Source organism: Trachemys scripta, chromosome 20 (genome assembly GCF_013100865.1).
Source record: "Trachemys scripta elegans isolate TJP31775 chromosome 20, CAS_Tse_1.0, whole genome shotgun sequence".
NCBI classification, from domain to species: domain Eukaryota; kingdom Metazoa; phylum Chordata; order Testudines; family Emydidae; genus Trachemys; species Trachemys scripta.
Window position 1 is genome coordinate 9,556,489 of NC_048317.1, and position 141,381 is coordinate 9,697,869.

General features: G+C 50.9%; 4 protein-coding genes across 5 annotated transcripts in view; 2 read left to right on the plus strand and 2 right to left on the minus strand.

Annotated features, from left to right (window-relative positions):
- Positions 1-19,657: 19,657 nt before the first annotated feature.
- Positions 19,658-66,642, plus strand: EXTL1 (exostosin like glycosyltransferase 1). The gene is made up of 11 exons (XM_034754047.1): positions 19,658-22,258; positions 54,798-54,891; positions 55,472-55,579; positions 57,896-58,015; positions 60,519-60,651; positions 60,738-60,856; positions 61,852-61,947; positions 62,270-62,356; positions 63,630-63,790; positions 64,730-64,901; positions 66,123-66,642. The coding sequence occupies exons 1-11, from the start codon at positions 21,324-21,326 to the stop codon at positions 66,309-66,311; spliced, it is 2,214 nt and encodes a 737-aa protein (XP_034609938.1). The 5' UTR covers positions 19,658-21,323; the 3' UTR covers positions 66,312-66,642.
- A 6,778-nt stretch (positions 66,643-73,420) lies between these two features.
- On the minus strand, positions 73,421-82,015 carry SLC30A2 (solute carrier family 30 member 2). Its single transcript, XM_034754195.1, has 8 exons — positions 81,690-82,015; positions 80,334-80,548; positions 79,468-79,614; positions 77,161-77,314; positions 76,364-76,535; positions 75,076-75,181; positions 74,793-74,927; positions 73,421-73,871 (listed from the first exon to the last, which is right to left on the minus strand). Exons 1-8 carry the CDS (start codon positions 81,737-81,739, stop codon positions 73,726-73,728), a joined length of 1,125 nt encoding a protein of 374 aa, XP_034610086.1. The 5' UTR covers positions 81,740-82,015; the 3' UTR covers positions 73,421-73,725.
- Positions 82,016-85,272: 3,257 nt separating this feature from the next.
- On the minus strand, positions 85,273-102,443 carry TRIM63 (tripartite motif containing 63). Its single transcript, XM_034754196.1, has 9 exons — positions 101,944-102,443; positions 100,135-100,301; positions 94,444-94,612; positions 92,849-92,944; positions 91,058-91,291; positions 90,560-90,582; positions 88,588-88,712; positions 87,818-87,895; positions 85,273-85,874 (listed from the first exon to the last, which is right to left on the minus strand). The coding sequence occupies exons 1-9, from the start codon at positions 102,100-102,102 to the stop codon at positions 85,864-85,866; spliced, it is 1,062 nt and encodes a 353-aa protein (XP_034610087.1). The 5' UTR covers positions 102,103-102,443; the 3' UTR covers positions 85,273-85,863.
- Positions 102,444-135,222: 32,779 nt separating this feature from the next.
- The window catches only part of PDIK1L (PDLIM1 interacting kinase 1 like), a 9,677-nt gene continuing 3,518 nt past the window's right edge, over positions 135,223-141,381 (plus strand). The window contains exons 1-3 of one of the 2 annotated variants that reach the window (XM_034754199.1): positions 135,223-135,283; positions 137,869-138,170; positions 140,986-141,381. The exon at positions 140,986-141,381 is cut by the window's right edge and continues 3,518 nt beyond it. In XM_034754199.1, the coding sequence (XP_034610090.1) occupies positions 137,886-138,170; positions 140,986-141,381 (681 nt within the window). In that variant the 5' untranslated portion in view covers positions 135,223-135,283; positions 137,869-137,885. Of the gene's footprint in view, positions 135,284-135,690; positions 138,171-140,985 lie in introns of those variants that run through there. The other variant, XM_034754197.1, reaches the window with a different exon arrangement.

Genomic DNA, 141,381 nt, shown 5'->3' on the forward strand with positions numbered 1-141,381 from the left:
AGTCATCATGTGAAAGATGGCAAAACTAGTCAAGATAATTACATTTTGGACTTAATTAAAATCATGGCCACTGATGGCAGCTTAGCCTGAACTGGAGAGCTGCTCTTTCCAGCTAATTAATACATTTCATTTTGCAGCTTGAATTGTGCCACAATAAACAGCATGAACACAGACCGAGGCAGAGTTGTATAGTGCAGAGCGTAGGTTAGTTCTTGGTAGCAACCTTCAGTGATCATCATTATTCTGATTATTTAGTATGTATTTTACCTATGGGCTCAGTCAGTGATTGTGCCCCATGATGTTAGAGATCGCCCCAAAGAGTTTAGTACAGTCACTTTGAAAGGACATTTCAAACTTGTCAAGTTTTAAGCCTAACTGTTTGTGAATATGGCCTTTTAAAAAGAAAAGGTACAGAAAACGCAACCACACACAACCGTTATTACAATAATAGCACAGCATTATTATTCATAGCTTTTTAAGGCCAGAAAGGACCATTATGATCATCCTGTCTGATCTCTTGCATAACAGGGGTCATCAAACTTCACCACATAAGTCCTGCACCATGCCCGTATCTTGTAGCTGAGTTGAATCATGTTTTTTAGAAAGACATCCAATCTTGATTTAAAGAATTATACACATGTAAAGCTGCCACCTTATCCTCTCTTAAATCCCTTCTTAAAACCTACGTGTGCTGTGCTATCTACAAATCACTCCCGTCTGGACTGGTTAGGCAAGCAGCGAGCTGTGTCTTCTGCATTTCTGCAAAACTGTTTGTTTTATTGTTATCTTGGCCTCTCATCTCCCCCACCCCCACCCCGTTTGTCTGGTTCATCCATCTGTTGCATTCTAACTGACATGTAGATTTGTGAGCTCTCTGCGGTCCCTGATCCTTGGCTGGGGTTCCTAATGCAAATCATTAACAACCATAGCAATGACCATAGTAACTGGTGCACAGAAATGCCCATCAGGGAGTGGGGGAGTCTGAAAGAATGGGAAGGGTGTAGACGCCAAGGTAGGAGGGGGATTGTTCGGGGTGGTACATGGGGGTGTGACTAGGAGTAATGGGATGAAACTGAGCAATCAGAAACTGAAGGGGAAATGTTCTGCTGTGAGTAAGAGGCTGAAATTAAGAGGAAGAAATTTAGGCTGATTACCTGGAAATACCTCCTGGCAATGGGAGGCCCTAGACTGCAGATTCATCTCCCATTGCGTGGTACATTTAAAACAGCTCCGGAGAGAACACACTTTGTGGGATCCCCTCCTGGGACCCCACACCCATCTACTGGGATCTTGCTGAGACCACCTCCCCATTTAGTAACGTGGGACGGGCAGGGAGTTGATGGTGCGTGTTCACAGCCCTGCCTGGGTGTCACACCCCCACAAGGAACCCATACCGTAGCACAACCCTGCTGAGGTACCAGGGGGGCTGAACCTACTCGGTCTTTTCCTTCCTTGGCTTTTATGGTGTCATTTCTACTTCACCATTTGTGTAAACTCTGCCAGAGACAGCAGAGTGAGGATCAGATCAGTGCGCTGGGTATTTGCCATGTGACTCAGGTATTGCCTAAGCCCCTCTGGCCCTGCGGTGAATGGTGGTCTGAGTGGGAGGTTGTATTGCAGGGGCTGATTCGATGAACCTGTACGGGGTCTGGTAGCCAAAGCAAATGAAGAGAGAGATGTGCTAGACATAGAAAGAGGTGGAACTAGGACTATTATGGTAGTGGCAGATGAATGTAGCTACCATCTGATGGCTATGTTGGAATTAACTGATTGGTCTCAGTCTACTTCCTGGTGGGCAGGTGCCCTCATTAAAAAAAACAAACAATCACTATTAACTCTCTTGTTAGTAGACCCAGCAAAGAAGCCAAAACGTGAATGGGTCATGGAAACTGAACTGTGTCCCTGGCACAGGGAGTCCCTGCAGGCCGGGCTCATGAGAGCAGGGCAAGGTTTGGAAAGGGTTAGTAACACTAGAGTGACCAGATGTCCTGATTCTATAGGGAGTGGGTCAGTCCCAATATTTAGGGCTTTGTCTTATATAGGTGCCTATTATCCCCACCCCCGTCCCGATTTTTCACACTTGCTGTCTGGTCCCCCTAAGTAACACGGATTCTAATAATAAAATAATAACTAATATTGAATCATTCACTGTGCTCTGCAGTGCATTTCATGCCAGGATCTCAAATCATTTTGCACACAGTGAGCTGGATTCTTCCCCCCTCCTCCCCATGGGTCCCCAGAACTAGTCTTGTAAACATGCCCACTAGAAAGCAGCACCTGCCCCGGCTGTGGGTTCAACGGAGTTCAGGGTTTTCAGTACGTCGCAGGAGCAGGGTCACAGAGATTAGAGATGGAGAAGACCTGTTAGGTCCTTCTGGCCAATTCAGGATTGTTCGCCACAGTCTGCTCTCCAGGGCTCTGTCCAGTCTGGTTTTAAATGACCCGAGTGATGGGGCTCCCACCCTTTCCCTTGGGAGTTGGTCACAAGCTGCCTAATATTCATCTTAAATGTTCCCTTTCTTCACTTGAATCACTTACCCCTACGAATACCTCTCTGTGCCACGCTCCATAACGCCTCTCCCTGCCCCGGTGATGAATCCCTTCAGATGCATGTAGACGAGGGATGCCACATCCCTGGATCCAGCCTGCTTGCTGTATTGATTTGGCCCACGTGACATATTCAGATTCTGCACAAGATTATAGTCCAATTGATTGATTTTATAATTATATGGTAAAAAATAACAGGAGTACTTGTGGCACCTTAGAGACTAACAGATTTATTAGAGCATAAGCTTTCGTGGACTACAGCCCACTTCATGGTAAAAAATGAGAAAGTTAGGAACAGTGTGTCTGTGACACTCTTATATTTTTACATCTGATTTTGTAAGCAAGTAGTTTTTAAGTAAGGTGAAACTTGGGGGTACAAAAGACAAATCGGACTCCTGAAAGAGGTGCAGTAGCCTGGAAAACTTGAGAGCCACTGACAACCTAACCAGACATATGTAGCTTGCTGGCTTTAATCTTTCCTTGTTAACCCACTCTGATGTACACAAGTATTATTATAAACATAGGGGGAACCGAGGTGCAGAGGGAGGTTGAGTCCAGATTGTACAGCCAGTCAGTGGCAGGACTGGGTGTTCCTTCTCCAAATCCTCCCCTGCTCTAACTACTAGATCACACTCCTGCCCAGAAGAGAGTCTAGAACCCAGGAGTGTTGGCTGTCAGTCCCTGTACTAAACTCTGAACCTCTCTCCCCGTGGTGGGAAGAGAATGCAGGATTCCTGTCTCCCACCCAGCCCCCTACTCTAGACCTCCCGCTCAGGAGGGGTTCCAGCTCCATACAGACGTGTCTGCTGTTTTTCCTGGAGCAGACAGGGTTCCAGGATGAATCGTTGTACGGGAACATGTACATAAAGGGCAGACTGAAATGGATGTTTACTAATGAGAGCTGCTTGGCTCTCGGGAGACCAGTTTATGAAAAATAAATCACAGTGCCCTTGCTTTGGAAAACAGGCTGTTAATTACAGGCAGCCTCCCTTTGGGATGTTCACACTAGGAGGCTGAGAATAAATTGCCACAGTGGTGAAACCAGTTACGGAGTCCCTTAGCATGATTAACTGTTCAACCTCCACTTTGTCTAGGTTTTGTCTCTTCCGGGAAAAACCACGGGGGTCTTTGATCCCGGAGGTTGGCAATGGGGTCATGGGCAGCAGCCTACAACATCAATAGTAATGTGTTGTGCTTAGATACTAGTCTCTGGGGTAACCTATAACCACTGGACATGGGCTGTGGAGCCGTGTAGGTCCGGAATCCTAGCCCCTCAGTGCCTGATAAGTTGTGTAGCGGCCTAGGTCAACTGACTGGCTAGGTCTCAGTCCAGACCCCGCCCCCCGACCAGTATTGTCTCATTGTTTCCTGGTGCTCCCCCGTCTCTCTGTCTGTAGCCACCCGGTGTCTCTCATCTTGTCCTTAGATCGTCGGCTCTTTGGGGCAGGGGCCATCTCTTTGTTCTGTGCCTCTACAACCCCCAGCGCCACAGATTCCCGGTCCAGGACAGGGGTTCGGAGGTGCTAGCAGAATACAAATGAGAATAAATCGTTTCTTGAGGTTTTATACTGGTGCCCATCCCCATGTGGTCTGAACGCTCACCATGGGGTCTCCCCTGACAGTGCTCAGGCAATGTGCCTCAGGCCTGACCCCGGGCTAGCAGATCTAGGGGTGAAAGGGAGTTGAGGTATCAAGGTTTACGCAGCTTCTCTGCTGAGGTTGCCAGTAGAGAGCGAGTAAAGACTAAGGGGGCGATGGGGTCACCTGACCCTGGCTCCAGGCCCAAGGTCCACCAGCTCACTTCAGGCCATCAGAGATGACAACAATCAGTTGTCGCCAGCCCAGGCCGGATTGAAATTGACTTACAGGTGACAGATCTCCATAGCCCATTATTACCAATGTCCTGAACCATCCAGGGCCTGCTCACAGGTCTTGTGAATACAAAGCAGGCTCAGTCCCTGCAGGCTTAGAGGGCTCGGGAGCCAGTGCCTGCTAGTCTAGGGAGCCAGACCCTAAGGGCCTTATTCTGACTGAACCTGCTCCCGCTCAGGTGGAGTTTCAGGCTAAGGCGTGGGCAGGGTGGAGGGTGACTCTCCCCTCTGATTCCTGTACCGCTGGTATGCTGCCAGCTGAAAGTCTGGGGAGGCGCCAGGGCAGGACAGGGCATGGGACTCACGAGGGGAGAAGCCAGCCCAAACCTGCAAAGCACACACAGCTCCTAGCATGATGTTTAGAGAAACCTGCCCAGAACACGTGACTGGCTTGTACGCGGGCAGCGAGTCCAGGCCTCCCTTACCCTGGCAGCTCTAGAGTGGCTCATGGTGCCAGCTGCGTCCACCTCCAGGCCTTTGGCCGGGGCCGAGCATGGGTGTCTGATGGGATGACAGCGTCTGGCACGCCAACCTTTCCCTCTCGGTTTCCTTTCAATCTCCCCCCCACACACACACACACCCCAGCTCAGCAACCTCCGACTGTGTCATTCTGCCTCCCAAAAGCCATCTCTGTTTCTGCGCCACGTGCAGCAGCTGCCTAGAGTCTCCCAGAATTCTTTGCAGCTGGGAAGCGCAAAGGATTGTGGGGCTCAGGCAGAAATTGCAGGGTGGGAGCCAGAAACATACAGCTAGAGAAGGGCAGGTTGGGAGTGGTCTGGGAGGGTCTGTCACCACACCATTGTCACTTACAGGGGACCCTGAGTCACTGGGCCCCTAAGCCTGCCCTTGTCCCTCCTTTTTCCTGCTGGGGATGGGAGAGGATGGGACACCCCCAAAGCCCCATTTCTCACCGTATCAGAATGACTGCATCCTCGTGGTTCACGCTCAGCTCAGTGACCTGGGAAGCATTGGCGCAGATGCGTTTGCTCTCTGTCCCCAGGGCTTTCTTGGTGGACACCCCTCAGCTCTGCCGTTCTCTCCCTCTTTAGCTCACGTGCAGGGGGAGGTGCAAGCGGCATTTGTGCGTGGGTTTGGGTTGGCATGATCGTGTGTGTGTGTTCAGGGCAGGGTGGGGTGCCTGGAGGATGACACACATTGTGATCTTTACCAGCTGCTGGGAATGGGCTCTGAGCAGCACCGTAACTTGTCAGTTTCACCCAGCTCTTCCTCTGGGGCCGGTAATGTTGGGGAGTGGTCGGTGTTGTGGGGGCCAGTTGATGCAGTAGCAATGGATAGGGCCTGATTGTGCCCCATCTCCTCTGGATTTCTGCCTATGTAATTGTACTGACTTCAAGGGGGTTGCACGCAAGTGTACGTGACAAGAGGCTCAAAGCCTTTGGTTTTCAATTTGTCAGGATGGTGCGTGAATGTGTCTGTACATGTGCGCACGCCGGTGTGTGTGCACCCACTTCTGCATTGTGTGTATACAACAAATGTTTAAATGATCTAAGTAAAACCAACTTTCTAGCCATCCCAGAAGAATGTGTCTGTGCTTAGGGAGAAGCTTTAATTAGGACACCTGTCAGCACACCCAGCTTCAAAGGGCTTCTCTCATCATTAATTCCTGAAGCCTCACAAGACCCCCCCAAGGAAAGAGAGAAGTTTTGTCTTCCCTTGTTTGGCAGATGGAGAAACCGAGGCATGGCGAGAGGAAGTGATTTCGGGGCTGGGATTAGAACACACTCTGGGCACCCCAGGCAGGGCCGGCTCTAACGTTTTTGCCGCCCCAAGCTGCAAAAAAAGTGCCGCCCCACCATAACACCCCCCTCAAGCGCCGCCCCGCCCTGCCGAACCCCCCTCACTGAGTGCTGCGCTGCCGAACCCCGCCCGCCGAGCGCCGCCAAACAGCCCCCGCCGCACTGCCGAACACCCCCCGCCGAGCTGATGACCCCCCCCTGGCCCCCATCGACCCCCCCCCCGAGCTGCTGATCTGCCGTCGAGCGCCACGCCGCCGAACACCCCCCCTCTTGCGGAGCGCCGCACTGCTGAAGCCCTCCGCGCGGAACGCTGCTGAAACCCCGCGGAGCGCCACACTGCTGAACACCCCCCGCGCGGAACGCTGCTGAACCCCTCCCTGTGGAGCGCTGCGCTGCCGAACACCCCCGCTGAGCTGCTGAACCCCCGCCGAGCACCGCGCTGCCCCCCCACCACCCCAAGATTGGCCGCCCCTTACCAGGTGCCGCCCCAAGCACGAGCTTGGTTGGCTGGTGCCTGGAGCTGGCCCTGACCCCAGGGCAGCCCCCCATCCTTGGCTAGGATGGAAAAGCCCGTGTTTATGAATGCAAAAGCAGAGTCTTTCATACGACCTTCCTGCTCTGATAACAAGCCCAGAACGCAGACACAAGCTCAGCGTTGTGCACACAGGCGTGTGTGTTCGGGAGTCACTTTGTAAACAGGCGGCCGCATTCATGCATTCAAGAATCTGCCCCCCCTCCAAATTCACCACTCCCCAGGGCGCCTCTCCAGGTCGCACCTTTGTTTATACATCTCCCGCATGGGGCTAAGAACAGGGCTCTGTCTGCTGGGCTCTGCTGGGCCGGGCCAAATTATTTTGAAGACGGCTGCTTCTCGCCACAGTCTCTGATAGTTTCTGAAACAGGCTAAGCCTTCCAACGGAGCACAAGGCATCAGCTCTGTACCCTTGTAAGTTGTCCCTGAGGAGGATCTGGGTGGCCCCAGCTATGGGGCAGGGGAGAGTGAAGAACAGATCTGTCCCAAAGCAGCAAGTACACGAGCCAGTTATTAATGAAGCCACACATGGCCTCAGTAAGGCAGGACAGTGCTATCATCCCTAGTTCACAGGTGGAGAAACCGAGGCACAGATTGGGGAAGCAACTTGCCTAAGGTCAACCAGGGAACCAGAAGCAGAGCTAAGAACAGAACCCAGGTGTCTGGATTCCCAGCTGTGAGCTCTAAGCTCTAGACGGCGCTCCCTCTCCTCTGCCCGGGTGTTGCAAGGCAGGGGTGAGTGGGCCTGGCAGGCCGTAGGAACTAGGGAGAAGGTTGCAGTTACAATGTGGGGATAGAAGGAGGATAAGTGGAGGAGACAGGCAGCAAGTACAGAGCTGGGGCGGGGGAATAGAGAGCAGGAAGGGTGGGGATAGAGGGTGCGTGAAAGCTCTGGGGAGGGTCAGAGGGGAAGCAGAAAACTGGGGGAGAGAGCAGGGGGATGGAAATCTCAGGGTGTGGAGACGACGGGGAAGGGAGAGTTGAGGGGTGGGAGCAAAGAACGAGTGCATGGAGCAGAGTGCTGAGGGGTGCAGAGAGCTGGGGGTGCGTGGCACGGTGCTTTGGTGCAGAGCGTTAGGGCTGGGGAAGGGAACAGCAGGTTGCTGGGGTGCTGGCCTCTGCAGCTTTGTAACATTCCCAGTTTTCTTCTCTTTCCCCAGCTGCTGATTCCCCCCCCCCCCCTCCCCTCCTTCGCAGCAAGTATTTATGTGGCTGGTACACACCAAAGTAATGTGGTGTCGCTATAGATCATTCTCAGCACCATAAAGCTGGCAGGATAAAATGAGTTTAGTGCACAGGAGAGGAGAAATGATTGAAAATGTTGCGGATTTGTTCAAGGCCTCATCTCACTTTTGCCCAGAATGACTCCCCTCTCTAATCAGCCGGTCCCAGGGCGGCTTCTCTTCTGGCTGCTGTTGATTAAATCGGCCTCTGCAGTTTTTTACATATTTATTCCATGGCCTGGGGAGGGGATTTTGTGTTGTCCCCGGTTGGTTTCCAAGCACAAGGGCAATGAAATTGATCCTGTGTATGGGTAGGAGATAAAAGGGCACTTGCTGGGGTCGACCCTTCTGCACTTTGGCTGGGCAGCAGGTATTGAATCTATCGGAGTTCAATCTGCAGCAAAATCTCCCATGGAGGAATCAATTTGTGTGTGTGTGTGTGTGTAAAGACTTTATTGTTATTATTTGTATTACCGTAGTGACTGGGAGCCCCAGCCACGCACCAGCGCCCCATTGTGCTAGGCGCTGTACAAACACAGAACACAAAGATGCATCCCCTTGTGTTCACAGCCCTTCCCCTTGTGCTGGGATTGATCCTCCCAGACTTTACAAACATAGCCCTCGAACTGGCTGGGAAATTCTTATATTTTTCCCCTGCAAAAAAAAAAAAACAAAAAAAACTAAAAATAAATAAAATCAATGAAAATTTCCCCTTTTTGTGGACTTTTGCCCCCTAGGTTTTCTGAAAAACAAAACAAGCCCCCAAACTGAAACATTTGGGAATTTCACTTTTGGATGAAAACCTCGATGAGGTCCCTGTTTTGCTGAAACTCCATTTTTCATTGGAAAAAAAAAGGGTTGACCAAAAAATGTCAAGCGGCCCTAACTAATCTCCCTGAGTCCTGCTCTGGGATGGGGGAGCTGCCAGGACTGGCGCTGAAGGGAGTGGGGTGGATGATTCAGTAGGTGGCTGTCTTCCCTCGAAGTCGATGTTGAACTAATGTTCCCTTCCCAGCTCCTGGCCTCCGTGCCCGGCGCGGAGTGCACTGGGGGCACTTTCCTTGTGCTTATGTTGCTGCTCACATTTCACCCCCATAAGGGATCATTTGGCATTTACAAGAGCTTTCCGTAAAAGGATTAACTTCAACACATGCATTCTGGTCCCCTTACGGCACGTGATCTTCTGGCGCAATAACGAGATTGAAGAGCCAAGGCTCGATGCCAGTTTGGATTGGGCTCCTAACTGGGATTCATTGATCACAGAAGCCAGGCCAGCTTCTCATCTGATCTGCAGAGACACACAAGGGATAGTAAAATCTATCCTCTTTCCCATGAGGCTTTTGGACATTATCTGAAGGCCTGACCCATTGTGACACTCAGTGCTAATTGGGCTTCTGTTTGTGCCATGGAACAGCAGCTACATAGTTGGCCATGCTGAGTATGCAGCTGGAGGACATTCTGCCTGGCAGCTCCGATGAGGAGACTCCTGGAAGTTGTGAGGTCCTGTTGCAGCGGGGCTGGAAACCTGCCAGCAAGGAGCTAAAGAAGGGAGAAGCTGCCCCGTCCTAAAGTGCAGGAGCTCAGTTGCGGGTCTCCAGCTATGAGCAACGGGATGAAAACAAGCAAATGGGAAATGAAAGCTGATTGTCAGGAAACCTTTCCTGAGAAGTCACAAGATCTGCTAGACGGTGGAACTGTCCCCCAAGTGGGAAACCTGCACTTTCCCCCATTAAAAACTAGACAGGACAAAGTTGGTCATCTTAAACCGGTTTCCAAAACACCACATTGATCTCACTTCTACTACAGCTCAGTGGACCTAACGGGGTGTCAGAGGGAGGAGAATCAGGCCTCGGATATTGGTTTCATTTCCTACACACATTGGGGCTTTGAAAGCCAGTTTAGCCTTTTTTGTTTTTAAGATGGCACTTAAAATATTGATAACAGTTTGATGACGGCCTGGTGCCAACTGGCAAGGATGCCAATGTAACTTCCCTACAAATCAGGTCAATTGCGTTGCCATGGTGAAGGCAGTGATCTCAGAGAATGGAATTATCAGATCATGAGCAGAACTAAGTGGGGCAGAGATTCCAGTCGGAGAAAGCGAGAGGAAGGGAGGGAGAGAGACCAGGTGATGGGCGACGCCTCAGATTCCCAATATCTCTGTCTGCTCGTGTTCTAATGAAACCAAACCACCCCTCCCTTGTGTCTTCCATTTGAAACCCCATCTCTTTCCAGCAGATGCTAGAAACAAACCTCCTTACAAATAAGACTGCTGCTGGGGACAGATAGATATTTGATCAGCATGGGTTTTGAAATCAATACATTAACACTAACCACACGTCACTTAAGTTTGTTGGGGTGAAACAATGCTGATGAGGACTCTCTCTTTGCTGGTTATCCAATATATATATTCCTTTCTGGAGCCCCCAGGCAAGAGGAACTAAAAGGAGGTTAACCAGAGATCTGGTAATGCCCCCGCATCTTGACACAATTAGCTATATCTATCTATGTATCTCTCTATAGGCTTGGGAGACAGAGGTGGGAGAATGCTTTTGGGAAAGCTGGGCCAAGATTTGAGCGGAGCCCCCAGATATCCTCAGCAGGTGTAACTCAGCACAACTCCATTGAAGTCAACACGTCGATTTACACCCCTGAGGATCTGGCCTTCTTTTTAATGACTCCTTGTCTGCAAATGCAAAATGACTTTATATTCTTGCTATAATTAAACATTTTTCCTGCAGGGAAAGACCATGCTGACTGACTCCATCTCCTTCTGATGACATTCCTCCCCCCCCCCCCATCTTCTCTAATTAAATTCATTACAGTAATTAGTTGGGCTCCCGGGCTCCTTTTGCTTGAACAGGTTATACAGAGTGCCCACGGAGAGTTTTGTGGCTAAGGCACTAAACTAGGACTCCAAAGAGCCGAGTTCAGTTCTTCAGGCTGCTCTGCCCGTGTGATCTTTGGCAAGTCCGTGTTCAAGCCTAATAAGAGGCACTACGGTGCAGCATTCGGGCTTTATTCCTTCCTCCACATATACAGGCTTCTACTTTCAGGAAGTGCTTGGTAAGAGAGGATTCTAAGTTTCTAGACATTACCCTAGACATGAGCATACTATCATACTATAGAATAGCCCGGCTTACAATTTAGGCCTTCTGTGAGGCATGGCTAGAAAGGGTTAAACGTCCTGCAAAATAAATAACCCTCAAAAGACATGTAGGGAAGAGAATGTTTGTGTTTTTGTGTATTTACATATGTATGAGTAGGGTCCACAATCTAATCAACAGTCCCTGCCTATGCTGTATTCTGATAATTCAGAGGTCAAAAGAACATCCTATCATTAAATGAATTGTAAACACGGGATATCTCGGTATTCATCTCTCTTTGAAATGTACTGTGAACGGTGGAGAAACAAGCAAATGGCCTCATGTTAAATCGTATAGCTAAGTACCGGTGATGGACCTCCTTCACAGTCATCCTAATTACCTTTTGTTCCCGGAGGAAATCCCAACTTGTCAAAGAGGACATGAAATTGTATAAAAGATCCTTGGGTCTTGATTCTGGCATCTCAGATCTGCTTCGACTTCATCAGGGGAAGTTTGAGTCGCAAGACTGAGGTCCCGGTTATGCTGGTACGCCCTGAATATGAGATTTGGACATTGGACTGTGACCTAGGAACTGAATTCTAAAGGAACTCTTCATAACTACAAAGCTCACCATCTCTGCTGTGAATCTGCACCTCAATTAATTGAACTCATGTCTGTATGTATAATGATCTTTTAACTATACTCTCTTTTGTTTTTAATAAATTTTAGTTTAGTTAATAAGAATTGGCTGTAGCATGTGTTTGGGTACAATCTAAAACATTCATTAACCTGGGAGGTAATCCGTCCGATCCTTTGGGATTGGTAGAACCTGTTCTTTTATGTGACAAAATAAGATTTACAGAAATTTTCATCATATTTGATGTGGGAACCTGGATGGAGGCCTGAGGCAGGATCACTTGAAGGGAACTGTGTTGTTTGGACTTCTGAGTAACCAATAAGGTAATAAAGAAGCTGTTTTATGCTGGTTTGGTGAATCTAAGTATTGGAATATCCACCAGTTTTATGGGGATTGGCTGCCCCGTTCTTTGCAGTTCACCCTAATTGAGTGACCACAGGTGGCTCCCCATTGGAAGCCCGGTCACACCTTCATACACAAGTTGGACCGCTTTAACAGTACTGGTCTATATAGTTACATAACCCTTCTGCAGATATTGTTGGCAGTAAAAGGATCCAGGTTCAATTATCACCTAGGGGTTCTGAGACCTGGAATAACACTGACTCAAGCCCCCACTTAGAAACCTGGGAAAACTAAATTACCTTCCCTGGCAATACTTCCCTGCTCGCAAGCACTGAGTCCAGGGGGTTCAAACAAAGAGAACTTGGGCGGGGGGGGGGGGGAAGAAGGGGACACAGAGTAACCTTGGGAAAGCCAGCAATTAACAAATCAACACTTGCTATTGGGCACGACGGACTCCCTCCCAACACCTCCACCCAGGTGCCTTGGCAATAGTCTTAACCTCAAGCCTCCTCTCACAGTTGCAAGGAAGTAAAGAGGCAACACGTTCCTTCCAGCACTAGCCCCTGCCCTCCTCCAGACTGCTCCACTTACAGTTTGTCCTCCAGGCTTGGCGGAGTCCAAAATCCAGGCAGGTCCATCTCCAGCCCCGAAGGGAAGCGTTGCTTGGGCTTCGCCACGGGCTGCTGTGCCCAACCATCTACCCCAGCTGAAGTGATGAGAGCTTTCATGCTAGGTAGGAAGGCCAACACCAGAGTCCTCAGCTGGGATATAGCTCTCTGAGGTTTCCACCCAGGCCACCTTATACTTATCCTCTACACGATTTATTACACACACTGAAATGCAGACTTTGTTCTACGCTGTGTATCTAGAGATAGAGATCTTACCACAAAGAAAACACTCCCCACAAAAAATGACAACCCTTTCCCTTCCCCTTTTGTTAGCTTTAGCTGGGCTCTGATACCCAACCATGCCTGACTGTGGTTTAGGTTAGGGTGATCTCTTCCTCATGCACTGTGGGTGCCACCCTCTTGCCCTTTTCCTCCTTGACAGGGGTAACAACATTTAATTGCCCCCCAAATTAAAACTTAATTGAAATTTGATCAAAACACCCCCAAACTGTCATATAATAGAAATGCAAATGAGGCCTGGCCCATTCACTTGTTTCCCCTTTCTCGTCAACAGGTGATGACAGCTCCTTCCATGATGGAACTTCTGTCCCTCTGGAGTTCTCAAGAAGCTGTGGTCTGCTCATCCCCCTGTTCACTAAAGTAACCTGCTGCTCCAAAGATGCAGGCTCCTGACATTTGAGCCAGAAAGAAATCCCTTTCAGACGTAACAGAAATATTGTTACTTAAAACACAGATTTAGCTTTTTATTTATTTATTTATTTTGTGCAATGCACTCGCAGGAGAATAAAATTACCCAAGTACAAACTTGGCTTTGGATTCCTTTTAATATTTTATAGACATCAAACACAGCACTTCCAAAACACTGTTAATTAAAACCCTGATGTTGTCATTTATAGCTCGTGCTTCAAAGGAAGCAATGATGTCAGTTTCCTTGTATCTTTAAAACAGCTCAAATGTAGCAGGGATGTTAGGAGCAGCCCTGGTCTCTGGAGAGCAGAGGGGTTCCAGGATGTGGCTGTGATTAGCCAGGAGCTCAAGGGATGCACTTAATTACTTAGGGATTGATTTTCCAGGGATTTAGGAGCACAAGTCTCCCTGACTTTCAGTGGGATTTGTGCTTCTAAACCCCTTAAATGCTTCTGAAAATCCCACCCTTAATCTGCACAAAAGGCAGCAGATTGGACCTGCATTTATTTTTAATCCAGATGTTGGGCTCCAAAGACTACTGATCCCAGCATGCAAAGCTTCAGATTAATCCAAGCGGCTAAGCCAAGACGGAGCATTGCATGATGGGACCTGTAGTCTCTGGATGCTGCATCTCTGTATTAAAGATACAGTCAAAGGCTGCACTGTGGAAGTCTGTGGCCTGCATTGTGGCCCCCTAGAGGTGTAGATGTGGGCCAAATCCTATTCCCTTTGAAGGGCAAAGACTCCATTCACTTCAAGAATCTAAGATTTGGCCCCTTGGGACACAGTTTCCAGATCTGGGCCGCTAAGGTGGGTTACCCGGTTCCCTATGTGGACAAACACATGGGGACAGAGCTTGCCAGAGAGGTGCCGAACACCCAGCATCTCTCATGATCCCTTGGAAGGTACCTATTTGAGCACCCAAATGTGAAATGGGCCCCTGACTTACAGTCCTAAGGATGGAAGCTGGACTCATTGAGATCACAGCTGCCCTCCTGTTCTGTATCACTCTGCCACCTGGACTATTGCCTTGCTCTCCAATCCATTGTTTCCACCCTAGTCTTTCCTGTCCCACTTCTTTATTGCAGTGAGCCATGATGCCCATCATCCCAGCTGTGCCCAGATTTACTCCCATGCAAGTTGGTGTGTTGCAAGTCTGGGTCTGGTACTGCATTGGAGGTGCCGTGGGGTCAGAGATCTGTGAATTCAGTGGGGCAGGCAGGACTGACACTCTCTCCCTATGTGTTTCTACAGATCCTAGCAAAACAGGCCTCATTCTCAGCTGGGGCCCGGTCTATTGTAATACAGACAACAATCATAAAAATAATGAACGTATTAGGCTAAACCAAGTGTTTGCTCAATAATCCCTTCCTATTGTGTGGTTTATCTGTTTTCTCGTACTTACCTAAAATGTGGGTTTATACGTGGTTGGACTAATAATAATCAGCATTCCTTTCTTACCTTCCCTTGGAGGATCTCAAAGCTCGTTGCAAACATTAATTAAGGCTCACAACTCCACTGTGAGGGACATATTATTCCCATTTGATAGATGGGGAAACTGAGTCACAGTGAGGTGAAGTAATTTGTTGACGGTCACTTGTATAGTCAGTGGCAGAGACAGGAAGGACTCCCAGGTACTTTCCAGACCCTGGCTTAGACTGCTAGGCAACATGAAACATGCATTTCCAAACTGCTAGATTATTTCCCTTTGGTGCTTTTGTTAGGAGTTGAGGAAATCAGTGGGGGATCAAAGCAGGCTCTTCTTCGTACCATTACAAAGAAGGGCTGCTTCCCATGAACATCATTGTTCAGGGAATGCCAGGGTTTGACGTGTGTCATAGGCTCATTCTGGCACACATTGAAATCAGCAGCAATTGTCCCACTGACTTCAGACGGAGCAGGAGCAGTCCTTAGATGTACAACACTCCGGCTCGTTTTCTCCCCGACTCCAGAGCGCTGCAGTTTCCCATGTGCTGAGCTCAGATCCAAAATGCAGGGAGAGTTTGGTTTGGTTGTTTAAAGGTGAACTTCAAAGGAGCAGTAAAGGGCACGAAGAAAAAAAAATCATCTTTGCTCTGTGGTTTCTCTTTCAAGAGAATTTCATGCTCGTGAACGATGCCGGCTTTCCAGCCCTGGAGACCACGGCTTTAAGTTTATACCCCGAGTAGGCAAGCTGCCCCCATGCCAGGCTGCCAAGGTGCCTTCACCTGGTCCTGGAGTGACCCCACATCTCAGGGCAAGAGGGGAGTTCGTTCTCCCTTGGCCACTGCTGACACCGGGAACCAGGGCAAGATGGGAAGGAGGGCAATTAATGAATGAATACCTCTCTCTTAGGAACCCGACTGAGACCTTCCACTTCATCTCACTCATGGCATGGAACAGCCTCAGCTGGTAGAGTGTGTGGTTCCTGCTGGCACAGGCTGCGAAAGCGAAAGGTTCGGTAGCCCACGACTGATACCCGGAGCCATCCAGCTCCCACAAGCTAGCCTGTGTGCCACTGAATCAATGATGAAAGATCTCCCCATCCCCCGATTAGAACACAAGCCTTTTAACCCAGTCAGGTGGAGGCAGAAGCCGCAGAGGGGGCGGCGTGATCCTTGAATCATCTTGGTATCAGCCTGTCTCCCTTACAAGGGAAAATCCCCACCTTGACCGGCCTGACCCTAGCAGCCATTCATAAGGGAACTTGCAAGGCAGGGAGGCTTGAGAAGAAAATGAGAATAAGGAGGATTAAGAAGGCAAATAGGAACAAAAAGTGGGGATTAATGACATGGAAACAGACTGATGAGAGAGCCAGGAGCAGGGGATGGGAGCGGGAGCCCACTCAGAGTGGGGGCAGCTAGGGAGTTGGATGGCAAAGATTTGATGGAATTAGCACCGGGGAAGGGGCAAGGGGCATGGGACTGTCACTGGTTGAAAGGATAAGGAGGGACAGAGGACAGGCGGGGGAGGGAGTAGAGCCAGGGACCCAGCATGGATGGCAGGGACCTGGGGCTAGAAACCAGGAGATGTCGTGACACTGGGATTGCAGAGACACTCCACAGTCTTTTGGAAGTACTGGGCTTTTGAAGCCTCACTGAAGTCAACGGGAGCTGCAGGTGCTCAGCATCTTTGAAAACCAGGCCATCATCATTCAGTATATTGGTGTTTGGGATACCTGCACAGTCCCTGCCCTCACACTTTCCCTATAGGCCAGGGGCCAAATTCTGCCCTCCCCCCCATAGCGAGGTAATCCCATTGACTTCACAGACATAGCAGACAGCAGAATTTAGACCTGGAAAATTAACATCCAGGAAACTAGCCCACAGCCTGCAGATTGAATTCCAAATCCTGTGACGCTTTGCAAGGAGCTGGAAGGCTGGGAAGAGGGGGAGAAGGGAAGCAGTAAAAAGGACAGAAGGGCATGGAAGACTGTGATCATCAGGGCCCAGGAAAGAGATGGGAGGAGATTCTCTTTCATCTCAGGACCTTGTTCCCTGACCTATTGACGGTGTATTGCCTAAGAATTCCCAGTTAAGACATAGAGGTTTGGTAGATCTTTGTCCCAAGATCAGGCCCAGCATTATTAGAATTACAGGTTAGTTGGGAACCTTGCCGTCCCGCACGGTTGCCCCACTTACACTTAGGAAAAACCTTCTGAATCTGCAGTTGTCTTATTCACACAATTGATAAAGTCCCAAACCCAGCAAGGCAGATAAAAATCACACAGCACGTGCGTCTGAGCATCCACATCCTCCCACCATCCCTTGCAAAAGGACCCGAAGTATCAGTCATCATCATCCTGAACATCATCATCACCGCACCGGTGGTCGTCGTCCTGGCATCTCCCAAGAGTTACACCTCCCAAGGCACACAGGCCGGGACACAACTTTTACAACGTGTTACGCTGATGCCATTCTGCCTAAGGCACATTCAGTGGGGGGTTCAGCCCTTTCCCCTGATTTGTTGTTCCTTTTCACTCAAGCTTTTCAGCACATACCTCAGTTAGTTACCACGGCACGCTTGTGGTCAGGCATCTGCTCATGTTCCTAATGGAAAATATCCCAGGCTGGTATAAACTAGCATCTTGTGATATCTTATGAGCTAGGGTTACTCCTGGTGAGCTGCTTATGCTAAGGGTTTTGAGCCTTATGCTTTGTTTAGCTAAGGTCTTGTAGGCTTATTCCATTACTGCCTTAATTTACACCCTTGTAAATACCTCTACCTGTAGGCTACGCTCTTAAGGCACTTTACAATCTATGTTTTTTTGCCACCCCAAGCACGGAAGTCAGGCAGCCTTCGGCGGCGGTTCTGCGGGAGGTCCGCCCTGGTCACGTGGATTCGGCGGCGGTTCTGCGGGAGGTCCGCCCTGGTCCCGTGGATTTGGCGGCGGTTCTGCGGGAGGTCTGCCGGTCCCGCGCCTTCAGCGTACTCGCTGCTGAATTGCTGCCGAAACCGCGGGACCAGCGGACCTCCTGCAGAAACGCCGCCAAAGGCTGCCTGACCGCCGCCCGCACAGCAACCGGCAGGCAGCCCCACGCGGCTTGCTGCCCCAGGCACGCGCTTGCTGCGCTGGTGCCTGGAGCCGCCCCTGTTTACAAATATTAATTTTCACAACAGCCCTGTGAGGCAGGCGGCTACCATGGGTATTAAATATATATGTAATGGAAACTGAGGTTAAGGTGGGCTAAAGGTTAAAGTTCAGTGGCACAGTTGGGAAATGACAGGTTTCAGAGTAGCAGCCGTGTTAGTCTGTATCCGCAAAAAGAACAGGAGTACTTGTGGCACCTTAGAGACTAACAGATTTATTAGAGCATAAGCTTTCGAAGAAGTGGGCTGTAGTCCATGAAAGCTTATGCTCTAATAAATCTGTTAGTCTCTAAGGTGCCACAAGTACTCCTGTTCTTTTTACAGTTGGGAAAATAGCCTAGGGGTCCTGACGCTCACTTGCTGACTCTAACTACTAGAGTCCGCTCGTTCCCAGTTCAAGTCAGCGAGGAGCACTGGTGCTCCCACATAGCAAACAAGATACCCACTCATCAAATTCATTTCCAGTCAGGAAGGCAGCTCCCCAGCCAGTGTAAACCAGAATAGTTCCCTCTGGCCCAGCGGGATTTAGTGGGAATCCAAATGACAACATTGAACCAAAGAAACATTATTATGAGTTGATCGACTGAGAATTTAGTGTGTTAAACACGGCCCCGGGCCTGCGTCTCCTCTCACTTATACCAGGGCAAGTCTGGATCAACTCCATTGAGGTCAATGACATCACCTTGGTCAGCTAGGAGAATCAGGTGCACTGAATTCAATGGAGTTCCTTAGGCCCAGTGCTTTCAGGGCTCTTATAGCTCTAAATAGTCATGTTCCAGAAAGTTTGAGAGCTGATTCTTCCTCCCTCCTGCAGTGCCCAGAGCTTTGTAATCAGCATCAGGCTCCCAAAGGGAAACTGAATTGCTGGCACAGTGGCTGGCTGAGGGGAATATAAAGAAATTGCTGATAAGGCTACAGGAGTGTCTGTGTGGTGGGGGCAGAGGGGGGGGAGTGGGTTGGATTTCCTGGCATTCTCCCTCCCTGATAAAAGACATCTTATGGGGACACTTCCCTGCTTCTCCTAAAACCAGATCTCTGCTCTGAATACTCAGAGGCCACGTGGGATATTTTCCATCTTCCTGCCCACAACGACCGGCTAAGATGCAGCAGGGTGTGTGAATTTTTCCTGCTCATCCTATTCTAGGAATAAATCACTGCCGGGACTCTTCGGTGGCAGGGCGTGGGGAAAATCCCCCTTACAAGCAAATCACTATGAAGTCCCGTAGGAGGTGGTGGGGGTTATTTAGCTTTCTCTCTAGATAAAGCCAGGTCTGATTCCATGCTGGCTAGGGTGGGATGGAGAGAAGATCCCCCTGGCACGTCCCTACGCCAATCACATCACTGTAAGGGGTGCAGGTGGGGAATGAATCCCCTGGACTCCCCCCTATATGAATCACTGTTACGACTATCCAGTGTGTGTGTGTGTGTGTGTGGTGGGGGGCGATTTATAGGCTCTCTCCCGAGTCCCCACCAATTTCTCAGGCTTAGGGCCCCCTCCCAGGCTCCTGTTGGAGGGGGCAGCGGCACCCCCATGCGGACGGGATGAGACAGGAGCAGGGAAGACACCGCTGCCCACGCAGGCTCGCCGAGCCCCTTCTTGCGGGCAGCCGCCCAACAGCCAATCGGAGCGCAAGCCCAGGCCCTTTCCCTGCCCCTCCCCTCTTTTGAGGCACGGTTAGGAAGGAGTTAAGTAGAAGCCCCGCCCCCTGAGGGGCTGGGGGGCGAATGAGAGCCGAGTGGGCGGGGCCGGGATGGAATGTTGTGAAAGTGGCATTAGAACGCTGTGTAACAGCTGCTGCTTGGCAGCCAGCGGGTGAGAGAGAACAAGTAGGGAAATAGATGACTAGACCCAGATAGGTGGCTAGAAATAAGCACAAGAGGGATCAGAAAGAAACGGGAATCAAAATAAATAGAGAAAGAGAGAGAGCAAGATAGACACCCAGAGGGAAAGAGACCAAAATAGGCAGAAGTACTGAGAGACGAAAGGCGATCAAGCCAGATCCAGACCCAGAAAGAGATCAGCATAAGTAGTCAGCAAGAGAAAAATAGAGGGCTGGGGAGAAAAGAGATAAATGTGGTTTAATAGAGAGTGACAGAAGAGGAGGTGAGTGGAGAGCAAGAAGAAATGAATCATGGATTAGAGAGGAGGGACACGGAAACAGAGAGAAAGGTGACCGTGTACAGTAACTAGGACATATTCTATATAAATATGTACATGCCATACATGCACACAGAGATAGAGGGGGCTAATTACATAAGGTAAGACGAGAGAGCATAGTTCTTCATACACCCAGAGAAGTGGGAGATAAAAAACCCCATACACACACAGAAATAAACTCTCCACTCAGAGAGAAAGGGGATAAAGAGAAAGAGAGAGCTTAATAACAGGCAGAAAGAGCAGAGAGCTTACTCTTAAAAGACCTCCAAAGACTCTCTAATGAGGCTGAGGCTGTCAGTATAACTCTGATCAATTAGGGACCAAGAGCTGGTTTGATCATCTGTGGAAAGGGCAGGGGGACATGTTCTCAGCACTGCGATCTCTTTAACTGGAAATGCTCCCCAAACACAGCAAGAAGCTAGAAGTCAAAGCTTCACAGACAGAACAGTCGAAGGATAGGAGATTGGAGCCCCGGCTGCTCTCTTGAAGCTCTTCAATGGCAGAGGAAGCGGTGATCTCTATCTATGGACCATTGAAGGTAAAAGGGAGGCTGAGATTAAAAGCTGGCAGAAGTGGAAAGGAAAAGATTTCTAAATGAGAGCATTAGCGTGAGCCACTCGGAGAGACGTTTATCTGCTGCATGCAGGAAAGTGTAAACTTTTGATACATATTGAAGTCTGAAGGGGCTGGGGGAAAAAAATCCTACATCTGAACTAAAACAGCGAAGCGTGTGGGAGCTGATTAAAATGACACCGAATATTAACCCAAGAGAAAGGTATGGTGTAACTTTTCTCTCCAGGGGTTTAAGATCCAGGCCAAGCAGTGGTAGAAAAATGATTGTTGCTTAACACAATTTCATGCTGAAATAAATATTGCATTGTAGAAGACAGAATCAGACCGTTTGGACATTTTGTACGGCATCAAGAAATTGAAGGGTACAGAAACGATTGTTTTTCTATGTAATGTTTTGCTATTAAAACTCCATGGGAGAACAGATTTTAAATAAGAAAAGCAAGAAGAGTCCAATTTGACGTGTGCGGTGCTGGAAATGCTGGAAGAGCCTACAGGGTTAATACAGTGCTCCGAAGTCCTGAAACAGACAGGATACAAAACACAGGCTCCTAATTGCTCCTACTCCAGTTCGGAAGCTGGCATTGGCTAGTGGACTTTGGATTGCGATCCTCCATTCTGAGCCCACCGGCATGATCTTCCTTTCTGAATCTACCTGCTGACTAAGTTCACCTCCTCCTGGTTCAAATGAGGAGTCAGAGTTCCAGATGAACATATGCAGACCAGGAAGAAATACATTTTCATAACTTTCTTTGCCTCTTGGCTTCTGCTTTTCTACTTTGGAGGAGACCAAATAAAACGGCTGGCCTTCCTCTCCAGAAAGAAAGCCGCAGTGCTGAAGAACTGGCCCCGCTGGACGGACAGGTCCCTCCTCGAGAGCTTTGCAGATCCCGAAGAACTTCAGAGCGATGGAGGCCACCACAAACAATCCGCCAAAGCCAGAAGGGAGTCGAGAATTAACATCTATAAGCACAGCAGGTGCCGCATGGAAACTTGCTTTGATTTTTCCAGGTGTGAGAAACATGGTTTCAAGGTCTTTGTCTACCCCGTGGAGAGAGAGGACCCGGTGTCAGAAAGTTACCTCAAAATAATCACATCCATTGAGGAGTCCCGATACTACACCTCCAACCCAGAAGAAGCCTGCCTCTTTATCCTAAATATTGATACTTTGGATAGGGATCATCTCTCCATCCAGTATGTCCACAACATCAACGATAAAATCCATGGTTTCCCTCTATGGAATGACGGCCGGAACCATCTGATATTTAATCTTTACTCAGGCACCTGGCCGAATTACACCGAGGATCTGGGCTTTGACATTGGACAGGCCATCCTGGCCAAGGCAAGTTTTTATGTTGAGAACTTCAGGCCCGGCTTTGATATCTCCATTCCTTTGTTTTCGAAGGAGCATCCTCAGAAGGGTGGGGAGAGGGGCTGGCTGTACCAGAACTCTGTGCCTCCTAAGAAAAAGTACATGCTGGCTTTTAAAGGGAAAAGGTACCTGACTGGCATTGGCTCTGACACCAGGAATGCATTACATCATATCCATAATGGCAAGGATATCATCTCCCTGACCACCTGCAAACATGGCAAAGACTGGGAGAAACACAAGGACATGCGCTGTGACAAAGATAACTCGGACTATGAAAAGTAAGTCATTACTGATGTTGAGATATACTCCAATCCAGTGATTTATGGGTGAAATCCCTAGGGGATGGAGGAAACTCCACACGTGTCGAGGCTCTGGACCAAGTTAAATAGTGCACTGGAATGTAGTTAATCAATGAAAATGCAAAAACATAGAGGAAAAGATGTCTTTCCTGGCTGAGAATCAGATCCTCCGCTGATGTGAATGGCCATTGCTTCATTGGCTGTGATGATTTACACCAGCTGAAGATCTGGCCCCGAACATTTAGAGTCACATAACAGACGGGTAATTTCTCTAGTCATCTTCCCTCTTCCCATCCCCCTGTATAAATCACTGCTTAATTTCCGTGATGGGAAGTGAAAGGCGGGGCTGGCCTGTTCTGTATTAAAGTTCAAATAATCTAGCGAGAGCTGCTCTTATCTGCGATCAGCCCGGCTGCCCCTCTAATACGAGATTTGCTTTTTTCCAGAATTCCGGCAGAGAGGAATGATACTTTTTCCCCTCGCCCCCGCCCCGAGCATAAATATTTTTATTGGCGTTGAACCCAAACAAAACCGCCAGAGCTGAACACCCCCTAACGTGGTGGTGCTTGAAATCTGGATCCAGGCTTTCGGCCCTTGGCCCATAGCAGTGCCTTGGCTGGTGGAGAGGTTGTTTTATCGGAATATTGAGTCTAGGCAGAACTTAGTTTGGTCATGACGGGGATTACTGCTGAGCTGTTGCAATGCAGTGGTTGTTAGAGTCTTTACTCACTAAGATCACATCTACACTCGAGATGGAGGTGTTATTACCAGCTCAGGTAGACATATGTGCACTAACTTTAACTGACCTAGCGGCTAAATACAGAAGCATAGCCATGGGGGTGAAGGCTGCAGGATGGCTAGCTGCTATCCCAAGGACAGTCGTGCCTGGGATGCTAGGGACTTACTCGGGCGGCTGGTCTGTCCTGCCACCTACCCCTCCGCGGTGACTCCTCTTCTATTGTGAGCCCACTAGCTAGTGTGCATCTGGCTACCCTAGCTGGAAATTCACCTTCAGCTTGAGTGTAGCTGGAGTACCCATGGTTGCGTCTACACTGCCAAAAAAAATCCCCTGGATTCCCCCATATATGAATCACTGTTACGACTACCCACCCCCCTAGCAGCAGTGACTCTAGGGTGACCAGATGTCCTGATTTTATAGGGTCAGTCCCGATCTTTGGGGCTTTTTCTTACAATAGGCACCTATTACCCCTGACCCCCTGTCCTGATTTTTCACACTTGCCATCTGGTCACCCTAAGTGAGTCTCCAAGCCCGGGTCTACAGACTTGGGCTCATGCGGCGACGGTACTAAAAAGAGCAGCGTAGCTGTTCCCTCTCAGGCTGGAGCCCGGGCTCTGAAACCCAGCCAGGGATGTGGGTCTCAGAGCCTGGGTCTACCCCAGACGGAAACATCTACACCACAGATGCCATGGCACGAGCTCGAGTCTGTAGCCCTGGGCTCTGAGACTCGTTGCCATGTTTCTGGGGGGGGTTTATAATTTTTTTGCAGTGTAGACATAGCCCTAGAGTCTGATCCTGAGAGGTGCTGAACAGCTCCGGGTCCCATTGACTTTACTCTATGATGAGAGCGCTTAGCATCTCTCCGGAGTTGGGGACGCACTAGTTCAAGTGGGATTTTCCAGCAGGGCTGCGTTGTGATGTCAGGCTCCGCTCAGTGCTAGTGGGCATTCTTGTGACTGCAAATGATCACTGACCGAAGGATTCCAGCAGCAGGAACAATCAGGTGAGGCGAGATTGGCTCCAGGGCATAAACCGATGGTGGTTAGGCCGACCCCCCCCCTGCGGGCAGGTAATTCTGTAATTGTTCACTTCGGAGTTTCTTGGCCCCGGTTGGAGACAGGATTTTAAATGAGATGGACCCCCGGTCTGCTCCTGTCTGGCAATTCCTGTGTTTTCCTCGGAGCCGTTATTGATGATGGTTGTCAACAATGAGTCACTTCCCTGACGGCCAATGTCTTATCGCCCAGTGTGCGCATTCCGATCCAAGGTTTCGGTTCAAGCCCATTGCTATCCGTTAGCAAGATGAGAGGGAATCATTAGACACAGTGGAATAATGAGAGGAAGATAATGACTGTTTTGTCCCCTTTCTTTTATACTCTGTCACCAGGAATCCCAGTGGGAGTTGGTCAGTTAGAAGTCCTGATGCCTCTAGGCTTAAATATAAAGGGATGAAATTCTGCCCAGTAGATTCAAGTGGGCATTTTATACTCCCCAGGCAGCCAGGGACGTAGGAAACAGACGTCTGGCACAGGCTGCTCACTACAGCAGTGCAGATCAAAGTGTGCGATGGATCACAGGATGCACCTGCCCCAGCTGTGGGTAGCTCCAGATCAGCTCCAGGGGTTTGAGAGGACCTGCCTGTCCCAGGGGTGGGATCCAGCTTTGCAATCTGAATGGACAGGGCTCACCTCATCCACCGAGCTGGCTCTCTGGGTCCCCAACAAACATCTGCGCTGACCGCGTTCCCTGCACTGGTCTTCCCGGTCTGGGTTCTCACCATGCACCGTCCGTCAGGGTGTCCCCACATCATGCTACTCCCAGTGGCTCTTGGTAGCATCACTGCAGTGGTCCCCTTGCCATGCTCTTGCTCGCCTCCCCACACTCTTTTGCTTTGCCTCAATCTCTGCTTCTCTAAACCCTCACCCTGCTCTCCATGATGCCTCCTCTCCATGCCCTTGCTGGGGCACCTGAGATGGCTTCCTCTGGAGTATCTCAATGCCACTCTGAGCAGCACCTAGTGGAGATCCCAGGGCTCTGCCCAGAGTCCTAATGGTTGGGGCCCCTCTGTACTTTCATTTCCTTCCCTCTCCCCTTCCTTGCCCTGAAATCCTGCCCCGCACCTTCCACACAATCGAACCGAATGCCAAACTCAGACCCTTGAAGCCACCTAGGTTGAAGTTGCGTTGGTCGGCCCCTGCTCTCATTGAAGCCAGTGGGGAGCAGGATGAGGCGGGGGGCAGCACCCAGTGTGCCATGCAGTGCTGGGGGAGGGAGGGAAAACACTGGTTAAAGACCAGCCAGGAGGAGCTCAGGTCTCAAGGTTCCTCTGAAAGACCCTCACACAGTCAGGTGCATGGGACTCGGTATAGCTACCTCCCAAGGCGGAAGGGCTGAGACGACCTTGGTAGGGTTTGAAGCTGTGCATCCCGGGAGTATTTCCATTCCAAACTGCCCGCGTCGCCTATTGGGCTCGCCCCTCCAGCCGGGGCTGGGCTGTCATTATGGACCATAACCACGTCACTAGACTGGTGTTCGGTTTGCACGTCCCAGGGATGGCTCCGCCCGTCAGCAGCAATTATATCCTGTGGTGCAGCACTGGGAAGAGTTTGGGGGGGGTCCCATTCAATCTCCTCTCTCTTCCCCAAGGGGAGGGGACAGTTGGTGCTTGTCAGGTCATAGGAGTCTTGGTAGCGGCAGCTCCCAGGGGGCCACACTTTGGCCGCGAAGCCCTGGGGAAGAAATATATGTTGGTATTTTTTTAAAGGTCTCTTCATTAACCAAAGATCATTCGTTCCTCGAGTCAACTCTAGCTAAGGTTTAATAAGGCTACTGGCCCTTTCAGACCCTGAGGTAGTGACTGGGTTCAGAACAACGATTCTGGGGGTCGGCTGCCCTGGGCACTGGATACAGCGCTTTCCTTTGCCTCTAGATCACTGGTTGGTAGTGACAAAGCCCATAACCGTCCGACGGCTGGTGCGCTTCCTGGCGGTGCTACTCACATGGCTCCCAACACTGCCATGTCCGAGCAGCTCCTGATCTGTCACGTGTTTATCTTCATACAACCCTGTAAGGCAGGGCAGGGCCGTTATCCCCATTGTACAGATGGGAAACTGAGGCAGAGAGGGAGGAAGCGACTTGCCCAAGGTCACCCAGGGAGTCTGTGGCAGAGCTGGGAATTACACTCAGGCCTTGTGAGTCCCAGGCTGGCACCTTAATCGCTGCCAGGCTCTCCCTAATGGCCAAGTCTCCATATCAGAGCCCCCTTTGTTGGCAGTCTCAGAAGATGCCAAGGCTGGAACAGATCTTAAGGCACTGAGCTACCTCCCAGGCTGAAAGGTGGGTCTTGTCCAGATCAGGGTGAAGGCAGCGAGCCTGGGAGGTGGGCACCTGCTAGTGCTCTAGCTGTTTTGTGGCTGGGTAGATGGCAGCGCTCACTGGGATAATGAAGCCTGGCACCAAAGTGGGCAGAGAGGGTGGCTCTCTGCGGAGCCCGCCAAGGCTTTCTGTCCTTGCCCTTCTCTGCTCAGCGACAGATGCCCTGCGGCAGCCCCATAATAGATTCGGAATATCTCCATCTCGCAGGGAGATCAGATCAACAGGAAAGGCCTCTCAGGACAGCAGCATTAAAGCCATCGTCGGCGCTAGCATTAGGAGGTAGCGGGAGGTTAATATGTGGGCTGTGTGTGTCATCAGGTGGAGTGGATTATCAGGGGCTGCAGGGAGACGCCGAGGAGTCGGGGAAATGAGAAAAGATCAGAATTCCAAAGGCCTCTGGCAGTCTCGCCTGCCTCGCAGGATGCGGCGGCTGAAGCATTAACTCTGTGAAAGCCTCACCGTAGCCCGCCCCAGCGGCTTTGCTGCTGGTGGCGTTTCCCTGTGCGGCTCGAAGGGCCGATCTGTTAACTGGAAAGCAAGCAGAAGCCCAGCCTCCCGGGTCTCGTGTGGATTGTGAACCCAGCGAGAGGAGATCCTGGATGGGTCAGAACGGCAGAGACGTGCACCTGTCCGGGGCTCCATCAGATCCTGCCCGCCCAGCGGGTGGCTGGAGCTGCTATGCAAGGTACCCAGAGCAGTGCACCCTGGGGAGGCTACCGGGTCCTGCAGCTTGGCGTGGCTGCACAGGGCCGATGGTAGAGGGAAAGAGGAAAGCAGCCCTCGCTGAGAAACAGGACCATGGAGCACAGGGCAGCCCTGATCAGGGTTCTTGCATGGAAGAGACTAGAACGGAAAGGGGCCCAGAAAAGGAGAACCCACTACAATGGAGTAAAGCCTGACCAAGGCCCTGAGAGCTTGCAAGCGGGTATGGAGAGTTGCCATGAAGGGGTGCCCATGGGAAAGGGGGTGCTGCGACTGGACACAGGGCTGGGTCTCCCCGTTCCTGCCTCTGCCACAGTCTCACTGCGAGAGCTTGGGCAAGTCACTTACCAGCTCTCTGCCTCATTTTTCCCCTCTGTAAAACGGGAGCAATAACACTCCCTGAGGGCGTGCACTGGGGCCTCCCAGCAGCTCAGCCCGGGCCAGGATTCGGCCCAGGGTCCAGAAATGACTGGCTAAGCCTCCCACTCAGAAGGGAATGGGAGCAGCCTGGACCCACTGCCGAGCCCTGTTGAGAATCAGAAGGAAGGAATGGTTCTTCCCCCTCTGAACACAGACGGCGCTCCCGAGAACCTCATTGCGCCAGCGCACATGAGATCAGAATCGGGCCCTGGGTGTTTGTGTCAGGGGAGCTTAGGGAGAACCAGGACAGGTCACCCCCTGATGTGTGTTTCCTGAGCTGTCTTCCAGGGGCCTGGGGTCGGGATGTCTGTGAGGATCCCCGTGGTCTCAGACAGGCACAGCCTAGGGTGGCTAGCCCCTCCTGCTGCTTGGCTGGGTCGCCTCGAGCTAGGACTCAGACCCGCAGCTCCAAGTGCGGACGTTCCCTAAGCTCACAGCAGGTTTGGGTCCTCACCCTCTCGGAGCGTGTGTCTGTGACCTCCACCTCCGGGGAGCGTCTCGCTCTGCAACTATTTCAGGCTCCCTCGTACTCCCAGGAATTCATTAAAGAGACAAAGTGAGGCTTTATTTCATGTGCACATGACAGAGGCATTGTCAGCCTGGAGAGCTCTGCCTTGTGCATAATTAAAACGCCCCTTGCCCTGGAGCGCTAAATGTGCCTCTAGCTCAGTAATTGCTATCCCGAGAATTAAAATAAATGGTGTATTAGTTTAACTACCCGGCCACCTGCTGGATTTCACCTCCTGTCAGATGCCAGGCGCGCTTCGTGTCTCATCCATCACAAAGGGAACAGTTCCCCAGGAATTAAAATGCCAGCCCGGCAGGAAGCGTCCTCGTACAACAAGGAGAGCGTGCGTGTGGGTAGCAGCGAATGTGCGTTGGTTGGGGGAGATGCTTGAGACCGAGCGTTTGTGCAGAGACCACAGGAAGCTGGGACGCGGGCCAAAAGAGTAATACGGCATTGACGTGAATGGCCCAGTGAAGGAAGGGAGTTGTTTCTGGTTCCTTCCTGAGAACAGTAAGCTAGGACTCCTGGGTTCTGTTCCTAACACACTGGGCAAGTCACGCAGGCCCCCATTTACAGACTGGGGGTCCAGATTCCCAAAGATGTTTAGATGCCAACTGCCATTGATTTCAGTGGGCTTTAGGCACCTAAATACCTGTGAGGATCTGGGCCTGGGTGCCTAAGGTTAGTCCATATTTAGGCACCTGGATGAGGCATCTAATTTCCCCAAGCACTGAGCCAACAGCCCCAGCTGTTTTCAGTCCTTTTGGGGAAAAAAAACAAACAGGCCACTTATTTATGCATCTAAATGTGGACTTAGGAAGTTGGCTGTCGGCATCTGCTTTTTAAAAAGCGTGATCCAGGACTCCTGGGTTCTGTTTACGACGACCACCGATCTGAGGCAGTTCTTTTAGGCCAAGCGTGTCAAACTAGGCTACCTAAACGCATAGCGTGGCTGAAAGTCAGGCCTCCATAAGCACCTGCCTATAAAATGTGGGTCGTATTTCCCTGTTTCCTAGGGGCTTAATTCATTAGTTTGAGCAGCGCACGTTGAGCTCCTCAGATGAAAGGCATCACAGAAGTGCCAGGGTTAGTACAGAAAGAGAAAAATCGCTGTTTGGACAGGACCAAGGTCAAATCTTCACCAGAAGGAGCTTTGGAAAGTGAAATGCCTTCCCCTCCCCAGACTCAAGTAACCCAGTACAATGGTTTGCAAGCACAAGAAGATTTACATTGAACTGAGGATGGAATTAGACTCATGATACATGGGGAGCACCCGCCCGACTGGCAGACTGACCTATGGGATGGAGTGGAAGGGTTCACTCTGTAGCTAGGATCAAAGTGACAAAGGGCTCTGAGAATGGCTAGAAGGTAGAAAATTTTGATACATTTCCTATTTCCCTAACCAACAGTCACCCTTGCTGTGCTGCACACTTTTAAAAACTGGCAAGGTTAAGAATTGACATTCGTACTGCAACCGTCCTCCCTGAGTTCTCCCCAACAGTGGGCCAGATTCCGATCTCCGCTACGCTGGTGTCAATCCAGAAGAAATCATAGGGTCATAGTAGTTAGAGGGGACCGCAAGTGTCACCTAGTGATACAATGTGAGGAAAAGGGGCGATTTTGACTAAGGAAGCTGAGGCAACCCCCCTGCTCTTACGAAAAGTGCCCTGGGATCTTTAAAGCCCACGTAGAGCAAATGGGAGCTTGGTTTGTAAAGGTTTCATCCGAAAGATCTGCACCCAGTAAGCTGCCTGGAACCGAATGCTGGAAGGATGAAGGGCTGAGCGTGAGGAATGTCTAAGAGTTACATTCTTTAACAGGGTTATCCACCAGCCATCCTAGGACTGTGCTGAGTTCTGGGCTCGACCCTGCACTCCTACAGGGCTGGACTTCTATTCATTTCAACTGCCGCAGCAGGCCCTATGTGAATTGCAAGTGCCCATGTGATCATGCCCGGGCACTTGCAATGCAAAGCAAGTGAAATCTTCACATTGATACGGAGGTCCAGATTTTTCAAAGGCGGCACAAGGGGAACAGCTGGAAACGCTATCGGTGCCAGTGCCACACGGGGGATTGCCCACAGATTCCCCAGCCCACTGGGCGAGGGCTCATTGTGGCAGCACCGTTCTGGACCTTCGTGATGTGAAAATGTAGGGTCCGATCCTGAGCATCCGCCACCAACTTGCATTGGGAGCGGTGGGGGCGCAGCACCTTTTAGGAGCAGCTCCGCCCGTTGCGGGATCAAGCCCAATTTAACCTACACCAGATCCTTTCAAAAACCAAACACCTGGGAAAAACAACCTACCTAAAGAAAGACAAACCTCTTGTAGCCTCCTGAACTAAACACGCACCATGGGAGAAGGCCCTGGGAGGGCCTATTTCAATCACAGCTGTATCTAGGTAATCCTACCCTAGCCTTTATTATCCTCATTGAAAGCCGGTGACGACACAAACGTGTTCACAAGTTGTTGCTGTCTCGGCAGGATGATCTTGGACCTGCAGGTTTAAGTATTTCTGTTAACAATAATAATTTGCATTTATGCAGCGCTTTCATCCCAGAGGCTCTCATGGCACGTTGCCAACTCTCTGGCCACCGCCTTGCAAAATCATTGTGGCAGCCAATTAGCCCAGGCAGAAGAGGGAGATGAACACGTTACAGGCCTGATTTCTTTTACACCAAAGCCCCTTTATGCCACTCTGCCAGGGTAAAGGGGTCTTGAAGTGGACCTCAGTGTAACTGACACCCGTTGGAAAGGAGAATCAGGTTCCCCTAGCACGTTGTATTTCTCTAGCGCCTTCCCCCGGAGGATCTCAGAGCACTTCACGAGAATTACTTCACTCATCTCTTTAAAAAAAAAAGTCTTTGCCCTCTAGCTGGTGGGGGGTTTTAAGAACAGGTTAAACACCTGTCAGGGATGATCTAGATGTACTTGATCCTGCCTCAGGGCGGGTGAATGGATCTCCATGACCTTTGGAGGTTTCTTCCAGTGCTCCATTTCCGTGATCAATGAATTAATGCCTGCCTGGAATATGAGGCTTACAACCATTTTACAGTTGATTAACTGAGGCACAGAGAGGTCAAGGGCTACACCGGCCAAAGTGGCCTCATCTGGCAGCCTCAGTTCTGGGTGTCCAACTTGACACCCCTTGGGCCTGATTTTCAAAGGTGCTGGGACCCCGCAGCTCACATGGACTCCAGTGGGCCCGGGATGGGAGGAGGGTTCAGTGATTCTTAAAGTCGGGTCCCAGGTGCCTGAGGTTGGGTGGCCATTTAAAAAGAGATTGTGGCAGCACCTCTGTTGACCCACTGCTTTGAAAATGTAGGGCTCAGTCAATCACAACCACAGACTTTAGTCGGAGGAGTCCAAGGTAAAACTGGGTATGTCTGTGCTGCATGCTTACCACGTGTTCTTACACATGGTTTGGCCCAGCCTCCCCAACCACCATCCACACGCACGCTTATGTGGCCTTTGAACCCATGTTTGCTTGCCCAGAGCAGGCAATACATTCCCAGTCCCCTTTTCTTTGACTAGCTGCACGACTATCCTTGCTTCCCAGTAGTCAGTTCTATTGCACTCACCTCATTAAAAATATCCTTGCCCGTGCGGTGACGGGTGGGAACAGGCAAGTCGATGCCAGTGGACTTTTGCGGTGCTCCTATAGCAATGTTAACAAAATTGCTTAATGAAAACATCCTTAGCCTGATACAACCCCTCCCCCCCTCCCCGCACATTACACATAAAAGCGCCTGACAATGCATTTTTCATACCAGGGCATCTTTGCATGAGCAGCTGAGACGAGGCCAGAACCATTACGAAGGGAAGATGAGCGATTGTCTTGTCTGAGCTGGGAATGCAGGGACGCTGTACTCTGAAAAGAGACACTGTCTGTAGCACAGAGTCGTATGTCATTAAACACCCACAGATCATCGGTGTCAAGAAGAAAAATGGGCCTTTCCTTGCACATGAGTGCTGGAAAGTGCTGGGCTGCCCCTTTTGCTGACGTAACGTCAGTACACACCTTGTGAGCCCTGGTTTATAATATAATATATGGAGCTATACCTATCTCATAGAGCTGGAACGGACTCTGAAAGGTCATCAGGTCCAGCCCCCTGCCTTCACTAGCAGGACCAAGTACTGATTTTGCCCCAGATCCTTAAATGGCCCCCTCAAGGATTGAACTCACAACCCTGGGTTTAGCAGGCCAATGCTCAAAACCACTGAGCTATCCCTAAAAAACACTTTGGAGTTCTAATATTCAAAGTGAAACATCGATCCCGAGCCTGGCTTGCGAGGAAGAATGGTGAGAGAGTCATGATCGAGCAGGCTGCATGCTGACATGGGAGCCAGGAACTCCTGAATCCTAATCGTGGCTCTGACACACTCCTCTGTGACCCTGGGCAAATCACTTGATGGCTCCCTGCCTCAGTTTCCACACATGTACTGTAGATAGTAACCCTAGAATCCTGGCGGTCAGCAATCAGCTTGTCCAGGGTCCCTCTCCATCCCCCAGGGGGTGGTTGTACAGTGTCCTACCTAGTTGTAGGGCTGGAGGTGCAGGGAAGCCAAGAGCCGGTCCTCAAAAGCCCTATTCCTCCCTGCCCCTCATCCGCTTGGTGCCCCAAAAACTCTAAGGCTACTGCTCACATGACGGCCTGGACATATGAGCAGGATCATTGCTGGCTGTATCTGGGGGTAATTGGGTGATATCGGGGGGGTCTGGGATCACTGGGTGCTGGAGGGTTGCTAGTGGGTAGTTAAGTACTTAGTGAAGGTAAAACGCATCTCATTACTGCTACCCTGTCCTACACACAAAGCTTGATAACGCTTCCCTGGCAGCTGGCCCCTTGGAAAAGAGAAATGTACCAGATTTCCGTACCTTCTGCCCAGCCACCTGCAGCAACCAGGATATCAGTAACAGTCGCCATATGGCGTTTAATGAAAATATCACGTCCATTAGATCTAGGCAGGACACGCGCTGGCCCGGCTGCGCTGCACGAGGAGGCAGGAGCTGGTAATCTCCAGCTACGGGAAGAAAACGCTGATTAAAAGCAAGAGCAAGGGCTGACCTGATGGCCGATGATAGCTCTTCCTAAGATGAGGGCTTGAGTCCCGATCCAGGGCTCGTGAGGTCTGAGCTAGTAGAGACAGGGGGTACTTTGGCCCCAGCACACGCAGTCTCTGGGGGAGAGGAGGCTGGGTCTGGTGACACTCATAGCAGTCTATATCCAGTGCGGGGGTCTGGTGGGCTCTGCATGGACTTCCACCAGGACAGTGGCCACGTGACGTGACAGCCACAGAAACCGTCATGTCTCTTGTGGATGCCCCATAGCTGCCTGGAAATCTTCTATTGGGCTCCCTCCCTCTGCAGGCAGGGCTAGAGCACGACTGGTCTCTTGGCACTCGCAGGCAGTTGACGTTTCGGCCTGTCGTTTTCAGCAGGGCTTTCCAAACGTGGTCATAGAGCTCCCTGTGGCCCATCCATGAACTCTCAGCCCTCAGTCCTGATCTCACTGAAATCAGCCGCCAAACACCCACTGCTGTCAGGGGGACCAGGCTGAAACCCTCCCACAAGAATGGCAGTTTCGGTTCAATTTTCTCCGGGTATCAGCACCAATATTTCTGCAAACAAATCTTAACTCACCAAGGCACCACTGGGTCCTTAACCTATTTTAGTTTATTGCACCAGACCATCGGCGTACAATAGCTTCATTAACCTGGTGCTTGCGAGCGGATGACCTAGAATCTGTGACTCATGGCCTTTAATGAGAAGAAAATATAATGTGGTCAGAAAAACGAGGCAAAGGGGAGATACGGGAGAAAAAAAACACTTTCCAGTTATTGAACCTATTAGAATTTACTGTCCACAGACTCTCAATGGGAGATGTGTTATTCCTTTTGTAGTTTGTACATGAAAATACAGTCGAATCAGGTAATAAGGGTTAATTTGGGCAACTGCTAGTTTGACTGTTAGGGCCAACAGATTGTCACCTCCAGAGCTGTAAAACAGTGATCTTTCCATATCAGCCACTCATAGCTGTCCAAAATCACCAACCTGCCCGGACCAGATGAGCTCTGCTGGGCATTTTAATGTCACGGCAGGTCAGTCGGGTTATAATTGGCTCTGATTGTCAGCTCCTGGCGGCACTAAGGTCCTTTATCTGCAGCTGACTGGCACCCAGACATGTGTGAAATTCATTCCCACCTCTGCAAGCATCGCAGAAATTACTCTCAGTCTGGCTCTTACAACGCACTGATCGGGACGAGGGAGGGGCAAACACCCCGGCTGCCTCCGCAGGAAATGGCTATGGGAATGTAGGTTTGGTCTGTAGGGGCAAGTGGTCTCAGATGCATTTCTGTTACAGTGAGACAGTGAAATTGGTGTAAAAGCCCAGTGGAGACCAGGCACTGTATTTTACCTCAATGTAGCCAGTCAAGGTAAAGTCCAGGTGGGAGGTACATAGGGTTGACCTCAACTGGCTACACCAACCAGCGACAAGATCTCAGATTTTCCACTCGTGTCAGTGTCTCTTTTGATTCTGAAGGTTTTATCCAAAACCCACAGGTCCAGATTCTGAGTCATGCTAAGACCCCTTTACACCTCTCCAGCAGCGTAAAGGAGTCATCAAGTGTCATTTGCACCCACTCGAAGGCATCCTTAGGCTCCCAGAGATGCACAAAGGAGGCTCAGGCCCTTACTTAGCCATTTGAATGAGGGTGACCAGATAGCAAGTGTGAAAATCAGGACAGGGGATGGGGGGGTAAGAGGCGCCTATATAAGAAAAAGCCCCAAATATCAGGACTGTCCCTATAAAACTGGAATATCTGGTCCCCCTAATTTGAATGAAGTTTCGTATGGGGGACAATCAGCCAGGGATGGGCCGCTTTAAGGTAGCAGAGGGCCACAAAAGCCACAGAACCCTTTGGTGGTCAAGGAAGAAGCAGCCCTTGCTGTCCTGGGGCAGCTTGCCCTGACGGCTACTGCTGCTGTGAGAGCACTTGCCAGAGCAGCGAGTCCTGCACTGACCCACTGTGCCACGTCACATCCATCTGCCCGCCCATAATACCTGGGAAGGCAGATGAGTCTGTGCCCCTTGCCATGGTCCCCTGCCACCAGTGATCGCCTCTGCCATTCGGTAACTCCTGGAGGTGCCATCCCGAGTGAGACTGGGAACCTGCCCCCTCTCCACTCCCAGGCAGCGGGAAGAGATGCCTCTCACCGTTCTCTTCTCCCCTCTGCCTTGTCTGGTTGGCGGGCCAAATAAAATGCTCTAGTGGGCTGGATGCGGCCCACCTCAGCTGCCCACCCCTGCTCTAGGGTGACTTAGAAACCGAAGTCCCATTTTCACAAGTGATCTGGGCCCTTAGGGCTGGATTTTTAAAGGTACAGAGACACTTAAAGGTGGGATTTTTGTGGAATTTTCAGATGCCCCTCATTGAAATCAATGGAAGTTAGGTGCCTAGGTGCTTTTGAAAATCCCTATATAAAATCTTTGAAAATCTGGCCATTAGTTAGGTCAGCAGAAGAATCCTTCCGCCCACCTAGCTGTGTCTACACCAGGGGGTCAGGACAACCTAGCTACGGCGCTCAGGGTGCAAAATCTTTCCCAGCCCTGAGCGATAAGGTGACCAGATGTCCCGATTTTATAGGGACAGTCCCAATATTTGGGGCTTTGTGTTATATAGGTGCCTATTACTCCCCATCCCCGTCCTGATTTTTCATACTTGCTGTCTGGTCACCCTACCGAGCGATGTAGTGACGTCAATGTAATTTTTAAGAGTAGACCGTGCCTTAGGTTCCTCTTACCCCTCGTCTGAACACCTCCCAGCATGACGTTAAACCTTGGGACTGGAATTGTGTGGTGCCGGGGTTAGGGAGCTCTTCCTTGAGCAGGTTGCAGGCCTGTGGTTTACCAAGAATTGTTTCAGGTTTTATGTCTTAGAAATGTATGTGTGGTCCTCGTTACAGACACTTACCCCGCCATAATAAAATTGCAGGGGTTCGTCCATCAGCTACAAAGAAGGCATTTATCCGGTTCTTCTTTCGTATGGCTTGGATAGGTAGCAACAGCTACACATTTATACCTAAGTTTGATAGTCGGCACATTACCGCAGCAGTGAGCTGGTGAACGTCCTGCAGGCCCCCAGCAAAAGAACGAAGGGGACACTCAGATATGACGTGCTCCATTGTTGGTGCCTGGTGACCACCGCCACATACAGATGTTTGCCTCATTTTCCATTTAAAGAGGGTTTGTCCATATCTCCCATGAGACGTCCTGAAGCGATTCAATCTGCACAAATCAAAACCCGGTGGTCCCTCAGCAGAATCAACGACGAGCGGTTTGTTTTGAGCGGTCGAAATGCTCCGTGTGACTCTCCAGCGAGTCTCAGCGGCGAAGTTGGGCGTAAGGGTCTTGATACGGTTCCATAGAGGGTTGCAGGATTTTAATCTCGTCTTTGGTGGGTTCTGCAGGTCATCGTGCAGCGTGGCCCTCGCGTTTGCAGTGGCCTAGTTGAGAAAGCGAGATGTCTGAGCAACTCTTCTAATCTGTGGAGGTTGGGTGTGCGATAGGACTGGGAGCCCGTCGACTGGAGTCGATCTGAGCATCCCTGACACTATGCGCATGACATTCTTGAGTTGAGTGCCCAGGAGTTTAGCGTGACTACTGTGAGACCATACCGGCGCACAATATTCAGCTGCAGGATATACCAAGGCAATTGTTGTGGTTTGTAAGGTCCGTGGACTGGAGCCCAATGATGTTCCGGCCAATTTTCTGATAAGCATGACACAAGACCTGACCTTATTGAGGGTGTTCTCGAGGTGCTGTCGAAAGGTCAAACTCCGGGCCGGTGTAATGCTCCTGTCTGTGGAGCAGGAGCACAGCAAAGGGGAAAGGAGGAGCTAAAGAAGCTGATGGTTTCACCTGCAGGAGAGCTAGGAGGCAGGGAGTGAGTGGGAAGAATTAGCAACTCAAGGCTCCATTGCCTACAGAGCTAGGTGACACCTCACCTCTATGCAAACCCTCTCCTCTCCTTTTCTGCAGCAATTAGATGCTGTCGCGCAAAACCCCAACAAGAACCATTCTGCGGCTGGTGCCATGGGGCTGTCAAGCCACTGGAGACGTGATTAAGCCCAACAAAGCCCACTTGCCTGGTGGGGGGGTGTGCCCGAGCTGCGTGGGGATGGGTTTATGTGAGGGCAGTCTCCCTTCCCAAAGCTGCGAGCCCAGAGCATAGAAACAAGTAGAGCGCTCCTGTTAGCGCGATTCCCAGAAAACACTTGGAGTGCTCTGTCGTCGTGATCTCAGCAGCCGCTCAGAGAACATTTGGAGACCCTCAACCCTCCCCACCCCCAAGCAGCCTTTGGGGCCAGAAATGTGCCCCCAGTAATTGTTCAGGTAGGATGAAAGTAACATGAATGCGGAGACAGCCAGCCTGGGCTAACACCTAGCTTCAGCTCTAGCTCATGTACTCATCTGGCCTCCGTATTCCCATGGTGTCTGGGTACCTCACTGTCTTTAATGTATTTCTCCTTGCAACACCCCTGTGAGCTAGGGCAGTGTACAACGGGGACGATATAACAGAGCAAAGTGATTTGCCCAAGGTCACGCAGCAAAGCTATGGCAAAGGGACTTGAACCCAAGCTGCCCATGTCCTAGGCAAGCAGCCCAACCACCACGCCTAACATTCGCCTCTGCCACAGACTAAAGCGTTCCAGGGCACAGGCCAGGCCAGGCCATCCTAGATCTCTGTACAGCGCCTGGCGCATTTTGGATGCTCCTGGACTAATAAGTGATGAGGACCCTCGCTGGGTCTCATTTTCCCCCATCTGAAAAGCGAAGATAATGGTACCTGGCCACCCACCTTTGTAAAGTGCTCCCAGCTCTTGGGCTGCAAGGCACTTCTTCAGTCCATAGTTCTGTTGTTCTCATTAGCTATCTTAGCACATTTCATGGCAACCACGGATCCCTCAATGGTCTTAAAGGCACAAGGAGATCTGGGTCCTTTGCTCAGCTGCGGCACTGATGTACTCACGGACAAGCCACTAACCCGCGCTCTGCCTCAGTTTCCCCATCAGTAAGATGAGAAGAATATTGACTTTCCTCAAGTCCGGGGTGGGAGAGGGGAGAAGAGATCTCTTCTGGGTGGGTGGATAGTGCCTAGAAAGAGTATGGAACGTGCAAATGGGAAGGATGCACCCAAGCCAGAACGCCATCTCTAAACACCCCCAAATCTTTGAGGAGGCTGAGATCGAAAGCAGAACCTCACCATTATAGGAGGGCCTAGAAACCCGAACCGAGCTCGGCGCCCCATTGTGCTAGGTGCTGTGCAGAGACAGTCCCTGACCTGGAGAGCTTACCGTCTGACTAGGTGGGAGGGGACGTGGAGATGAAGTGAGTTCCCCCTGGTCAGGCAGTCTGCCAGTACGCAGGTCAGCTGACTCTCCGTCCGGGGTGCTAGTCAGTAATCCTCAGTCCCTCCCATCTGGCTTTCTTTTAGTGTAATCAAGGACACCCCACCCAACTCCCAAAATGTGACGAGTCTGGCTCAGAATTCTACAACTCGGGCCCAGTCCTCATGCTCCCAGGGGCAGTACCAGGCCCTCACTTGCTTAGGACGGACCCGTTGCTGATTCAGTGATTCAAACAGTCTCCTACCCTAGAGGCCTGGAGTATTTTCCTTTTCACCCTGCAAGCGAAGCGAGAGTAGATAAGTGCCTGCTCCATTGTGTAAGCGGGGGAATGGTCCCGCTATTGTGGGGAACTTTCCTGGCTTCTGCAATACCCCGGTGAAGTGGACTAGCGAAAGGATCTGAGTCCCCGCTCCCACTTCCTTTACCCAGAGGCCTCCCTGCCCTTGAGGGCTCCCCTTCCACTCTCCTGTCTGGCTGAGTCCTCGTAACCCCAACAAGGCTGGGCCCAGGATTCCTGGGGGGCTCGACCCCCAACCCTGCTGTGGTCACCTAGGACAGGGGCTAGGGTGTCCCCACTCCAGGGTACTTTCTTTGCACTGGGCACCTCCCTGACCCACTGATTATTCCATACAATTTAAAGCAAATACAAGTTGTTTAATTAACAATTAATTTTAAAAAAGAATAAGGAAAAATGGGAAAGGTTAAAGGAAAACACATCACCCCGCTCTGTGGCAGGGAACATTACAACCAGTGTCTCTGGAACGTCAGGGCAGTTCAGTCTGTTTCTTGTAGGTCCCAGGCCTGCTTTTCAGGCCCTGTCTGTGCTGCAGGGACGCTGTGGGTTGGACACTTGCTCTGGTGGTGGCCACACGCTTTCAGGCTCTAGGTGGCAGGACCCTTCTTCCCAGCGTCGCCCCCGCCCGGTCGGGGTTATGATCCCCCTGCAAGTTTGGCCTGCAAGGCCTCTTGGCTGAGGCGTCTCCCTGTGCTGGGCCCACTGCCCAGGGTCCCCCTCACTCTCCCCAGCTGCTCACCGCACTCGGACTGCACACGGCTCCGGACTGCCCCAGCCCCAGCTCCGGACTGCTCCAGCCCCAGCTCCAGCTCCACTCTGCCTCAGCACGGCTGCTGCTGCTGCTCTGCCTTCAGCTCCCTGGGCTGCTTCTCTGGCCTCTCTGGCTCTGGTTGCTGCAGCTCTGCCCCCAGCACAGCTCTGCTCTGCAGGCTGCTTCTGTGACTCTGCTCCCAGCTCTGACCTGCTTCCTGGCTGCTTGTCTGGCCCCTCTGGCTCTGGTTGCGGCAGCTCTGCTCTCTCTGGGCTGTGCTCTGGCTTTGGGGCTGCAGCTCTGCTCCCAGCAGCTCAGCTCGGGCCCCTGCTCTCTCCTTAGCTCGGCCCCACTCTGTCTGACTCAGGCCATTCCAGTTCACACGGAGGACGGGACCCCCCCGGCCTCCTGACTCTCTGATTAGCCTGCCCGCCCTGTCAATCAGGCTGATCTGGAGCATTGGCCTCTCCCCATTGTTCCTGGGGACAGTCAGTCTCAGGCTCCTGATTTGCCATCGACCCCTCCCCTTTTAGTGCTGGGAGCTAGCCAACCAAAACACCCCCACTGAGTGTTAGTAAGGGGGCAACAGTCCCCTTACAATTGCAAGCAGGGGTAACATGGGGCCGGGGCTCTAACTTTCCAACTGCATGAAACGCATGCATGTTACTGCATGTATCATGTAACCTGCCTCCTTCAGGATTACGCTCCAAGCAGAGGAAGGGCTTGCAAGCAGCTCCGGCGCCCCTCTGCCGCAGGGAATTGTCTGCACAGACAGGTTCTGGGCCCTGATAAAGAGCATCGTGTAGCATCTGTGTTCTACTGCAGGAAAACGCTGGTAAAAACCGATGCTTATTGGAAAAGCGCTTCTCAAGCCAATTAAGGAAACCCACCGTCGTCACCTCCCGGCCCCTCATCCCAGTCCTGCTGTTTTGCTTCTGAATGACAGGAGCGGATGAACAGAGATCAGAGAGTTTACGTCCCTTGGGTTGTACGAAAACAGGGAAGCACTGAGTATATTATTGCTCGTAAGCCACAGAACGTCAATAGCAAAGTGTTTCCATAAGGAATCTTTGGCCTTCTCAGCCCTGCCGGCGTCGGCTGCCACTTCCTCATTTCCCTGGCTGATAAAGCTGACCTCCGACAACCCTGGAAAATGCCCCCTTTCCCGCTCGCTCTCTGGGTACAAATACCCCTTTTTCTCTGGGCCCGTGGGAGCATGAGATCTCCCCTTCTCTCTATGGTATAAATACCCTCATTCCCATCCTGCTGGGAAACAGCCAACTCCTGAGTCGCCACTTTCCTACCTGGCGCTTCCAAGTGAAACTTAAACCCCTCGTCCCTGCCGCTTTGCTGGAGCCGGGGCCTGAAGTTAGCTGCATGTTTCTGGAAGGGGGAATGTTTTCACTTCTTAATCTGGCTATGTAAACCACAGGCTGCAGTCTCCTGGGGCTCTGTGAGTGCAGAGAAAGAATCCGGGTTCCTTTCAGGCCGGCTTCGGTTAAAATTCAGCAGCGGCCAGTGGCAGAACATTTGGTTTGGACGCCAAGCCTGACAGAAATCGCTCTGGCTCTTGCATGTTTATAGCAACAGCTGTTTCATGCCCGGCGCCCTTTCCTCCTCGAGCTGAAATGTCACCTTGGTTGGGGTCATTCCTTTTCAGCTGAGAAACACCCTGCAATCGCTAGAATTGCAAGCTCGAGGTCTCCTCCTCTGAGGGTTTTAAAGTCACCGTAGGAAAGGGTATGGCCGAATGCAGTGGTTTTCGACCTGTGGTCCGCAGACTATGTCTAAGATTTCCAAAGGGGTCTGCACCGTCATTCAAAATGTTTTAGGAATCTGCAAATGAAAAAAGGTTGAAAACCACTGGTCTGATGGCTAGCACAGTGGCCTAGGGGACAGGACAGCTGTGTTCTAATCCTGATTCTGCTACACACTTGCTCTATGCCCTTCGTGCCATTGTCCGTTGTATCCATTTAGAGTGCAAACTCGTCAGGGGAGGGTGTGACTGTCTCTTACGGTGTATTTGTACTGCACCTAGCACGGTGAGGCCCTGGCTTTGATGGAGGCACTACTAGGCGAATAATAGGGCTGGAAGTATTTTCTATGAAAAACTTTGAACGAAGGGGAAAACTTTTTTTCACTTCATTCAGAATTTTTATTCCACCGAGTTCTTCAGATTGTCAGTGAAATGAACATTGCCAGCTTGTTTTAGGATCCGAAAGATGAACAAGTTCCAGGGTCAGCTCTTTGATTGGTTTTATTTACCAGCTAATTAGGATTTTCCCCCGGAGGCGCCAGCAGCGGAGTTGAGAGACGGAGAAGCGGCCCTGCCTGAACAGACTGCAGCTGGCATTTAAGCTTCAATCATTTTGGGGGGAGGGGGGGGAAGAGTTTCACTTTTGTAGCCTTGTAAACAAGTTCCGTGATAGGCACCGTCTGAAATGTAATAGCCGGCACCTACACAGAACCTTCCGCCTGAAGCAGCGGGTATTAGCCACTGCTACTGGCCTAGATGGATTCCTGGGTACAGGTGGCAGGGCAGCCTGCCGGGTCCGAGAAGGAATGGCAGTCTCCATCCAGGGGCCCATTCACCAGTGTGTGGGCACCTGACAAATGGGGGTGATTTATCTTGGGGTCATATTAGTCCTGCTTCACAGGTGGGGAACTGAGGCAGCGACTTGCCCCTCATGGGGGAGTCTGGGGCTGAACTGGGATTGGAACCCAGGCCTTATAAGCCCCACCTGAGAGCCTTAACTCCAAGCTCATCCTTCCTCCTACACAACCTTCGCTCCCAGCTCGGCGGTTCAAATCCTGTCCCCCTCCGCAGAAACCAAAAGTCATTGCCCTCGGATAGCTGTTGAGTGGCCTATGGGAACGGAACATGATGCAAGTTCCATGTGAACAAATGTCATCCCGAAGCCCCCGCCAGCACAAGGGGGGCTAAGGGGCTGTGTTGTTGGCAGTCCAAGCATTGGGGTCAACCGGCAGAGAGCGCCATGGAAACCAAACTCCCCACTCAGCCCCACAGTTGAGCCGAGGCACGTCGGCCGGGTACAGACCTCCCGCTGCTGCTCTGAGGAGAAGCAGGAGATCTCGAGGGCTGTTACGCCAGCGCTTTTTGGCGTTAGCATCTCTTTTTAAATAGCCAGTTCCTGGCCTCAGCTCTGCTTTGGTAAGTGACTGTAGTGGGGTCACTCTGATTTACACAGGGATCATGGAGATGGGCATCCTGCCAAGGGGGAGCTGGTGTAACATTGACACCAGGGGACAGATTCTGTGCTGAGCTGAGGTGCAGAATCGTTGGGCGGGGGCTGGAGCGAGAATACACGAAACGCGACTTCTGCTGCTGTCTTGAAAGGGGCATCAACGGGATGCCAAACCCTCTGTGAAGGGGATATGGCTCCCTCTGCCTCCGAGGTGGCTGCCCCTATGTGCTTCCCTAGGGTGTGTCTATACTGTGATAAAACCCCACAGCACCGAGTCTTAGAGCCTGGAGCAGCTGTCTCAGCCCTGTCGTCCAAGCCTAAACACAGCAGTGAAGACATCTGGGCTTGCGCTGAGCCTGGGCTCTGAGACTCTCCCCCCTTGTGGGCTCCAGCCCGATCCCAAAACATCTACGCTGCAACTTTCTAGTGCTACGAACCAGAGCCAGCTGACCCGGGCCTGCCACAGCTCGATGGCCATGCAGACATCCCCCCGAGATTCCTCGGGACTTGGTTGACCAGTCAGTGGAGCATTTGGCCCAAGCTAATTAAAACAGGGGCTCAAAAATCCTGCCTGGTGTTTTCAGGGAATTGGGCAGACGTCACTGGACACATCAGTAGTTACTGGAACTTGAGCTCTCCTGCTAGCCCAGTAACGAACTTGTCACCCACGCCAGGGTGTAAGGGCAGCACGCTGGTGAGAGCGCGGCTTCCCTGACATTTCTTCTAACACAAAAGATCAGAACTGGGGAGCCGGATGGATTCTGCTCTTAGTTACACCGGGATCATTTCCATGGAACAGCTCCAGAATGACACTGGTGCAACCGGCCCAGGAAGCAACATAGCCAGTCCCAGCATTCAATGAGGGAAAATAGCTGCAAGTAACAGAAATGCATCCAGGGGTTTAAGAGACTGTCTCACTCCCCAGGCTGTAGCTGTCGTTCGCCCTGGCTTGGGAGCTGCAGCAGAACAGAGGGGGGCAATCAGCAGAGAAAGCACCAACTGAGGCCTTTGCTAATGAAATTTCATGGGAATGGGATTTTTGTTGCGAGCCTATTTTAAGTTACCCCCCATCTCTTCAGGTAGCTCAAGTAAGAACAGGGATGTTAATGAGATGAAATGAACCAATAGGGTTTTCAGCATCTATCCGAGGAGTCTGGCTGAATTCCCTGGAGGTGGTTTTTGTTCATAAACTTTATGCTGTCAATACATCAACTCCCAGCTGGGGCTAATTTACCAAATCCAGCCAGCTGCCTGCAGAATGTGCTTGGGACCCGCTGACAGGAGCCATCAGCGGGGAAGGTTTAGGCGGATGCGGCTTTAAATGAGTGAAATGGATTGGGCTGTCAGAGGGAAGTGCCCCTCCGCTGTGATGGGGTGGGGCCGTTCTGGGGCTGTGAAAGCCTGCCTGGCTGGAAAGGGGTGTGCAGAGAACACCCACCGCCCTATTGCATCCCCCAGGAAAAAGTGCACAACAACCAGGCTGCCAAATTCCCATGGGGGCTTTGACCTCCAAGTTATGGGGTATCTGGAGCGGAGCTCAGACCTGTTATACAGGCGGGGGCAGATGGGGGGGATTTTCAGATGCACCAGTGTGGCTTTCAGGAGGACTTGTACACCTAAGTCACTTCAGTGACTTTGAAAAGCTCACTGCCCTGTATCACCCCTGCTGGGCAAATATGGTCCTGCCAGTGCTCCCTGCCTCAACTTCCTTCCCCAAGGTGGGTTTTCGGGGCTCTCCACACACGGCTCGGAGCTGGGGCTTAGCCCTCCAGCCAAGTCACAAACACACCGAACTTCCTCCAGGGGAGCAAAGAACCAACTGAAAAACAATCCCAACAAACAAAAAGGTCCGTCTGGGTCTTCGGCCCTGGGACCAGCCCCTGTTCTTTGAGTCTTTCCCCTGCTCTGGTATAGAGCACTCAGCCCCCAAGCCTGGTTTCCCTGGCGTACCGGTGTTCTCAGACCATGGCCTGCTTACCTCCTGGGGTTAGCGCTGCTCTGGGTGCAGCCAGCCGCCTACAGACCCTAGCTCGGGGCCTTCTGTGGTACTAACTCCCAGACTCTGCGCTCTCAGTCCTTTTATAAGGCCCAGCTGTCCATTAAACTATCACCTGACCCTCCTTCATCCCACCCCTTCAGGCTGGGAAGCAGCTAAATAATTATGACACAGGTGTGGCAGGCCCCATCTCCCCTTAAAGGGGCCAGTCACCCTGGTGACATCACCCATAAGGGCTAGCAACACAAGGTATGTCTATACCGGAGGTGCCGACTCTGCGGGTGCTCCGGGGCTCAAGCACCCCCTGAAAAAAAACACCCACCAGCCACAGCTGTTCCGTGGGGCCGCTGATCAGCTGTTTTGCGGCTGGTGGGAGGTGCTTGGGGGAGGGTGGAGAAGCCGCGTGCAGGCCAGGGGCAGGAAGAGGTGGAGTGAGGGCAGGGCCTTGGGGGAAAGGGCAGAGTGGGGATTGAACACAAATAAAAGTCACTGCCTATGGTCTGTACTGCCATCACGGGGTGTAATGACAGCTTGAGCTGACATTCCGGAGCTAGCTTTAATGTAGCCAGTTAGAGTCCCAGAGTAGTGAAGTCATGGCCGAGTGCGCTTCGATGCAGGTGCCCAGAGCCCCGGGTGATTGCTCGCGGGGTAGCCCGGGGTGAAGCAGAGGCTGCTGCGGCCTCATGCTCTGGTACCCGGGCTGGCTAGATTGAAGCTAGTTCGGGTCCATCTACTCACGCTGCTGCCGCACAGCCAGACCCAACGTTGGGAGGTGGCTCCAAACTCCTTCAGCGATCAGAGGTGCTGGATCCATCCAGGGCTCTGTGCGTCACCGAGACAGGAGCCTCGACAGGACCCGGTGACTTTCCCTTGGCTGCAATCCAAAAGGCAGCCCAGGGCCATATGGATTTAAAGAAAGCAAACCGTTTATCAGGGTTGGAAAACCTCCATGAGCGAGGCTCCAGCCAAACCCGCAAGCCAGGCCAAGAGAAGCAGACTGCTGGGCTTGCCAGCGCTGGGACTGTTCAACGCGAGCGGCATGAGAACACCGGGTGTGGGGCAGAGCACTGGCCGCCGCTGTAGGAGCTGGAGGCCCTCCAGCCTGGAGCCCTTTCTCATGCAGTCTGCTGGGGCGAAGGGAGCGAGGACCAGCCGGGGGTGTTCACCAAATCGCCAAGCTGCTGCAAAGTCAGGGCAATGTCTTTGTGCCTGTCCAGTGCTCCCGGGCAAAGGGGCGGCCCCAGCGGGACTTGGGGAGGGATGGGGAATCTCTCAGCCCTGCTTCTTGTGAGCATGGCAGAGATAATGCGGGTTTCTGGACAGCGTGCTTGGACGGGGTTGTCAGTGAATGCAGACAGCAGTGCTGTTTGCTAGCTGAGAGAGCTGCTGGAGCCTCAATCCACCCTTTGGATCGATAGCATGGGGAGCGTAGAGGGCTCAAAATAGCCTGCTCACAACGTGAGAATCTGGGGCCTGAGTGGGAAGAATGGGTTCCTAGGAAGGGGACAGGGAAAGAGGGTGGGGATTTCCAGGGACACGGGAGATTGAAGGTGATGGGGGTCACCGGTGCAAGTGTAACAGGAGCGGTGGAACAAGCCACCTTGGTGTGTGATGTGCTCAGCTCCTGCAGTGAGACCCGGGATAACACAGAAAAAGGTCTGATTGTGTGTGTGTGTGAGTGAGTGAGTGAGTGAGAGAGAAAGAAAGAGCATTGACTTGTTTGTTCTTGCTGGGGTGGGACAGGGATACATGATTTTGAGGCCAGCATACTGTCATCACTCCCTATTGCACAGGCCACTATGACATCATCAGGTGTCATATCACATGACATGCTTCAGTTAGTAGCATGACATCACTGTCATCCAATTCTGAGGGTGGAGCCCACGATGCTTGGGTGGTTGCACCGTCATTGCTGGGCAATGCTAGGGCAGGCATGATGTCACCATGGAATTCTTGATGGGTGTGACATCATTGTTATTCAGTGCTAGGGTGTGTGTGTGATGTCATCCCCGTGGAATGTTCAGATGGGTGCGACATCATTGCTATGTGTACTGTCATCCCTATGGAATGCTCAGCTGGGCGTGATGTCATTCTATGCAGTGCTGGTGTGGGTGTGATGTCATCGCTGTGGAATGCTCAGCTGGGTGTGATGTCATTCTGTGCAGTGCTGGTGTGGGTGTGATGTCATCACTTTGGAATGCTCAGCCAGGTGTGGCATCATTCTATGCAGTGCTGGTGTGGGTGTGATGTCATCACTGTGGGTGCGATGGCTTTCTGATCCCCTAAGCAGGAGCCCAGCCCTTTTCTGGCTAGGCTAGAGCAGGTCCCATAGAACCCTGGATGTTACATACAAGAGGTCTATTCCCCCTCTTCCCAAGCTACCAGGAGCCGAGCTCGGCCCAGCCCGGGAAATAGTGGCTCCTTGTTCTTTCTGCCCCTTCCCTCCTTGTTGGTGGAGCTTAAAGAAGAAACAGAAGGTGGGTCTGTCCAAAAGGAACATAAATATTGGATTTTCCTGTGCGGTTGCAGGGACCCAGCCATGAATGTGCCTCTCACAGGCCAGCTGCACAGAAACCTCTTTCATAGCACGGTGCCGTGCTTTGGAGAACGAAACCCTGAAGGGGAAGCAGTCACCCTCAACCCAGGGCACTTCAGGCACATTAGGGAAGGGGAGTCGCCTGGAGGAGGCACTGGCGTTTGGCGTCCAAGGAATTAGCCGGTGTGGGGTGGGTTGGATCATACTGGGGAAGTGCTTTAGCGGACAAGAGGCCGCTGTCGATGCCTGGGACTTGTACATGAGGATCCAAGAGAAACAGCGACCGGGGGCAAGGCTTGGGAGACGGAAGCAGCAGACTGGAAATACCTAGACGCCTTGGCTCACCCACAGTCCGCTCCCAGAAGGGCTGGCTTGGCCCCCTCCGCCTTCAGAGGCACATAAACAAGAGCTTGCTCGAGGGTGGAGGAGGGGTCTTTTACATGAGATGGGAGTCTGAGCAGAGGCCTGCTGCATTCATCAAAAGCAAGGAGGGTTTTGCCTTTGGCTTGGTAGGAGCAGGAAACCCCCAATTCTGCCTCCACCCTCGCGTGGACATTAAATATCGTGGGACAATAATTTAAAGGGATTTTTTTCCCCAGTATCCTCAGCCAGAATCTCTCCTCCCCTCCCCCTGCTGCATTGCCAGGTCTCACAAGGGGCAGCTTCTGCTTGGGGTTAGGTTGGGTACAAGTCACCCAGAAGGTAACTCCGCTGAAGTCAGGCGGTTCCTCCCGATTCACACCGGGATAAGTGGGCAGAGTCCAGCTCGGCCGATGGATGGGGATGGGGGGTGAGTGTAAGGAACGGGGAGCAGAGAAGTGGGGGAGCACTGGAAGGTGTGTGTGCAGGGAGGGGGGCATTTAACCTAGGGATCGGGGTGGGAGGAGGGAGCCCCTGGGGTAGTTTTGTTCCAGGCAGGCTGTGCCTTGTAAAGAAACGTCGTCAGGGTAAGTGGGGCCTGGACCAGCCCGAATTCTGGCCTCCTTCCTCCTGGCCTCTCCAGAAACGCTCTCACTCCAAAGCCGCCTCCTCAGACACTCTGCCACCCCCCAGAATCAACTCATCTTCCACGCTGCGCCTTAGATCTCCCTGCCCAGTCAGGCAGCCCCACCCACCCCAGCAGGCAGCTGACAGGCCCCCATTCCTCCCCACGCCACGCTGCACCTCCCACCGAGCCAGGGGCCCGTGTCCTGGGTCCCACTCCTGGCTCCGAGTCTGAGCGCTCGGGGTGGGGACAGAGTCAGGAGCATGTGCTCAGCTTGCAGAAAACTCAGCTCGAACGCTGGTTCATTCTCGATCTGGGCGTCTCCACCTGCGGGGGGCGGAGAAACCACCTTGCTTTCTGGGGTTGTCCTGTCAGGAACGCTCCCAGGGCCCACCCAGCAGAAAGCTGCACTGTGCCCCCATGCACGGGGCTCTGGGAGGGGAGCACACGGCTCTGTGACCAGGACTGTGCTGAGATCTCTGCCTGGCTGCATCTGCTTAACAACGTGTCCCGCCCGGCTCTGTCTGCGAGGGTTAAGTGGTGTGAGGCTGCGAGGCGTATAACGGGCCTCATTCTGATCTCACGGCTTTACACTGCGGTAATCCAGAGTCACTCCCGTGACGTTCCCCTCTGAGCGGAAGGGCCGTCCTGTGGACTGGCACTTGGGAGATCTGGAGTCAATTCCCTGGCTTTGCTACAGACTCCTGCAATCGGGGGAATCGGCCTAAAGCCGGCCCTGCACGTTGGGCTGGTTGTTGAGTCTTCCTGGGCCTCAGTTTCCCCCCTGGAACATGGGCTGATAAGCAAGGCGGGTCGGCAACAAGACATTCTGTTTCGCAACAGAATTTGAGGTTTTGAGCTTTGTTTTCGTTCTGCGGCAGAGGGAAAACGAGGCAAAATTAATGAGAGCGAGTGAGCGCCACCCTGGAATAGCCAGTCGTCTGGAGGTTAGGGCACTCCCGGGATGCAGAAGGTCGAGGTACAAGTAATCTGGGTTTCCCACATGCCAGGCGACTGCCCTGACCACTTAGCTATTCTGGGGTGGTGCTCTTGCTTCCCCCCGTGATTTCAGCCCGGGCCTCTCGGCGCGGTTCTCATTGTATTATTCAAGGTGATGGGTGTGACCGAGCACGTTGGCCCGCAGCGAGCTCGCATCCCGTCTGCCTTTCGGGGCGGTTGCTGCAGTCCTCCAGCCAGAAAACAAGGGTTGGGATTCCCAGCATCCCTCAGGTAAAAAAACCGCCGCCTCGGATTTACATTGTACAAACACGGCTGCCCTCCAGGAAGCAGCAGGAGGCCGCAGGAGAGCCGTCCCGGCCCCTTCCATCCCCTTCCCCTTCAGAATGTGGAAAAGTCAAACACACTCCCCTTTACTGTGGAGCTCGTCCCTTCCACTGCCCCACCTGGGGCCATCGTGGGGGCAGCTCCCGAGTGGTCATTGCAACAGGGTTCCGGAGGGGGCAAACTAGACTTCTGTGCCCTGCAGCCATGCCTGCTTCTGACCCCCAGCTGACTAGGAAGGGGTGGTCTGGAGCCACTTGCAGCATAGACTCCCCATGTCCTTGTCCCACAGGTGCCGTATTGCAGCTGGCACAGTGGGGCAAAGAGGGACCTTTGGGTCCCGTCCCCCCCCTCTGTGCATACAGGCAGGGCCAGTTACAGTCTGAACTTTTTTCAATAGCAGTCAACAGGACAGCTGTGTGACGCTGTCCCTGGTGCCTCTGTCCCCTCTGAGTGCAGGCAACAGCTCCCTTTCTACACAGCGTTTTTATATTTTATACTGTGATAGCCCCTCCCCCTCCAATCATGGACCAGGACCGCACTTTGCAAGGAGCTGGACATCACGCTGAGAATCAACACTCTCCAGTGGCTCAGAGATCAGGGCCCCGCCCATTACAGGGCGCTGCCGAGAGACAAATATTTAATCTCCGATAAATGATCCCCTCCTGCTTGACAAACGTCTGTTATCGTTTCCTCACGTATCACGCCTTGTGACTCAGCTTGTTGGCGTGCGCCCAAGCAGCCCCCTCCTGTTGGCCGAGCAGCTTCCCGGGCTCCAGCGTCACATGGAAGGAGAAGGGCTCACTTTGCTCTGAGGGCTGGGATATCACAGTCCAGATCTGAGGCCTCTCTGTGGGAACAGAGCTGGGAAGGAGAGAAACTCTGGCCAGGACAGCGAGGAAAGAGTTAGGAAAGATGAGAGGAGTCTGGTTTAAATAGGGCGGGACTTGGAAGTTTCCTTAAGGGTTGGAAGTTGCCGAGCGTCTCCTGAGAAGGACTGAGTGGCCTCAACCCCAGTGGCCTGTACTAGATATTCACCTTGCAGGATCGGGCCCTGAGCATGGTTTTATTAAAAAAAAGAAAATCACAAGAGATAGAGGGCGAGATGAACTGCACCGACTCCGTGCCGCCATGGTGACACATAGAAGACAGCATTTGGCTGGGGATCCTGCTTGGGATTCGCCTGGCATAGGGGGCAGGAACTCCCTAGTGGGCAAAGAGCCAACCTAGTTGGCTCCAATACCATGCAGTCCTAGGGGCCCCTGAGGACTGTTGCCAGATGGTGCAAATTGGAGCAGCCCCCAGGCTGCTCTAACCTATGACAGTTCACAGGGCCCAACGGAGAATCAGGGAGTTGATTACAAGTATCAGGGGGTAGCCGTGTTAGTCTGTATCCACAGAAACAACAAGGAGTCTGGTGGCACCTTAAAGACTAACAGATTTATTTGGGCATAAGCTTTCGTGGGTAAAAAACCTCACTTCTTCAGATGCAAGAAGAAGTGCATCTGAAGAAGTGAGGTTTTTTTACCCAAAGACTAAATCTGTTAGTCCTTAAGGTGCCACCGGACTCGGCGTTGATTACAGTAATCAACCATACCACCCACTGCACTGAGTGGAAACAGCACAGCAGAAAACCTGGCCCAGTATTTTGGGCTCCAAGAGTAACTTAGAGGGGTTTAAGAAATACGAATACAGTCACTAGTGCTCTCCGTGACACCAGAGATTACGGAAATTGAGAGAATTTGTACTAATCGGATTTACTTTGCCCAATCGATTCCAATTCTTTACTGTTTGCATTTTACTCAGCTTGGGCTGTGAAAACAGCCTGGTCAATTTCACTCCTGTTTAAGTCAATTGCACTTTCAGTAGCACAAGGCTGCGGGGCTGGCTGGGTTGCCAACACAGCAGAGGAATGTTTAGCTCAGACAAAATCTTGTTTTCATTGGCATTTAAAAAAAAAAAAAAAATCAAACTTCATGAAAACATTTGCATTAATATTAGGCTTTACAAACAAACCCTGGGCTCCAATAGGCCAGGCCATTGTTTGTGTAATGGTGACAACGGTACAACCAAGACTAGTTGGGTTTTAATCAGCAGCACCTAATGGATACACAAATGGGCGGCTGCTGCCGGGTTGGCTTTCTGCATGCGTTTGCTCATTGCTGGCGGCGATGTGATCCGAGTCAAATGCTCCAGTGTAAAAACTCACCACAACCTCAACCCCACAGAAACCACCCTGGCATTTGGCACTAATTGCCCCCCTCTGGTGGGCAGGCTCGGGGTGATGCTGAGGACTGATCTGATCCCCAGAGGGTGGTCTGTTTCCAGCTCAGAGCTGAGGCATGCGGGTAGCAGGGGGAGAAATGCAGCATGAGGGAAACTGGCCTGATACAGCTCATATTGTGCTTGTTCTGTGGAAACATAAAGTACTTCTGTCTCCAGGGCTGACCTTCGAGCGACACTCAGTTCACCACACAAAATCAAACAACTACAAACCGGTTCTTAAAACGCGGCCCAAGTGACGCTGAGGTCTGAGGAGAGTTCTGGACTCTCCCCTCTGCTAGAGATTCTCCGGGCATGGAGGGGTGGGCATTCCCTAGAGTGCACATAGCCAGCGTAAGTGGCTTCGATGCCATCCTTTCTGCAGCCCTTGCTGCAGGGGGCACTCCGTTGGCAGGTGGTCCTTTGAGGGATGGGTTCTCAAAGCTTTCCAGACTGTGATCCTGTGTTACAGCAGAATGAAGTTTCAGGACCTCCCTCTTAAATCTAGCTAAAAGGAAGGGAGGGTGGACAGCCCCCAGGTGGAGAACCCATGCCATAGGCTGCAGGGCTAGGGTGGGGGAGGACACTTTTTGGCTGGGCCAAACCAGAGTGACACTGACCCTGTGTCCCAGATGGCAATGCCACTCATTCAGCTGTAGAGGGGGTGGGTGTAGGGGCTCATGGCCAGGGCAGGTCAGGCTGCCGGGGAAAATCTGTGCTCCCTGCCACTTTAAATGGGGCTCTGCAGTCCCTGTCTAAAGCAACATACACCGAAAGAGCTGAGATAGGCACAGCCCTGTCAAGGCTGATTCCTCACTCTAGCACGTCGAGTGCAGAAGGTGGGGGCCCGCAAGGATTCTAAAAATTAATACTGGCCACTCCAGGCTTGTATTAAACTCCCAAGGTTACAGCTTTTCTCTGACCTTGGATGGGTAGATGCTGCCACCACCCAAGTGCAAAAGACCCCTTTTAGGACCCAGGAAGGCGCACTTGGGAATTCCTTCCTGTAGGGTACCCTCAAGCCCTTTCACCGCCCCCCCCCCCCGCCCCATCCAGGGAAGAGCTGAGAAAGAAAACAAAGGAAATCAGCTGTTACCACAAGCTAATTAAAAAAACATGTGCACAAACCTCTTAAGACACAAAAATTCAAATCCTGTTCTTAAAAAAGGTAAATTTTATTAATAACAATAAGAAAGAAATCCATTTGAAAACTCAGGCTATTGCTAGATTTTAAAAGAACAATTCCAAAAATTAAGCACCCAAAATAGCTTTCTTGGGAGTTCAGCTTAAAGGTTACAAGCAAACAAAAGCATCTGAGGTTAGCACAGAGGAGTCCATTAGCCATAAGAAATAAACCTAATCGCGTCTTCCTAAATATTTCCTGAGCTACTCACATAGCTGGGTTTTTGAATAAGCAGTTTCTAGGTATGATTCTGATGGTTTCATACCTGGCCCAAGCTTCTCACAGTTCCCCTCTTCCTCGGAGAACAACAACAGACACAAAGGGGAAGTTTCCCCCCAATTTTAAAAAGTTCTAGCCTTCCCATTGGCTCTTTTGGTCAGGTGCCCACTCCCTTTCTTTTACCTAGGGACTTTTTTAACCCTTTATAGGTAAAGCAAGTAGAGAACAGCTACTAACAGGGCTGGCTGGGTGTTCATAAAAGGGAGTGCCCTTCATTTATCACAGCCCCCGACACCATAGTGTCTGAGCACTTCACAAGCACTGATGCATTTAACCTCGCAACACCCCTGGTCAGTTTCATTAGCCCCATTTCACAGGTGGGAAACAGGCACAGACCCGCCTGCAGTCACTCGTGAGTCAGTGATAGAGCCAGTCACTAAATCCAGCTCCTCTGAGTTTCACGCCAATGCTTTTTCCACACAACCATCTCCTCTCCAACATGCTGAGGTCATATGCCCGGAGGATCACAGGCTGCCTTGCCGGAGGATCTAAACACACGGAGACCCAGGAACACCTGAGTTCTAATCCCAGCTCAGACATTGACACCTCTCTTTGGCCTTGGACAAGTCACTTAGTTCTACTTCTGGTTCAGCTTCCCCCTTTGTCAACTGGGGACGATGATAGTGGCTTTGTGCGTGGGTATCTGGAGGGGGGAATTCTGAGGGTTAGCTCAAGTCTGACAAACACTAAGGCATATTAAGATTCCCGAGACAGCCCCCTCTGGGGATAAGAATGGAATTTAGGTTGTGAGCTTTGAGGCAGGGACTGTCTGTTTGTCCAGCGCCTAGCACACTGGGGTCCTGGCTCATCACTGGGGCACCCAGGAGCTATGGTAATACAATCATAATAATGTAATGCTTCGCCTTGCCTTTCTTGGCTTTGGTTTCTGAGTATTTATTTACAGCATTTGTGCTGTCACCACACTGAGGTCATCGGCTCCGGCCAGTGAACCGGCTGCATGTGATGTTGGCTGGCACGCCTCTAGAAGAGATCTTTGTGGCCCCAAAGCTTCTCTACTATGTGACACCCGGCTGAGAGATGGCACATTATCGACTGCTCCCTGTTCAACAGTGTCCAAAAGACCAATTTTCATCCTAAGTAAATGTAACCATTTCATTAGTGCCCCTTCATATTGCTATGGCAGTGGTCAACACATGGTGCTGTTACATGTAGTCTTACAAGTTTCTTTTTTTGGCAGGCAAGCATGTGTTTAGTCTTGGAAGAAACTGCTGTGTTGTGTTTTGTGATGATATTTCTTTCTGGGGGAGCTGTTGCAAGCAGTGGGGAGGATGCTCCCTGCCTTAGTCTCTCCAACTGGAGTCAATTCTGGAGGCTGAGATGCTCCCTGGCAACAGGGCTTTGGTATTTGGGCTCAGATTCTTGACAGAAAGGATGCCTGCATGCTATTTGTGACCACCTCTGTTCTAGGACTGATGTATATAAATCCTCAAGGTCTTGCCACTGGAATACAACAACAGTGCTGAGGACACTTAAGTCGACAAGGAGGGTGGGGAAGCTTTGTGTCACATGGAAGGAAAAGAGAGCTCTAACCAGAGGTTTCTAACCACAGCTGCATTTTGTTCCCAGGTTTGACTATCAGGAGTTGCTCCACAACTCCACCTTCTGCATCATCCCTCGTGGCAGGCGGCTGGGCTCCTTCCGCTTCCTGGAAGCGCTGCAGGTACCACAGCGGGCGAGACAGCGGGAAATGTCTGTAGTCAGTCCGTGAATTTCCCTCCTCACCCCAGTCCCAGGGCACAGGAGCCTCTGAGAGTGGAGAGAGAGAAGCAGAGCAAGACCCTGCACCTTCCCCCTTCCCCACACACTTATCTCAACGTCTCCGATCCTGCTCCTCAGAGATCTGTCCCCCTTCCCCAGCCCCCTTCCTCTTCGCTCCTTCTACCCATCTTCTCTTCTCCCACTTCCATCCCCTTCCCTGCCACCCTCCACTCGCTGCTAGCCCTTCCTCTCCATTCCCTTGGTAGAGAGGCAGCCATCAGGAGGGTCCCTGAGGAAATCATGCCTGCCTCGGGCTGGCCGTGAGAAGGGTTAATGCTCCCAGGTCTTGGACGAAAGTGGGCTTTGAAAGGGGGCTCTTTAGAAAGTACTTGGGCTTCCAATACTACTAGCCAGCTGTTGTGCGCCTCCCTCGGGCCTGGTGTTTCCCAGTGGCTGGGCTGTCGGTCCCTGAGCTGGTGGCTACAAGGCTCAACGGCCTGGGTCTCACGAGCGCCGTTGTCTGCTGTTTCTCATCGATCTAGGCTGCTTGCATCCCCGTGCTGCTCAGTAACGGCTGGGAGCTGCCGTTCTCCGAAGTGATCGACTGGAGTAAATCGGCCATTGTTGGGGACGAGAGGCTCCTCCTGCAGGTAACGCAGAGCCATGCTGCCTATGAGAGCCCGGCCTGGGATGGCACAGCGCGGTGGGGCACCATGCAGTGCCATTGTGTGAAGTGCCTTTTGCTCACAGCGCTGGACATCGGATCACCCTGTTCTGACAGCCTGGCTCTGGGATGGATGGGTGGATCATTCGTTAGCTGACTGCTGCAACAGAGCCAGCCGGGGCAGCCAGCAATCAGAAATTGGCCAACCAGTTGGTCCCTCTCCCAACCCTTTTCCCCTGTCTCCCATGGCAGATGTGTCCTGCCTCACCCTCCCACAGCTAGCTTAGAGCCCAGCTGCTCCCACTGAAGTCAGGGTGAGCTTTGCTATTGACTTCGGGGGCGGGCAGGCAGGATTGGAAGGATCATTAACATCCCGCAGGGACGGCTTAAGGGAGAGTGCTAGAGAGGCGTTAATCAAAGGCCTGAGGGGACACCAGAGAAACTCGCTCATTGCTGCAAAGTGCATTGCCTGCAGGTAATTGAAAATAGTGTCTGGCCTGTGCCCTTGTCAGTGCAAAATGATGGATTTGTGTAGGCCCCAGCGGCGGCTCCAGGCACCAGCGTGCCAAGCGCGTGCCTGGGGTGGCAAGCCGCGGGGGGCGTCCTGCCGGTTCCTGCGAGGGCGGCAGTCAAGCAGCCTTTGGCAGCATGCCTGCGGGAGGTCCGCTGGTAACGCGGATTCGGTGGCAATTCGGCGGCGGGTACACCAAATCCACAGGAACGGCGGACGTCCCGCAGGCATGCTGCCGAATCCGCGGGACCGGGGACCTCCCGCAGGCCCGCTGCCAAAGGCAGCCTGCCTGCCATGCTTGGGGCAGCAAAAAAGCTAGAGCCGCCCCTTGTAGGCCCTATATAAACAAGCCTGCGGTGCACCTCTGCAAGGAACATTAAAGGCTAGATTGTAGCTTTAGGCTCAGCCCTGAACAAGGGCTGGCATTTAAGCTGCCCCCTTTCCCCACCCCCGGAGTAGTCGTGTGAGGAACAAACCCCTTCCCCCTTGCTCTGAGTGTGTAATAATTTGCTACTGGCCTATATCCACAGCAAGTTCCAGTGAGCCCCAGGACAGCTCAGGTGCCAATGCTGGCTGGCACGTTGAAGGGGGAAGCCAAAGATCCACCTGCCCACTCCCCCACGCCTGCTCCCCTGGGGTGGGTGGGGTGAGCCGGCGCTATGCACCCAAACCCAAGGTCCAAAGAGCCATCACAGGGCTGGCAGACGAAGGAGGTCTGACTCCCCCTTAGTGCCCTGCAGGGGTGTCACGTTAACTGTTGAATATTGACTCCTTTAAATGGGCAACGGAACTTCACATTCCTCTGATTGTTCCAGGCCAGGCTGGACGTTTCCAAACACACCTTTCTGGGGTGAGTGTGAAGTCACCTTCCCAGCGGCTGATCCGGGCTGGGGGAGGCCAGTGGTATTGCAGGCAGGCTCCAGGTTCCACCAGGGCTGCCCGATACACAGAGAGCTGCTTGTTGCTGACTGTGGGAGTCCCAGGCAGAGAGCCACATTGGGAAGACATCGAGAGGCAGTCGGGGTTACGGGGTGAGAGGTGCCACAGCTCTTCCCTGGGCTGGGTTGCACCCCAGAATGTGCGTGTCACAATGGGCAGACAGTCCTAGTCACAATCTAGCCCAGAATCCCTCTGTCTCAATTTAGGAGAGATGGCCCAGTGGTTAAGGCATTAGCCTGAAACTTAGGTTCAATGCCCTGCTCTGCCACAGACATCTTGGGTGGCCTTGGGACAGTCACTTTGTCTCTCTACGCTGCAGTTCCCCATCTGTACAATGGGGACACTAGCACTGCCCTGCCTCACAGGGGAAGATAAATAAAGATTGTGAGGTACTCAGGTGCCCCAGGAATGGGGGCTCCATACATAACAGAGACAGGCAGACAATCCGCATACTAGGTAAGGAAAACTGCACCCCTTTTAGAGAGGGGGAAACCGAGGCACGGGGTAGTTATGTGACATTGCCAAGGCCACAGAGAAAGTCAGTGGCAGAGCTGAAAATAGAACTGAAGACTCCCAAGGCCCAGCTGTTAAAAAACACCAACAAAAGAACCCTTGTAGGGGTCTGTTTGATATGGGGTGAGGGTCCTTTTAAGGATTTGCACATCAGGCTAAGAAAAGTGGCCGGATCGAGGCCTGTTTTTGCTTAAAATGTTTTTAACCCTACAGTGCTCTGGCCAGGGTTAGGGCCCGGCTCCCCAATCAGAGGGAGTAGACACTGCCTGGCCGCATAAACCTTACTAACCCTGTCCCCTCTCTCTGTCTCCCCCTTTCCGTGGTTTTTGTCCTGCTCAGATTCCTTCCACCGTTCGCTGTATCCACAGTGACAAGATCCTGGCGTTCCAGCAGCAAACCCAGTTCCTGTGGGAAGCATATTTCTCCTCCGTGGAGAAAATAGTGCAAACCACCCTTGAGGTGAGCCACAAACTTCTGGTATCTCTCCCACAGCAGCTCCCTCGGTGACCTTTCCACATAGTTTGGTTGTTTTGAAACAGGCTGCTTGCAGCAGCAACAACAGCTGGGACCCACAAGAGCCGGGTGGTGGAAAATCCCACCCTGTCGCCATCCCGTAAGGGGTGAAAGCTGATCAAGGGAGAGGGACTGGTACCGGCTCAGTGAGTAGACTGATGGGAAATGGATAGCTACTGCAGTGCCAGCCACTAGGGGGCACTGTAGGGGATGGGGCAGGAGTGCTGGTTGTGGGGGGCTGCCTAGCTACTCCAGTCCCAGCCTCTCCCAGCAGGGGGCGCTGTAGGGAATGGGGTGCTGGCTGATGGGCTTGCCTAGCTATGCAAGAGGAGCGTATGCCAGGGGCCTGCGTCAGCCTCACTGGGCAATATTTTTGTGGACTTTTCTGCCCAGGGCTGGGAAAGGCTCAGAGCTCTGGTCCGTGTGTTAGCAGCTGGGATCGGAGAGGAAGATGAATTTGTTCAGCTAAGTGGAAGGGGACAATAACAGATGTTGCCCACGGACCTGTTGCTTTCTGGCTTCAGGGCAATTCAAATCCCTACTGTCGCCACTCTGGGCAATCGAACTCACATGTTCCTGAGTAGCTCAATGGAAAGAAAAGACTTTAACTGGAAGCGATAAGCAGGATGCCTTGTCTACAGGAAGCCAGTTGCCGCATAGCATCTAGCCGGGCTTCCCAACTCTGCCCCGTGTTTGGCTTCTAACCCCGTTTCTCCCTGGAGTAGAACATGAGCATGTGTGTTTTATACACCACTCTCCTCCTTTAAGGCATCACTGGATGGCAGTGGATAAGCCAGTAAAGAAATAGGTTCTCTAGCCCATTCTGTACCAAGCTACCTCTCTTCCTTTACCATGTTCTCCTCCCCTGGAGACCACAGGTTCAAATCCCACCCCGCTCCGTTATGACCAACATTTACCATCGGATGGCTCTTCAGTGGCACACGTGACGTGAGCATGGGGGGGTTTCTCAGCACAGCTCCCAGTGGACAGGTTTCCACACCAGAGAGACCATCCCCAAAACTGATGACCTCAGCAAGGCCAGGAGCTCGAGGGAACTGGTGGGCAGAGACCACTGGCCAACATCATCTTATTGTTTCCTTGAACTGTGCTGAGCTCCCTCATCTCCGTCTTTCTCCACCTGTTGTCTCTGATCTTACTGTGAGCTCTTTGGGGCAGGGGATATTTTTCGTTCTGTTTGTACAGCGCCTAGCACACCAGGGTCCTGGGGCTCCTGGGTGCGACCACAGCACAATTCATAAATATCATAATCATAGTAACAATAATAACTAACAGAGGCCTTCAGGCCCCAGGGCCATCTATGCCGCCCCTCTGCCGAGTGTTAACTTCACACACAGCAAAGCTGTCAGGCTGCGAGTCTTTCGACTGGCATTTCCCCTTTGGGAGCAAGATCTGGACTCATCGATATCTTTAACTCAAAGCCTCCCATTGGAAAGGAGAGCTGCAGGATCGTGTCACGATCCAGGGCTCACCCCCTGCCGATAAACAGAAAAGAGTTTGATATCTAGCCGCCAACGTCATTTCTGGACGGCCTGCCAGCCTGGGCCGCAGGGAGGCCGCTTCTCCCTGTTATTCCGGTTGGGTCGGAAGAAGGACGTGCCAGGAAGTCTGGTTTGTGCCGTTTCCAGCCCTGTTGTTGCAGATCAGCAAGGCTGCGATCGTTCAAAGCAGCACGGTTGGCCGCTCATCCAAACCAAATGCCTCGACCTTCTGAGGTTTGCTCAGTGTTATAAATAGGGAGCGAGCTCCCGGGCCAGATTTTGTACCCGTGGGGAGGTGCCCCAGCATGAGCAAAGCGCTCAGCATCTGGATACAAAGTGCCCTGAGCTCCTGGGGGGCTGGTTCATCTCAGGATAGCTGGCCAGTTCTAGAGCTGGGGACTTGGTTTCAGCCCATCTCCTGGTTACGCGTTTGGGCCTTGATTCTGCTCCCACTCACTGGTGTAAATCAGGAGGAACGCCACTGAAGTCAGTGCGGTTACCCTGGGGTAAAGCTGGTGCGGCAAGGGAATCAGGAAGTTATGCATTGACCGCCATACAGTAGAAGCAGGAGCCCGCCACCTCCCCCCAACTTTCAGGCTGAGGGATGGTTTCGGATGGAAGCCATGCAAAATTCAGTGACCAAGTGGGGCAAAACGTGGTGGATTTGAATGGGTTTCATGCTGATTTGAACCTCAGAGCAAACACTCAGGGGGATGATCCCTCCAAATCAGCCTCCCGGCCCCCCAACTCTGCACCACTGCCAGGTCCTGCCGTGCCATCCGGGGCTCAGCAGAGCGCAGCACACTCTTTGTTTGGGGGAGGTGGGGGGGACCTGGCTTGCATTGTCCCAGCCCCACGTTTGCAATTGGATGTCGTCTCCTCTGCGCAGCACTGCTGGATTGATGAGCCTGCTTGCTAGGGTGACGAAAGCTGTCTCTATCTCCCCGCAGATAATAAAGGATCGGCTGTTTCATCGAGAATCCCGCCCCAAGTTCGTGTGGAACACGCTGCCTGGGGGGCTGCTGGCTCTGCCGGAGTATTCCACCCACCTCGGCGACTTCCCTTTCTACCACCTGCAGCACGGTAGGAACCGCTCCCCCCGCCCACCCCTGGACGTGCCCTGCGCGTCCCTCGGGAACCCCTGACTGATCCGCTCTCTCCCTTTGCAGGGTCCAGCCCCTCCGGCAAGTTCACAGCTTTCATCCGGGCCGTCTCCCCCGTGGTCTCCCTCTCCCAGCCCATCCTCAAACTCATCCAGGCCGTCTCCAGATCCCAGCACTGCGCCCAGGTCAGGGGCAAAGGTTAACTCCCCCCCCCTACTCCGGGCTCCCAGGTTCTAGCGCTGAGGAAGAGAAGGCGAGGGCCCCTACTGTTTTGTTCTTCCTGTTAGACCTAGAGACAGGCCCGAACCAGATACCCCCGGGCTTTGGGAACATTTGGGTGGGATCTGAACCCGTCTCCCATTGAAATGACTGGAAAGGTCCCCGCCGACTCCAGCAGGCATTGGGTCTGGGGCCTTGGTGCTTTAGCCCCACCTCTGACACTGGCAGATAGAGACCTGGAAAGGCCCTGGTTGGTCAGCGTGCTGCTCTGAGCCCCGCCCCCGAAAACTTCCACCAAAAAGTCAGCCCACAGCCGCTCCATTCGCCCCGCTGGAGCAATGCTAATTTACACCCACTGAGGATCTGGCCCCACTGATTTGAATGGAGCGATGCTGAATCACCCCATGTGGGGATCTGACCCACTCACAGCTATGGCGTGACCCTGATTTATGCCAGCTGGGGGCTTTGGGCCCATTGACTCCCATGGAGTGACACCAGCCGTGGAGCTGGCCCGGTGGGATTTGCAGATGTTCAGCACCTCTGGAAATCAGATGCAGAGGGTTTATTTGGGGCAAAGGGATGGGAGAGGGGAGAGTTTTATGTACCTCAATCAACCACCCTCTTTAACTAGACCTCGGCCCACGCCCGCAGCCCTGGGCAGGCGCGTCAGCCTTGGCAGGATGATTTTTAATTTCGAGCTGGGAGAGCGCTTCCAGGCCCCAATTAGAAGCTATTTACATAGCAAGTAGAAGTTAAAAGCAGCCACAGGTGAGCGGTTGGGCCCCTAGCGACGCCCAGGTTTGTTTGATTAAAGCGCGGGTGGTGGCTCGGTGCCAGGCTCGAACTTTCCAGCTGGGTGAGAGGACTGGAAGACTGTGGGTTTGGGGCACACCCTCTGCCCTCCCAGACACACAGAGCCACCTCCATGCGCTGACCGAGGCACCCTCGGGTTTGGTTTTAGATCCTAGTCCTGTGGAGCTGCGAGAAGCCGCCCCCGCCGAGGGGGAGATGGCCCCAGACAGCAGTGCCTTTGACAGTCATTCACGGCCGGCGGAAAGTAAGCGGGCGCCAGATCGGTTTGTTTGTGAGCCTCTGTTGGCGGGACAGGGAGGGCTGTGAATGGGCTGTGCACCCCCAGTGCACGGTGGGGCTGCCGCTGGCCGCTCTGGGGCAGCCCGGCCCTCCCAAGGGCCAGGGGAAAGCGCGGCCGAAGAACCGCAGCGCGGATTTGTGCGTCAGGGAGTGGCTCAGCGGTGGCCCAGCCAGGACTCAGCGGCAGGTGCCCGCTGCTCTGCTCTAGCCTGTGGTCTCCAGGGAATGGGGAAGGGGCGGAGAGGCTCTGGCCCCCTCCCTGACCCTGCTGTTCCCTCTCGCTCAAGGTAAGCGACCGTTTCTTCCCGTACTCGGCCATCGGGACAGATGCAGTGCTGAGCCTGGATGAACACACCAGCCTGTCGACCAGCGAGGTGAGGGGATGGGCGGGGGGCTGGTGGGACGCAGCGAACTAGATAAAGACGCCTCATGGGAGAGCAGGAGATCAAGGGGCTTCACAAGCTGTCCACGGATTAGCCACTGGGCCAACAGGGCCGATCCCTAGGGGCTCCGGCCAATTGGGGGGCCCTGGAAAAATGGGCACCCCCGTGCCCTGACCCACTCTGCCCCCCCGGTGTTCCTGCCCTGCCCCACTCTGCCAGCCCACCCAGTGCTCCGACCTCACTCTCCGGCAGGAGCGCAGGACAGGGGTGGGGGGACTGCAGGTGGAATGGGGGAAAGGGGCCCCCACTTGTCCTGGCCCAAGGCCCCCCAAAACTATAATCCGCCTCTGCACACAGAGCACCATGGAATGTGCAGCCACCTCTCGGGTGGAACGTGGCAGCTGTTTAACAGGGCGCAGCAACTCTACAGATCATGTGATGTGCCGAGTGCCCTCAACTCCCAGGGCCTTCTAAAGCAGGCTCACCATCGCAGGATCAGGCCCCAGTTGAGGGCAGGAGGGGCAAATAAACTATGGTGGGAATTGAGATAGACCCTGTAATAATAATCAAGCTAGAATTTGGCCAGGACGTTGGGGTTAATACTCACCTCTTACAAAATGTGCCCCCGGCCCTGAACAACCAGCATCTCCCCAGCACAGCACCCCATGCTGGGTCATTGGCACTTCCCACACTAGGGCACCAGATCTCCCGGGCTAACCAGGGCTGGGCTGGGAGAGTACTTGAATAAGAGACCTCCAGGAAAAACCCAAATGGCAGCATGCCACCTCCTGAATCGCCCACGCCTCTCGCTGAGACACCTGGCTGGGCCCGGCAGGCCCTTCGCCCAAGTACGCGCCCGGCCCAAGGGCGCTTACCGCGTGCGATGTGGCAGGCTCACGTGGCAGCAGGCAGCCTGGCCTGCACGCCAAGGACTGAGGCATTGCGTTTCTGCTCTTAGCTGGTTGGGGTGTGGCTTGGGGTAGAGGAGCCATGTTCTCAAAAGGAGTGGGGAGGTGCAGGTTGCTTGGCGCAAGGCGTCGAGGCTTGGAGAGGTACAGAGGGCATTTTGAAGATGTGTCTGATCTTCGCAGAGAATAGCAATGATGGTAAAGACCTAGTGGGTCAAATCCAGACGGTCTTTGTCCCAGCCAGGGTAGCTCTGCTCTCCGCAGTGTTCTCCTCCAAATGATGGAGGCATTTGATTCTGGATCTGCTGCTTATCGGCCCTGCCCTGGTGGTGAACTCTCCCTGTCTGGCTCCCCAGGTTGACTTTGCCTTTGTGGTGTGGAGGAGTTTCCCCGACCGCATTGTTGGGTTCCCCATGCGGAGTCACTTCTGGGATTCCAGCCAGAGCCAGTGGGGTTACACCTCCAAGTGGACCAACGAGTTCTCCATGGTTCTCACCGCAGCTGCGTTCTATCACAGGTAAAGCACCTTCTCCAGAACTTCCGGCCTGAGGGTCCCAGGCAGAGTGAACGCTGGAGGGCTCTGTTCTTCCACCCAAAAGCTCCACTGGAAGATGAATTAACTCGAAGCCACCCAGTGGTAGGAACAGTCGATAGCCCAGACATGGAGGCTTCGGTCATAACAGGCCTGGAGTTAGATAGAGGATCTCAAAGCACTTACCCTGGACTGGGATGGTGGCTGCCATTTGCTGTATCTGTGCAGTGTCCGGGACAACGGGACCCAGCCTGGCCGTGTGCTAGAAGTGGTCCTGCAATGTAATCGAACCCCATGCCCTGGGAAGGAGCTCACTAGAGCTAACCTCCTTTTGAAGACAAGGACAGTGAAGCTCAGGGAGACCTCGGCCAAGCTTTTGAAAAAGAGGAGGCTAAAGGTAGCTCCCTAAATCCATACGCAGGGACCTAAATAAGTGGCTGGGGTGCAAGGAATGCCGAGCACCCAGCGCCGTGCATCCAGGAGCGCTATGACTGGCGCCCGTTTTAGAAAGTCGCAGCCTGAGTGTCGAGGGCGGGAGGAGAACGCAGGTCTCCTGCCTTCGGCTCACAAAGACCAGCTTCATCTGTGCCACGGATGGAGCTGCCGAGCCAGGCGGCTGGTACATTAGCCTGAGCATCCGTGGCTGGGGAAAATCCTGGCCGTGGCAGGCCTCTGGAATAGAGGAGAGGCGAGGGACACAGAGCGAGGACAGGGCCTGTCTCCTCCCCCGCCTGTGCTGCCCCGTGGAAGGAGAGGGCCGTTGTGAGTTGCATTGGGGCTGTAGGAAGCCTTTGGCCCATGGGATATGCTCTGGCCACCCCCAGCCCTGGGGAACGGGATGGTCCCTCAGTGGCTCATGCTCTTTGAGACCCCCCCGCCGCAGATATTATCACAGTCTCTGCCTTGCTTCCCCCACCCCCCCAGGTATTATCACAGTCTCTTCACCAATTCCCTGCCTGCTGGCCTGAGGAGCCTGATCGATCAGCTCTCCAACTGTGAAGACATCCTGATGAACTTCCTCGTGTCTGCCGTCACCAAGCTACCTCCCATCAAAGTGACCCAGAAGAAGCAGCACCAGGAGGCAGCCCCCCAGCAGGTAGGGAGTTGAGAGACCGAGACACGAGCATATCAGGCACAGGGGGCGGGGGGAGGAGTGTAGACTCCTTGAAGTTAGGGTCCTCTTGAGCCCCCTTGGACAGTGCGGATGGGTCCTGCTGCCTGGGCCCCGGTGCCCTGCCCTATTCAGTCCTTCATGACTTAAGCAACGGAGCTGCCCTGTCCCCGAGGGAAGCCGTCCCGCACCCAGGTAGATCTCACCACTAGGCAATGTTTCCCCAATAGCCTAAAACATCCAGGCCTTACCTATTAACCTCTTGCTGCTCAGAGCTATATGCCCAGGGGCCACCCTAAATATTTCCTTTACATCCTCAGGGCTTACCCTGTCCCAGCACCCGCAGAGAGCTCCGTCTGCTTCCCACCCTGCCTCCTAGCCAACTCCCTTCAGACCCCTATCCTGGGCAGCATCGCTCCGGCCCCCCGGGCTGCAGCCACGTGGGGGCAGAGCACAGGGCTGGCGGCAGGCAGATTGTGCGTATCCCAGCTCAGCTCAGAGACTGCTGTGCCGTGTGGGGCAGAGGGAGGGGGAAGGAACCGGAGACGGGCAGTCCCCTCAGGACAAGACAGCAAAATAAAAGACCGATACTTACCAGATGGGCGGAAGGCGCAGATTGTAACTGTTAGGTGCACAATGTTCTCCCTAGAGCGGCAGCAACTTGTCTCTCCCTGATTTAAAGGGCCAGCTTCAGGAAAGGCATTCTGGGAAAGGCTCCTATCAGTGGGCGACCCCACAGGCCACTGCTTCTACTTTCCTCCGGGGCCTGGTCTTAGGCCACTTCCCCTACAACGAACAACAGTAGCTGTTGCAACACGGCTCCCACAGGGGGTTCATTGCTCGGGGTGGGATCTCTCAGAGAGCTGGGGAGTGCCTGGCTCTCCGGCTTGTTCAAGGCCAACCTATGATTTCGGTGGAGAAGGGAGAGCTGTGGAAACCCCCACCTCTCAGCTCTCCCTCTGATCTATCAGTCCCTTAGCTCCCGTACCCCCACTTCTGTGCTACCTCCGTCTGTAGTTTTGTTGGCTTCTCCTCTCCCTCCTTTGGGGCTTACAAATGAGCTGTTAGGTCAAATGCCTCTAATTTAGGGTCTGCTCCTGATCCTGTGGAAATCAATGGTAAAACCACCGTTTTCTTGGGAGCGGGACAAGTCCCTAAGCCTGTGCAATCACCCTGAGCGCTCTCTTCTCCCCTTGCACTCCGTAGATGTCCAAGAGCGCGGCCGTCTCCAGCGGGAACCTGCACTTCTCCCAGCGCCAGGACTGCCTCAACCAGTTCGCAGCCTGGTTTGGATACATGCCGCTGGTGCATTCGCAGCTCCGCCTGGACCCCGTGCTGTTCAAGGACCAGGTGTCCGTGCTGCGCAAGAAGTACCGGCACTTAGAGAAACCCTAGCGCCGGGGAGACCACCGCGGAGCCCTTGAGAAGCAGAGCTGGAGAGGAGGCAGCCGCTGTGTGGGACGTTTTATTCCCATGCTCCTAGGATACCGGACTGAGCTGGAATTCCAGTGCTACAGACTTTAACGTTACTGATCTAGCCTTCGTTACAGCCACGTGAACTGGAATCCCGGTGTGGCCTGGGGCAACATTCCTTGCTTAGAGCTCCCTAATGCTGGGCTCTGAGCGGGATACACTCACATTAACAGTAGCTGGCGAGATACTGGAAGGAATTTTGGTCTTTATTGGGTTTTACCAGTACAAATAAAGGTTTGAAGGAATGATGGGCTCTTCCATTTCTGCCTTTGGAGTCTCAGCCTGTCTGCCTTAAGCAAAAGAGGCTGGTATTGAATGTATATTCCACTGATTGTCCTGGTCGCAGCCACAATCCCAACTTCAACCCACCAGAGATGCAGGAGCAGAAATAGGTTCTTGTGGAGGTGCGGGAACACAATCCAGGGATCGTCCCTCCCTCTGCTGCCACTAGGGGTCAGCACCTGTCTGGGATATTCACACTGGGGAGTTACTGTAATGTTTGCTCCCCTGGTAGGAGTTTGATCTTCCGTGAATCCAAACTCATTTCATCTGGAAAAGGCATCAAGGGTCTGTTTTACACCCATGCATTGAACAGCTCAGACGAGAATGAAACTCAGTCATCCTCCCATCAGCAGATGGAACTGTTTATTGTCCTCAGATAAAAATAACTGCGGGTCGAGTCTGCTGTGCCTCAGAACAACTCAGAATGTGCCACCAAAGGGCCAGGGAGATGTCTAGAAAATCCCTGTGTCTGCGACTGGCCTTGTCTACCTGTTCTTGCCAACCCACGAGGTCAAAAATCATGAGTCAGGCCCCCAAAATTACAAGATAGGCTTAAAAATCATGAGATGTAAAAAGTAGTAAATGGCGCATTTTGTTTTCTTTGCCTTGGGATGATGGAACATTTCGGGGTCACATTTTTCCAGCTTTTCGCTGCACCCAGGAGAGCTAAAAACTTACTGTTTTATTCCCAGTGAAAACCAAGAGTCTCACATAATCACCTGACTCCAGGAGCTGGGGCTTTAAGACAAACATCATGTGATTTCTGATTAAACTCGCCAGGGTTGGCAAGAATGGCTACCAGGCATGTTCTACTCAACACAGTGTCACTAGCGTTAGGCTTGTGGGGTTAACTCACCCTGCACAGCAATCGTGCACTCAAGAGGGACTTTATTGTTCTTCCCGATGGAAACCTAGCTCAGGCTCTTGGCAGGGCAAAGCAATTACCTCCAAGCCTGTATCGTTTCTACGTGTTCCCCTAAAACGTCTCATAGCATCTAGGGTGACCAGGCAGCAAGTGTGAAAAATCAGGGCAGGGGTAATAGGAGCCTATATAAGAAATAGACCCAAAAATCAGGACTGTCCCTATAAAATTGGGACAGCTGGTCACCCCAATAGCATTGTTCTGTATTAAGCAAAGGATGGAAGTACTGCAAGCAGTGCACTGGGAACCAGGACACCGGGGTTCTACTTCCAGATGGAGCAGGGAAAGCTGTTGAGTAATCAGAGCAGGGAACGGAGCAGCAGAACACCTGGGTTCTCAGATTCACTTTGGCCCAGCTCCTCACAGTATTCAGGCCCCACATACCTTTGCGGCTTTGGCCTCGGTGATTAAGAGGGCTCACTAATTACGGGGGCCCCGCTTGAGACTCCTCGGGCCGGATTCTCACCCTGTGTCGAGCACCCCAAATCCTGTCGAACTGAAGTAGGGCCTGAGCTGCACCGCCCGCTGCTCTCGTGTTACACGTTGGGTGCTTGGCAAATGGACCCGCAGTTAGCAGTTGCTTTGGAGAACGTAGGCCTGGGCTGCCCCGTGCCTCAGTTTCCCATTAGTAAAACAGCTACTCTGCCCTAGCTAGACTTCCTTACCTCAGAGCGGTGTTGTGGGGCCTGAAGTTTGTAAAGCACTTTGAAATCCTTGGCTCAAAGGAGCAAGTGTAACCCACACACCTCCTGGTGTGGTGTTCTGGCCCATCTAGTGGCACCGAGACCACTTAGAGAGAGAGAGTTAAATGAGTTTGCTCTACAGCCAGTTGGCTTTTAGCTCATGCAGTAGAGGCTCATGCACTAAGTTCCAGAGGTCCCCGGTTCGATCCCGCCTGCTGACAAACAGAGTCTGTTGGTGTTACACAAACACAAAGCATTAGCTCTGTTTGCTTTGTGTAGCGACGCAGGACTCACCCCTGTGGCGCCTCCTGCTAGTGCCCTGGGAATTAGCTTATTTTCCAGCCTTGGAGCGCCCTCTGCAGGCTGGTGTCCCGCTGCCGCTGGGCCCCCACGTCCCTCCCTGGACTCCGGTGCCCCGTTATCTGGGGTGCTGCCTCTGGCAGTAACCCCTCACTCTTAGGGTCTCCCCTCCCTAGGGAACCACCCCCCCCAACCCCACCTTGCCTCAGTCATAGGCTACTGCCGGTCACCAACTAGCCCCCACTCCCTGGGGCAGGCTGCAGGATAAGCCACTCATCACAGGCAAGGGGGTTTTGGACCTGTTGCCTTTCCCTGCAATCCAGTACCTCTATGGGGTCTTAGACAAGGCCCTGCAGCCTGGGGAGTTACCAGCCTGGAGCTCCCCAGCCCCTCTGGCCTTTCCCCAGCCTTGCCTTACTCTAGGTACCCTGAGCTTCCCAGCAGCCAGGCCCCTCTCTCTCTGAAAGCAGAGAGAGACTGTCTGCTCCCCAGTCCACTGCCCTCTTATAAGGGCCAGCTGCAGCCTGATTGGGATGTGGCCCAGCTGTGGCTACTTCCCCATCAGCCCAGGTTTTCCCCTACCACGGCCCTCTCCCAGGGCTGTTTTAAGCCCTTCAGGGCAGGAGCAGGGTTTCTGCCCTGCTACACGTTGGCATATAAAGAACCCATGCGGGACCATGGACTCAACAAGAGAGGGCACCGTTGTGCAGAAATTCACGCTGTTAAAGCACCGCAGCAGCGGTTGCCGGAATTCTTGTGGCACTGCTGCGGGGAAGCTCGCAGCAGAGTCCTATTGTTCAGTTTCTGAGCTGAACGAGGGCAGCATTATTAGCGATGAGCCCGAGAACCTGAGCGCTTGCTGAGCAGAACCTGTCAATGGCAGAGAAAGCAAGAAGGCCAAACGGAAGTCATTAGCTCCTAATTAAACAGCTATAAACATGGATTTGGACCAGCCTCAAACAAGAAGATAAATGAGACACGGCAGCTGCTTTTGACGCAATCTGCCGAGCAGGCAGTTAGGTTGCTGCCGGGGTCTCCAGAAGTGATTTGGTTTAAGGTTCTCGTGTTTATGGGCTCAGAAAAATGATGCTTATAAATAAAGCTGGAGCGAGGCTGGAAGGAGACAACGAAGTCATAAATAAATCCCGGCGGTGGATTTCCCACGGGAATTTCAGCTGGGGTGATCTGAAGGAAAGAGCTGATCATGCGGAGAAAGCTACAGGGCTCCCACGGCTTATTTCTGATCATTGAGCCTTTAATTGCTTCCCCATGATACAAATATCTCGCCTTTATCCCTCTCCTCTGCCAGGTTCCACAAACAGGAATTGCCTCACCCACCACTGAAATGCAGCCTCCTCTGGGGTGGCATGCAGCAGTAATTGACTGACAAGCACACACACACACACACACACTTTTGCAGAGGGAACTGAAGACTACCACTTCTGGCTGAAATTGTTGGCAAGCTTTTAGGGAGGCAGATGCCCAAAGTGGAATTTAGCCAGGGCATGGAAGTTAACATCCTGTAACTCTTGTAGAAGAGGGTCCCGGTCCAGGACTGTGTAAATAGCTATGAATGGTCAGGGTGGCTGGCTACCTACAAAGACAGCGTTGCCTAGTGGATATAGCACAGGTCTAGGACCAATGATACCTAGGTTCTAGTCCCAGGACAGCTACTGGGTGATCTTGGGAAGTCATGTTACCTTGCTATGCCTCAGTTTCTCCAGCTGTAAAATGGGGATAGTAATAGCTCACCCATAAGAGGGGGGGAGGGATAGCTCAGTGGTTGGAGCATTGGCCTACTAAACCCAGAGTTGTGAGTTCAATCCTTGAGGGGGCCATTTAGGGATCTGGGGCAAAATCAGTACTTAGTCCTGCTAGTGAAGGCAGGGGGCCAGACTCAATGACCTTTCAAGGTCCCTTCCAGTTCTAGGAGATGGGATATCTCCTATAATTATAACTGGTATGGGACAATTAATTAGTTCATATCTAGTCATTTGCTGTATAAGTGCACTTGTTTTTAAATCTCCTAACCAAGCCCAATCTTCTTAGCTGGGGAAGGCTGCTCAAAATCCACATCTGACACTGACCCATTTGACTCACCCACATATTAAAACCCTCTGAGGTCAGCCTGAGTATAAGCCATGAATGGAGATTCCTACAGCCAGAGGACCAGAGCCTCAGCAGGTGTAAATGAATCGAGCTGCAGGGCTGCTAGGGTGATTTACGCCAGCTAGGCCCTCTGCTGATTTCCTGCAGCTGAGGATCGGGCCCTGCGAGGTGAAAGCGGTTTCTCTAGCAGAGTCATTAAGGCCGGGGCTCTCCTTGCCGTCGCTGCTTTGAAAAATGACAGCTCCACCAGTCGCCCGAGAGCCGTAAAAACGCTCCGAGGAGTCTATAAACAACGGGAAGCCAAGCCCGTTGGGAGCGATTATTTCATAAACCGAGCGGCTCATACCCTCTGTGTCATAAATATCCCTTCACCGTGGCTGCATAAATAACCCCGAACGAGCAGCACAGTAAATAATCTTGGGACAATCATTCGTGCCAGGGAGCAGGCCTCGGCGCCCATAAAACACGCCTATGGGCACAGGCTCCCTCTCCCTATGGGGGCTTAGCTCCCTCTAGGAGGTGCTGAGGACCCATAACTCCAACGATGTCAATGCCCTGCTCGCACTAAAACAATCTGTCGCTTGGGCAGCAAGGAACTGACCTGATGGATTTTGTTGCAAGCGCCTGCCACTAGTGACTGACCGGAGACATCCAACCCACTGTGCTGTTCATGCCCTTCCTCCCACTGGCTGCAATGCACCTCACTGGCTGTTGCTGGCGTTCATGCGGCACTGCTCTGAGGAAGCTCGCAGCAGAGTCACGTTCGGTTTTCAGCCTAACAAAAACAGCGTAGTAGAGATGAGGTGCTGAAAGCGTCCATCATCCCAAAGTCAGTCCCCCCGCTCCTCCTTTCTGCTCTGCATGGTCACGGGCAATCTTCATCCACAAGCGTGCGCTGTTAAAAACCGTCTGGGAAGGGAGGGGTGGGAGAGGGAGGTGGCATAAGCACCAGGGAAGGCAGGATGGGGCCTGACTCGTGCGGTTTGCACCGTTGCGGTTGGCAGTGCTGAAACTGCCCCCTCACCCGTGTGGAGACCCAAACGCACCAGCCCAGCTGCAGCTGGGCACGGGAGTTACTGGGCTAAGTACGGGGCTAGTTGGGTGGAATTCTACGGCTAGCAATATACAGGAGGCCAGATGAGATGATCTAATGCTCCCTTCTGGCCTTCAAATCCATGCCACGGTGCCATGCTGTATGTATGAAATCTGATCTCGAAGCAGCCCGTTACCACCAGCATCCTCACCCCTGCACTCTGGGTAAGAGACTGATGGAGCTGTGCCATGGAAGAGCCTTTGGTGTGTCTAGCGCCCCCTGCAGGGCCCACTGGGATAATGCAGCACCCACTACTCAGGGCAATAAAAACCCCACGGCATGGAGTCCTGGAGCCCAGGGCAACTGACTTGGGCTGTGGAGCTAGAAATCACAGTGTAGCCATTCGGGCTGGAGTTCCAGCCCAAGCTCATATGCGATTACGTTTTTTCCCCCCTCTTTTATTAAGAATGGGAATTTACTTTTCTGTCTGTCTGTGTCCAGCATTTGAATAATAATCACTTCCCATCCATCCAGCAGGTTTCACTTCCTTAGCGTTCGGATATCGATGCCATTGCTTATCCGGGCGGTGACTCTTGCAGGAAACACGGCAGTCTGCCAATCCCGCACAAGGCCCCCTATGACTCTCTCTCCGGTAGCGTGTGCAAATGGCTGATGGGTGCAAAAAAACGGGGAAGGGTGCAGAGGCTCGTGAATCAAGGGGGTCTTCCTCATTCCGGGGGAATGGGGCTGCTCGAGATCCCGGCAAGGTCAGAAAGCCAACAGCTGCCCGCAGCAGCGTCACATGCGCTCGGCTCACGTGGAGCAGGGGGTTGCGTGCACATCTGTCAGCTGGAGCGAAGCAGCAGGGCTGGGGCTGGAAGGCTTTTGCTCTCAGCGATGGATTGCAGACATCTGCCCCTGTTTGCAGTGCTTTCTAGGGGGGCTTTTCATTGCTGGTTGTTTTGAAGTGGAAGTTTGCAGGGGAAAGAAAATGGAGAGGGACGAGTGGCTTTGGGGGAAGCCACAATGCAACTGGGGCCTGGGTTTATTCTGGTGGAGATCACTAGCTATGCTTAAGGTAGGTCTACACTGCAATCAAAGGGCTGCTGGCTGGCCCTTGTCAGCCCACTTGGACGCACAGGGCTTGGGCTGCCGGGCTAAAAAGTGCAGTTAAAATTAAGTAAAATGTGTTTTTAGTGGAGTGAAAACCAATTGACTAAAATAGAGCAGGTAACGGCCATAACAGTGGCTGTGTCAGAAAGTGAACAGATTTTATTTATCTCTACTAAAGAGGGTACAAAGTATACACGTGTGTTTCGGATACCTGCGTTAAGGCTCCAAAACTGATAACTCAAGGTTTGGGATTGGGAATATCTTGCTGTATTATTGCCTGATTGTTCTAAACTTACATATACATTTAAAATAGGGCTTTAAGTGGTGTTTGTATATATATTTTTTCTTTCTTTATATAGGAATTTGATACAGTGCTCCTGCCAGCTAATTTCTAAGTTGTTAGCTGCAAAAAAACGTAAGAGTTCTCAGGTGCCTAAGTAGCCCCTGGAATCATAGTTAAAGTTGCACCAGCCCCCAAATGTGAACTGGCCCCCCTGGTTCCTGATACTTCTATGGCAAACCAAGCAGACGAGAGCACTCTGAGGAGTGGACGTGCCTCTCACACGGAGCATGAAGCCAGAGGGACAGAGTCATTTGATCTGCTTTATTTTCAGAATATTAAAAGGGTTGCTCCCTGTTCGGGATGGGATGAAAGTGAAATAAAAAAGAAAAGAAAATGTTACGGTCTCTCTAACACAGTGCAGGAGAGAACACAGTCCTATCACCTCATCCCAATGCCCCAGGGACTGGCGTCCTGCTGCCTCCAAACGGGCACTTGACCACGGTGTGTCCTTGTTTTGGGCGGCAGCAAAGGCGCTCTGAGGTAGCAGCGTTCCCAGGACTGTTGGTCCACAGTTGGTCGTCAATTTCCCTCCCCCCCCCGGGGAGAGGCGGTCAGTCGGAGGGGCTCTGGCATTCCCGGCAGTCTCTCATGTCCTCCGAGTAGTTCTCGATCTGGATGGTGGTGGTGTGGAAGTTGAATGCTCCTTGCAGTTGGGAACTAGCCTCCTTCAGGATGGTCTGTGCATCGGCGTTTTCATCTGGAACAAACACAAGCATGGAGGCTGGAGAGGTCACGTAATGGGGTAAAGACTTGGCCTTTGAGCCTGCCGGGGTGCACTAGCCGGGTCTGCCTAGCAGTGGTAGCTCCAGGCACCAGCACTCCAAGCGCGTGCCTGGGGCGGCAAGCTGCAAGGGGCACCCTGCTGGTTCCTGCGAGGGCGGCAGTCAGGCTGGGGACCTCCTGCAGGCATGCCGCTGAAGACAGCCTGCCTGCCGTGCTTGGGGTGGCAAAAAGCTAGAGCTGCCCCTGCTGCCTAGGCCAATCAGTTTGCAGGATCAGGGCCTTAAACTGTATAATTTGGGGGGCAGGGAATCATAGTCTCTTATCTAAGCGAGCCTACGCAAAACCCAGCCAAACCACAAAGGTCTCTTGGGGTGGAAACTTGTGCAAAGCCACCAAAAAAAAAAAAAAAAAAGGCTCCAATTTTGTGCTAAAGGATCATGAGTGAATCTGGGTGAATCTAAGCAGAGCTCTGAGCTGGACGCAAAACCAGGCGAAGCCAGTGAAGCATTGCGGAATCTCCCATGATCCTCCCCTTCCAACAGCTTTTCTGCCAAGAGCGCTTGACGCCTCCAAAGCGCATCTGCTTGGAACATGCTGCTCTACACCAAGGGTACAATCCAATATCACTGAAGCAACGGGAGCATTTCTATCAGGTCCTAAATGTGTGTGGTGTTATTGTAGACATGTTGGTCCCAGGATATTAGGCAGACAAATGGGTGAAGTAACATCTTTCATTGGACCAAGTCCTGTTAGCTCAAAAGCTTGTCTCTTTCACCGACACAGTCCTGAAGAAGAGCTCGAAGGCTTGTCTCTTTCACCAACAGGAGTTGGTCCAATAAAAGATATTCCCTCACCCACCTTGTCTCTCTAACGGGCAGGCAGGGCAGATACTTACTGATCGCTATATGGACTGACAGCACCGGGTGCGACACAGTCAGGGCCCAGATGTGGAGGCTGTGAAGGGCTTTCACACCATTGATGGACAGCAAGATCTCCTTCACGTTGTTAAAGTCCACCCCTTTCGGGGTACCTTCAAGACAGCAAGAGGCACACAGGGTCAGAGCCCCACATCGGCAGGAAAGGGAGGTACCCTGTAACCCACGGGAGAACATACCACAGGGACGGGACCGGGTTAACCAGTCGTTCACTTAACTACCCTGCTCTGTAGAGCTCCTTACCTTCCATCAGCACTAGGACGACATCCCGGAGGATGGTCAGCGTCGTTCCAAGGACCAGGATTGAGAACAGGAAGGTACAGATGGGGTCTACGTATTTGTACTCTGGCTGGTAGGAGGAGGAAAGCTGTTACGCGGTATATTTAATGTAAAGCTCATAAATGCCTCCTACTCAAACAACTGCCCGTGTAATCTCATTACACAATGCTCAACGGTTTCCTTCCTGAGCTTCGTTCCAAATGAAAATTCCATTTTTCCTCTTGCAATTGCACCGTGTGTAGTGACCGCTGAGTGGATCACGAGTTAAACAGAGGTGCAGCCCGGTCACTGCTTGGATGGGAGGCCTCCAGGGAATGGCCAGGTGCCAGTAATTCAAAATGTTGCGCTCTTTCCTCTGAGTATGAGCAAGTCTGCACCAGAAAGGGTTTGCCAGTGTAGCTCTACTGGCAAACCGGCCTCGTGTAGACGCAGTTTAGAGTGTCAAAAAAGTGCTTGTCTCAGGATCTCTTACCCACTTTTTTGCCGGCATAACTGTACATGTGAAACTCTGAGCAGTATAAGCATGTTGCAAATAAAATCACATCCCTAAGTGACATTACTATGTTGGCAAAAAAATTCAGTCTAGACCTGGCCTGAGTGTTGACCCAATGCCCCAGCATAGTGTCACCGGACCACCTGGCCTCCTTTCTGATGAGAAGAGAAGCAGAGATCCTGACCGTGTGTGGACAATAAGGATCCTGTAGCACAGAGCTGGGGCACCGGCATTAGTGTCTCAGCTAAGTTCCAACTTGGACAGTACATCCCTGCATTCCCCTGGTTTCAAGTTCACAGAGAATCCCTCACTTCCTATCCTATGTGGTTGTGCAGTGCTGCTAGGCAGCTGCTGCATGGCATTTCAGAGGTGGCTGCATTTCTGTGGTGGGGGAAGTAAGTGAAATGCAATTAAAAACAAATAAATCCATATATCATCTGTGTTCTGCCACGAACTTCCCCTGTGTCCTTGGCCAAGGCATTCAGGGAAACGAAGGCAGAGAGGTTAAGTGACTTTCTCAAGGATAGAGAAGGAATTACCGGCAGAGCAAAGATGAGAACGCAAGAGCTCCTGGCTCCCAGTTCTGTGCTCAGACCACACCTTCCTCCCACAGGAGTACCTCTTCCTTCCTCCACCCGGGACAGCACGCGTCATGCTCCAACTCCCGTGCCACAACAAACGAAAGACACCCCGGACATCACGCAGCGGGGACTTACCAGCCATCCGCGCCCAAGTCACTCTTAGCAACAGAGCCCGTACCTTGAAATATATGATGTATGCAGCTACCAGGACGCCAACGCTCTGCAGCAGGTCCCCGACCACATGGATAAAGGCGGCCTGGACGCTGGTGTTCCGCTGCTTGCTGTGGCCATGGTGGGTATGGCCCTGGTGGCTGTGCCCATGACCCGACTGGTGAAGAGTGACTCCCATTCTGCAGGGAAAACCGGAGCAGCGAGGTCATCGAGCGAGGCACCTCAACCCACAACCTCCTCCCACGCCTTCTGCGCCAACCGAGACAAGCCCTGCCCGCAGAGGGACAAAGCTACCTTCCCTGCATCTCCCCGTGCAGGGGGCGGTGCTAGGTTCCACACCGCTCTCGCTACCAGCTTCCGACCCAGACTGCGACATGCACATCTGCTCTGGCCTGTATCACTCTGGCTCAGTAACAGACAGCCTGGAGCCCTGACATAGAGGGAGGCTCAGATCCTCAATCCTATGCCCCACAGAGCCCTGCATGGCCACTTCCAAACCCACTTGCAAAATCCCTTCTGGCATTCTACCAACCAAGGGCCTGCCCCTGCTCCCAGTGGAAATCAACAGCCAGACTCCTCTGGGCTTCCAAAGGGAGCAGGATCGGGCCCCGGGAGACCGCTAATCCCAGGATTAATGGCCTGTTTGGACTGGCGGGCCTTTCAGATTGGCCAGAAGAAACATTCCAGTGTGAGGGATTAACCTTTGGAATTTGACCAGCAGTTAATGAACATTCCCGCACATGCACCCCCTCGCCCCGGAGCGTTCTCAGAGGAGCCGAGAGCCAGTGACCCGGCCGGACGTACATGATATTCACTGCCACAGCGCAGGCGGAGGTGATGAGCATGGCGCCCCCTTCGATCTCGTAGTTGTTTGAGAGCAGACGCTCCACTGCCAGGTAAACCAAGACTCCGGTCACCACCCAGATCGACAGCACCGAGAGCAGGGCCCCCAGGATCTCTGCAGAGAAAGCCCGGCCCACGCAGGGTGAGAGAGCAAGAAACGCACAGCAAATCCTCCTCCAGACATCCAGCCCTCACCACACTGGGGGACGGCAGCCACGGAGCCTCATGCAGGGACTTCACGGCCGCCTCCCCAGGGCTGCACAGATTCCCCCAGCCCCAGGGACTGAGAGCGGGGTTTGTGGTGAGCCGCTTCCGTTGGCCTTATCCAGCTCCTGCACCAGGGAAAATTGCAGCTCCTTTATGGTCCATATATACCACCGGAGAAGCATATAGGGGTTGGAGCTGGGAGAGGGTGGGGGATGCAGAATTGACCCCTAAGGGCTGGTCTACATGGGGAAATATACTGGCATACCTCTAACAGAATAACGATTCTTCCACTCCAGCTATGCTGGTCCATTTCCCCAGATGGACTAGTCCTAAAGGAGTTTAACCATTCTAAGTCACACCCTCATTGTTAGTTGCTTCTGATCCACCCCTCCCCTCCAGCCCCTTGGTTCGTCAATCATACCACCTTACCCTCCCCTCATGCCCACTACTGAAATAGAGCTGACGTGTCCTCTCTGAATTCAGCTCTCTGGGTAGTATACTCTCCCAGAATCGTTAAAGCGACACAACCCCGTCTAGTGTGGATGCAGTGACGCTGGTATCAAGGTGCGTACCCCGCTTTCATTTATACCTGTAAGGGAGGGGGCATAAGAACAAGGTCTGCTCTACACAGATTTTGTACCAGTTTATTTCACTCAGAAAAATTTTTAAACCGAGTTACTCTGGGACAGCTGTGGTGTGGATGCAGTCATACCTTCCCCTATGGAAATGAGCTATTTATTAGATAAGCACCTATATACTGGTAAAACTGCATCCATACTAAGCGGGTACCATTTTAACCATCCCAGGATGGTTAAAGCAATACAACTTTGGAGTTTAGACACGACCTAATGGGCCTTTACCCCAAGAGAGCTCCATACGTGCGAGGAGCGGTACAGATTTAACTCTTTCAATTAAACGTCGCCTCCCCCAACTGAAATAACAATAGCGGCACGACACCTATTTACAGACCAGGCCTCAGTCTGCAAGCACCTTTCACAGCACTAGCTCAAGGTTAGGAAAAAATGAATGATGTCAAGATGACGACAGCAGAGAAACACCATGGAGATGGCTGGGAACGGAGAGGGGAAAAGGGTGTCTCACAAATGACAAACAGAGAGACAGACAAAGGGAGACTGGCGATGGGAATGCGAACAGACCTTTAACAACTGCAGCACTAAAGGGCCTTTATAGGAATGTAGAGAACAAAGGCAGTTGGAGGTTTCCCTGCCCTTGGGCAGATAGTGGGGCTGAAATAAATCTACCCAGCACATGGGCTTTCGGCTGCTGCATTTCGCAGGAGGCTGTCCTTGGTTTCAGCAAAGCCCTTCCCTGGTTAGAACTGCAGCTAAGTGATGAGCAAACTCTACCTTGGGCAGGTCGTCCTCAGATGGAAGTTAATAGGGGTGGCCCTTAAAGGAGGGAGGGAATTACTGTATCCAAATACCAGGTCAGGAGAAGGGAAGGGGAACATCCCATTCCAGCAGGAGTGCCGCGGGGCTGGTTACAACTGGACCCAGCGTGAGGGGGAAGTACTTGCTGCCAGAAGGACCCAGTGGCTCAGCATGGGTGTTCGCTGGGGTAGGGTCCCACAGGGGTCACTAACGATCTTAGAGCCAGAGATGCCAATGATCCTGGAATAGTGGATCCACAGGGCAGCCAAATGGGACAATCACAAGCCTCACCTGCTCGGGGGAGTCGGAGTTAGCAAACAGCTTGCACTTGGAGCTACTGCAGTAGAGCTGCAGATGATTTCCGTGCATTCAGGCGTGGGCTCCGCAGGGTTGGGTCTGTTGGATCCCAGTTCTTAGCCTGCGTTGGCTGGATGGGACTTGTGTGGGATCCGGACATCTTCCCCATCCCCCGCTGCTCTGCAAATGTCCCTCCCTCCCAGCTGCATTCAAGAGCCTTTGCAAAACCCACACCAAGGAAGCTCCCTTCCTTTCAGATAACCCCAGCAGCGGAAAGGAGCATTGTTCGATGTCACCACACCCAGTGTTGTTCTTCCACTGAGCACCTGGGCTTCACACCCTGCCCTGCAGGGGAACCCACTCAGCAAGTTACCTGCTCGGTGCCAGCCAAAGTTCATGGTTTTAGTAGCCGGCCGCGAGGCCATCCACAGGGAAAACAGACTGATCATCATGCTGGCGAAGTCCGTCAGCAGGTGAGCTGCGTCTGTCATGATGGCCAGGCTGTGGGCCAGGTATCCCCCTGAAGTCGTGGAGGAGAAAGAATGAGTCAGTGAAAGGATGGAAGCCCCCAGCAGCACCAACGCTGCCCCTACGCCCTTCACAGATGGGGCACACGACCGGTGCCGAGGAAACCCTGAAAAAAGATCAGAGTCCATGTGATGGCAGGCTCCCCAGACCAGAGGGGCTCCCGGTTATAACCGGAGCCTGCTGCAAAATACTCATCTGGGTTTTCTGTCCCAGCAGAACCCCTGGTAGCTGGAGCTTACCCTAGTGCCAGCAGTGGGGCTATGAGCTGATGTGACTGTCTGTATCTCCCCCCATGGCCCCTCGCTAAAGGTGACTTTGAGACAGCCTATGTACTTCAGTCTAGTGAAGGACAGCCTCAGCAATCATGCTGTTCACCCAGCCACTCTAACCCAGGGCCCAATTTTGCCCCATGGCAGTTTTTGCCGCCAATTTCAATGGGCTTAAGATCCAGGCCCTAAGGTTTGATCCTATCAAGTGCCCACCTTGCAGGACCAAGCCCGCACACAGATATACAATTATATTTTAGGGATTAGCTCTTTGAACAATTAAATGCAACCACTTCTAGGGCAGACCGCAGCAGCTGTTTAACAGCCACACATAACAGTTTAGGGAGGAGGTAGCGAAGAATCTCTTGTCCCATCTAGCTGTTCCAGCACCTTGGCTCTTACCAGGCAAGGAAGCCATACAACATAGGCTACTTTGGCATCTTACCTACGACTTCTCCGGTCATAAAGACCAGGCAGATCACGGATGCGATGTAGAGTTTCCTTCGAGCCCGCTGCTTTTCGGAACTGTAGTGGCTGCCAGCAGCCCGGTTGGAATGACAATGCTGGTTCCCCGGGAGGCCCAGCTCAATGGAGGACACGTCTGGAACGTACTTGAGCATGGAATTGCGAAAGTTCTTCTCGGAGACGCTCAGATAGGACCTGAATGACAGAGAGTCACCATTACTGACCACTCTTGGGAGCTGCTGGCTGAGACACTCGGGGAGAGGGGGAAGGAGATAGTATATCAGGGTTGGAAGGGACCTCGGGAGGTCATCTAGTCCAACTCCCTGCTCAAAGCAGGACCAATTCCCAACTAAATCATCCCAGCCAGGGCTTCTCCAATTGAAATTAAAATGATGCCCCTTTGTACCCAAGGCCCTTCCCTTCCAACCCCACCCAAAGGAAACGTGCCCCAGGTTTTCAAGAGAAGCTAGGGAATTTTGGGTGCCCACCTTGAGATGCCCAATTCTCAGACAGTGCTGGAGCATTCACCCTCTGAAAGCCAGACCCCTTGGCACCATCTCACGTTGGGCACCCCAAAATCACCAGTCACTCTTGAAAGTCCTGGCCCAAGCCTAGCTAGTCTCCCCTCCTTGAAAACACCCCTCCATCCAGGAAGGAATGGAAGCTCTAAAGCATGAGATCCCCACCCCTTCCTTCTTCCACCCGTCATTCAATCTCTGCCTTGGAAGCCCTCCTCTTCCCCCCTTAGCACTCTAAAGGAACCACAGTTATTCCAGCCGTAGCCCCCATTTCCAAGTTTCCCCCAATAAGGGGCAGCACATGGAGGCAGTGGATTGGTTTGGTCTCCCAGACCAAATTACTGGGGGGCCCTTCTGTGTCACCCCCAGAAGGGCAGAGAGACTCCAGGGCCAGGGAAACTGTTCAGCTACCTCCCAGCCAGAAGCAGGTGCCCTGGCACCCAGATCCTCAAAGCTATGTAGGTGCCTAATGCCCATGGGCATCAATGGGAGTTGGGCACCTAAATACCTTTGGAGATCCGGGCCTGGCGGCCTGGAAAGGGGGGAGAGGAGGCTGCAGCCAGGCTGGGCTCTCTCCCTGGGGTCCCACAGTGCATGGGGGAGACAGGCCAGCCCAGGAGCTGCAGAGCTGGGTTGGGGGGAGCACTGAGATCCCTTGCAAGAGATGGGGGCAGGATGGGGGAGATACAGGGGGCAGTGCTATGGGGGAAGGAAGGGGGCTGGGGTTTGTTACTGGGAGGAGGCTCAGAAGCGGGGGGGGGGGGAAATACAACTGCCCCATGGAGGAGGTAACTGAAGGGGGAGAAATCGCCCCTCACCTGTCTCCGGGCTCCTCCAGCAGGTGCCGCTTCTCCTCCCCGTCCGCCATCCCCACCTGCCGGGGCGCGCTCGGCTCCGGCTCCAGCTCCCCTCCGAGGGTCCCCCAGCTCCAGCCACCCCCCGCGCCGGGCTCGCAACTGCCTCTTTATCTGGCCCCGGCCGCGGCCCGTGTGAAGCGCTGGGGACTCGTGTGCAAAAGGCCCGGCGGGGGCGGCGAGCTCTGGCCAGGCCGGCTGCAAACTTTGCGGAGCTGCCTCCCGGGGCCGGGGAGCCGAGAGAGCCCCCGGCCGGCCACTCCCGTGCGCTCCGCGGGGCGCATTGCGCCTGGAGAGGCTGCGCGCCTCCCCCCGCCGGGCCCAGCCCTGCCTGGGGGAGAGGGTCTGGCCGTGCAACCCCTTGGCATGCTCCAGCCCCGAGTCTCCCAGCCCAGCCTCCCCCTTCTCGGAGCGACGGATCGGGCATGAGAAGGCAGTGATCCCGCTGCCCCAATCCCCCCTCCCGGGGTGAGCCATGGGCCGAGTTACCGCCTCCCATCCAGCTCCCGCTGGAGCCCGGCTCACTCCACCTAGCAACTGAGAAGTAGACCCGCAGCAGGATTGCGAAGCTCGCTGGTTCCCCAGCTCCATCCTGTCCCGAGCTAGTCACCTGTCCTGACATCTGGGAGCCCAGGCAGCAAGACTTCCATAGGGCAAACTTAAACCCCCCTGCCACATAGAACTCCAGGAGCTTAGCAAACTCCCAGCCACGTGTGAAATATCTGAAATCCCTCAACAGTTCCTGCTGCATCCCCCTTCCCCACACCTTCGCCCCCAGTGCCAGGAGGAAAAAGGAATGGGAAGCCTTGACTGAGTTAGACCTTGGAGCAGTTTAATGGACATCTGCTTTTAAATCGATTTAGTTGAACCGGTGCAAACCCCTGTGTGAACCCTCTTAAACTGGTTTTGAACCTGGTTCCTTTAATTGAAGTGATTTAAATGAAGGTGGTTTGAATTTAATTTAAAACTTGTTTAAACTAAGGTGGTTAGAGTTTAAACCTGGCTTGAATGTAAACGGGTTTAAATCCATTCAATAGCGTCCACATGGGTTTCACTAAGTCAGTTTAAAAGCATATCTTTAGTTAAACGGGTGACACTTTTACTAGAGACAACCCTAACAGAAACAGTGGTAGGGCTTTTGGGATATTCATGTAGCCATCCAATGTAGCTTGTGTTTGAAATGTACTGGTTTTTGGCCATGATCCTGCAAAAACGTATGCTTGTAACATCTGTTGAGTTCAGTAGGACCAACTCACCTGCATAAAATGACTTGTGTCTATAAGCTTTGTAGGATAGGGCCCTGGACTGTAAACTCTGGAGCACAGATCCCCTTTCCTCTATCGACTGTACAGATGCAGCTCAATAAATAAGGGATCTCCTCAGGAGCGGCACCAGGGTTTTTGCCACCCTAGGCGGCAGCGCTCCTCCTCTGAGCATTCAACGGTGGGGGTCTTTCCGCTCTGTGTCTTCGGGGCACTTCGGCAGCGGGTCCCGGAGCAAGTGAAGGACCCACCGCCAAATTTCTGCTGAAGACCTGGAGCGGAAGGACCCCCACCGCCAAATTTCCACAGAGGCGGCAAAATGCCACACCCCAAATCCTGCCGCCCTAGGCGACTGCCTAGGGTCGCCTAGTGGAAGCACTGGCCCTGGATCTCCTCTAATGTATCTTGGGGGTACACAAAGAACCAATGTGTTCTTTGTAACCTCCCTCTATGTCAAGCTCTTTGGCTCTGTTTCCAGTAGGAACATGGTCTAAGAATTCTTCACACAATGTACAGTCAACCTGTGGAACTCCTTGCCAGAGGATGTTGTGAAGGCCAAGACCATAACAGGGTTCAAAAAAGAACTAGATAAGTTCATGGAAGATAGATCCATCCAGAGTCGTCCTGTCCATAGGGCAGATTGGGGCAACCACTCCGTCCCTGTGCTTTGGGAGGCCCCGCGCTTCAGGAGGATGCGGGGGTGGGCCCAGACACAGGCCTTCCTTCCCCTGGTCCCTGGAAGAGACAGCTCGTTTGCCCTGGGAAGGGCGGTAGGGGCTTGATTGAACATAAGAACGGCCGTATTGGGTCAGACCAATGGTCCATCTATCCCAGTGTCCTGGCTTCCGACAGTGGCCAATGCTAGGTGCTTCAGAGGGAATGAACAGAACAGGTAAACATAAGTGATCCATCCCCTGTCACCTATTCCTAGCTTCTGGCAAACAGAGGCTAGGGCACCATCCCTGCCCATCCTAGCTAATAGCCATTGATGGACCTACCCTCCATGAACTTATCTAGTCCTTTTTTGAACCGTTATAGTCTTGGCCTTCACAACATCCTCTGGCAAGGAGTTCCACAAGTTGACTGTGCATTGTGTGAAAAAATACTTCCTTTTGTTTGTTTTAAACCTGTTACCTATTAATTTTATATGGTGGTCCCTAGTTCTTGTGTTATGAGAAGGAGTAAATAACACTTCCTGATTTACTTTCTCCACACCAGTCATGATTTTATAGACCTCTATCATATCCCACCTTAGTCATCTCTTTTCCAAGCTGAAAAATCCCAGTCTTATTAATCTCTCCTCATACGACAGCCGTTCCATCCCCCTAATAATTTTTGTTGCCCTTTTTTGAACCTTTTCCAATTCCAATATATCTTTTTTGAGATGGGGCGACCACATCTGCAGGCAGTATTCAAGATGTGGATGTACCATGGATTTATATAGAGGCAACATGATATTTTCTGTGTGTGTGTGTGCAACAGTCATTAGATCTGCTGTGTGTGAGGGGTGTCTGTCTGTGTGTGTGTATGCATGCATCAGTCATTAGATCCAGGGTGTGTGTGATATTGGATTGTGTGTGTATATGTGTGAGTGCATCAGTCATTAGATCAGGGTGGGGGGTGATATTGGATCAGGGTTAGTGTGTGTGTGTGTGTGTGTGTGTATCAGTCATTAGATCCAGGGTGTGTGTGATATTGGATTGTGTGTGTGTATATGTGTGTGTGCATCAGTCATTAGATCAGGGTGAGTGTGTGTGTGTGTGTATCAGTCATTAGATCCAGGGGTGTGTGATATTGGATCGTGTGTGTGTGTGAGTGTGTGCTCGTGCATCAGTCATTAGACCCGGAGTGTGTGTGATATTGGATCCGGGGGTGTGTGTGTGCGTCACTTTGAACATGGTGTATTTGTGCCTGCATGTCTGAGTGTGAGCTCGTGTGCATAAGCAAACCTACAACACATCCCGGCTGGCTCAGCCGGCCAGTCATTGCCGTGGGTCCTGAATTCGGGGAGCGGTGCCCCTGGCAGGGCAATGTGGTGGCGGCGGCAGCAGGAGAAGGAGGGAGAGCACACTGAAAATATTTTCCATGTCTTTGCCTGAAGTCATTCTGGGATTTCTGAAAAAAACGTGCTGTACATTTTCAGGGCTGCGTCACGAGTGGCCAGGATTACGACTAGCCCACTTTCCTTCATTGACTCAGCTTGTGTGAAAGATCATTATTCATCCGGGGGGGGGGAGGGAGGGGGGTCAAACCATGCTAAGAACTTTCCACTAGTACAAACCACAGATAAGACCGGATCTACTTTATTGTGACAAAGTGCAACATCAACCCTAATAAATCTCTTGTGAGTTAGGACTATGCATTGCAATGCAGAACTTTCTCTTCATCTGCCTCTTTCTAGTTCCCCAAAACCCTTTCTTGTTGCTAAAGTTACTTCTGTCTGCCAAGGTCTGGCACTCCCCTCAGTGTATCCCCTACAGGTTGCAAAGAAGCTCTTTAATTCCCAGAGTCAACATCTTCAGCGCACAACGAACTGGTAAGTAAAGGAGTTTTCTTTTCAAAATACACAAAATTCAAAGTCCTGTTACAATTATATACAAAATAATAGAACAATATAAAATGTACGAAATATTCTAATTTGCACCCATGTATAAAAGTGAGCTTCTATGTGCTTCGGTCAAGTTTTCATCCTGAGTTAGCAATACTGTCGTATGGCCAGGTGGTGCCTGACCTTTTTTTCTTCAGCTGGGACCCCGGCCCACCCTTCCCGTAGCTCCCACGAAGTCAGAGCGTTTGCCCCCACCCCATTGCCCCCAATCACTCATCCACTCTGCACTTGGGGAGTTTCTTCTGTCTTGGGAATTGCTTCTGCTCTGTTATTGAGGTGCTGAAAGAGAGGTGGGAGAAGAAGAATTTCAGTGACACTGATGAGAGAAGGAGATTGGGGGACGTGGACCGAGGGGAAATTCCTTCCTGTGCATTGAGGCAGCACAAGGCCCATGCCTCACTTAAGCCTTTTGGGGCTTCCACCACTTCCCTTGGGGAGGGTCTTCCATTGTGCAATAGATCTCGCGGTCAGGAAATGCCTTCAGATGCATCCCATTGCTCCTAGTGATAGCCCCTAACCATGTTCTCCTTTTGCTCCTGGATACCTGGCCAATATTTGTGGACAGCACCATGTGCATCCTGAAGGTGAGCCATGGTAACTAGGAAAGCCAAGCATGCTGGCTCCAAAATACCACTCCAGTCCTGACCCTCAGAGAGAGAACGTGCACGCATGTGCTTTAGAGTCATGTGGTTTGCTCTTCACCTTAGTGTCCTGTCTACCTTGGGCCTTTGCAGCTTCTTGGTGGGAGGGGAAATGGGGCATCCGTTAATTACACAAGGAAAGCAGGAGAGGGTCATCAGTCTGAGTGGGGGTGGAGGAGCTGTCTCCCATGCAGAGCTAGGATGTATCCGTTTGAGCCAGCCAATGAAACATACACTACAAAGTCCTTCCTAAGAGAGGCGGGTGCTCAGCTGAAGCCTGATCCACACCCCATTGAAGTCAACAGAAGACTAGTCCTATTGATGTCAACCAGGGTTGGATCAGGTCCTCGTGCGGTGGACATATTTTCTGTCTCTCTCTGGTGAGAGCCACACCAGAGCACAAAGAGTTAACACCTTATATGCTTTTCATTTCCCCTGGTCAAGGTGGGAGCAGTGCTGGGGAGCAGTCAAAGAGGCCACGGGTATTTTAATTATGTTTATGAGGTTTTGGATAATAATCACACACGCCAGGCAGCTAACCTAACTCAGAAGGGTTGTTACTATAGCCTGGGTACCTGTACCGCTCAACCCTCATCACTAGGGATCATAGAATCATAGGACTGGAAGGGACCTCGAGAGGTCGTCTAGTCCAGTCCCTGCACTTGTGGCAGGACTAATGATCTAGACCATCCCTGACAGGTGTTTGTCCAACCTGCTCTTCAAAATCCCCCATGATGGAGATTCCACCACCGCCCTAGGCAATTTGTTCCAGTGCTTCACCACCCTGACAGTTAGGAAGTTTTTCCTAATGTTCATCCTAAACTGCCCTTGCTGCAATTTAAGCCCATTGCTTCTTGTCCTATCCTCAGAGGTTAAGAAAAATAATTTTTCTTCCTCCTTGTAACAACCTTCTACATACTTGAAAACCGTTATCACGTTATCTCAGTCTTCTCTTTTCCAGACTAAACAAACCCAATTTTTTCAATCTTCCCTCATAGGTCATGTTTTCTAGACCTTTAATCATTTTTGTTGATCTTCTCTGGACTCTCTCCAATTTGTCCACATCTTTCCTGAAATGTGGCACCCAGAACTGGACACATTACTCCAGTTGAGGCCTAATCAGAGTGGAAGCATTACTTCTCGTGTCTTGCTTACAACACTTCTGCTAATACATCCTAGCTTTCCGTGATAAAAAAATTCTCCGAAAAAAAACCCCATAAAAATCTACATTTTTTTATGATTAAAATGAAACTCTGAACTTTAGTTTCCCTAGCCACAGTACAGAGGAACCGCATTTATCCGATCTAATTGGGCCTGGGCCAAATTGGATAATCAAAAATTGAGATAATCCAGAGACCTTCAGCCCCGGGTGTGGGGCTCGGGCTGTCAGCCGCAGATCGGTTAATACGGAGAGCCCAATAATGGCGGCTCAGATAAACGGGGTTCTACTGTACGTTTTTATTTTTTCACAAAATGTAAAAACGAAAGATTCTCTGTAAAAACGCAAATTCCACGTTTCTTCATGGCAAATGGATTTCTAGGATCCCTGCGCATCACAAACCCGCTGCGTTTTTTCCTTACCATCCACTTTCCTTTCTTGAGACGACTCCTCTTCTGTTTCTTCTTCTTCCTCATTTAGCTCTTCCTCTTCCTCATCTCCTAGCAAAAGTAACGTGATTTAGAAAGCTGGAGCCTCACCCCCAGAACTGTATTTTCAACACAGGGGGCCACTTATAAAAGGCAACATCCAATCACAGCAAACTATTGTCTGTGCACTTAGGAACTAGGAGAGAAAGGTGTAAGTCTCGGGCTGAGTATGCACGCCAGGGAGTCAGCAGCATGCCAGGGTACTATTCCCAGCTTTACCAGTATCTTATTGGCTAGCCTTGGGTGGATCGCTTTGCCGCTCCAGGTCTCAGTTTCCCTATCTGGGAAATGGGTATGGTGCCAAGACCGAGCATTCCCAGGTGCTATAAACCATGGGCCCATTGACTGTGGTAATATATTGACTTCAATAGGTGTTGTTGGATCAAGTCCCAAACGAATAACAGACCCCAAATCTTGCCAGCTAACTAACTGGAATGAGTTGAAAGTGTTAGTGCTGTAACTGAGAGCAGTCTCCTCTATCAAAGAGGAGAAGTGATGTCTAGTGGGTAAAGCACAGCGCTGGGAGACAAGAAATCTGGTTTCTTATCCCTGGCCCTGACTTGCTGTGTGGCCTGGGGCAAGCCACTTCCTCGCTCTGTGCCTTGGTTTCCCTGTGGGTTGTGAGGCTTAACTCGCTAGTGCTTGTAAAGTGCTTTCAGATGCTCGAATGGAAGGGGCCAAAGAAGGGCACAATATTCTTATACCTGTTCCAAAGTCGATGGCTCTCAAGACTTCTGCTATGTGCTCCAGGTCTAGGGTGAAGTAATCCATATTTTCAAAGCCTTGCTCGATCTTCCCCAGACGGCTGCCCTTTGAGGCTTCCACAATTCTGGGGGCGATAGACATAGGGTTCGTTTCCTTAACCGCTGTTCCTCCAGAGGAGAGAATTCCCTGCTCTCGAGTGACTGCAGGTTCTAGCCGGAAAAGATTATCATCCAGGGAGCAAGACCCAGGGAAGCCCTCTCTGAAATCCTCTGTCTCACGCAAGGTGCTTGAGAGATCTTCCCACCCTCCCTTTGACCTCCGCCACAGGGCATTGCATTAACGCCTTCCGAATCCTGGCAATTGCCAGCTGACTGTTCTAGACACCCTCTTTCAGATGATCCCAGGGCACCTCCCAGCAATCTTGGAGCCTGCATGCTGAGGGAGGGTAAATGGACTGCAGAGGAGCTGGAAAGGCAGAAAGCTCTGGCCTCTGGACGCAGGGGTAGTTCAACAGGATACACACCCTGTCTCCAGGTCACACTTTATCCCTTTCTGGGCTTTTGGCTTTATTGGTAACTCAATTAACAGCATCAAGCCCAAGCTCTGGCTTTCTCCTGAAGCTTAGCTGGTCCTACGTTTCCCTCCAGCACCTCTCTAGCCAGACTCTGCCTTCCCTAGGGCTTGTCTTCACTTGCACCTGTTTCACTTAAAGTGTGATTTTAAACCAACCTGGGGTAAACTGGTGCAGCCGCCTGTGTGGACACCCTGATTCTGGATTAAACTCGGTGTATTTGGGTGGCGCGAAATCAATTAGGAATCAGTTTAAGCGAAAGTGAAATTAGCGTCCCCACAGCCTTTCGCACCAGCTGAACTAGCTCAGCTTAAAAAAAGCAATTTAAGTGAAACCAGCGCAACTTTCTCATACGGCCGAGCCTTCCCGGAGAGGTTCTTTTATCTCCCAGTGGGAGCTCGCGTGATCCACCCACTGGTGTGACTCTGGAGTAATTGTACTGCCCCCTCTTGCACACTTCACATGCCTGAGTCAAACAGGCTCATCAGCAGAGCTCTATAGCTAGGGACCTACCAAATTCACGGTCCAGTTTGGTCAATTTCACGGTCATAGGATTTTACAAATCAGAAATGGAATGATTTCAGCTATTTAAATCTGAAATTTCACGGTGGTGTGATTGTAAGAGTCCTGACCCAGAAAGGAGTTGTGGGGTGTGTGTGTGTGTGTGGGGCAAGGTTATTGTAGTAAAGTCACAGTCCTGCTACCTTTACTTCTGCGCTGTTGTTGGTGGCCGTGCTGCCTTCAGAGCCGGGCAGCTGGAGCGCGGCGGCTGCTGGCCGGGATCCCAGCTCTGAAGGCAGAGCCGGCACCAGCAGCGCAGAAGTAATAGCATGGTGTGGTATTGTCACTCATGCTGCTGCCTTCAGAGTTGGGCCCTCAGTCAGCAGCCGCCGCTCTCCGGCCGCCCAGCTCTGAAGGCAGCACAGAAGTAAGGGTGGAAATACCGCAACCCCTTGTGACCCCCCTGCAACTCCCTTTTGGGTCAGGACCCCCAGTTTGAGAAACGCTTGTCTCCCCTGTGAAATCTGTATAGTATAGGGTAAAAGTGCACAAAAGACCAGATTTCAGGGACCGTGACGCGTTTTTCATGGCGGTGAATTTAGTAGAGCCCTATCAATAGCCTAAGAACCTGCCATTCTATTCCAGTCTCTTGCTGGTCAGAGGGGATCATAACAGAGAAACTTTATAGCAGCTCAGAATTTGCTTTCTCCTGGATTCTTTTTAAAGGACCCGGGTATTTAAACATGAAACTGGAACCGGGCTGCTCTTGGGAAGGGGTACGGGTGCTAACCCCTGTTATTTTCTGGGAACAATCCTCAGGTGGATTTTAACGTTGCTGTAGAGTCTCAGACCGTGGCACTGAAGCAGCAATTTAAAAATGCAACCCCGGGCGGACTTACGTTTTAATGAGCTGCTTGGCATTCTGTGAAGAGAGCAAAGGAGAGGGAGAACGAGGTGAGAAGCAAGTTACCAAGAAGGTGATAAAAGCAGCGCGTATGAAGCTGGCACCAGGTGCCGTGTCGCCAGCGCTAAGCAGGGTTTGTCAGACCAAGTGGGGGCGGGGCTGTGATTTGGGGGTTTTGACTAGCAAGCCGCTGCCCCCTCGGCCAGAGTTAGATCACCCTTTCCAGCCGCTCTTGGGAACTCTAGGTTATTCCCTCTTGCTGGGTTGAAAGCCCATGTTCTCCCTAGAAACCCAGTCCACCCAGGGACACGCAGAGGCTGGATCCTTGGTGAGGATAAAGGATGCCACGGAGGGTCAAGGTTGGTGGGGGGCAGAGCTGATTTGGGAGGAGACTGGGAGGCTGAATCTGACTTGTGGGGTTCAGGAGGGTGGAGCAAACCACGCTGCTCGATCCAGGCTCCATCCCTCCCTTGGCCGGAGAGGAGCCACTTACTGTGAGAAAAGTAGCCCCTCCTGTCTCCTCCAGGGACTGAAACGCTGTCTCCATCAGCTTGGTGGACTCCTCCAGCTGCTCTTTGTACTGCTGGATCAGAGCCTGCACCAAGCTGGTCTTTTCTTCCTGCTCCTTTGTGACCTTCTGCAGCAGTTCGCTCTTCTTCTCCTCCAGGACTGCAATGAGGGCGTTAATCTTCTCGCACAGCTCCTGCTTCACCAGCCGGCTGTTGTCCTGCCAACGGACGAAGGGCATGAGCATCTCGAAGCAGAGGGGACACAGGTACGCTCCCAGATCTCCCCCCGAGGCAGCACAGCCGCACTGAATGATCCCAACCACAGGCAGCCAGAGATTACAAATGCACAGAGCTCAGATCTCAGGGAACCCCCCGCGGAACTCAGACCTAGCTCTTATCTCTGGGCACAGCAGTTTCCAGAGACTTCCTGCCACCTGGCAATCCCTTAGACTCTCTTGCCGATAATACAAATATAGTGGCACTAGCAACAGGGGAAATGGAAACCAGTAGTGGAGGCCATGTTCCTGGTGGTGAGAGCAGGGCACTGGAAGCCAAGACTCCGGGGTTCTACCCTCAGTTCTGGCACTGACCCAAGACTGTAAGTTCTTTGGGGGAGAGATCATTGGTTTGTTCTGTGATCGCACAGCGCCTAGCGCCATGTGGTCCTGGCACTCCTTGGTGCTACCATAACACAAGAAATAAAAACTGACTAATCCTGGGCAAGTCACTTTAACTGGGCCGTGACTCAGTTTCCCTGTCTGAAAAACGAGGCTAATAATGCCCCTTTCACAGGGAGATGGGCGGCTCGGTTAACAAAGGTTTGTAAATGGGGCTTTGCAAACATCATGTGGAAGACAGAATGCAAAATATTCCTGTTAACGTCAGCAGATACCCCCCCTGGGGCCTGGTAGTATTACTTTAACCAGTTCCAAACATCAGATAATGACCAGTGTGACCGTCCCCTATTTTACCAACCGGATCCTTTAGAATAATGCTTTGCACATCCATCGTGCTGAGAATCTCAGAGAATCGTTCAATTAAACTGCAGTTTTGTTAACTCAAATTTTGCAAAACGCTGTATGACCTAAGGGCTGGTGTCAGGGGCAGGGGATGCCCGCAGCCAGCATAGAGCGATGATGTGCATGACTGTATGGGGTGACATGCATCTCATGGCTGTGTGAAGACCACAAAACAGCGGGGGGACTGATGGCCAATGGCTCGCATGTGTTGTTTACTGTTCATTGTGGCATCATGGTTTGCACCATGGGAGAATGTACGTGCCTCTGACCTCCCCATCCTAAGAGCAAGGTGCTGGCCATTCTCCTTGTCTTACAACAATTCGGAGCGTCCACTGAAACCTGGGTAAAAATTGAATCCTGCTGCATTATTATCTTAGTGGGGAAACAGACACAGATGGGTTAAGTGACTTGCCCAGTGTCGCCCAATGAGTCTGTGGCAGGGCTGAGAATGAAGCCCAGGAGTATCAACTCTCAGAACTTTGCTCTAATCATTAGATCCTGCACCCCTCCCAGAGCTGGAAAGAGAACCCAGGAGTCCTGCCTCCTAGTTGACAGCTCTAACCACTAGCTCCCCCAGTCCCCATCTCTTTTGTGTAAAAGCCCTCCCGTTGAGTTAAACAGGATTCTCAGTCATGTGGACTAAGAGGGAAGCTGCTCCCGACACCTGCATTAGCCGTTCAAGGACATTGCTGGGGGTTGGATTTCGTCTCTGCCACTCAGATTTCGAAGGGCTCCGTCGTTTTTCCCATTCCTCACCTCGGTGGTTTTGCAGGAGTCCTCCAGCTGGCTGATGATGGTCTGGACTCTGTCGTTCCCAGCCACCAGCATGGAGATGCAGTTGGTCAGCTCCATCTGTGAGAGGGGAACAGAAATAGATTTAACCCTTACCCTTCCAGGCCTGGGTGAAGGCCTGTATTGCTGTCTTAAGAGGGAGAGTGGGGTTGGTGGGCCGACAGGACGGTGTGCCCCGTCACTGAAGGCTAATCCCTTTTCAGGAAGAGGAGAAGTAGGAGAGGGGGGAAAGGCCTTGGCACCGTCTCCAGGATGGGGCAAGAGAGGAGGAACACAGTCTCAATGCTGGGGATAAGTGCACAGCAAGAAGAGCGTCAAAACTGTCTCCATGTGGTGGGGGTAGAGCCAGATGGACAGCCTGGGCATCTCTGGTCCTGTTGGGTGGGTGGGGTAATGGCACGAGATGCCCAAGGATCAAGGAACGTTAACAGTGGAGCTGGGAGGGAACCCTGAACGGCAGGAAAGAGTGGTCCATGGAAGTGCATGGGGGGAGGAGAAGGAGGAAGATTTGGCTCTGGGAGGCAGGCAGCTACCATGGGTATTAAATATATTTTTAATGGAAACTGAGGTTTGTGGGGAGGGATAGCTCAGTGGTTTGAGCATTGGCCTACTAAACCCAGGGTTGTAAATTCAATCCTTGAGGGAGCCACTTAGGGATCTGGGGCAAAATCAATACTTGGTCCTGCTAGTGAAGGCAGGGGGCTGGACTTGATGACCTTTCAGGGTCCCTTCCAGTTCTATAAGATAGGTATATTCCCATTTATTATTATATTAATGGCCCATCCTAACCCACCCAAATGGTCTGGATGCCAGTGAAAAATGGACATCTGTCTGCTTAAGGCTCCCGGGCTTCTACCCCATTCAACAGGGAGGAGGGTGCCCTGGTGGGGGAGATCTTGCCATCCATGGATCCCATCCAAGATACCCAGGGGAAGACCTCAGCTCTTATGGGTCTGCTCACAGCCAGGGCCGGCTCTAGGCACCAGCCTGGCAAGCAGGTGCTTGGGGCGGCCACTCCAGAGGGGGGCGGCCCGTTCAGCTATTTGACGGCAATTCGGCGGATGGTCCCTCACTCCCGCTCGGAGAGAAGGACCTCCCGCCGAATTGTCGCCGCAGATCGCGATTGCGACCGCGGCTTTTTTTTTTGGCTGCTTGGGGTGGCCAAAACCCTGGAGCCGGCCCTGCTCACAGCTGTAGACACTGCTCCCTCGGGGACTGGTGCTGGCTGCCGGGCCTTGCTCCCCAGCTCTCAAGTGACTCTAAATATAGACAGATGACTGCTTCACGACGGCAGCCCCCTCCGCCTATTAATACCCCAGTGCTCAGCCTCGGAAGCTATTCCTGAAAGGCCCAGCTCAGCACATCACAGGTGCCAAACTCATCCCCTCAGAGACCTCATCTACATTCCAAGCGATCGGCTGTGAACCCCAACTAGGGTCAAGGAGCCGCAGCCTCTGGCCCCGCTGTGGAGCGTCCAGTTGAGGCCAGGCCAGGGTTTAGTACGGGTCGATGGGCTCCTTTCCCCAGGGAGAGGGAAGCAGCAGTGACCCAGCCGGTACCTTTTGCCCCTGGAAGACGTTCTGAAGTGGTGCAACTTCGCAGTCTTTGTGAGCTCCGAAGACTTTGCACATGGAGCAAGTGGGCACCTCGCAGGTCAAGCAGTAGATGTTGATCTTCTCGTCTTCGTGCTCCTTGCACATGGGGTGGTTTCCTTTCTTCAGGGGCCTGCTGAAGACAGCAAGAAACGGGACAGGGTTAACAGCTTTGAGCGGCATTTATTCACATTTGAGTTGTGGCAGATCCAGATTGAAACACCCACCGGATGATGATAGGAAGCAGAGACCGGGATGTGGTCTATACAGCTGAAGAATAACCAGCACTGGCCTTCTGAGTTGTAGGGCCAGATCCTGATTTAAGTTACACCAGCTCAAACCCAGACTAGCTCCAGGGCAGTCACTGGGTTCAATGGAGTTAATCTGGATTTACAGCGGTGTAATGGAGACCAGAACCTGGACTTCGCTTTGTACAGTGGAGTTTGGATCAACTCCCAACCCGTCTCTAATGTTACCCGTGTCAGTGATGTAATGTTTAGAGCCAGCGCCGGTATGTGCCAGGATCTCTGATCAGCTCTCTCTGGCCAGGCAGAGTTCTGTATTTAATCACAGCAAGCGAACCCTCCAGGGCTGTCACGCCACAGCACGGAGAGCATTTCCGGTCCAGGCGTCCCGGGAGAGATTTTACTGCTCAGGGTCAATCCCCAGCTTCTCTGCTTTTCCGTGGAGATCTGTTTAAACAGAGGACTCTCACCGGCTGCCACTTTCCAGCCAGCATCACTCCGTCACCCCACCACACACCAATGAGGCCTCTGGGACCACAGACAGGCCTGTCGAGGGAAATTTGGGGTCCCGCCCCCTTCCATGTTACATTCTTTACCCAGACATTACAGACAGCTTTGGGGGCCCTCTAAGTTTGGGGACCTAGTTCAATTGCCTCCCCCTTCCCTTTCCCATCAGCTGTGACCACTGAAACCCCATCAGGGTTACAGAGCCACTGATGGCTAGATCCAGGATTCAAGGATGATGTGGGGTACCCTAATTATAGACATATGATACAAAGGCTCACTCTGTCCTCTTTAAGGCAAAACCTCTGGTGCTGCTGGCTTCTTATTTCCTCCTCCAGAAACCTACAGTCTATTTAAACACAGGTGGTTGGCCAGGAACTTTGACCTACTTTCCCCCCTTTTTAGGCAGGGTGACTGCAGCTGAGAGATCTTTAAAGGGGAAGTTAAATAAAGCCGCTCGGCCCAACTTTCAGCGTGGGGAACCCAGAGCGGTCAAAAATCACGAGGCAGAGAGGCTGCCAAACGTCCCGGGATTGGCTTAAAATCATTAGACTAGAGCAGGGGAGTCTCAAACTTCACAGCACTGTGACCCCCTTCTGACAACAAAAATGACTGCTCGACCCCAGGAGGGGGGACTGAAGTCTGAGCCCACCCGAGCCCTGCTGCCCCAGGCTGGGGGACCAAAGCCCGAGCCCCACCGTCCTGGGCGGGGGGCCTGTAGCCTGAGCCCCACCACCCAGGCCTGAAGCCCTTGAGCTTCGGCCCTGGGCAGTGGGACTCAGGCTTTGACCCTCGGTGGTGGAGTTCGGGCTTCAGCTTCAGCCCCAGGTGCCAGCAAGTCTAACGCCAGCCCTGGCGACCCCATTAAAATGGGGTCCCAACCCACTTTGGGGTCCCAACCCACAGTTTGAGAACCCCTGGACTAGTGCTTTTCTTGGCTGCCTGGGTTTTGAGCATTTAGGGGGTCGCATTTTCAAACTTTTCTCTGGAATCAGGAAGGCTAGAAACTTGGTTTTTTAAAACTAAATGAAAGCTGAGAGTCTCCTATAATCTCCTGGCTCCAGAAAAAATACCAGATAATGCGAGCCTTGTGATACAATCATGAGATGTAGCAACCCTGCAACTTGGACAAGTCACTTTCCATCTCTGGTGCCTGTTTCCCCTGCCTCCATTTGTAGCTCCCGGCCGGCCCAGTGAGAACTCACAGTAATGGATCGGCATTCACGTCCCACTCCCCGTCAGTACCCAGCCCGGGGCGGGGGAAGCGAATGATCCAACCAGCGGACCAAATTTGGTGATGAATCCTGATCACGTGCCACCTGAGGCATGTTGTGCATATGCTAAGAAGTGCTATGATAATAATAAGCATCGGGGGGGATATGGTAGAGGTCGATACACTCATGACTGTTGTGGAAAAACTGAATAGAGAAGTGCCATTTGCCCTTTTCCGCAATACAAAAAACAGGAGTCATCTGATGAAATTGATAGGCAGCAGGTTTCATACAAACAAGAGGAAGTAGTTTTTCCATGCCAGACACAGTTAACCTGTGGAACTCATTGCTAGGGGATGTTATGATGGCCAAGAGTATAACTGGGTTAAAAAAAAAAAAAAAAGGACTGGATAAGTTCATGGAGGATAGTGCCATGAGTGGCTGTTAGCCAAGATGATCAGGGATGCAACCCCCTACTTGAGTGACCCTAAACCTCTGATAACCAGAAGCTGGGGTGGAAGATGGGTGGATCACTCCAAAATTGCCCTGTTATAAAATAAATATATGGAGATATACCTATCTCACAGAACTGGAAGGGACCCTCAAAGGTCATGGAGTCCAGCCCCCTGCCTTCACTAGCAGGACCAAGTATTGATTTTGCCCCAGATCCCTAAGTGGCCCCCTCAAGGATTGAACTCACAACCCTGGGTTTATCAGGCCAATGCTCAAACCACTGAGCTATCCCTCCCCTTGCTCCCCCTGTTCTCCCTGAAGCTGTGGTACTGGCCACTTTCAGGGACAGGACCCTGGGCTAGAGGGTCTGGCCCAGTATAGCAGTTCTTGCGTTTTTAAGTGACAACAAACAACAGAGCCGATCACTGTGGCATCGTACCTGACGCTGTTCCACCTCATCGCCTAGCCTATTACCACGGCCCTACCTTTATACTCGTTTGGCCAATTATTCTCTGTGTCACCGTGCTCATATCCAAGCCAATCTCAATTCTTTTCTCAAGTAGGAGCTTGAGGCAAGGGGCCAGATAGATCCTCAGCTGGTGTAGATCGGCCCCGCTCCGTTGACTGCAATGGAATGATGCCAATTTGCAGTAGCCGAGGATCTGGCCAAGGATATCACATGTTTCGCTAATGCTGGCTGTGTTACAGCTCCTGCATTTGCTCCCTCCTCGCCGCAACTTGATTTTAAAAGGAGCCGTCAAGCTGATCTGGGCATGATTGGTTCTTTATCCATAGAGTTAGCTCCATGACTTCACTATTGGAGCTAGATTTAGCAGATATCCCCCAACCCCTTTTTAAAAACACAGGTACCATATTTGCCCCCCATATAGCACCTGTCTCTGTCTCCATGACTTCCAAATAATATTGCCAGTGATTCAGTAAATTCATCTGTTAATTCCTTTAAGGCCTTGGAATCCATATCTGCACCTGCTGACTTATAAATACTCTCTTTTTCCTAGTCCCCTGCCTGCATGTGTTATCAGCACTTACATACCAAGTCATCACTTCCTGGTCATTCATGCCTTCTCTCGCTTTATATTTCTGGTTTAGATCAAGTTTTAAAAATGAAGAGTAGGTCCCTGCAATCATTGCTGATTTCACACCCTTCCTCATTTATGAATGGATCTATTTTCTCTCTCCTGTAAATCTGATCGTATTCCCTTTAAGCAGCTATAAACCTGCCAGAGGCATAGCGAGCGCCCTCCGTACCCTCCAACCGGAGGGGGCCCCGCAAGGAAGGGGGCCCCTAAAAGTGGCAAAATAAATACCGCATTCCAGTTTCTGCATTGTAAGGGGCCCCGCCCGGACATATGTTCGGAGGGGGCCACCGTTCGGAGGGGGCCACGTTCTTTGTTGCTACGGCCAACCTGCTGTCCTTATTTTTTCTCCTACAAACTGCCAGTGACTTTACATTCCTGGTTGGTCTCCTCCCCACTTCTCCAACTAGCACAGAACATTTCCATCTCTTCAGACCACTGAGCAATCCCTGCTGAAGCCCCGGTGGCAATTTCTGATTCTTTGTGTTATTCCTTTTCAGGGGAAGGCTGCATGTGGTCTGGGGTGCACAATGGAACCTGATCTCTGACTGGTCCCTCTAGGTGCTAAAGTAACATAAATAATAAGGAATCATAGAAGTCTAGCTTTCGTCTACAATCCCAGGGCTTGATTGTCTTCTGCTGCAGCGTAAGGCTGGTGAGATTTCAATGTAGCTAATATTTGGTGTTTTTCTTAAAGCTTCGGCTGCTGGAATCATGAGACTCTTGGCCCCTGCCCCGCCACTAGGTTTCTAGGGCTTGTGATTGTGGAGAAGAGCTGAGTGCATTCCAACAGCTTGAACCCAGCAGGCAAATAACAAAGATCAACCATCTATTTCAGGGGTTCTCAAAGTGGGGGTCAGGACCCTCAGGGGGTCACGAGGTTATTACATGGGGGGTCGCGAGCTGTCAGCCTCCACTCCAAACCCTGCTTTGCCTCCAGTATTTATAATGGTGTTAAATATATTAAAAAGTGTTTTTAATTTATAAGGGGGGGGTTGCACTCAGAGGATGGCTATGTGAAAAGGGGTCACCAGCATAGGCGCCGACCCCATGGATGCTCCGGGGCTGGAGCACCCATGGGGAAAAATTGGTGGGTGCTCTGCACCCCGCCCTGCCCCCCCCGCCCCAGCCCACCTCTGCCTCCTCCCCTGAGCGCACCACCATGTCCTGCTTCTCCCCCCTCCCTCCCAGCGCTTGCGCCACGAAATAGCTGTTTCCCAAGCCTGGGAGGGAGGGGGAGAGAAGGGGGAAAGTGGCATGCTTGGGGGGGAGGCGGGGCCAGAGCGGGGATTTGGGGAGGGATCCAATAGGTGCAGGGAGGGGTGGAGTTAGGGTGGGGACTTTGGGGCAGGGGTGGAGTCGGGGCGGGGGTGCGAGCACCCACCAGTGCAGAAAAAAGTTGGCAACTGTGGTCACCAGTACAAAAGTTTGAGAACCACTAATCTATTTCCTCTCCCACCCCCCAAATCATGAATGTTTCAAGGCTTGACACATGATTTTTGACTGGGGTTGGCAGTACGGAGTTACGCCTGATAACACTGCGGTGAGAGCAGAATTAGGCCCAGGAATTGTCCTGCTTCTTCCAAATCCACCCTGCTCATCGGTTTTCTGAAATCCCCAGAATTTGCTCTCTTGAAATCCAGCTGTGTTGCACTGCCATTCTCTCCGACTCCACTCCTTTGCAGGGGGAGATCCCAGGAACTCAGTAGGACCAAGCTTTGTTATTGCCACAAGTTCTCACTCAGCTGGTTCATTTGCTTAAGCAAACTGACTGGCTGCTAGAGAAAGGAAAGTTTCTTGCACAGGGTGGGTCAATAGTGAAGCTTGGGATCCATGGATCAAATATTGGTGGTGTCAAACGACTCTCCGGGCAACATTTGATTTGCTGTGGTTTGGATGAACATGGACTGGGGGAAATGATCGGGATTAGTGCAGGCTGGATGTGGGATCTGTTTCAATGTGGCCATGAGGGCGCTCTGCCTGGGAGAGCTGGATGAGAGCCAGGAAGAACATGAATTGAAAATCCTTCATCCCTGGGAAGTTTTCCCCGTTAGCTCTTACCGGAGAGAACCTGTGAAAGATCATCCCACCCCAGCTACTGAGAAACACCAGGGCTGGACAATGCAGCAAGACGGGGGCCTGGCTAACCTGGAGTACTCCTGCTTGTAGATGTCAATGATGTTCTCCACCAGGAGGTTCCGCTGCAGGCCATAGACTCCGTGCCGGTCCAGGATCACTTCGTGACGGCAGGAGGGGCAACGAAAGCGCCCCCCGGAGAGGGTGGTCCCCCGGCTCTGCCAGTATGGGTTAGCAGCCTGGGAGTATCACCAGCACAAGGTCAAAGGTCAATGTCTCCCCAGACACACAGACACGCGCAACATCCTTAAAACCCACCATTGCCATGGACTCATTTAAACACCACCCTGTCCCCTCAGCATTTCCCCCGGGACAAAACATGCATCCCTGAAATGCCCATCACCAGAGGGTCTCATATCCCATAATGCTTTGCATTCATATGAGCACCTGCCATCAGAGAATCTCTAAACACTTTATGATCAATTAATTAAGGCAGCAAATATCATCTCCATTGTACAGATGGGGCACCTGGGGCAAAGCCAGATTAACGAGATTTGCCCAAGGTCACCCAGTAAGTGCATGGCAGATCTGGGAATAGAGCCCAGGAGTCCTGATTCCTGGACCTCTGCTTTAGACACATCCCTACCCCTGCCCTTTAGAAAAGGCTCTTAAGAGCAATGTTAGTATGTTTCCCTATTGTGCAAGGGAATGTTGTGAGGTTTAATTCATTAACGTTTTAAAAATGCTTCGAGATCCTCAGATCAAAATTTGCTCCATGGGGTGTAAAAAGGTTTATTCATGGACCAGATCTCAGGGTCCTGACCCAGTGCCCACTTCTCCACTGCTCTGCATCTTCTGGGGTCGCTTATACCTGCGGGGGGAAAGCCATCCAATCAGAATTTCCCTCTTGCACTAGCGGCAGCAGGCTTCATGGACCATGCACAGGCGTGAAGAAGCCCATCAGATGCGCGGCAGCGGAGAAGCCGAGTTTTTTTTGCGGAGGCAAAATTCCCACTGAGGGGTTTGAACTGAGTGAGACCTCGACATTCTGCCCATTGTCCTTACAAGTAAACAGAGGTCTGCACATGGGGGAAGTGCCCTTTCTGTCCATTTCAAGAACCAACCGTTAATTAGAAACCAGCTGGGACAGCCCCCAACTCCCTGCACAGCTGCCCCCATTCCCGGAGCGGTACAGGGCTTTGGGAAGCCTGCATCCCTCGAGTCCCGTGCCAGCAAGCGGGTGATTTCACCCTCCCTGCCTGGTTTTCTCCCGCTTTCTCTTTATTGCTGGGAACGTTGGACAGGAACAGCACGGCTCAGCAAGTGAGGGAGTAAGATGGGGGCCAAGCAGTCAGTTTTATCAGCTGGCTCGTCCCCCGTCTAAGCAGAGAGAGCAGACTCCTGCAGCAGGGGAGAAGGGTCCATTCTGGATCCGTTTGCCAAGCCAGGCTCAGATGCCATGGTCCCGATCCAACTCCCGTGGAAGTCAAGGGGATTCTAGCCCTATGGCACCAACATACATAGTGAGAAGCCTCACCCACCTCTGATGGACAAGCACAGCCTAGAAGAGCACAATCTACTACACTGAGAGCCAGGATTTCTGGTCTACCTAGAATCAGGTCTTTCCCCACCCAGTGTCGGTATCCACAGTTTTCGGAACATCCCCAGCCAGGGACCACCCATGGAAGACTGGCCGTTCCAGCCACTTCCCAGCCGCCTCCCTCGCTCAGTTCTCCCGCAAGCACACTCTGGCTGTAGACGTTTGATCCCCAGCGACCGCGCTGTAGGTTTCACACACAACTGTCCAAGAATTCCCACCTGCGGCCAGGCTGCGGGAGCAGCCCGGCCCGGTGCCACAGGTTCTGTTTGCAGGGCACTGACCTGGAAGATGTCGCTGGCACATTTCCGACATAGGTTGTGCTGACAGGGAAGGATCACCACGGGCTTGGTGAACATTTCCAGGCAGATGGGGCAGATCAGCTGCTTCTCCAGGTTCTCCATGGGGGTGGAGTCTCGGATAATGCTGGACTGGTAATCCATTGTGCTGGCCGACCTCTCCGAGTTATATCCCACTGCCGGCTCCTCCTGGCTCGTTGGCAGCTCCTCAGTAAACTGTCCTGGGTCTCTCCTGGCTTCTTCAACGGGACCACGTTCTGAGCTCAGCTTCTTGCTCCTGCCTTTGTCTCCTAGCACTTGTCTATTTATAATTTATCTCAGGGTCACATGTGCTTGAGAAGAGGTCGAGTTTCCAGCTGAAATGCCTGTCACATGTGAGAATGAGCAATCGCCCCTCCAGAGAGCGAGAGGGCTGTAAACAGGACCGAGGACAACCTGTTCGGGGCTGGCCGCAGCTACGTTTCCAGGGATTTTGCGGGGTCTTTCTGAACAAAGAAACTGGAGACGTAGCTGTAAACAGAGTCATCCCCCTCCTGAACCCCAGCCTGTCCTCAGCCTTCTGTATCACGAAGGGTTAACCGTGAAAACCCTGCGTGCTCCAACACACTCCCCTTGCTCAGCCACTGGCAGGACAGCTGGATCCCTGCTCAGCATCACAGATTTCCACACGGCCCCCTCCCAACTCCCCCGGTCTCTGATTGCTGTTCCTCTGAGCTTCACAGCCACCCAGCCCTGCTCAGCTCCAGTGGGACTTGCATCTTCTCTGCTCCTCAGGCATCTTCATGCACTCCATGAGTGCAGGGGACTGGACTAGATGACCTCGCCAGGTCCCTCCCAGTCCTACGATTCTAAGTTCTGTTAAGCCTCTTAATGCCAATTAAGCATGTCGTGGGATTATAGACCCTCTGCAATCTTGCTATCGTTAATGCAACACGACACCACAAAAGATCACGACCCAGGGTGTATTTCAATTGTTCAGCACACCGGGAACCCTTATTAATCTCAATTTTACAGCTCCTCCAAGCCGCTTCCCTCCCCTCATACTCTCCCCAGGTTTTGTCACCACGTTGATCGTCTCCCACCCCGAATATCATGCTCATGTTGTCATGTATATATAGAGAGAACATGACTAATAACAGACTGCAAACTCTTTAGACCTAGAGTCTTCTCTTAGACATATCGGTGTGTTTTTAGTGTGCCAATCACGCTATTGTCCTGGCATCAGCTAAGTGCCTGAGTAGCACGACATTGTCCACTTCCTCTGGGTAAATAGCGACAAATCTGCATGTATTTATCAGTGACGCCGCGAAAACTCTAACAAGGCCAGCAGGGCTGTTGTGAGTATCCCCAACTCTTTAGCAGAAGGGCTTGTGATTCACTGGAAAGATGATAAGGAGAATCCAGAGACGTGAGTGGTCCTACTGTGCGTTTCCACACAGCTCTGGAGTGAAAAACATCCTGTTTACCTTTCAGTGAAAACATGGCAGGGCAGATGACTGGTGCAAGCAAAACGTCCCCAGGGCAGAGTCACGGCTAGGAGAACCACAGGAAAAACAAACTATATTTAAATGGGTCTGGAGGCACGTGGGCCAGGAATAGTCGTCTGCAGGTTGAAAATCTCCCACGTCGGATTGATTCCTTGATGTGCCTTTAACCCCAGCTACCTAGCGCACCTCCCCAAGACGCTCCGGTCATGCTGGAATCGGGCGCGGCCCACCAGCCTCATGCAACGGCTGGTGAAACTAAGCTCTTGTTCTGCTCCAGGACAGCACAGCGGGCGCCCGGGGACAAGCAGCCGTTGTTGTAGGAATAGCTGGGAACAGGGATTGGGTGGCGTGATGGCAACAGCAATTGCACTGCTGCTGCCTGTCCACTGGCACATTGACCGCCGGCCCCCATGCGTCTGGCTAGAGTCACAGTGGTTAAAATAGCTCCCAGTCTGCACACGGGCTCCGACCACTGGCGGGGCGGCACCGCTGACCATAATGGCAAGAAAGGCCTTGGCAACACGAGCTTAACTGGCACTGCCGAAAACTGGGACGTTCTTTAGCTGCAGTCAGAGTTGGCAACCCTAAGGGGGACATGAGGGGGAGACGCTCCCTCCGAGGAGCGAGAGGAATTATTCTGCGTGGTGCAGGGAGGCAGAGCTCAGCTCAAATGGCTGAAATTAACAAGGGGAAAGTTTCCTGCCAGGAGCTGGGCTGGGCTGTGGAATAGTCTCCCCGAGGGAGGTGATGGAAGCCCCCTTGCTTAGAAGTATCTTGGCCAAAGCAGTAGGAAATGTACTGCAGGGAGAAGGCCTGTGGCCAGGACATGGGCTAGGTCAGCTTTTCTATCCCAACCACTCCGGTTCTATGAGCCACCCTTCAATGCAATATAAAACCCTCCACAAGTAGGCAGTGCTGGCAAACGTAGAGGAACTAAAGGGCACCGTGTTACAGCTGACCATGAGTACCCCACCGCAGGGTAATGTTTTTAGAAGGGAGGTAGTGAGCCATGATCCGCCCCCGCATTGTATGCAGCTATTTACACGCACCTGTGCAAAGGGAGCGTAAGACACTCCCCGATCAGAACAGTGGGGCTCGGATATCCACTTGGAACAGGTGTAAGTGACTGCAGGGCAACAGAGGATCAGGGCTAGGGTGTCTAGTGGTCACAGCCAGGCAGCTGGGAGTCAGGACACCTGGGATCTGTTCCTCGTTCTGCCACTCGCTCAGCACATGGCCTCTCGTGAGTTACTGTCTGTGCCTCAATGTATCTACCTTAGATACCTACCTATCCGAGGGGGGTGCTGGGAGGGGTACGTGTTTATAAAGTACTCGCAGATCCTCTAATACAACACAGTAGAAGCTTAAAGCATTGTTCTTTATCAGTTACGCCTGAGGGCTTACTGTGCCAAAACATTTAAAATTCTGTGCACAATATTTTAAAATTCTGCAAACAAATGTGGAGGCTCCAGCATGGCAGTGGGGAGCAGAGGCCACTGGCTGTACAGAGGTGGGAGATCACCCTGCAGCTCCCCCTGGGACACGGACTCAGCGGTGAGGCTGCACCCAACCCTGACACAGCGCAAGGATCCGGCCTGCCCCAGAAACACCCCAGGGCCCTGCCCCTCCACGTGGGCAGGCAGGCTCAGTAAGGCAGGATCCAAGTGTGGAGGGGCTTAATGTGGGGGGATCCCGGTGTGGGTTGAGAGGATTCTGTGGGGGGTAATCTGGATGCAGGCAGCTCAGTGGGGGATTCGGGTGCGGGGGGGGGTATCTGGATGCACAGGGGCTTGTTGGGGGTTCTGGGTGCCACAGTAATGGGACTCTGCAGGGGGTCCAGGTGAAGGTGGTTGGGGCTAAGTGGGGGGGGGTTGTCTGGGTGGTCTGGGTGTGGGGGGCTCAGGGGAGGGTCCAGATGCTGGGCGAGTGAGGCTCAGTGGAGTGGGGATCCAGGTGCACCTGGTTGGGGCTCGGTGGGGTGGGGATCTGGGTGCAAGTGGCTCATTGGTGTGGCCCAGATGCAGGGGGAGTGGGCTCATCGGGGGGGAGGTTGTGAAAGGGGGTGAGGCTCGGCAGGAGGGTCTGGGTATGAGGGGGTCTGGATGCACAGGGGTTGGGCGGATAGGGGAGCAACTCCCTGTACAGGGATCCCTCCCTCTGCAGCTGAAGAGTGATGGGTACAGGAAGTGGAGGGGGGAGTTTGCAGAGCTTCCTGCTGCTGGGGGAGAAATCTGGGGGTGGGTCTGACCCGGCCCCAGATGCCAGGCAGGAGAACTGGAAGTCCCGTCCTCCCCAGCCCAGCTGTGACAAGCAGCTGAGCCCAGCGCAGGGTAGGAACCACCAGCTGGGTCTTCCGCAGTCCTGCCTCCTGCCCCACAGTGATTTACCTCTCTGCCGGCTGCCCGGGGCACCTGAAACACACTGCTGGGGAGGTTCACATGACCACCCTTGTAGCTTCCCTTTGTTTCCCCTTCAGAAAGTCATTTTTCTGTGGGGAAGCAAAAAAATTTGCAGGGGACATAAATTCTGCACATGTGCAGTGGCACAGAATTCCCCCAGGAGTAATCAGTACCCAACTCGCCGCGCACATGACAGACTCTAGTCCTGCTACTTAATGCGCTACTGGGAGGTGCTCCGATACCACAATGATGGGCATGGAAAAAGAACCTGAACAGAATCGAATCACTATAAGCTAGAAGGTTCCACTATATTCTTAGCTTCTATTCTGGCTAGCTTCCCTGCCAACCCTTTCAGAAATAGAAGGTGAGTCGGTTGTAATTGCAAACAGCTTCGGGCTGTCTTTGCTCAAAAGCCCTTTTACATTTCTTCTATCTGCTGTGAAAGGCAGAGAGACAGCCCAGAGATCACACTCCTCAGCTGACTAATCAGTTGATGCAAGTTGGGGGACGGGGAAGGGACAAGGTGGGTTCTTTCTGGCACCAAAACAGCAGCTGACTCAGTAGGGTTTTGCTCCCCTCACCCACAATCTCTGTACACTGGACATCAGGCAGAACTCGGAGATCGTCTTGTTGCAGCCTGTCCAGGAATCCTACCAGCCAGTGAGCAGCATTTCCCTGACTCAGCGACAAACCATCCAAAATCTGGGAAGTGTCCAGAGCTGAACAGGGCTGATGACAGCGGCAGAGGGTTGCTGGGAACGGTACAGGAGAAAGGGCAGGAGGGAAGATTAGCACAGGAGCCCTGAGCCAGACGTAGGCAGGGTTCGTGTGGCTTCCCTTCTTTTTCGTTACAGGCTACAGTACTGTAATGGGCACCTGGGACTTCCCAGCCAGCGCTGGGTAGCAGGGCATGGCCATTCAGAACTTCATGGCAACAGCAGGGATAAAACTCAGACCAACTTGCTCCAAAGGCCCAGGCCTTTTCTGCTGTGAGGTAATGGAGATGCTCCGTCAGCTAGACCTGATGATGTCTAGTGACATAGGATGAGCCCCATTTAACACACAGGGAAACTGAGGCACAGTGACTTGCCCAAAGTCACAGAGGAAATCCATGGCAGAGCCAGGAACAGAAGCCCAACTCCCAGTCCTGTGCTTTCACTACAAGACTATCCCTCCCCTACCTTTACAGAGGAACTAAAACCCAAGGCGCTGTTGTCCCCCTTTCCCCCCCCCCCATTTCTTTGTGATGGATAAATCAGAGTAGAAAGGTTTTTATTTTTAGCCTTATAAATACTTTGTTTTTTTTCCAGAGGACCTTGTCAAGGTCTCAGAGCAATCTCGCCTTCATCGTAGGGGTGTTGAATCTTTAACACTGGCTACCTTTCTCCAAAATGTTCTTTGGGCTTTGAAATTACATTGATGTAAATAAACCATACAAAACCCAAAGTGTTTACACACTGGCTGAAAATGTCTTCCCCCTCCACCATTCAGCTTTCCCTCTTTTTGATGTCATCATTTCAAAAGTTTGCTAGTCTCCGTCGTATCTTTTAGGGAAGACAAGCCCTGAATTTCTAACATGAAAAGCAAGCAAATAAAACAATCCACACACTTAAAAACAAACACCAAACAGGAGAGGCCTTTCAGTATATGATGAGCCTAAACACAATTATCCTCTTTTTGCAGGTCATCCTTAAATTCACCAGATGCTGCGACAGGACCTTGCTAGCAGGGAATGTTGAGTGGATACTGCTGACTTGTTGAGTCACATGACTTTTTACCCTCCCCAGCTCTAAAAGAGGTGGGAGTGGCTGCCCGGAGAGAGGACCTAGGGTGTGGGCTGAGGAGTCCTGTGGGAGGAGTCTGAAGTGCAGCCCAGCTTGGGGTGGAGGTTTAAGTTGAATGTTGTGTATTAGTGTTAATTTCTTCATTTAAAAAAAGGCAAACCCCATGAAGTGAGTGAGTCCAGTTCCTACCGGACACGGACAGTTGGAGGGCATGTCGGAAAAGGCACCTGCTCACAAGGCTTACATACTTTCTCTGTCCCTATGTCTCCTTTCTCTCCAAGTCCCACTTGTGTGTCCTTGGAGTCCCTTCCTGTCCTGACTTTACTCATTTGCTCACATTATCGCCCTTGGGGGGAATGTTCAGAAATGCCAAAGTGAGTTAGGAGCATGAGTCCCATTGGCTTTAAAAGGGGGAGGGAGGGACTTGTGCTCCTCTCTCTCTCTCTGACATGCTTGTTCTGTGCTCCTTTGCAGGCTTGTGCCTTCGTGCTTAAAGCAGGGCTCTGAGGGAGACAGGATTCCTGGCTTCCATTTCCAGCACTGCGTGACGCTCATCAAGTCACGGCACCATTTCCACTGGTGGAAGCACTAGTGCGTATGTGGTGGAAGCTGTTAGCCACCAGGTTGCGTCCAAATAACATGGTGCCCAAAATGCTTCTGGTGCCTTGTTTAAACTGGATACACCGCGTCACCGCAAGCGGTAGCATGAACACAGACATGGCTCGTGTGTCACAGCTGCCTAAAATGGGGATGATTATTCCCAGCCTCTGGGGTGGTGGAGGGCTTCAGGCATTAATCTGGGAGGGATGTGGCTCAGTGGCGAGAGCAGTGGTCTAGGACTCAAGAGAACATGGGTTCTATTACGTGACTGCTGCTGGCCTGTTAGGTGAAGACTGACAAGTCACATCACTGCTCTGTGCCTCAGTTTCCCAATCTGTAAAATGGGGATAATGACACTGACCCCCTTTGTAAAGCACTTTGAGTTCTACTGATGAAAAGCCCTGTGTAAGATCTTAGTATTATTAGTGTCTGTGAAGTGTTTTAAAGGCCTCCAGAGGGGTTGAATGCTAATTTGTTTCCATCCCTCCCTTCTGCACCATATGTTATCTTCCCGCACCTGCCACGTGCACTTGCATTCTCTAGCCACACCCATTGCACCCACAGCTACCTTGTATTTACCAACAGGAAAAATACACCTGATAGACAGAGCGCAGCACCAAAATCAATAGGAGTCTTTCCTGAGACAGTGGCAACAGTTTAGAAGACAGGTGACTGGTGCACTAATGGCAGGATCAGGGCCTTGGATCCAGTCTGACAGACCCAGCTGCCCTCCGTACATGCATTAGCAGCACAACCAACTCCAGGCATTCAAAAATCATGAGTCAGGCCCCCCAAAATCAGGAGGATTTTTAACAAATAATACAATCTGGGATTCTTTGTTATTTGCTTTCTAGGTTCTAAGCCTTTAGGGGGGACTCGGGTCACGTTTTTTTCACCGTCAGAATGGCTACAAATGTTCCTACTTAAAGAAAGCAAGCTGAGAATCTCCCCTCTTGGAGTCGAGTCTAGGGAAAACGTCAAATATCACAAGAGTTGGCAACACTCTTGGGGCTCAGACTGCAGGAGCAGAGTGTACATTTGCAGGTATTAAATAGGGAGGTGCTGGCGACCTGTGAGAACAGAGACCCACTGAAAGGGACTCCGAGAGACTGGAAATATGGCAAGTTGCTGGGGAGGTGGGGGGCCTGGAGAAATGCAAGCTCCCGTAATACAATTGGAGGAAAAGAATTTGAAAGACATGCAGCCCTGATAAATACACTGTAAGGAACAATGTTGGGCAGGGCAGGATGGGGATGAGGTAGATACATTTATGCTATTTAATCCAGTCACTGGTTAATTGACTCAAAACCTATAGGATCAATAGTGGTTTAAAGGAAACCCATCCCAACATCCATTCTTTAGCTGGACCGATTGCCTCCGACAAGCACCAACGGCTAATGATCTGCTCAAGTTGAAGTCAGGAGCAAGACTAGATCCTACAGCAGCAAACCAAATCCCAAAGGGAGGAGGGTAGAGAAGAGCCCCCAGAAGAACCAGAAAAAGAAAAGCAGGCTGTGGTGAGAAGTTGCTTCATTCAGACACTGCTACTGAGAGGACAAGGGCCGGCTCTTAAGCTGTGATGTGCGCTGGGGGTGAAAGGGTTAACAAAAATCAAGCACTTATTTCAAACAAGGCAATAGGAGGGGAAAATCAAAACCACTGCAGAGAACAGGACTGTGGGGCTAATTCCGTCTCTAATATCTGTGACGGCAGAACAAGCAATTTGAGTGGAATCCCCTTAATCCGAACCTCCCTCTTGGAGACCTGCCAGCCTGTCTCGCTCTCCTATTGGCTGCTGCTTATCTGAAGCCCCATTTCTCCCAGCCTATCTGGCGGCTCCCAGGCAGGATTCTGCAATCCGCCCTGGACATTTTTGTCTTTGTATTTACTTAGCTCCCCATTACCGTGCGATAAACTGATCATGGAAGAGGAAGGATAGTCTAGTGGTTAAAGCAGAGGAGCGGGCATCAGGAGATCTGGATTCTCTCCCTTGGCTAAGTCCCTTCTGCTCTTTGAGCCTCAGTTTCCCCATCTGTAAAATGGGGGGGGGGGAATAATGATCATTATTTATTGCTTGTATTACAGTAACCCCCAGAGATACCAACCAAGCTCATGGTCCTATTGTGGTAGATACTGTCTAAACACATAGGGCACGTCTACACTGCAATAAAAAAAATCCTCACAGCCCGGATCAATTGAATGGGGCTCAGGCTGTGGGGCTAAAAATTGCAGTGCAGACATTTGGGGTCGGGCTGGAGCCTGGGCTCTGAGACCCTCCCCCTCACGGGGTCCCAGAGCCCAGGCTCCAGCCCAAACATCTACACTGCAGTTTTTAGCCCTGCAACCCAAGTCAGCTGACCCAGGCCAGCCCCAGCTGTGCCGCGAGTCTTTTATTGTAGTGTAGACATCCCCATAGCGAGAGCCAGTCCCCACCCCAAAGTGCTAAATAGACAAGACAGAGAAAATGGGGGAGGGGACAAGATAGGGCAAATGACTTGCTCAAGGTCACGCAGCAGGTCAGTGACAGACCCGCCAAAGGAATGCAAGTCTCCTGCATCCCTGGACAGTGTTCTAGTTAATACATTGCCCTGCTTCTGATACGTACTGTACTTCCCCAGCTCACAGGGGGATGGTGAGGGTTGACTCGTTACTGGGTGTGACATGCTAACGGGCTTTGAGATCCGCAAGATGGAAGGCGAGAGAAAGTCGTTTTTTAGCAGCGTGGCCGGTATCAAACGCCGCATTAGTCTTTGATTGATGTCACAACAGAAACCTGGGGGTGAGCAGGCTGCCACATGCCCTCCACCTTCAGAGAGCCCTAAATATTTATGGTGGATGCTGTGCCATCCCGCATAAAATGTAGCTGCGTCAGTGACACTTTGGGGTTTTGCTCAGCTCAAACCCCAGAGGGTTCTTTTTTTTAAAGCACAGATTCCATTGGCTGCCAGTCTCCAGGGCAGAAGTGTTAATAAAAGAAGCTCCACGCAGTAACTGCTCCATGGGGTAGAGAGAGCACATAGAAGTAGAGTGTTAATTTCGTCCCAGCTGCTCCGCTCCCTGCAAACTCATCAGCAGAAAGCCTGGAATGGAGCAGCCTTTACTAGGCTAGAAAAGAGGGAATCAAAAATAGACCAGTGGGAATTAAAAGGCCAGTGTCTGCTGCCTTCCCTCCCTAGGGACAGAGGCAAAGTCTCAGCATTAAATACACATAGAAACAGATAATGCATATATACTTGTGTGCAGACAATACATTTCCCAGGCACCGGTGCCAGGGATCTCTTCACGCCGCCTGAGTCAGTGGCCCAATTTACAATTCCCTAAGCACTCTATAAACGGTGTCCACAGAAACATTCTGCTTACTGCCGAAATGCAGCCACCTCTGGGGTGGAGGGCCACAGCCAGACACTGCACATTACATTTTTCAAGGATGCAGGGATAAAACCCTCGGCTGCTATGCAAAGGGGCTTTGAAGTCCGTGACGAATGGATAGGACCCTGGTTTTTGTAGGATCTCGACCCACACATGATAACTAGCAGGGAACTCCATGTCTCTGCCATGGGAGGATAAAGGGCTGTATTGACTGTTTGTTTCACAGCAATCAGCAGGACAGGAAGAGGTGCCAGTATTGAGCGCCTGCTCTCAGGGCTTTCACGCTTGTGTAGCTCCCTGGGGGTGAGAGCTGTGGGAGGGTTTCTTGACCCAAATGAAGGAGTGTAATAATGAGCTGTTCCCTCTCCTCTTAGCCTGTCAGCCCCTATCTCTGAACTCATTGACCTTGGGTGCAGGAGGAGGACAGCAGACAGGTCCCCGTTTGCTCTCTGGATGCAGCCACCTGCCAGCAGAACACAAAGTGTCATGGGGCAGACAGCAAGTGGCCCCTGTGAGGAGCCCACCCCAATTGTCCATGTCCCCAGTGGGAGAGATTGAAGGCTGTCCGGCATGTCCTCTAGGAGAAGAGCATAAGCTTTCGTGAGTAAAAACCTCACTTCTTCGGATGAGAAGTGAGGTTTTTACTCATGAAAGCTTATGCCCAAATATCTGTTAGTCTTTAAGGTGCCACCAGACTCCTTGTTGTTTTTGTAGATACAGACTAACACGGCTACCCCCTGATACTCTAGGAGAAGGAAACTCCCTTTCCTCTCTACAGCAGAGAGACTCCCAGCACAGGACACCTGCCATCCTGGGCACTCAACTGTTGTGACCAGCTCTGCTTGGCACTGGAAAGTCTCAGCAGGCCCCTGAATGCATTGCCCTGCTGGGTTAGATGGGGAGACACCGACTCCCAAGGGAAAAACCTTTCCCTGATGCAAGACCATAAGAGACATAGCTGCTATTTCCCAACTCTCTCTGGCCCCAGCTCTGAAATCGCCCCCTGCCCCATCACAATCCCACCCAAAGTGCTTTACAAAAGGTGGGTTCTAGAGATGGGGAAACAGAGGCTCACAGAGGGGACACCACTTGCCCAAGGTCACCCAGCAGATCAGTAGCAGAGCCGGCAATAGGACCCAGGTCTCCTGATTTGCAGTTCTGTGCCCTATTCACTGCCCCATGCAGCCTCTCTATTTAGCAACAGGCAGGGGTGGGAGACGTCCCTTATTAATCCAATTTACAGGCATGAAAATCTCCCACCATCTCCTGGAACTTTCCAGGATTCATCTGAATTACCAGAAAGCTCAGCTGTCTTTCCAGAGCCCATGGGATATGGCCCCAGTTGGCCCCGTTACCCATGGGTTGTTTCCTAGGCTTCTGGCAGGGGCTGGAACATGTTCAGGAGAACAAGGACAGAGCTGAGTTTAGTTCAGGCCATTTCTGAGGTGGCGAAAAACCTGGCCCACATGATCAGGGTGTCGCTTCCAGATTCAGCTAGGAACTCAAGTGACAAGCAGGTTATTATTCCAAATTCCGGCACCCGTCCACACAGAGACCTGTAAACACTGGCAGGGGAGCGGGAGGGGGGAGCGAGGGGAGGCCAGGTTAATTATAGCACCTTGACTCATGGGGTCATGACGACAACTGGCCTCGTGTTTATCATGCAGACAACTCCCAGAGCGGGCATTCCAGCCTCATGTAAGAGTGTCCTCAAGGGGGGCCGCACAGTTGGCGATTTGTTACTGACAGTTACTGACCTCCTTTCACACTGCCTGTACAGAGGAGGAGACTATGCTAGCAACAATTAAAGGGCCCATCTTACCCTAGCTGGGACCAAGATTAATGCCATGCATGGGGGTGTCCACATGCAGCAAGATGGTCACCAGCTCTGCTGTGTTTGGTCACAGCTCAGGAATAGGGTCATCCTAAGTCCCACCATGGTTCTTCTGCTGTGTAGCTGGAAAAATGGGGGAAACTGAGGCACAGGGTGGGGTGAAGTGACGTTTCAAGGCCACACAAACTCAATGGAGAGCTGGGGAGAGACCCAAAGTTTCTTGACTCCCAAGGACTCAGAGTCCCAGCCCCGGGGCTCTCCCCAACACAGCCCCAGAGCTGGGGGAGTCCTCTCTCCCCAGGGGCCCGGTGGGGTAGCAGCGACCTCCTACTGGGGCCGGAGTGGGAGCCTTCCTGACCCACTGGCTGCGCAGGCAGGACTGGGACAGGTTCAGCAACAGCCGGTAAGTGGGAGGGGAGAAGGAGGCCACATGCCCCACGCTCCCCCATCACTGCCCCCCCCCACCCCCTATTCCCCACCCATCTCCACTCACTGCCATTTACCTACACATCCAGACCCACCTGGGGCCATGCCCGTGTGCACGCCTGTACTAATCAAGTGTGCGGCCCTTGATTGCCTTTTCTACGGCTGCAGAGGTGTGCAGCTTAGAGGGAACACTGGTCAGAGGTGCCAGCTGCTAAGAGATGCAGCAGCATCCCCGGGGACCAATGCAGGACTACGCCCTCCAATACATCTCCTAATGGCGGCAACAACAACCACCACCACCACCACACAGAAACCTATTGCGGTACCATAGCCCTGCAGTAACTGTAATTTCTTGGGGCATGTACCATCTGTTTGTTGTGTGTTTGTACAGCCCCTAGCACGGCAAAGTCCTGGTCTAGGGCTGGGATCCCTACGGGCTACAAGAATACAAATAATGAAGCATTATGCTACCTACTTCATAGGCAGATAAGAGGACAGAGTGGAGAAATGACTCCCTCAAGATCATTCAGCAAGTCAGTGGCAGAGCCAGGAATCGAAGCCAGCAATCCAGGCTCCCACTCCTTGCTTTCAGCACAGGATCCTATCGCCTGGTGCAGTTTGTTTGTTTGTTTGAAACCAGAAACAGTTTGCATTTTTGCATGGTTTAGAGCTTCCAGGAACAAGGATCAGTGGAGCAACTGCAGTCTGCTGGAACTCTTGTGATCTTTTGGGGATAAGACGGCACTGGCAGTGTCATCCTATCTCCTGCGGCAGCCCTGGGGAAGAGAGCCAGGACATGGATCCATTCTGTTTGTTATCCTTTTTTTATTTTTTGCACAGAGTTAAGTAACAGGAACATGTGCTGTGGTCAGGGAAAAGCACAGCTGTTGTTTAGAGCGCGGTCACTGTAGCTCACTCACATGTCAGGCTGGTGAATGAGTTGGCCCCCTTCCCCTTTAAAAACACAGTCACTGTCTGGCTTCGGCTTTGGGCTCATGGCAGACCCTACATGATAGTTGCTTGGAAGCGAAGCTTCCTGCAAAGGCTTTGCCCTGGTCTACAACTAGCGTAGAGCGATTTAGTTTAAGAAATCAATTGAAGCAAAATCAGAATTAGCCACTTGTAATCCGCTGTAAGTGTGTCCACAAAGGAGTTGGCAGCAGGTGAGCTAAATTGATTTTAAAAGCCAGTTTTAGGCGGGGCCAGGCAACTTGTCAATCACTGCAGTGAAAAAGGTACAACCTGTGTGTTTAGCTAGGACTTCAGATGAGCTAACACTTTACCTGGCTGTGCCACCATCCCTCTTAGCATCTCAAAGCGCTGGGAAAGTGAGGCAGAGAGCTGTTAAGGGACAACATGACCCCCCACCCCCCAGTCTTCCCAATCCTTCTGCCAGTGCATAGGCAAGTCTACAGGGCTCTCTCAGCATCTCTCTTGGCCTTCAGCTCTGCCAACGAGTCCTTCCAGGCCCTCCACGGGTGACGAGTTTTCCCAGCAGCAATTAGATTTGCTCCTTGTGCAAAAGGGACAACGTGAAGTCACCATAGGGCGCACAAGACAGTGAAGATATCAAGACACATCCATGCAACAACCCTACAAACTTTTATTATGGGCCTGATGAAATGCATCCTAGAATACTCAAGGAGCTGACTGAGGAGATCGCTAATGGCTCAGATATTATCTTTGAAAAGTCATGGAAGACGGGAGAGATTCCAGAAGACTGGCAAGGGCAAATACGGTGCCAGTCTATAAAAAGGGAAATAAGGACAATCCAGGGAATTACAGACCAGTCAGCTTAACTTCTGTACCCAGAAAGATAATGGAGCAAATAATTAAGCAACCAATTTGCAAACATCTAGACGATAATAAGGTGATACATAACAGTCAGCATAGATTTGTCAAGAACAAATCATGTCAAACCAACCTAATAGCTTTCTTTGACAGGGTAACAAGCCTTGTGGATGGGGGAGGGAGCGGTAGATGTGGTATATCTTGACTTTAGTAAAGCTTTTGATACTGTTTCCCATGACCGTCTCATAAACAAACTAGGGAAATGCAACCTAGATGGAGCTATTATAAGGTGGGTGCAGAACTGGTTGGAAAACCATTCCCAGAGAGTAATCATCCATGGTTCACAGTCATGCTGGAAGGGCATAACGAATAGGGTCCTGCAGGAATCCGTTCTGGGTCTGTTCAATATCTTCATCAATGATTTAGATAATGGCATAGAGAATACACTTATAAAGTTTAGTATCAGAGGGGTAGCCGTGTTAGTTTGAATCTGTAAAAAGCAACAGAGGGTCCTGTGGCACCTTTAAGGCCAACAGAAGTATTGGAGCATAAGCTTTTGTGAGTGAATGCCCACTTCATCAGATGCAAGTAATGGAAATTTCCAGAGGCAGGTATAAATCAGTATGGAGATAAATGAGGTTAGTTCAATCAGGGAGGGTGAGGTGTTCTGCTAGCAGTTGAGGTGTGAACACCAAGGGAAGAGAAACTGCTTCTGTAGTTGGATAGCCATTCACAGTCTTTGTTTAATCCTGATCTGATGGTGTCAAATTTGCAAATGAACTGGAGCTCAGCAGTTTCTCTTTGGAGTCTGGTCCTGAAGTTTTTTTGCTGTAAAATGGCTACCTTTACATCTGCTATTGTGTGGCCAGGGAGGTTGAAGTGTTCTCCTACAGGTTTTTGTATATTGCCATTCCTGATATCTGACTTGTGTCCATTTATCCTTTTGCGTAGTGACTGTCCAGTTTGGCCAATGTACATAGCAGAGGGGCATTGCTGGCACATGATGGCATCTATAACATTGGTGGACGTGCAGGTGAATGAGCCGGTGATATTGTAGCTGATCTGGTTAGGTCCTGTGAGGGTGTTGCTGGTGTAGATATGTGGGCAGAGTTGGCATCGAGGTTTGTTGCATGGGTTGGTTCCTGAGTTAGAGTTACTATGGTGTGGTGTGTGGTTGCTGGTGAGAATATGCTTAAGGTTGGCTGGTTGTCTGTGGGCGAGGACTGGCCTGCCTCCCAAGGTCTGTAAAAGTGAGGGATCATTGTCCAGGATGGGTTGTAGATTACTGATGATGCGTTGGAGAGGTTTAAGCTGAGGACTGTAGGTGATGGCCAGTGGAATTCTGTTGGTTTCTTTTTTGGACCTGTCTTGTAGCAGGAGGCTTCTGGGTATACGTCTGGCTCTGTTGATTTGTTTCTTTATTTCCTTGTGTGGGTATTGTAGTTTTGAGAACGCTTGGTGAAGATCTTGTAGGTGTTGGTCTCTGTCTGAGGGGTTGGAGCAGATGCGGTTGTACCTCAGCGCTTGGCTGTAGATGATGGATCGTGTGGTGTCTAGGGTGGAAGCTGGAGGCATGAAGGTAGGCGTAGCGGTCGGTGGGTTTTCGGTATAGGGTGGTGTTAATGTGGCCATCGCTTATTTGTACTGTGGTGTCTAGGAAGTGGACTTCTCGTGTAGATTGGTCCAGGCTGAGGTTGATGGTGGGGTGGAAGCTGTTGAAATCATGGTGGAATTCTTCCAGGGTCTCCTTTCCATGGGTCCAGATGATGAAGATGTCATCAATGTAGCGTAGGCAGAGAAGGGGCGTGAGTGGACGAGAGCTGAGGAAGCGTTGTTCCAGGTCAGCCATAAAAATGTCGGCATATTGTGGGGCCATGCGGGTGCCCATGGCGGTGCCACTGGTGTGGAGGTATATATTGTCACCAAATTTGAAATAATTGTGTGTGAGGATAAAGTCACAGAGCTCAGCAACAAGTTGTGCTGTGTCATCAGGGATACTGTTCCTGACAGCTTGTATTCCATCTGTGAGTGGGATGTTTGTGTAGAGAGCCTCTACATCCATGGTGGTTAGGATGGTGTTTTCTGGGAGGTCACCAATGCATTGTAGTTCTCAGGAAATCAGTGGTGTCACGGAGATAGATGGGAGTGCTGGTGGCGTAGGGTCTGAGTAGGGAGTCCACATATCCAGACAGTCCTTCAGTGAGAGTGCCAATGCCAGAGATGATGGGACATCCAGGATTTCCAGGTTTGTGGATCTTGGGTAGTAGATAGAATAACCCCGGTCAGGGCTCTAAGGGTATGTTGATTTGTTCTTGTGTTAGTGTAGGGAGTGTCCTGAGTAGATGGTGCAGTTTTAGTGTATTCCTCAGTGGGATCTGAGGAAAGTGGCCTGTAGAATTTGGTATTGGAGAGTTGTCTGGCAGCCTCCTGCTGGTAGTCAGACCTGTTCATGACAGCAGCACCTCCTTCATCAGCCTCTTTGATGATAATGCCATCCACAGCCTCAGAAACCACCCTGACATTGCGTTCTGCACGACTTAGGTCATGAGGCAAGCGCTGTTTTTCCACAATTTCTGCCTGTGTACGTCGGCGGAAGCATTCCATGTATAGGTCCAGACTATCATTTTGACCCTCAGGAGGAGTCCATGTGGAGTTGTTCTTCCTGTGTTGTTGGTGGGAGGGTATCTGTATCAGTGCGCTGTTCAGCGTTATCTTGAAAGTATTCTTTGAGTCAGAGGCGGCGAAAGTAGGCTTCCAGATCACTGCAGAACTGTATCATGTTCGTGGGGGTGCTGGGGCAAAAAGAGTCCCCGAGATAGGACAGACTCCTCTGCTGTGTTGAGTTTGTAGCTGGATAAATTGACGATATTGCTGGGTGAGTAAGGGGTACCCCTGTTGTGGCCCCATGTGGCAGGTAGGATTTTAGACAGCTTACGGTCCTTTTTCCTTTGTAGAGAGGTGAAGTGTGTAATGTTGATCTCCTCTTATTTTAGTAAAGTCCATTTATGTGGAGAGTTGGTTATTTATGAAAGTCTCCAGGTTGGAGAGCTCTTTCTTGATGTTTTTCTGTTTGCTGTATAGGATGCTGATAAGGTGATTCCTCAGTTTCTTTGATAGTGTGTGGCATAATCTCTCACTGTGGTCTGTGCAGTATGTAGATAGCAATGGATTTTTCACCTTCAGTCCATTTGGTATGATGTCCAGCCATTTGCATTTGGAAAGGAAGATGATATCTGTCTGTATTTGTGCAAGTTTCTTCAGGACGTTGATAGATTTCCATTCCATACGGCTAAATGCAGTGCCTTGCATGGTGTCAAGTATCAGAGGGGTAGCCGTGTTAGTCTGTCCTATCTTGGGGACTCTTTTTGCCCCAGCACCCCCACGAACATGATACAGTTCTGCGGTGATCTGGAAGCCTACTTTCACCGCCTCTGACTCAAAGAATACTTTCAAGATAACACTGAACAGCGCACTGATACAGATACCCTCCCACCAACAACACAGGAAGAACAACTCCACATGGACTCCTCCTGAGGGTCAAAATGATAGTCTGGACCTATACATGGAATGCTTCCACCGACGTGCACATTTCCATTACTTGCATCTGATGAAGTGGGCATTCACCCACGAAAGCTTATGCTCCGATATTTCTGTTAGTCTTAAAGGTGCCACAGGACCCTCTGTTACTTATAAAGTTTGTGGAGGATACCAAGCAGGGAGGGGTTGCAAATGCTTTGGAGGATAGGATTAAAATTCAAAATGATCTGGACAAACTGGAGAAATGGTCTGAAGTAAATAGGATCAAATTCAATAAGGAAACATGCAAAGTACTCCACTTAGGAAGGAACAATCAGTTGCACACATGCAAACTGGGAAATGACTGCCGAGGAAGGAGTACTGCGGAAAGGGATCTGGTGGTCATAGTGGACCATAAGCTAAATATGAGTCAACAGTGTAACGCAGTTGAAAAAAAAACAAATATAATTCTGGGATGTATTAGCAGGAATGCTGTAAGCAAGACACGAGAAGTAATTCTTCTGCTCTATTCTGCTCTGATTAGGCCTCAATTGGAGTAGTGTGTCCAGTTCTGGGCGCCACATTTCAGGAAAGATGTGGACAAATTGGAGAAAGTCTAGAGAAGACCAACAAAATTGATTAAAGGTCTAGAAAAACATGATTTATGAGGGAAGATTGAAAAAATTGGGTTTGTTTAGTCTGGAAAAGAAAAGACAGAGGGGACATAACAGTTTTCAGCTACGTAAAAGGTTGTTACAAGGAGGAGAAAGAAAAATTGTTCTTCTTAACCTATGAGGATAGGACAAGAAGCAATGGGCTTAAATTGCAGCAAGGGAGGTTTACGTTGGACATTAGGAAAAACTTCTTAACTGTCAGGGTGGTTAAGCATTGGAATAAATTGCCAAGGGAGGGTGTGGAATCTCCATCACTTGAGATTTTGAAGAGCAGGTTAGACAAACACCTATCAGGGATGGTCTAGATAACACTCAGTCCTGCCACGAGTGCAAGGAACTGGACTAGATGACCTCTCAAGGTCCCTTCCAGTCCTATGATGCTTATTATCATGGGGTCAGTAGCATGCCTCCTGTTCGTAAGCTCTACACCCAGTCATAAGCATTGGCAGGATCAGACCTTGAGGGTTTTTTCTCCTTCCACATTAGAAAGATTTTTGGACACCTTTTTTGGTACTTGCTGTGGTAAGCGTGGGGCCATCTCTCCGAGCATCTCACAGGCTTTTCAGATATTTATCCTCACAGCTCCCCTTTGTGGTAAGGAAGTTTTGGTAACCCCATGGTACAGGTGGGGAACTGAGACACAAAGGCTCAGTGACTTGCCAAAAGGTTGAGCCCTAGTATTTCAGGGAAAACCCAAATGAACCCATCACTGCCAGAGTCAATACAAGCTCTCATCTGGCTGCTTGATCAGTGCTCTAATGGCAGTACATGTGCTGGATATGGGAGTTTGGGCATTGAGCTGCCCAGGAGGGCTGAGGCTGGGAGAACTGTGGAGACAACACACCCATTCTCCGGGGACAGCGACCTTCTTGAATCTCATCTAGGCAGGGTTTCTGGAGCTGTATTGATGGTGCTGCCCAAGAAGATCATTTGTGTGGCTTTCCTGTGCACACAAAGAATCATCATGCATAACACGGGAACCTTGAGGGCAGGATGGTGGACCCTCCACAGACAATATGGTGCTGACTGAGGTGTATTGATTTACTACAGAACCAGGCAAAGCCTCCGAAAGGTGGCAGTGGGGGAGAAATCAGGCCAAACTGAAATTGTGGTAACTGAATTCCAACTCAGCTGCTTTCAGGCTCTGGCCCTTTGCTAGGAGTCTAAGGGATGACTGAGCGACCCGAGTAGCAGGTTTGATGTATCTAGATTCCCTGCAGCTTCAGGGGAGCTTTCTTCTGCTGCAGGTAAATAGAGCCCCCTGCACTTTAAGTGTATGTGAGCCTTCTGAAGAGCTCTTAAATGAGGGTCTGTCTGGGTATTAAGACTCTCATGGCCCTTTTTGGAAGAGCAGGGCAGGGCTTCCACCCAGTATCCCTGGCCAGGATCTCTTCTACACCCACACCACTGTCCACACAGCCACTGCTCCCCCCTCTACATATGGTGGTATTTCAAGAGTGACCTAGGCTCAGATCCTCAAAGGTAAATCACAATGGGAGTTAGGCACTTAAATACCTTTAGGAATGTGGGCCTGTAGTAGTCTCAGCCGAGGTTCGGCCCTCAGCGGGGCTGTGGGGTATCCCACCACCTCGCTCTGGTCCGCTGTCAGTCCTAGTCCAGCGGTAGTGTGGGACAGCAAACACACGGTTAGGGGCTCAGGCCCTCAATCAGGGCGGGGCAGCAACCACGCAGTCTGGAGCTCAGGCCCTCACGCAGGGGCTGAGCCGATAGGTCGGGAACCCAGGCCCTTAAGCAGGGGTTGAGTCAGTGAGCAACAGGTCCCAACCTCTCTAGGCCAGGGGGAGTCTGCGGCAGGGGGGACACAGGCCCTCCCACTCCACTGCATCCCAGCCCGGGGCCCTAGCAGTGGTGGAAACTCACTGCTGTCAGTGGGGATCCTGGCCGCAACACACTGACATCAGCTCTAGCAGTGCTGCAGCCAGACTGGGGTCGGCTGCCCTCGGGCTACTTCCACAATCCCCCTCGTAGGGTACCTGGGCCGGACTAGTGTCCTCGGTGGTCTCCACCAGCATCGGTTCCTCTGGGTAGGTAGCGAAGGGTATGCTCGGCTCCTCCTCGGGATAGCTGGAAAGGGGCAGGCTCGGCTCCTCCTCGGGATAGCTGGAAAGGGGCAGGCTCGGCTCCTCCTCGGGGTAGCTGGAAAGGGGCAGGCTTGGCCAGTCCTCCTCAGGGTACCGGGTGAGGGGTAGGTTCGGCAGGCCTGGTGAGTCGGCAGGCTGGTCGCGGCCTGCAGCTGTCTCCAAAGCAGGAGCTCGGCCACAGACATCTGCTCTCTCCGCCAGCTTGTCCTCCGCTGTGCTCTGCAGGCGGGCTTTTATACTTCCGGGTCGGCGCCGTGACCTCTGAGGGATGGGCACCGGACCCGGTGGCTCCACCCACATTGGTGTTAGGGGAGGTTTGGCCCTCAGCGGGGCTGTGGGGTATCCCACCACCTCGCTACAGGGCCCTAATCCCCGTCAGCACAGAGATTGCTGGGGATCCTCTCAGATGAAAGGCACAATCTCCTGCAATGAGAGATTACTTTCAGGTACCTCCCTTATCACACACAGCACATCTCCTGGCTTCCTCAAGGAGTGACTGTTCAGCCTCCCTCAGACAATTTATGAGCTGGAGTTGTAAAAATGCAGGGCCATGGTACTTGCCTGAGAAAGTTTCCCACTGTCCACTCATCAGCTGTTCTCTGTCAACTCCACACTGAGAGTATTTACGCCCAGCAGTTAATGTTCACCTTTTGGGCTGAAGAAACCAGGAGTCGGCCTGCCCTTCCTTGCCTTTTAGCTGATATTTATAATCACTAGATCTCCTAATTCATACCTGCCAGGCAACCCACAGAGAAAGAGCTAAGGAAAAAACTCAGTATATGGGAAGCATAATATCAGTAAGAACTTGACTGCAGACTGGGAAGGGTTAATGGTAGTGGAGAAGAAATAGACACACCTCTCTTACTTTCCATAGCTTAACAAAATTCTATTCCTCAGCATTTCCTTGTGGCTATTTAATCACAGCGCCTACCTGCTGTAACCAAATGTGAGGTTAATAGTTACAATGAGGCTCAAATCAGATTTAACAACCAGCCCTCTGAAGTGACTAATCAGGCAGAGCTGAATCCTAATCTGTGTATCATGCTGGTAGCCAAACTCATTAGTTCTAGATCAGATAGTTTAGGCCTGAGTAGATTAATTTAATGCCAACTGGCTGCCTCTGAAATTAAATGATTCTGAACTGACTAGTCTAGTGTGAAATTGATTAACTAATTATGTCTGAAATTGATTAAGGAGGTTGGATAGACTAGTCAGGTTTGTAATGCACTGATAGGCTTCAGCACGGCTGCAGGCCTGTAAGTGTCTAGTACTGCCTCTAATTGGCTCTAGGTAGTTAAGTGAGATGCACTAATCAGCACTAGATAGATCCCTGCAGGTCTCACATGGATTAATAGGTAGAGTTAATTAATCCAGTCTGAAATTAACTAATAAACCTTCCATCAGCCAGGGAAATCTAAAGTGAACGATATGATTTTAACTAGGTCCAAAATTAATCAGGTCCGGTTAGATGATTTAGTCTTAGAGTTGCAACAGCACTGCTTTATCCAGGGAAATCCCTATTAAAATCATGTTAGCACCACTTGTTGACGGTAGCTGCCCACACTGCAGCTCACTCCTGATTTTCAAACATCAGGTTTCCATTCTAATCTCTACTTTTGCACAAACCCAGATAAGAAGAGAAGGAGAAAGGGAGATTGAAGGTTGGAGAGCAGTGTTTTGGAATCAATATATTAGTTGAGGAAGAGAGGCATTTTTTCCCCCCAGAACTAGCCTGCCCCAATAAATGCTAGAATAGCAGAGGGATCCAAGGGAATTATATTAATCTCAGAGCGTCTACGTATTTAAAGTAGGAGCACAGATGATATGTCTTTTCCCTCACGCTCCCAACCCTTCTATAACTTTTCATAAAAGCAAGTAATTTTGCATTGCATTTTAAATTTGGCTATAACTGTGAAGAACAGTGGTGGGCACTGTGGGGAAGTGCAACCTCAGTGAGTACTGATTCAGAACTTCAGCACGGTTAAGAACAGTGTAAACACAGCTGAAGAAAGGGGAGCAGGAAGTGATCATCCCCAAACCTAAGTGCATTATTAAAGTCTCTAAATAACTCCCTGAATTTGTGAGACTGACCCTCATTATCAGATTTTTTACTACAAAATTGGCAATGAACTACAGTGCGCATCATACACAGAAAACTCAAAGTGCAGATCTGTCTGTATCCACCTGTCCTCTTTTGTCTTAAACTTAGTTCCTGGTCCAAATCTGTGGTTTTGATCTGTGTTTGAACAGCACCTTGCCCAGTTGGGCCTGGTCCATGAATAGGGTTCCTAGGTATTACCACAAAGCAAATAATCATTTTCGAATTGCATGCAGAGATGGGCCCAAACGTAAACCTTGGATCCAAACCTCAAACTGAGAGGGGACTGGAGTGTACAGATAGAACTGCTCTTGATAACCAGCTAAATCCAAAAGCTCCGAGTCTGATCTGGATTTCAACCCTGTCCTTTTAACAGTCTTTGGAAGGATGGGTTTGGTTCAGCCCACCATACAGATATAAAATGCAGATCTACAGCTGGAATTCATGGATTCATAGATTTTAAGTCCATAAAAGGCCACTATGATCACCTAGTTGGACCTCCTGCATCACACAGGCCAGAGAATTTACCCAGCAATTCCTGAATTGATCTAAACATTCTGGCCTTGAACTAGTTCAGAGGAGTTATATAAGCCTGGATCCATATTAGTTGCATTTCTATATCTGATTATTTGCATTAATGGACAAAATCCTCTTGAAGCTTCTAAAAGGGTTAAAAAATGCCCATTGTCAAACAAATCCTCTAATTTGATTATACAGCCCTCCCCGTCCAGTCATGACAGAGTAAACATTTCCCCTCTACTTTGCCATCTCTTGAAACCAAAGGCATCGTGCCACAGAATGTTGCTGTTCTTTGTGAATGGATTCTCATTTCATTCAACAATCTTGAAAATCAACTCCAAGACGTATTTGTCAAAGACTGTATGGAGGATCGGTGGCCTCCAGGGACTGGCAAAGGGATATGGAACCTTTAATCTCTGCTGTTGGTTTAAATCCAGCCTCGCTCAGAAGTGACCAAGAGTTCTTACTCACGGAGTAACAATGTAGGTCTCTTTGCAGTTCCCAAGTCCACTTTGTCAGGTACGCTTGTACACGATAGGTTGCAGGGCTGCTCCTAGCAGATGGGGCTTCTGTATCAGATACAGACTGACTACAAGCTTGCTTCTCAGAGAACACCAGATGTGTTCACTATAAAATCCCTTAATGCTCTGCCAGGTCTGGCTAAGGTTAGCTGGAATAAGATCTTTTACACACAGCACCACCTAGTGGCAGAACAGTATAACACAATTTAGCATTCTATTACACACATCACCACTATCAGTGCCAGCTAGCACCCTTGGAGACCAAAGACCGGACAGGTCACTAATCGGATCCCCTCTCGGACTTGCTGTAAGGGGGAGGCATGTCTGCAGATCAGCATGGGAAAAGCATGCCTGGCTACTGTGGCTGTTCTGTGGAATTGGTCCAGAACCTTTCTCGGCCCTAAATTCATACTGAATTTCAAGTTATATGTTTCAAAATGGGCTGAAGATCTCCTCTGAACAGAACATTTCCACTTTGTCCTGTTCCTGGGAGTCAAGTATCAGAGGGGTAGCCATGTTAGTCTGAATCTGTAAAAAGCAATAGAGGGTCCTGTGGCACCTTTGAGACTAACAGAAGTATAGGGAGCATAAGCTTTCGTGGGTAAGAACCTCACTTCTTCAGATGCAAGTCCTGGGAGAATCTCATAAAGGCAATTTGTCCCCATCCCCTTCTCCAGAAGCACATGCCCTCTGTCTGAAATCACAGGGCGCCCCCTAGTGCCCTAAAAGCCAGATTTTTTTTACATGTGCCCAATGACAGCTGTTGTGGCTAGCCCTGCCTCCTTAACTGAGGATTTGCAGACTTTGGAAAAAGCTCCCCGTGAGAGCATGGCCAGGATTAAGCTGGGCACAGGCAGCGAGAGGAAACATTCGCTGCTTTAATGTTCTCATATGTTGACAAAGCCAGTGTCAAATCACAGTATAAAAGACTAATAACATCCCTGCATTAGCTTAATGCAACAGGAATGAGGAGAGCAAAGCTGGAAGGTGTCTGTACTGTTTCTGAGATCAGGACAGGATAATCTGCGGCTCTTGGGATCCTCACCTGCAGGAGCAGCCGCTCTGGGAAGGCGATCTCAGCGAAAGCCTCAAGAGAGGAGGCACGACACCCCCAGAAGGCCATGCAGGGAAACAATGGCAAAAGAGAGTCTGTGGCCAGGGTTCTGTAAGGGTACTGAGATGCAGTGACTGTGGGGGACAGCATGGGTGGGTAAAGGAGAAACGCCTGCGCTAGGACAGCGTTGAAAGGAACGTGGCAAGCCAAACCCTTTCAGCAGCATGGGCAAGAGCAGAAGTAGCTCTCAAAGATTCAGTCAGCTTTGTACAAGAGGGGGATGGTGCATCAGATAGCAGTGATGGCATCACGAGTCTCCCCTGGAGCCCAAGAGCGGAGCAGCGTGACAGAGATGGCAATTTCCTACAATATCCTGCATAAACTTTACTGAATTAACTTCAAAATTATTGAATTAATAGACGTATTTTAGGAGCTCATTGGATTAAAAATGCAAATGTTTGTGGGAGTGTATGTAACTGGTCTAGGAGACATGACTAATGTGAACCTTGGAAATGTTATGAGCTTCAAGGACTCTTTTAAACAAAGGGCTAAGACATGAATGAACAATTAGTCAAGTAGGTTTCCCAGAAATCTTTAGGAGAAGGAGGATGCAAATGCACCTATTCCAGTTATTCAAAAACTGAGTCTTCGAAGCTTTGCGAGGAGGTGCGGACCTTTTGTCTGGCTGATTCCCTACTCAAGGTCATGTCAAAGACCCAGTCTGGATAAAGGAGTGACTCCCAGATTCATGAGCGTGTGTGGTCTGAGTGAAAGCTGTCATGAACTGTGACCAAAGGAAAACCCCGCAGTGGGGTTCGAACACCTGTTTACCATCCAGAGCCCGTGTTGGAGTCAGGTGTTGATCTCTGGTAAGCTTATCGGCATGTGTGTAGGTTCTTTTATTGTTTTTAATATGTTTTTTCTGGAATGCTTTTGCCTTAAGAATAAATGTTCCTGCTTAGAAAGAGCTGTGTGGTAGCTTAACTGTGGCAATGACACTGTTTACCATCTCTGAGGAGGAAAATAAAGCAAGCTGGCATAGGCAGCCAGATTTTGCTGAGGAATTCACCGAGTAAGGAGGGAACTGGGCAGCCTGCAAACACCCCACCCAGGAGGGAGAGAGACACGGGTCTCCACCTGAGAGAGGCAACAGCTGGGGAGCTGGAAGCCTGAGAGTGGGTACCTTCACTGGACCACGAGGAGGTACAGTTCCCCTGAATGGAGACAATCAGGTTTAGGCTGTTGGGACGGGAAAGCACCAAGGGACAATACCAACCTCCATGCATGCAACAGTGGTAATAGGGAAATGCCATGTGGGATTTCACCTGGATAGCAGGGCCTCCGGGGATGTGATTCCTCGGGGTGAATTGGACTTGAACACACCCATTACAAAGAGTGGTCACAATCTAATAGTGTTGAGAGTATAATGCAGCCCATAGGAAACATAATCCCATAGTAACTAACCCGAAAAATAACAGATGGTCCCAATTGAAGTTTGTGGTAATGGACGATAAACCCCACCAACTCCTCCCAGGGAACACAGCCATACAAGCTGTGGAGCTGAAAGAAAGCTGCGACAGGAAGTGTACCCTACTGTGGAATCTGTGTTCTTACCATGAAGGGAAATTCCAGTGGCACTATTTCATCCAGCATGCAAGGTGCTCAAAAGTCTACAGAGCAGGCATATCATAGCACCAGTAGAGGTCAGTACAGCCTGGGTAAGCAGCATGGTAAAGAAGCCACCAGGCAAATTACACATAGAATCATAGAATATCAGGGTTGGAAGGGACCTCAGGAGGTCATCTAGTCCAACCCCCTGCTCAAAGCAGGGCCAATCCCCAGTTAAATCATCCAACGGATTTTTGCCCCATATGAACTGGGCATGGAAAAGACTCCATTATGCACTGCCCACAGACTGTGATGTGAGGAATGGGTTTTGGCAGAAGCCTGGATAAAAAGGCCAGCATGATAACAACCTTTGAATAACCATTTGATCTCTATAAATGGCTGCGCTTGCCATGGGAATAAGTCCACCACCAAAGGTGTTCCAGAGAAGACTCACTGATGCCCTGGAAGGGCTGGCTGCCTGGAATAAAAATAATTGCAGGTGATATCCTCATTGTAGGTGAAGGGAGCAAAGATACCGAAGCTGAACGAGATCATGACAGAAAATGACACACTTTTCTATAGTAGTGTGGGAACAAGATCATACAACTCAACCCAGAAAAAATGTGACTCAAACAGTATGAGGTGGCATACAATGGACATCTGATCTGCTCACAGCAGAGGGACTGTCAGCACATCCCAACAAGATCAAGGCTGCCAGAGATATGCCAGCTCTGTGGATGTGAAAGAGTTACATTCATAGAAACGATACATTTTCTGTCCATACCTGGCTGCAACAGCAAAATCCATACATCAGCTCCTAAGGCAGGAGGCTCAATGGGACAGAGCAGTTCCCAACAGCAAGCATTTGACACACTGAAACAAAGGATAAAAGATGACCCTGTCCTGAAGTACCATCTGCCAGGAGAGACCACTGACACACCAGTGCGATGTCTCGGAGAAAGGACTGGGTGTGACTCTTTTCCAGAAGCAGCCGGTCACTTATGACAGCAGAACCATGTCAGAGGTGAACAGGGATACGCCCAAATACAAAAAGAGCTTCTGGCTGTGGTATTTGGAGTGGAGCTATTCCATCAGTACACCTGTGGCCACCCAAGTGCAATCAGACCACAAACCCCTGGAGACAGTCATGGCAAAGTCCCTTCTTTGTGCTCCAAAGAGATTGCAACGCATGTTGATGTGCCTCCAGCGACACCGGGCAGTGATCAGATATTGTCCAGGACGGTTACTGGTGTTAGCTGACTCCCTGAGCAGGGCATATATACCCAGCATCAGCGAGTTGGGGATTCGGGATATTAACTCCATCAACATGCTGCACACTCTCTCAGTTCCGACAGGGAAGCTGATGGAAACCAAAGAATTAACGGAAAAGAACATCCAGTCAAGAGAGCAATACTAGCAGGGTGGCCAGAAGACAAAAGCCAGGAGCAGAACCATATTTTCAAATTCACAAGTCTATGATTGGCACACTTGAATCAGGAGCCCGCAGCTTTCCTTCCCATTGGTGGGTTAGAATCCAACAGTCCCTCCCTGCAGGACCCAGTCTTGCTCCTTGCACCATTCACCTGCAGCGGCTTCTTCAAGCTAGCTACAGCTTCCCAAGCTTCTGTCCGGCCTAGCTAGAGTGTCACTGGCTCCCACTCAAGCCCCACACTGTCCTAATCCGGCCTCTCCCTTATGTCCCTCGGCCTGGTCTGAGTTAGTCACATGACCTTTGATTCCCCCCCCCCCCCCCGGTGTTATATGATGGGCCCCAGTCAGTTATTCTGCAATACTTTAATTACCCTCAAATAGCTAAAACTAAACAAAACTTGTTGACTTGATCTTCCCTTTCAAATGGCAGTAAGGACTTTGGGAATTTAAGGGCCCGTCTATAATCCAGTTGGCCACTAGATGTCAATACAGTTTCACGCAAGGAATCTGAGGCACTTAAAGGGACATTATCCATTTAAAAATCACTATCTGAATATTTATTTGCTTATTGTTGGACCAGTAGTAATTTACAGCCACAAACACGTGCTCAACTTTAAACCCCATTGAAGTCACACCTCAAAGTGCTGGGTCATACTTTATATGAAGGGTATAGTTATCGTTTATAAAGGGTCAATCAATTATTAATAGATGTTATAAAGACATTTAGACATGAATAGAACGTATTGGATGGTTGTTAAGCCCATTGGTAGATGGGGTTATAGCTGGTTCTAAGCAAACTATTGACCTCCTGGACTGTGTAGCAATCTATTACAATTGGTTAAGTGTTTATTAAAATATGGATTGATCATCCTAGCCTATCTCTGAGAGCTGGAAGGGACCTTGAAAGGTCATCAAGTCCAGCCCCCTGCCTTCACTAGCAGGACCAAGTACTGATTTTGGCCCAGATCCCTAAATGGCCCCCTCAAGGATTGAACTCACAACCCTGGGATTAGTAAACCAATACTCAAAGCACTGAGCTATCCCTCCCCCAAGCCATTTAGAAATGTACCCTTACAATCAAGTCTGATCTTTTAAACACATGAGCACACATAGGTTATGAAGTGACTTGCCACAACATGGTGACATCCATTTTCAGCATCCACTACCGGACTCTTCCCCGCCCCCCCCCCCCCCCCCCCCCCCCCCGTCAGTAGAATCATCCAGTGCGGTGGCAAATGGATAGAGCGTAGCTTAACTGGATCAGGGAATTACCCCATCCCTACTGCTCACCCTCTCCGCCTCTCTCTTAATGCCATCAGTGCACTGATGCTTGCTGATAGCTACTATCGTGGGCTTAACAGCCAAATTAACAAACCATACAAAATAAATGCTGTCTCAGCTAATCAGACAGGCTTCATCCTATGGCAAAAAAATCCAAAGAGCAAGATGTGACTTCCGTACAATAAAAGCTGACACCCCACACCCCAATATATTGTCCATGCTGTGGGGGATAAATTGACTTTTATATGCTTGGATGCATACATCTCCTCCAGTGGAAACCCCACTAAAGAAAGAGGTTGTGTATGACATTGAGAAAGCATCTGTGTCTCTGGCAAGCTTCTTTTCTCCCACCTCTCAGTATAGGTAGACGTAATGGGCTGACCACATACTACGGACAGATGATCCAGTTCAGATAAAACAAGAACCAACCCAGATCAGACCTTTCTTTAATTAATCATATGTGCGACATAGTGGAGTCCAAGCTTTGCTCAGAGCAAAATGTAACCCAAATCTCTCCTGTACACACTGCAGAGGACATCTATTCCTGCTAGTGCTAGTAAGAGCTGCAGAATCTTCAAAAGACATTACAAAGCCATACATGTAATGGCTTTTGTGATGGGTTCGGTCACGGAGACCCCCTTGGGACTGTCACCTGATATGCTGAGACTACCTCTGAGCCTGTTTTCCCTGCCAGCTTGGGGCCTCAGAACCCTGTCTTGTTGAGCCAGACACGCAAGCCTGCTGCAACACAGACCCAGGGTCTGAACCATGCCCCCAAAGCTGCAGACTTAACTGAAAACCACTCAGCAAGTACTTCTGTCTCCAGCACACAGACACGCAGCTCCCAATGGGATCTAAACCCCAAATAAATCCATTTTATTCTGTATAAAGCTTATATAGGGTAAACTCCTAAAATTGTCCGCCCTCTATAACACTGATAGAGAGATATGCACAGCTGTTTGCTCCCCCAGGTATTAATCACTTAATCAGACAGGTTAATTAATAAACAAAAGTGATTTTATTAAGTATAGAAAGTAGGATTTAAGTGGTTCCAAGTAACAACAGACAGAACAAAGTAAGTTACTAAGTAAAATAAATCAAAATACGCAAGGCTAGCTTAATACACTAAGGATCTAGTCACAAATACTAACTTCTCACCCTACATGTTATCTCAGGTACAATCCTTTTCAGACCAACGTTGTAGTTGTGGCCTGGATCTAGCAATCATTCCCCTCCACCCCCGTAGTTACAGTCCTTTGTTCCAGTTTCTATCAGTCATCTCTTTGGGGTGGAGACAAGGCCGGCTCCAGCTTTTTTGCCGCCCCAAGCGGCGAAGGGGAAAAAAAAAAAAAGCAAATCGGTGGCACTTTGGCGGCAGCTCAATTGCGCCGCTTCATTCTTCAGTGGCAATTCAGCGGCGGGTCCTTCACTCCCTCTCTTCCTCTTCGGCGGCAGCTCAAAGAGGAAGAGAGGGACTGAGGGACTTGCCGCCGAAGACACGGACGTGCCGCCCCTTTCTATTGGCCGCCCCAAGCACCTGGTTCCTTCGCTGGTGCTTGGAGCCGGCCCTGGGTGGAGAGGACATCTCTTGAGCCAGCTGAAGACCAAAATGGAGAGGCTTCCAGGACCTTTTATATTCTCTCTCTTGTGGGCGGAAACCCCTTTGTTCTTCTGTGCAAAATCATAGCACCAAGATGGAGTTTGTAGCCACATGGGCAAGTCATATGTCCATGAATGATTTACTTTTTGCAGGCCAACGCCATTGTTTACATGTTAGTTTGAACGTTCCTAGGAAAGCTCAGATGTGGATTGGCGTCTCCCGAAATCCATTGTTAGTTAAATACTTCCAATTACTTGAATAGTCCCTTCACAATATGCTAGTCAAACCTCCCTTATGTGTTTCATACAACAAACTCTTCAAATACAAACATAGAGCCAACACTCATAACTTCAGATATAAAAATGATACATGCATACGAATAGGATGAATATATTCAGTAGATCATAACCTTTGCAAAGATAGGTTACATGGCATATCTAGCATAAAGCATATTCCAGTTATGTCATATTTACACTCATAAGCATATTTCCATAAACATATAGAGTGCAACGTCACAGCTTTGTTATACTCTTTTTTCAGCAAGAGTCCAAAAGGACTGAATGTCTTGGAAACAAATAGAAGATACACTGGGACTGAAGTTCAAATTAGTCCAACCTGGGAAAACCTGCTGGCTTTCTCATGAGCGATCCTTGATTGTTGTCTTAAAATTACTGCAACCGTTATTACTGGCTTTGGAAAGTATCTACCAAGATAGGACCAATCTAAGTAGTAAGGCTAGGCCGGTGGACTACTTTTGGTACTAAGTTCAGAGAAGACTATCGCCATTCTCTCTCTTGTAAGTCTACTGTTGAAACCACATGGGTCATAAACAATGTCATCCAGGTATCTGCTACAACAATAGTAGATCTTTGTCCAGCAATAGAAGCTACCCTTGGATCAATCAGCGATATCCATTGAAATCGTATGGGAAGAAGCAAAGACTTCAGTCCAGAAGCTGACTAATGAAGGTACTTATATATTGATTCCTTAAGTGAAGAGGACAAGAAGTGTTTGTTAAGCCAGCTGAAACAATACACAGACTTGATTCTTACAAATATACAAGAGCGATTTCTGGATTCTACTCAACCTCCACGTAGCTTTTACAGATGTCTGTCTTATAAAACACCTATAGTTGAGTGGAGTGAGGCACTACCAGCAATGGGGCTGCTATGTGATCAGGACAGAATAGAGAATTTTGAACACAGAGTGGCATATCATATGATGAATGAATGAAGATTTAACTTCAACTATTTCTTCTTTATCATCACTAGTAGTTCGACCCGATCTTTGTGCTCTGTTTCCTGGGATGAAAGAAGTAGGAATTCATCTCTTGCTATTCCCAGTCACAACAGCTGCAGTTGAGTGTTCTTTTTCCTCATTGAATAGAATTTTGTATTCTGAAATAAGTTGCCTTCTGCCTGATCATGAGCATATCATGAAGGACTGGAAGTAACAGACACACAAGACACCAAAGAGTTGTGCAAAATTACAACAAAAAACCAAGAAGGGTGTAGATGTAGTGCTTCATAGTAGGCTTGAGTAGCCAACTTTAATTTCTGTGATGATTTTAAAACATTAGTTAAATCTAATAAAATGATCATGAAACATTTTTCAGTTTTTACTATGGTGCCACACAGCCTACCTTCGTCCTCACGGTCTCAACCCTCATTGGCCCTCGCCCCCCCGGAAATGCAATCCCTGCCCCTAATTTCAATTCCTGGGGGAAACACTGGTGCAGCCCCATTCCTGGGAAGAGGGCGCCTCAGATCAGGGCACTTCCACTCTGACTGTTTTTCACAGGCAGGCGCTGGAGGATATTAATGAGGGGTGTAATGAATGCTGATCCCTGCCTGCGAGCCGTGTGAGAGTGTTCTAATGAAGACTGATACCTGACTGTCTTGTGCTATGAAGTCCAGGGGCATTAAACGTTAACCCATTCTGAGATGCGTGCAGTGATGCCTTTTCTACCACATTGATCTGGGAGGTTTAAGGAAGATGGGACCTCAGCTGCCTGTCACCATCACTTCTGAACTGTATGTCTTGCAGGTGACTAAGTATAATAGAGACACCGCATAGTCAGTAAGGGTGTCTTCCTGCTTCCCAGCAGGGAAAAATGCAGACAGTGTCCCTTTAAGGGAAGATACCAATAACCCTGCATCCTCTCGAGAAGAGGGGGGATCTTACCAAATGATCGCATCCTTCAATGTGCTTGCAGACCCCTAAAAGGCATGTCCCCATCACACAGTGACAAGGGATAACAAAAGGTGCAATCCTCTTCCCTGCGTGGCAAACAATAAGCTGCAGTCTAACAAGGGCTGCTTTTTCTTTTTAAAAAGGCAAACTAATAGGATTTGTTTTTTAAAATGGCAAAGATCTAATTGCAGAAGAGAAAAATGAGAAATACATAAAAATTCAGCAGGAAAATCAGCATCTATGAGTGACAGACACGGTAGGTGTTTGCACAGGGGACGGCAGCAAGCAGGGGGCAGCAGCATCCCCTTGGTGAAGTGGGCTGGGGAGGGCTTGGGATAGAGGGCACACCCTATGCAATTCAAACCATTATTACTTAACCGGAGCAGAGGTGCAGGTTGGATTTGCAACGGGGTGTTGATAATATCTAGAGAGGGAGACGGCGTGGTTTCCTCGACCTCCTCCCCCAATCTCTATGTCAGCTGCGCGAAGTGGTGTATATTACACCCCCCCCCCCATATGATCTGCATCCATGGCGCATCATCCCCTCTCCCTCCTTCCTTGCATCCTAACGTGAGCTGCACGAACGCCATATCCACCCCTCACAAACCAACTCTCCCCCCCTGAGTCAGCTGCCTTAAGTGGTGCATCCTCGTCTCCCCTGTTCCCTATGCTGCTCTGGGAGCTGCACCAGGCGTGCATCCCTCCCCCCACCCCGCATCCCGACCCCCATGCATGGAACCGGGGGAACGAGGAGGTCTATTGAGATGCATGCGGCAAACAGAGGCGCGAGCTCCTAGGGAAAGCCCCGCCCAGCGCGCATCCGGCCCAGCCAATGAGAATCGGCGGCGCGCGCCACAAAGAAGGCGAAGGGGCTCGCCCGCCGCTTCAGCCAATGGGGCAGCGGCAAGGGCAGGGCGCGTGCGGGAGTCGAGTCCGGGCTGCGGCGGGGGCGCGCGGAGGGGGGTGTGTCGGCGCCAAAGTGGGGGGGAAGGGAACCCTATAATGGCGGCCGGGCGGCGGGAGCGCGGCGGCGCTGAGGTAACCTCCAGTGGCCGGCCGGGGAGGGCGGCTGTCCGGTGCGGCACAGCACAGGGCAGGCGGGAGCCGAGCGGGCCCGAGGCCTGCAGCCGGGGCTGAGGGGAGGAGCTCCTGACAGACAGCCCGAGCAACGCGGCCTCCCGTGCCGGGGGGAGAGGGCAAGCCCGAGTCCCCCGCTGTCAAGATGGGGGAGGGGACTGTAGGGGGCGGGGGCTGAGGGGAGGTGGGAGGGGGATGGAAAGGATGGGGGAAGGGCTAAGGGGAGCGGGGGGGCTGAGGCTCAGGAGGGGCTCTGGGAGTCTGGGGCGAGGCCTCACCTGCCTGTAGGGGAACGATGGGGCTGGTGCCCTGCTTGGGGCTCTGGGGGGTGGGGTCTAATTTCCTGCCGCTTCCCCCCCCCCCCCCCTCAGGAATCTTGGGCCAGCTCTGGTTTTGCTGGAGGTCTCCAGGGAGCACCAGAGCACTGGGGAGGGGGGGGAGTATAGAGAGTTTCCCACCCTGTAGTTTTTCCAGTACTTGAGTTAAATGTTGAGGAAACACATAGGCTCGAAACACCTGAGTAAAAATCATTTCACCTGTCAATCAATCAGCATGTCCTTCCCTTACTTGTCTGATGTGCTCTAGTCATCTGAGTAGAGAATAGGTGAAATTAGATATTACAAAACATGGGGGGTGGGTGGGGTGACCTTTTTACCAAAAAAAGCCAAACAATTAATTTCCAGGCCCTACTCCTATATCCTAAAGGAACTCCCACTCCCCCAAAAAAGACGTACACAATTGGGTGTTTCCTTTGTGGGTCAACTTTAACCATACGTTCCTGATAGCCTCATCTATGATGGTTAACTGGGTTAGCACCTATTTAGCATGTGTCTTCTGGGGTGTGAGGTTTGGTTAGATTAGATTATTACATAGGCCCTGATGATATTTGGGAATGTTCTGCTGCTGTATGAGAGAAAGGGCTTGTTGAATCTGAAAATGGCTTTTTATTTATTTATTTTTTTTTTGGAGGGCAGTGGGAAAGACAGATGACCGTCTTTATATTTATTTAGCAATGGGAGTGCTTCTAGTACAGTGTAGAGTAAACTGGTGTTTAAAAGGTAAATTGTGCTCCATGCTCTGTTTGAGCCTGAGATGACCATGTCTGGGAAATATGTGGCTTTCCTTCACAATTACATTCATTTTGTTGGTTTTTTTAATATCAGAACTTGATACCATTTTGTGTGCGTGTACCTTCCTTTGTGTGTTTTCTAGTTACTAATAGGCTGCACTATTCTCCATATGCTTATATCATGATGCTATAGGAGCAGGCTAAATAAATATTACTATCTGAATCTCACATTGTAGTGGCATTTCTGTGGGGAATTTATAGATTTACATTTAAATCATTCAAGATTGTAAACTCACATAACAAAGATGTTGCTGCCAAGTCTCCATATATCTGCACTGATGTTGTCATGACACTGATGATATTTGTAATTTATTTTGTGCTGCAAACCTTGTAGATACTTGAAAGTTGCCTGATGATAGAAGGTTGCTTCAGTGAAGTAGTCCTTCGTGCATGGTTTACTGTAGTAAATATACTGACCTGTGTCACTAACTTTTAAAAAGTATTTTAATTCTAATAATTTAACTTGCTATTTTACCATTAGTCCATTTATTTTCTTTTTGCAAATCACTCTGCTTGGCCAAACTTTATTTTCTGTCTGTAATTAGTGTCCCTTTCTGGTTGGCTTGCATTAGTGCAATGCTGTTGTATTTTTGGGTTTGTAATCTTGCAAGGAAGATCTTGGCTGTATTCCCATGATTTTTTTAAAAATATGAACATACAAGTTTTAGTCTAGCCTCCTTCCTTTCTTAACAAAACTAGAATTTGAGTGTAAACAGTGTAGAATGTCTTTTTAAATATCTTGACCTATTTAAACTGCCCATTTATAATAAACTGTTTGTTCAGATTGTATTTAAAATTAAAATACATCTCAAAGTACTCCTTTTGCCTCAGTACCAGGAAATCATTTAATAGTTAAACTACAACAGAAAATTTTTACCCATGCTGTATGTGACTTCCTACTTAGGGGATTTTATACATTGTGCCAAACTGCATTAAGTATGGGCTTCAGCCAGGACCTTAACTGGAAAAATGCTATAATATATAGGGAAAGAAAGCACAGTACTACACTGATATTGTACACAGGGTTAGTGTAAAAGATGTTGAGATTAAGCAGTCGAGAGAGTTATGTGACAGTTCTATCCTGACCTAATACAAGTGAAAGATAGAGATGATGTTGTTGTGCCTAAACTGTGAACGTTTTATGATAAAGGCCAGCTAAAATGATAACACTAGTATATAGTGTATATTTTTTGAAAATCCTTCTTAGTCGTGATTTTACTAAACAAGCTTGAGGCTTCTTCATATTGGTAACTTCTGAATGTAATGGCTCATTGCAATCTGATTTATATTTGATGAATGAAAATACTGATGATTTTAAGCACAGTGATTAGCCCAAACGATACTGATACAAAGAGAGGAAATGCAGATCAGTCGTCATTCATAGGATTTAGTCCCATGTTATTGTTTTTCCCCCTAGAATCCCTGACCTTGAAGATGGTGAGTAGCCAGCCAAAGTACGATCTAATACGGGAGGTTGGTCGTGGTAGTTACGGTGTGGTGTATGAAGCAGTCGTCAGGAAGACCTCTGCGCGGGTTGCAGTGAAAAAAATTCGGTGTCATGCTCCAGAGAATGTGGAACTAGCGCTACGTGAGTTCTGGGCACTGAGCAGTATCAAGAGCCAGCATCCAAATGTTATCCACCTGGAGGAGTGCATCTTACAGAAAGATGGTATGGTGCAGAAGATGTCACATGGTTCCAGTTCTTCCCTTTATGTACAGGTACATGAAGCTGGGAGGGGGATGGGAGTAATTTATGGGTATCTAGCTGGGCAGGAAGAAGTGGGGAAGGTATGGCCAACTTTTTTTTTCTTTATATGCAATGTAAACAATGCTAAGAGTTCTCTAGAGATGTTTGAATACAATGGGTTTACTAAACAGAATCCTCTGGATTTTCAGATTTATAGCCATGCAACTCCAGCAGACTTAATGAAAGTCACACAGCTAAAATCCCATATAGCTCTGACAATTTAAGGGAATGAAAACAAAACACTATCCAGATACACACTGTTGCATTTTCTGGGTAACAGCCCTACAGTAGCTCTAATCATGAATGGACATTTGCTAATTTATTAAGACAGAACTCACAAAGATTTCTAAACACCAGCTGTCCTTTGAAGAGGAAGTAACCATCTTTGCTTAGGAAACCATTGCTTAGGATTCTGCCTGTAACCAGGAAGTCCATTACCAGAGTGCAAGAGAGATTTATTTATTTATTTTAAAAAGGGGGCAAATAAACCTTAAAAGCATTTGGAAGGGTAGCAAAGGTGATGAGGCCATGATAGGAATATATCTGTGAAAGTACATTCACATTTGTATATAAAAGCACTCTTCAGTGTGTGAGTAGCACATCCAGTGAATACTTATCAAATGTTTACTTTATTTATATGTCATTAAATATAAATTGTGTGAGCTGATCAGATATGTAATAATCAGACACTTGTTCCTGTTGGTTTTTGCGTCCAGTGCAGGTTCTTTTTATTAAATATTTATTATGGTAGCGTTCAATCGGGATTTAGGCCCCATTGTGCTGTACAAATGTAGGAAGGCGCCTCACAACTTAGCAGTCTTTTCGTTGGGGGAGTGGTTTGAGCATTGGCCTGCTAAACCTAAGATTGTTAGTTCAATCCTTGAGGGGGCCATTTAGGGAACTGGGGTAAAAATCTGTCTGGGGATTGGTCCTGCTTTGAGCAGAGGGTTGGATTAGATGACCTCCTTTGGTCCCTTCCAACCCTAATATTCTATGATTCAGTGGACAATGTTAGACATGACTGCTGAGGAAAATTGTGAAAGTGCCTAGCTCACTGTTAAAGGGACCAGTGTTATTGACATTAAACTAAGTGAGCTAAAGAAACTTTCTATTTTGGATTGATGGAATAAGGATGATCTACAGGGTACTGCTAGAATGACAAAGAGCGTGGGTTCAGTATATTTCTATTTATTATTACTTGTATTGTAGCACCTACAGGCCTCAACCAAATCAGAGCTCCTTTGTGCTAGGTCCAAAAACAGCAAATGATAATACCTGCCCCAGAGAGCTTATAAGTATAGAATTATCTATTGTATCTAGACTTTCAAAGAGGCTTGGGTAACTTTATAATGACATTTATAATTATACATGTTAAGATGGGGGCAGTCAAATCTCTTGCCCTGTCCCTACCCAAAAAATAGAACACTACAGAATTGGCCAGATGCAGTATTCAAGTAGTGAAGGGGGAATGCCTTCTTAGGAAGCATTTGGGGACAGATACTCAGCTGGTATAAACTGAAGCCAATGGAACTTTGACAGTTTAAACTAGTTGAGGATCTGCCTGTTGGTGTTGTGCCACTGTCAGGGGTGGGATTTTGAACTTTGTGGACTAATGGTCTGAACCAAGGTGCTAAATACTATGAAGACTTGGCAGGGCTGTATGGAAGAAAAAAAAATTTACTGTTATGACATATTTCTCTAGAAAGCTTCCTCACTACTGCCACAGTTCATCAATTTCACTGTCATGAGGTGTGGGTAAAATGTGAATATGTAGTTCGAACAACATGATTTGTATTCCTTGCTCAGTCTCTGCTTCTTGCAACCTTAGGAGCACAGCTATATTAACAATGTCACTTTAAAGCTGCCATGTGTTTTGCACTCACTTTTCAGAAGAAGAGCCTCACCGTTGATTCAAACAGTCTTCCTAGAAGGCTTTATTAGCAGTTGCTTTGATTTTTGAAAATTCTTTCCAAGTATCCTTAGTCCAGTATGTATTGATAGTATGTGGTGTTTTATTAACACAAATGGTTTGAAATGCTTAGCTTCCAGAATGTGCTGAAAGCCACCTCACATAAGCTGAAGAAGCAAATGTACGGTTGTGTAACTAGGATTAACAAAGCTGATTAGTCGTTTCATTAGTTTTCATGTAAATCAGTAACTGGAAATTCCTGCTCAAATATATTCCATGCATCTGGGAAAATAGCTCGTTAATAAGTGATTACTTTAAAATAATTTCAACAAAAGCAGAAGCCTGTTAGTTTCTATTGCTGTTTAGCTATGCATATTGATTATTCTTCTTTAGATTTTATTCATGGATAGTATGTTAGAATTTATACATGGAGATGGAGTGAAAAGTAAGTTTCAGAGTTCCATTACATAATGTTTCATCAGCAGAGGACAAGTGACTCCTTGGCACTGTATCAATGCTACTGGCTGAAACACTGTATTTGGATTAAAGTTGTTAGAATGGGTGAATCTAGCTTTGCTGTGGCTGGGACACTGCCCAGCTGAAACAGATGAGAAGGTGATACTTGGGTATCTTTCAAAATACTGTTATCTGCCCATAGCTCTAGGTTCTAAATTGGAGTTTGAGCTATGTTTTTCAGGCAGAAAATTAGTAGGATTGTCAAATTCATTGATATTTTAAAAATTTTTAAATTTTACATGAAATAGATAAGAATGTAACTTCTTTCTCTGTTCATTTCTTCTTTTTTCAGTCAGTAGTTCTTTGTTTCTGTGAATTATGCTTCCTGAACAGGTATGTGAAATCTCTCTTCCTTGTTACAGCTTGTAGAGACCTCATTAAAAGGAGAAATCGCCTTTGATCCCAGAAGCGCCTATTACCTTTGGTTCGTAATGGATTTCTGTGATGGAGGAGATATGAATGAGTACCTGCTATCCCGAAAGCCGAGCCGCAAGACCAACACCAGTTTCATGCTTCAACTCAGCAGTGCCCTGGCTTTCCTTCACAAAAATCAGATTATCCATCGTGATCTCAAACCTGACAACATTCTGATCTCACAAAGCAGAATGGATGCTAATGACTTGGAACCCACTCTGAAAGTAGCCGATTTTGGGTTAAGTAAGGTATGTTCAGCTTCAGGACAGAACCCCGAAGAGCCTGTCAACGTAAATAAATGTTTCCTTTCAACAGCATGTGGGACTGACTTCTACATGGCCCCT

What these genes read in the sequence shown, in the direction of transcription:
- EXTL1 (XM_034754047.1), top strand. Translation starts at nt 21,324, where the DNA reads ATGCAGACCAGGAAGAAATACATTTTCATAACTTTCTTTGCCTCTTGG. An exon ending in GCTTCCTGGAAGCGCTGCAG is followed by an intron (nt 54,892 to 55,471) that starts GTACCACAGCGG and finishes TCATCGATCTAG; the next exon opens with GCTGCTTGCATCCCCGTGCT. An exon ending in TCATTCACGGCCGGCGGAAA is followed by an intron (nt 61,948 to 62,269) that starts GTAAGCGGGCGC and finishes CTCTCGCTCAAG; the next exon opens with GTAAGCGACCGTTTCTTCCC.
- SLC30A2 (XM_034754195.1), bottom strand. Translation starts at nt 81,739, where the DNA reads ATGGCGGACGGGGAGGAGAAGCGGCACCTGCTGGAGGAGCCCGGAGAC. An exon ending in CATACATCATATATTTCAAG is followed by an intron (nt 75,182 to 76,363) that starts GTACGGGCTCTG and finishes TCCTCCTACCAG; the next exon opens with CCAGAGTACAAATACGTAGA. An exon ending in CGTCCTAGTGCTGATGGAAG is followed by an intron (nt 74,928 to 75,075) that starts GTAAGGAGCTCT and finishes GCTGTCTTGAAG; the next exon opens with GTACCCCGAAAGGGGTGGAC.
- TRIM63 (XM_034754196.1), bottom strand. Translation starts at nt 102,102, where the DNA reads ATGGATTACCAGTCCAGCATTATCCGAGACTCCACCCCCATGGAGAAC. An exon ending in TACAAGCAGGAGTACTCCAG is followed by an intron (nt 94,613 to 100,134) that starts GTTAGCCAGGCC and finishes TGCTGTCTTCAG; the next exon opens with CAGGCCCCTGAAGAAAGGAA. An exon ending in AGCCATCGACTTTGGAACAG is followed by an intron (nt 87,896 to 88,587) that starts GTATAAGAATAT and finishes TACTTTTGCTAG; the next exon opens with GAGATGAGGAAGAGGAAGAG.